Source organism: Phaethon aethereus (assembly GCF_964289735.1).
Source record: "Phaethon aethereus genome assembly, chromosome: 6".
Lineage (NCBI taxonomy): Eukaryota > Metazoa > Chordata > Aves > Phaethontiformes > Phaethontidae > Phaethon > Phaethon aethereus.
This window is the reverse complement of record NC_138580.1, coordinates 10,210,975-10,343,055: the sequence shown is the minus strand read 5'-3', so window position 1 is coordinate 10,343,055 and position 132,081 is coordinate 10,210,975. Positions and strand designations below refer to the sequence as shown.

The window sequence follows — 132,081 nt, the reverse complement described above, 5'->3', positions numbered from 1 at the left end:
TTTGCAGCTGGAAAGGCAATGAAAAAGCTTTTGAAATTTAAGAAGCCCCAAAAAGAGGAAGGCACATGAGTGAAAGTAGGCCCCATTACCCCTTGTAAGACTTATGGATCATATCAAGTAGACCTGTGATATTTTTTCTGTCTTGTGTTTTCACAGTGCAAAGTGGGATATTACCCACTTAATCTGACTTCCTCTAGTTCTTTAGAAAATCCTCCTTAAATAGTGCAGGCAACTCCATTTTATTTTTGTGACTGAGATTATTCATCCTAACTGAAAACATTGCTGTTAAGTTCTATGCATGGACTGTTGAAAAAAAATTAAAATAACGATTAATGCGTGGCTCATTTTTTTTCCCAGCTGAATACTTACGGCGCTGCTGAGCATTTTCAACCATTTCTTTCTTTTCTTTTCTTTTTTAAATTTTACTTGTTCCCATTAAAAGACAGACGAAATTATTGGTATCCTTACCTATCACAGACTTTAATATTTGTTAGCCAGCTACAATTGTCATATATTCTATAGCTTTTTTCCTAAGCCACAAACAGAATAATAGCATCACGCTCCACTGCAAGTGAAGTGATCTCAGCCTTTACATTAGGAGAAAATCAGAATGGTATGACTGCAGTTCATTACTGAAATAGGTAACTGATGAACTGAAAAGACAAAGGGCATTGTTAAATGAAATGTCATTATTAGAGCTGCTCATGTTTAACAAATGTACTGTAAGTTAATTCAGTGGTGTTTTCTCCAAAGTTCTCTGTAGGATGTTCACCGTTCATGCTTACGTTCTTTGCATGTTCAACGTATTTTTATTTTTTTTGTGGAAACAATGATAACTAAACCTTAAATAAACACCAGTTAAGCTGTTGCAAAAAATGATACACCAGCTTTTGTCCAAGGTTTACCTCCAGAGCTATTGCTCACCCAGTGATCTCTGAAAGGCAAGCCTTTTAAAATATTTTGTAATGTTTATTTATATTATGTTTGAATAAATGCCTGGTTTTCCTTGAAGGAAAATGGCAGGTAAATTCTGCGTTTCATGGGAAAAAGAGTTAGCCTTTAGGCTCCTATTCAGCAATCTATGACTATGCAACAAAGCACTTTGGCACGTGTTTAATGTCAGGACGTGAAGCATCTGTTTTAATATGTTGCTGAATTGGGGCCTTAAAGCACAAGCAGAATCTTGGACCTCATATTTTAAGAGCTGTGTAAAAGTGGTGTTCTGATATTAAATAAAAAACATATCATACTTTCAGCATCTGTGGGAAACTGTTTGCATTGCCCCAGAGGTGATAAAAATAATTTATGGACCTCAGTATTTTTCACAACAAGGAAATGACCTCAGCTTTGGCAATGTGAGGTAGTTAGTGAAGCTTTTCTGCTACATTTATGGATTTACTTGAGCTACATATTCTTTGACCTGTATTTTAGATTTATTGGCAGATACATAAGTCACAGTAAATAACCTAAAGAGCAATTGATGTTCTGTGCATTTTGTGCATGGACTGATTGACAGATTAAGAAGGGCTGCTCTTCACAAGTGATTGAAACTTGTGCCCTTGCTTGTTATAAATATGTCGACTGAGGTGTCGTGCACATATTTTAACCAAAAATTCTAATATAACTGGAAGATTAAAAGCATGTTCAGACTGTAGTACATGTAACTATGAGCTTGAAAAGAAAATACTAGTTACGCATGCCACGATAAGGGCAATCAAACTCCTGGGAGCAGCCTTGAAGCCCTCTTCTCTGAGCAGTCCCGCTGGCTTGATACCTCTCCTAGGAACAGGGCTGCAGAGTGCAAGTCTGTGCTGCAGAGCATTAATGGCCCAAAAGAGGGGGACCAGAAAGGTACCTCTCCTTCTGCTGTCATGGCACTGGCATTCAGATCAGCACTGTTCGTAGCTCAGGACTTCAGCCAGAGCTTGCTAATGTCTTGAACAGGTTTGGAAATGAAGATTTGGGCCTTGAATGCTATATGCAAGGCACTCTTCGAGTGTGTTGCATAATTATACAGGATTAAGTAATTACCTTGGTATGTGATGGAGGGAGAGTCGTGCTGTGTTTCCTCAGGTGGATCAAGCACTGAGCAGTAAATAAGGGAGATAGATATTGTATTTGATGGTCAAGCATCTGATTGGAAATCACAAACCCTGCAAGCAATCATTTTTCATGATACTGCTATGAAACCAACATATTAATGACATGAAGTAGACATCCCTAATAGCTTTTCATCTCTTTTTCATCTTCGGCAAGGAACTTAAAAGTTGCAATCAAATATCTATGCTCACATCTCCATCATTTGCCTGCTGGAAATTGGAAAACAAACGTTCCCTTTTCCCATCCTTCCACCAGAACGGAGACTAATTTAAAGTAAAAGGCAGGACTGTGAAAGTTTACTCCCAGTCTCTTTGTTCTTGTGGCTTTAAACTGAGATCTTATTAACCCTTTCACACAGATTTTTTTGGTGGTAAATAAAATAGGCATTATTAAAGTTTTAAAGCAACCCATGGTGACATATCTTCATTTTCCCAGATGTAGCACAAGATAAGTAATGAAGAATAAAAGTTTACTCACTTGAAACTGAGCTTCATCCTCATCTGTTCAGCTATGCATAGTTTTACATAGAGATGTAAGAAAGAAATTAAAACAGATTCTATCTGTTCTACTGTTTCTATGACCAGTAACATCACAAACAAAATAAACATGACTTCGATTACAGAGAGCTATGGAAGAATTAATGTTTTCTGCTACCTGAATGTGCCACGGGTGATCTGTGCACTGGAAATGAACCTTGCACTGTCTGAATATGCACGGAGCTCTGTGAGCTCTCTGCAGCAACACCATCCAGCAGGCAAAACACATTTCCTCGAGTTATTTCCACCCATTCCTTTAACTTCACCGCCATCTGCTGTTAAGGAAGGGAACGTGTACCGCAGGCCCGGGAAGTCTCGGTGATGCGCCCGCTTATTTGCCGCAGCACTTCTAACGCTTACACGTATCGATGTGCTGTAAAGGACAGGAGGGAAATATTTGCCCGTAGGGGCTTGTGTCCCACGGGACACTATCCTACCGCTACCATTGCCAGGAGTTCTTCTAGTAGACTAGAAGGTGCTGTGTTCCTACTAAATCAAGTGCTAAAATGGCCACTGATTTAATCAGAAGCAAGCCCAGCCCCTAGTACAGATTGCTGCTTGGTGCCATCCTCTGCATGCTCATTCCCCACCCAAGGGAGCGTTTTGTCACCGGCACACCTTGTGAAGACTCCAGCAACACCAACTGAAGTAATGCCACCATCTTTGTGCACGTGTCCCCTCTGCACCCTCCTGCCCCTTTTGCTCTAGACAGAAAGCCTTCCTCGTGTTCCTTTTCCCAGCACTGTGGCCCTGTGTTCTTTCAACCAGATCCTGGAAAATCCCATCTTTTCCACCTAGCTTAAAAGAACCTAGGAGAGCAGCTCGAAAAGTAATTATAGCATCTCTCATTCTGTGCAATGGAAGCACCAGCAGTTTATTAGGCAGAGAGGACCAGACCAGATGGATCATCAACTCTTGTCATTCCGTATGTCAGGTAGTTCCTTCCAGTCTAATTACTTGATGCTGACATTTTCACTGTATTTAACAAACAGAAGTACACTCAGTATGGGTAATGGGTTGCATCCAGAAAAAAACCCAAAACAGGGGTATATATAAAGACTATGAATTAAAAAAAAATAATAGAGTTTTATTACAGAAAAGACATTAAACATGGAAAATATTCTATCACTACTGGGTGCAGTTAGAGATAGGAAGTCTGTAGAAGCATGGAATTTTCTATTAGTTCCTATGTACACTTATCCAGCTTTGATCAATGACTTAATTCTTTGGCCTGATTCAATATAAAGCAACAGACAACTTTACTTTGACCTCAGCAGGCTTTGGCTGAGAATGTCAGTAAAACTACTGTGCAAGCTAAAGTGATATTTGAAGATTAACCTAAATATTGTGTTTAGATAGTTGGCCTTGAAAGGTAAATGATGATATTACACAGTTATATACATTTATTACAAATAGTATATTTTAGTATATAGTATATTTTTACTCTGCGGTGTCAGGGATAGGCTCTTGTCAGAAGCAGGTTACTGCTCCAGTATTAACTCTTTCCCCATGGCAACACCTACAGTCTTGTGCTTTTCTGATTTTTTTTTTAATTATTAAAAGGCTTGATAATCAATATATCTGTAGAAAAAGCAAGATACAGTCTATCTCCCCTTATGCTTTAGCAATAAAATTGTAGTTCACTCCTGATCTCAGAATATCTGTTGCTATCAAAGCTAAGTTATGAACTATATGGCAGAAAAAATGTAGCTTGATTTTCAGATACTCTGTTAAGTACAGACCTGGCAGTTAGAAAAATCTTACTTGCAGTGAATTTGATATGGGATTCAGTGAAAAAACATCAGAATGGAACACCAACATACCAGTTCCCAAATAGAATGACATCCTTTGGGGAAATAAGATTTGTATGAAAAAGTATTGGGTTACCTGTTAGCACCAGAGTGTGTTCTGGTGGGCAGAATATATTAAAACAGTCATACTCATGTCCAGATCACCTGAAAAATCTCTGTATGAGACATGGAACAAAATACTCTTAAAATAAAACAGTTAAATAAAACACTTTAGAAAGAGGTTTGTCTAGACCTGAACAAGGTCAAAGGCCACCAGAGATGTGGTTTTTTTTTCTTTGTGTTTTATTTCTCCATGAAGTATTTTAACGTAATTCTTCTGACTCTAACCCTTTCAGCATATATTTCTTCTTTCCTTTGGTTTCCCCTATATGAACATCCACTCTTTCACACAAGCACCCAGCAAATACGCAGGCATATTCAGTATACCAGAATCTCTTCAGAACTGTCTTACCATTTGGAATCCCGCCTCTGCTGGCAAGTTCATGGGTAATCACCGGTACTTCTGACTTACTGCATGGCATGAGAGCCACTGGTTGCCATCTGACTTTGGAAACCCCAGTTCACTTTGTCTTACTGACAGCAGACTTGGTTTTTCTCTCTCTCACAGGTCAGCACAGACCTGTTTTCTCTGAGCTGTGAAGCGTGCTGCTTCACTTCATATACACCTCCAGAAACAAAGGCAGGCAAATCCTGATGTGATGTCCTGATACAGCATATGCAGCTCATTTCATCCTACTTTCTAACTCAACAAATTGCAGGATATTTTCTGCTGTACAAAGGGAGGAGTATAGCAGAGGGACTGACTATAAGGCAGCCAGCTAGGGAAGCAGAGACTGACAAAAAAGAAAATGCATTGTCAGATTTTTCTTTAAATCTGCAGTAGAAAGGGAGCTGGGAGAGAGTCTAGCCAGAAGAGATGAAGACAGAGAAGTGTCTTTAAGCTCAGTAGAACAATTGTCAAGGTAAAAGGTTAATTATTCTCTCTGTGGAAGTTACAGTCCCTGAACTAAAGGGCAATTGCATCTCCGCCCGAGCAGCAGTTACTGGATTCCGGTCATTTCTGCTCCACGTGGACTGTGCTGAACTGCCAATTCATAGCATTGCTCAGTGCTGACTGCTCAGCTTCCCACCAGCCCTCGGCTTCCCAAAGTGCAAGGAAGTAACTTCTGCTACGTCCATCCGCAGGGAATGGGCGGTTTTATAGGATGTCATTTTAGCTTACAAAAGGCCTGACTAAGGGAAGCAACATGTCCTGCAGCCACAGGTAATCACAGCCGGGGGTAGGGTGCTAAAGGAGTACCAGTAAGCTCTAAGAGCAGGGCCAAGAGATGGGAAGCTGGAGAAGTCATATGCCCTACACAGAGGCAGATTTAGGAGAGAAGAGGCAGGTGCGCATCTGCTTCTTATACTAAGCAAAAGAAATACGGATCCAAGAAAGGGGGCAGCAGCCATGGGAAGCAGAGCTTGCTGGAGCTTTTAATGCTTGCTTTGTGAATGAGCTGTATTTTTAATAGCCATTCTGAACAAACTAGACTGGACAGCCTGCAGCATAGACCAGGTGTTTGTGTATCTGTAGGAACATTTTTCCTAATTTTAAAAGTCATGGAAGTTACAAGGCATCCTTTTCCACCTTCGGTTTCTAGAAGGCATAGTCACTGATAAGAGGGCATGCTTTGGTGATAAGCAGTATGACTCCAAACGTATTACTTCCAGCCTTTCAAACTCACAAGAATATGAACTACTGGAGACAGTGGAGAAATTGCTAGGAGAATTCTACAACAAAAAGACCTCATTAGCCTTGAACTACTAAAAAATCCAACATGGTCACTGGAGTCAGCCAAACTGCTGCTTTTGAGTTAACCGATAAGAAAAATGCTAACAGTCTTAGAGGTAAATCTTTGTCCTAAGTGGCCCTGCATAAAGGATGTGAAGCTGTGTAATAAGGCATTGCCAATTCTCCCTATTTTTATTATGGGCCTTGCAATACTCAATGTTTGCTTAAAGCCCAGTTCCCAGAATCAAGAGATTAGATGAAAGTCTCTGTTTTAATTAAGAAACAAACAAGACAGGTTTTCTTCATTTTGTGATTGTGGGAAAAAAAATCTCCAAGGGCACAAATGCCAAAAAAGCAGGTAGAAAAACCTTCATATTGATATAAGATTTAGATATATTAAATCACCTGATTTAAGTTGATTACATTATTTATGGAGACTGAATTTTTAATGTTCATTGTTTAGTAACACTGATAACGCCAAACCCAAGAAGAGGTTTCTTTTTAAAATGCCCCATTCTTTAATTAGAGACAAAACAGCTTCAGAGAGATCCAAGCTCAAGTCAGTTCATTCCTTTGTGATAGTACTTGTGAAGGGAAATAAAGCAGGTAGCACTGATAGCTAGATGTTGCCCATATGACAGCAACTAAGCAGGATATGGGGTATAAAAGACAGAGCATGCACTCGTGGCTCTTTCCAAACGGAGTTGCCACGTGACTGACATTAGATGCACGAGATAATGGCAATAGAATCACCCTGTGGCACATGGAAACGGAAATAATCTAAATAATCTTGTCTGGAACATGTAAATCAGATAAAGAGGAATCTTCCTTTTTGGGCATGTGAGATTAGATCTTTGGCAAGACTGAACTGCAGACATCCGATTCCAAAAGCAGGAACCCCCACTGAAGTTAACTCACGGTTGTAAACAATATATAGCTTTCTGGCCACACTGGGAATTTGGTCTGGCCATCAGAAAGGACAGGCGGCTATCATGAATGAACGTGGGCTCCTTATTGTCTCCGCACAAGATGGCTTCTTCCAAGCTGTAGGGAGAGCTGAATTTGATGACCCTTTACTCTGAATGTAACCCTGCTAGGTGGCTTTTTAGCAATGGAGGTGGAACCTGGCTCTCCTGGACTTGGGTCTCTCTTGCTTTCTATTTTTTAATTCTTGCCCTCTAAGATGCCCTAGAAGTCTTGTACCAATTGGAAGCTAAGGCTTTTGGAGATGTAACTTTTTTCTCCCTCGTTATTTTGGGCAATAATGGGCCTGTTTTCTAATTTACTGTTTAGTATGAGTGATTTTTCTCCAACTCACCAGCTACTGCAACCTTCCTCAATATTGCTCTCTGCGCAAGACAGTAGACTTGCCAGTTGGGTGTTTCTGCTGCAGTGCGTTCAACATTGAAACAAACTTAACACTTTTAGATGGCATCACAGGCTGAAGATTTGTCATCCCCCTGCTGTGAGATGGTGGGAGGAAGCAGGGCGTATCACTTTTCTTTCTGCATAGTCATCGTATGCTACGTGCAGATTTACTCAGACATGCTGCACAGTTTTATGCTAGATGACATTCCGATGATTATCTTTGTACCTTGGAGAGGTGATGCTTTATTATCTTATTAAATAAAAGATTCAATCAATATTATGTGGGCCAGGATCACGTGATAAATTAAAAAATAACTTGGTAATTATATGACCATGTTTTCCATGAATTATATACTTGAGTCCTGCATAACAGTTAAGAACTTCCATGCATCCCACATTCTTGACCTTTATCCAATTTTTTGGCAAGGTTCCCTGAGGTTTGGGGGTTTTGCACAGCTTTTGAAGTGTGAGAGAGTTAGTCTGCACAAACTGCCTTAGAAAACTATCTCTTTGCAGACTAAAATTCCAGAAAGTGTTTTCTAAGCTTACTATAATTGCTAACTGCTTTTATTCATTCCTAACTAAACTCACATGAATTTGCCCTTGAACTTTAATGAAATGGGTGCAATCATCATTGCAAAAAAGAACCTGTTCAGAAAAATCATGTATTTTATTTGTTAGCATATTCAGGTTCAATTTGTGCTGAAATTAGCTACGATTTGCAAATAATAGTCAGGTTAAGATCCATCCTTTTTCCTCACCTCTGAATAGCTAGAACGGTAAAAGGTAATTTATTTTTCTTAATAATTGCTTCTGACGGAAAATCTTTGAAAAGACAGCTAAGCCAAGTTTCTTGAACACTGTAAGAAAATACTTGGATCACACACAGAAAAACCTTGAGATGTCCACTGCAATAAAACTTGGGACTGCATTTCATGGTGCCCATAAAATTTGCTCCAAAACCTCCTAAAATTGGCTCAGAACAGTACTGAAAATGTTTGATTCAAATTACAAGAACTTCTCAGTGATTTAAGGGACAGTACAGATAGGGTCACTGTCAGCTCAGATTTGTTTTCAGCAAGTTCACTCCTTTACTCCTTATGCATAATTGAATAATGGATTAAAACATATTAAAACACGGATAGGCTTTCCAAAATACAAGCTGTACACCATGAATGTATTTTCTGATGGCAGCAGAATATAGTGATGTGCCTGGTGTCACCAGATGGTGCTCTTCCACCATTTGTCAAAGGGTTTGCCTTCTCGTAAGCAAGAATTGATTCTTTAAAAAATAGGTTGTTCTAATGGCAGTTTTGGATTATGCCAGAATCCAGTGCTTAGAAGTAGTCTGAAGATGGAGAGCACAGAGTGAATGGTAGCAAAGTTTGCTTTTCATTTAGGATTAAGCTGCTGCCAGGCTAAAATTTCTAAAAAATATTGCTCTGTGGGATTGTTTCATTTCAGAATGGGTACATGTGTAAATTAATCAAGTTAAGCTTGATGTCTACCCAGGCAGGATACATCTTTTTTTTCTGCAGGCAAGCTGCACTGTAAAGCAGCTTGTAAGTGGTCCTGGATATCTTAAAGGTGTTTTATTAGTGTCATAATGAGATATTAGTATAAGAAGAAGATGGAGAATTTATACAAGTTAACACTTTTCATCCAAATATTTTCATCCAAAAAGGCTGTAGATTATTTTAAACTTAATGAAGTTAAATAATTGTTGATGTAGTGCTTATAATTCACAGAAAGGGCAAAGTCCTATTTACTTGAATAAAATAGGAATTGGATAAGTGGGAATGCCTTTGTTCAGTACTGCACATGCCTTTCCACTCACTCTTCAGCCTCTTTTCCTTTTTGCTTAGCTCTGTTCAAGGTTGCATGTCAAGTGCTCACCTTGTATCTCTAACTTTCTGTCTTTTCCATCTCCCCATCACTGCTATTTTCTCTTGCACCTCTTAATACTTCTCTGCCTTTTCAGTTCTGTTTCACAAAAATTGACACGGAAAGAAGAAAAGCCAAAGAAACTCCTCCACCATAGACTGTCCTTCTCTTGGGAGTGAGGTGTGCCTGTGAGAAGTCTGTTACTGTTTCAGATTATCTGGCTCCATCGGAGGTCTTACCTGTTCATTCTGACAACTATTTAACTGAAGGACGTGACATACCATTATGGCAGTTAGAAGGTAAAGTCTATATCCATATATTTTGCCTAAAAAAGTAATGGTGAAAATATGCACCTCTCTGCCCCTTTGTAAGGATTTGTTCCAAGACAGTCAGTGATCCAACAGCCTATATTCTTTTGGTCTTTAAACATTGAATAAATCTTAAAGTGTGATTCTATTTGGAAAAGTTTTACCTTTTAAAAGTATAGGTTCCTGGCCTTTTTGTTTTCCAACAACTTCAAATCATATTTGCTCAGTCTAAATATAAAAATGAAACAAAACATTTCTTCTTGGTGCTAGCATCACAGACACAGCTGTGATCTGAAATTTAATATCCTGGCCCAAATTGAGGACTGTGTGATGCACTTACAGTGCAATTGTTCTCGTTCTCTTTGGACCTTCTCAGGTAAAGTCTCAATGACTCAGACTTAATTAGTTGTTCCATGGATGATACGTGAGTCAGACAAACCCACTTAATTCTCCCATAGATTAATTTCTCTTGACTGTAGTAGCTACAGATGCCCTGAGACTTTCAGAAGAGAAGATGTGTAATGGCACTGTCCTGCACAAACTTCACTATGGGTAATTACTCTGTGTCAGGGTGTACTGTGCCCGTCCTTGCCTGGGCTTTGCAATGTGTACCCATGTGGAAACTAAGGAACACCTCAGTAGCCTGACTTTCAAAGAGGGCACGGCACAGTAGGCACTCTCTGAAAATCAAGCCTCTCAAAAATCAAAGTACCCAAAATGACTAGTTTACTTGAGTATTCTGACCACATTCCTTGAGTGATGTGACCAAAATCATGACACCATGAAAGAGAAGTCTGATAAAAACTTTAGTATTAATTGGATACTTAGTTATATCATTCTCTTATTCTCCAGACAGACTGCTATGAGAGAGCTTGCACAGATGAAACTGTGGAGAAGACCAGCCACCAATGTTGTCAACTTTTGTCATGTAGACCATGAGGGAGCTATGTTTTTTTTCTTTTCAGAGTAGCAGCATTTTCAACATTGGACTGTCTTGTCCTTTACAAATTCCACAGGCCATAAAGTCTTTCCTCGTCCTCCTGCTTAAGAAAGGAACTATGCTAACTACATCCCCAAGAAGGTGACCATGAACAGGAGCTTCTTCCATTACTCCCACCTGCTTTACCTGTGTTTGCCTTGGGTCTGGTTGGGATGAAGTGGCAGCTTGGTAAGTGAGCTAAGAAGGATCATGTTAATATTGCCAATCTTAATAAAGCAGTATTAAAAATAACACAAACATAATTTTCAAGAAAAATATCTTCCTGTCTCTCTGTATGTTTTAAACTATGAAATACTGAGAGTAGGAATCATTCAGAGGAGAGACTGAACAGGATCTTGGCTAGACTGTACCTTCTAGATGACATCAATGATGATAGTGGGCATGTTTAAAACATCACTATTTAATATTATATGTGATTGCTGAAAGGGCACTGTACCTTGCAAAACATATCAGCCTTTTCGATGGGATGCAATGGTCTGCTGCAGCCTCTAATGCAATGGCTACTATAACAGTCTGTGACTCATTTCACAGTGCAGAGAGTCTCATTTCCACAGATGATAATTGGGAATTTGCAATTGCCTACCAAACGGTTCCTCATGCTTACTATGTCTCAAGCTATACGTGAAGGGGGGCTGAATAACTGTAAGGAGACAGGATACAACCAAGACAACAAATAAGAAAGCAGAGTAAATGCATACAGAGGAAGATACTGCTGCTGTGCCTGGCAGCCTTGCTAATTCCAGAAATAGAGACTGAAACCTTCATGGCAAGGATCATTTCACTATTGATCAGGATGGAAGTGATCTCCATGCTGGAGCTGCCAAGCAACAAAATGGGTTGAAAACATCCAAGATATGAGCCACAGAAAACAATGCAAAAATTGATACTGACTTTGGAAGGCTTGGGTTAAGTCCCCTACAGTTGGCTTCAGCTTCTCCTGAAATTAGGAATACAACTCAGAAGATGCAATTGTGGCATTACTGAGGTCCATATTCCAATGAAGTCACCGGGCTCCTTTCCATTTACTGCAAGCTCTGTCCATGACACTTTGTTCTGTGGTATACATAAAAGAACGTTGTACCTTAACAAAAGGACCCTGTACAAAGGACCATGACACAGGGAGTTATACTTTATTTTATCTATCACGCAGAATTTATGGAAATAAATCTGTCTTTTAGGCCTCCTCAGCATAGAGATCACTGGAAAATTACCTAAGTCTATCTGTTTATTTATCTAAGTGTGCCTGCCCAACAGAGAGTGGAGCCCTTGCTGTTGCTGTTATAACCCCATCTCACATTTTAATTCTTGTTACAAGAAAAACCAAACTGTGCTAAAAGATACAGGGAAACCAATTGCTACATTTTCAGTGGTAACCAAGTCTGATATTTTCAGAAGTCCAGGCTTAACAGCAAAATAAATCGTGTGGTTATAAATAAAGGGAGGAAGCTCTTTAGCTCAGCTTCATGGGGTCAAGATGAATGAAACTGAAAAATCAAGACAGGATTTTTCAGGGCAGCTGCACCAAGAGCCAGAATTTGGCTTAACTTCACAGATCAAAATAGAGCAGGGAAAGGGAAAACGAAGACTAAAGCTGAACCTGCCAGAGATTTGCAAGCACAAAATCTAAAGATCTGAAGGAAAGGAGGTTTTTCTTTTTTAGATGGTACCCCTCTTGGGACTTTTTTTAAAGCTAATTGGTATTTAGAAGATTGATTATCTGAATGTCATAGGGGACAATGGCTCTATCTAGATAACTCAGTGAATTTGCATCACAATTAGGTATTGGGAAGCAATGCCTTTGTGGGGTATTTTATTGAGGTTCAAGTCATCAGAGATGAGTTGTAATGACAAGAGAGATACATTTTTGTATTTTCATGCCTTTCCTTTTTGATTTCCTAACCATACACCAGGTGAAGGAAAATTCCAGCCTTCATTGTAAAGGAAAAAAATGTTTCCAGTCCTTGTGGTTGCATAGATGTAAGGCAAATTAAAAGAACCTATTACATTTCTGTAAGTATATTGTTTTAAGCCGGTTTTGTGATTTTGGATGCCAGCTGATGAATTTTAAAGTCCCTGGGAGTTAATTAGCCCTGCCTCCCTCCTTTCCTTTACTGTGCTTTAAAAAGCCAAAGAAACAGTTAAGATTTCCGAGGGTAAGTTTGATTCCCACCTTGTCTAATACTCAGTTACTACTTAAGCCCCTAGTTTATACTGCCCTTGGCTTTTTATTTGTCCTTTTTCCTTTAAGGTATTTGAAAAGGAATTTTATGACCATATCATGGCTCAGGAAGCTTTTTTCTAAGTTGACGTTTCTTTTCAGTAGTTATGTTATAACCCGTGCTGGCCGCTGCCTCTGAAGGTCACAAACATCCCTTCCTAACACTCCTCTGTTTCAACACTTCTTCTTGTCCCTGTTTTTTGTTTGTTTGTTTCGGTCTTCCTCTCCATGACAATCAAATCAGTGCCGTACAGTTCTCTCTGAGGAGAAGGCAGAGAAAAAGCAGAACACCTGTATTGCTCTGGTAAGCATGTTAGCCTCTGGGGCTGTGTAACAGTTTTCTGCAACTCTAATTAAGACGTGGCCTGTGGTTACACCAATACGTGGCCTGAGCCAGTCTGGCATATTTTTGCTTTTATTATTATTGTTTTGATCGCCCTGTCAGGGCAGCAGTCGGCACAGACTGGCTCGTGTGTGCTCTGCTGCCCTCCAAAGGATGGAGATGATGCTCTCGCGTGGCTTTTCTTGTTCCTTCACCTCCCCGAGACGTCTCTAGTCGCAGCCTAACACGGACTTTATCTTTTATAAAGCTCTGTGTATGGTGAAGAGCCAAAAAACTGAACGCCTGGGGTAGACTGGAAAAGAGACCACTGTCAGGTATTTCCGAAGCCATTGTCTACACGAAAGGCTACCCTGCCTCCAAGCTGTGGATTAGTTTACTACCGGGCTGTTATCACACAGTAAATCCTTGCGCGTCGGTGTAATTTTATTCATGAGTCCAAAGCATGGCCGAGCCGGAGCGGGGTGTTAGCGGCTGACCGGTATCCGGGCACAGCTTTCCAGCCCCTGGCCACGCCGGCGTACAGCCATCATGCCACCGGGCCTGCCTGGTGCTGGCAAGTGTGGGATGGGAGGCCAAGCTTCCGCACATCCACTCCCTGCTGGCAAACAGACGCCCGCCTTCCCAACAGGGCTGTGCTTAGACGCGGGCCCCGCTGCGCCCACTACCAGGAGGCAGAGCCAGCACCCGGTCAAGGGGGTGCAAAGGTTCCCGGCGTGGGACCCCCGTGCGGGCCAGGGAATGTACAGGTAAATCCGCCTCAGCTGTTCGGTCACCGAGCGAGACCCAGCTGCTAATGAGGAGTGTCAGCGAGACGTGAGAAGCCGTGAGGCACCTCTCAGGTCACAGAGCACTCGGTAACTTGTGTTCCATGCTGGTGAGAGGCCTCAGGTCCCCTTGCAAAAGAAAAAAAAAAAACCAAAAAACCCCCCAAAAAAAAAAAAAGAGAGAAGGGCGAACGCGAGTGAAACGGAGGGGAAGTGCCCGGGACCAGCGGCTGCGGGCAGGCAGCGGGCGGGCTGCGAGGGGACGGCTCCGCGGCGCACCCCGCGGTCCAGGCGCGGCAGCGGGCACGGGGGCACCCGGGCGTCCCTTGGAGCGCCGCCCGCGGGCACTGGCGGTGGGGGGCGGGGGGCGGGACGGCGCTCTTGGCGGTTGCGCTCCATGCAGTCAGTCACATGAGCCGCCGGGGAGCCGCGCAGCCCCCGCCCTCCTTCCCCCGCACCCCTTTGGCCGTGAATGGCACGGCCCGGATGCGCTTGTACGCAAGGAGGGTGCGGGCGAACCATTGAGCGGGGGCGGGGGAACCCGGCAGCTGCCGGCTGGGAACACCTCTTCTCCCGGGCGTTGCAGCGGGGGGAGCGGACGTGACAGGCTGAGTGGCTGGGCACAGGCTGCCGGAGACGGAGGGCGATGGTCGTCCCCAGGGGACAGGAGTACCAGGGCCCCCAGGAGGTACCGTAGCGGCGTCTCTCCCGCTCCCTCCCCACACCAGGCAGAGCGGCGTTGGCGAGGCGCGGCCGCCCGCTGTTCCGCCGGCCCCGCTGCACTGGCTTCCCCCGGCTGCCCGCCTGCCCCTTCCCGTCCTCGCCTCCCCGCGGGCTGGGGCGCTGACCGGCCGTCGCCGCCGCGCTGGGGCTGCGCCGGGAGCCCGGGGGTCACCGCTGCACAGCGGGCTCGGCCCTGCGCCCCCATCCGCCTGCGGCCCACTACCCCGTGAGGTGGGGTCCGTCGGGGCGTGGGGAGCCGGGCCCGCTCTCAGCCTCGAGCCGTGGGGAGGCCCTGTGGGGCTGCAGGCAGCGCCTCTGTAGGTCACCTTCCGTGCACCATGACGTTTCCCTGTCCCCTCTGCTTGCCAGGCTTTTCGGGTTTCCGTGGGAGGGAGCGGAGAGGAGGCGGCTGTGGAAAAGATTTCGGGGAGGCGAGGAGGGGCGGGCGGTGGGGAGGGTGTGTAGGTGGGTGCCTGCAGCCCCCGAGGGGGAGACGTGAAGCTCTGTTAGCCGGCTCCCCGGCCGGGGGCTGAGGTGTTTGGTGCTCTGTGCCTCCCGTAATGGAGCTGCGGGGTTTCATCCTGTCCAGTGGGGACAGAAGCACCATTAGCAGGGTGCTGTGCTGAGGAGGCTTTGGAGCACTGAAACTGTCCAGGCTGCCCATCGGATTTTACTTGTTGTCACTGTTGTGCTTTGAGTTTGCTTAAAATTGTGTTAGCCAAAAAGTAGAATTCCACATGAATTTCTCCTCCTGTTTTTGTAAAAAGATTATAGAAGCGTTAATGTGAGATGTACGATTTTGTGACAATTGAAAGAAATGTGCAAAATGGAGAATGAATTAACTGTCTTACAGCAATAGCAGCAGTCTGTCTAGCTGGAGGCAAGCAGTGGACCAGGAGCTTGAACAGCGAAAGCAGATTAAAGTCTTTAACTGGGTGAAAAAATTGTGATCTTAAATGCATGTAGAAATGCATTACCTATTTCTTTAATGTCTTTCAAATTGACAACCAAGTTGCTAATGGAAGTCAAGGTTTTCCCTGATATGTGGTCTGTGTTAAGGTAAAGTTTGGAAAACCTTCATTTGAAGAATGAAAGCAAAACATTGAATTAGTGTTGTGTTGTTCATTTGTCAGGTTGAAACAAGAGAAGATGAGGAACAAAACATCAAGTTGACTGAAATTTTGGAACTGTTGGTGGCTGCTGGGTATTTTCGAGCAAGAATCAAGGGGTTATCACCCTTTGACAAGGTGAGACCAATGTAATATTTTTAAAAACCTTTTTTAAATATGTGAGGATTACATATTTTTTGCTAGTCAGTTCAGCAGTTCTAGGTGACTTTAAAAAAAAAAAAGACACTTGCGACACATGAGGCTTTCCTATGTAAATAATTCTGCAGATTTCAGACAGATAGTACCTCCTCAGTCTTGAAAAAACAATTTTGTGCAGCAAGGCCTGTTCTAAAGGAGACAATTGGATGCAAGCTAATTGCTGGTGTGCTTTTTTGGTGTGTGTTGTAGCCTAAGTTAGAGGGAATTTTGTTCATCTTTGAACTGCAGTTAGAATAGCTACAAAGACTTGATACTTGGAGATAGCATGGTAATTTTAAAAAGAAGTATTCATTAATGAGAAATGAGGAAATATTTTTCTTGAGAGGCTTTGTGTAAGACTGGCACAATTAGCCTAGTGAGGTTATTTTGGGGCTGTTTTTGCATATCTTTAGAATGTCGTGTATGTTAACCTTTCATTGTCCTAGACAGGAAGTATGTGATACTCAACTGAGCAAAGTTCAGGTTGAAAAGAGACTTCTGAATTGTTTTAGTGCTGACTCTGTGAGAAATTCCTGAACCAAGGTTTGAAAACACAGAACTACAGCAGCCTTGAAATGGACTCTTCTGTTTTCTGCTGTTTCTTTGATCATAGCACAGCCCTATTTTGCAATACAGTTTTAGTTTCTTCAAACTTCTTGGCATTACTGACCTTTAGCTGTTCACACAGACACAAAGTGGTTTCAAGGAGACTGCCTTAGGATGTAGCAGTGTTGCATTTATGTGTAGAAATGGATGCATCAGGTTTATACTTGCCTAAATACAATTACAAAGTTACTATTTAATGACAATGCTCAGCCTTTACAAAAATCAGTGTTACTATTGAAAATGATCTAGCTGCTAGTATAAAAGGGAGGCTGGTTAACTGTTTCAGAGGGGAATGTGAGAGGGGGAATGTGTTAGAAAACCTTGTGTAGAACACCCTAGTTTGCTGTGTGATTTTGGTAAGTTATTCCACGTTTTAATCCCTTTTTTTCTGTTCTTTGCCTTTGCATACATTTAGGTTATCTTGCATATGTTTATGCAAGGTTGTCTTTAAATACCTACATAATTTGTGTAAAGTTGATGAAATGGCTCAGGAGTTTAAATATGCTTAAGTGTCTGTAGGAATAGGGCCTGAAATAGATATTTCTACAGAGCTGGGGATTTCCATTGCTATGTTGATACTCTGCATAGTGCTTGGATGTCAGCAAGCAGAGAATAATAGTAGCAAAGGTATATATAAAGGTAAATATATGAATACAGGAATTATGATCCTTGATAAAATTTTGGTAGGGTCAGTTTTTAAAGATCACAACGTTTAATGTACTGTTGTGTTTTATCTATTGTTTTTTCTTTTTAATCTGAGAGCTGTTTCAAAACTAATATATAAAGCTAAGAGAGGAATTTAGAATGATACTAACTGCTATTTTTTTCTGTCTTCTTGTATATTTGCATTGTATGTAGAAGTTGATATATGTATGCTATCTATATGTATTTCAGTCTCTATACAAGAATACTGAGGATGGAGAAAATACTAAGTTGTAGTTTCTAAAATAAATAAAGCCTTTAAGATGTATTTGGTTTTACCCCTTCAAATTAAAATGGAACTAACCATGCTGTTGCTCCTTTGCTAGGTCGTAGGTGGCATGACGTGGTGTATAACTACTTGCAGCTTCGATATCGATGTTGATTTGTTATTTCAGGAAAACTCTACTATTGGTCAAAAAATGTAAGTTGATTAACTGGCAAGTGTAGTATTTCTTGTCGTCTTAGAAAAGAAGAAGGTCGGGAGTTATCTGATATTTTATAAGAAGGTTTTTTAGTCCAAGCTTCCTGTTTTCTGAGACCATTAGTTTGCAAAACATTGCCCTAGTTACTGGGTTTCTCAGACTGTAGTTCCACAAACTCTAAAACCAGAAAGAAGCTTATTCCAAAAAAAGGCAGTGCTATTCCCCTCTGGGCTGCCATGTTCTTCTGTCCCTACTAAGCAGTGAAAGCATTTATGTGCCTCAACATCAAACTGGATTGAGAACTGATCAAGATTAAAACCTACCAAAAAAAAAAAAAAAAGTAAGTAGTTTTAACATGAATCAGTTCCTGGATGCAATTCTCTATGCAGCTGCACAGATGCTCATGCTGGTACAAGGGGATGATGCAGAGGCCAAAACAAAGGGCAGAGGGAGACCATGCTGCTGGAAACTGGAGTGCAACATTAGAAGACCTTCCTTGAGTTCTCTATATCTGCAGTTTTGCTGTGTAAATAACCTCTGATTCTCCTTATGGTTCTGCATTGGACTTGTAGGCATCAGCAAACAGAATTTAAAGTACAACACTGTTGCTGAAACAGTTATCCGCCCCATACTGAGGAGGCGGAGTTCCTTCCTGATAGTGACCCAATGACACCGTTTTGGTTTGATGCATTTGTTATGCATGGAATTTGCTCATAAGCCAGCTACTTCCTGTAGGGAATTAGGGACGTTGTAAAAATTGTTTACGCTGAGAAAGGGAATACATTCTAAACTACATTATTTCTTTATGTATTTCTGTGATGATAGAGCCATAATTAAAATTTGCAGGAAGTAAGATTAGCATGTCAAGTGACAGTTGCATGAAGAGAATTGTTTGCTCAATGTAGTTGAAAAGAACATCTTTCTGTGCTGTTTTCTTGAAAGTCATTTAACATTGGCAAGACTGTAACACATTTATAAAGAAAGATTTGTGGTTATTGCCATTAAATTTGGAGACACTCAAATCATCATAGATAACTATACATAAAGCATTGTTAAGTGCACAGAATTAAAATGAGACTAGGAATGAAGATGGTGGTGGTAATTTTTATAATTGCCATGTTTTTATAATCACCATCTTTGTTACCCTTAAGAACAGCAGGGTAGGAAATAGTTAAGTTGTTCTGAAAATGTTCTGTTATCTTTCCAGCTGAGTGGATGCAAAACTAACAAAACAAAACCCAGGCTTCTCTCCCAAAATAGCAACAATGATTTATTTGTAAATCTAAAGTGTTCAGAGTCACACAAACATAGACTGTGTTGATGTCCATGTAATGTTTATATTGGTGTTGGCTCAGTGTTTCTGTGATGTTCTCAAGATAAGGAAAACTTAAGTTGTGTTTTCTCAGTATTATTCTGAAGACATTTTGATGGTGTCCTATTACTTCATTGCTGGGTTGAAATAAACATGGAAGCCTATACTAGGAGAGGATCTTGCATCTATGGGATAAATAACTTTTTTTTTTTTTTAATTGCATTTGCTTTGATTGTGCTGAGAGGTGCTGCTATTTTCATGTTCTAGAATAGTAGTATGGTACCATGGTGGAAATTTCCATGTAAGAATTATGGCAAAGTTTTAACTTCTCTTAAGAAGTATAAAGTTTCAGGCTCTATTCCCAGACTTCAGTCTCTGTCTTATCTCTTGCTCCCTTTTTGTTCTTCCAGAATATCAGTTGTCCATTTGGGCAGTATTGAATATCACTGAGGTCGGTACTGGACCAGTTAATTTTTTTTCCTCCATGGAAAAATAGTTTTACCTTTCCCAGTACAGGGTTCTTCCTCAGTGCTCACACCTGCTTTAAAAATATGCTTGACAGCATTGGCAGCAAAAAAATACCTTGCCCTAAAATAAAGGATTCGGTGGAAGCAGGACAACGTTCTTGTAGATGAATCCCTTGTGTTAGGGTAATCCTTTCACTTTACCAGCTCTTACCTGAGCTGTAGAGCTAGATGGTTGCCAGCAAATTCACTTCTACTCACTTCAAAACCCTGTGAAGTATACTGTGTATTTAGCTTTTAGGTGTAATATATATTTAAACTCACAAAGTTTCAGTAGTAATGTCAAGATATATTTTGGGAGTTCTGCTAAACAAGTTTTTAAGTCCTTACATTTGATTCTGGACTCTCTTTTGCCTATATTTTAGGTAGTGTAACTCTTTTAAAAGCTAGTATTTCTTCATGTGTGCATATATTATAATATGCAAAGGTGTTTGTAGATGTATCTTAATGGGCTTTTCATCTGACCAGACATGCAGATGTTAAAATTTTGTGTGTAATACTGTAAATAAAATCACAAGCTAGGAGCCTGCAAGAGGGGTTTAATCACCTCTTTGCAGACTAGTAATATATACAGTACAATGTAAAAGCTTTTTTGTAAATGAAAGTTTGATTGCTTTTCACAGCTGTATATAATGGAAGCCACTAGAGGGAACCTTCTAACTACTAACTGTGTTTGCAAAAATAATTTGTAATTGACAAAAGTGTGTTTTTGTTGTTCTATCATAGTGCCTTAACTGAAAAAATCGTGTCAGTATTACCGAAAATGAAGTGTCCTCATCGTTTGGAACCACATCAGATCCAGGGACTGGATTTCATTCATATATTCCCTGTTGTACAGGTAATAATTTTGTGATGTATTGGTACTTTGCTGAAAAAGGCCATAAAACTTGCCATAAAAAATTTAACAAAGATCTGTATTATTGTTTGGCTCTTTATTTAACATTGGAATGAATGATCACAGAGAAGTAGTTTAAATGAATGTTTTTAAAGAATTGAGTGTTGTTATGGATGGTAAAATTCTTTAAGTATTGTTTGATCCACATTTAAGAAAAACATAAACTCTTTAAATTCTTTGAAATGGAATCAGATTCTGCTTTTTGTGGAATGTCTGCTTAAAGAAACTAATGTTTAAGCTTGTTTCAGAATCTGATAATCTACTTTGCCAGACTAGGAAATGGAACAAATATCTTGCAGTCTATGTTTAAACTTACAGAGTAAGTTATGCAAATAGTTATTCATGTAAAAGGACCTGGATAAGGCGAAAGCTTGTTGGAGTTGTTGCTTTAAGCATGATTAATCCTTCATTTGTATCACTTAAACTGTAAGGGTGGAACAATAAATTGCTCTGATGTGCGATCTTATTGCTGTGTATTTGTTAAGCACCGCTAACTGACCATGTGCCTGCTCATAGTTCTCCATTTTATTAAGGTTTAAGCTAACACGTGATGTGTTCCAGTTACATGTGGTATCTCGAGAATTCTTGGTATGTCGTTATCATTTTTTTATTTTACTTTCATCTGCACACAGAAATGTATCTTTGATAAATAGGGAAAATGAAGACTGTTAAGCAAGCTTCTTTTTTGTTAAACATCTCCTTACTTCCTGCCTGTGAAAGAATTAAGCAAGTAAGAGTTTACTCTAAATTTGACTTTTAAGAAGTGGGGAAAACTTCCTGTTGTTTCTTTCTTGTTATCTTCTGGTAGGAGACTTCTGAGGAAAACCACACTTAACTGCACTCCCCACAAAAAGTTATGTGGTGTGTGCTACTGTTACACAGCTTTCAAGTTGTGCTGATGCTGCCTCAGGTGGAAAGTTTGTATCTTGTTAATGTGAGTTTTTACTTCTAAATTTGCATTTTCCTACAAAAAAAAAATCCCAACCCAAGTTAATTTCTTGCCTTGGTCACTTGATAATGCTGATGGTAATGAATGGTTACATTTATGAAATACAAGACTTCTCTCACAGGAAGAATAATTCCTCTCCTAAATTGAGAACATGAACTATTACTCCCACTGTAAAAACTATAGCACTGGGTATTCTTTTCTCTGACCTGCTTTATCCAAAATCCTGGTTTGGGATATTACTTCTGGAAAGGAGAAGCATTAATTATAAGCAGGGAGGAAATCAGCTTCTAGATTTCTCTGAAAGCAGTGATTCTCAGTATTAGTAGCTGGCCAGTAGGTGGTATTGCTAATCCATACTTGGTGAAGAAGTCTGTCTTGATGAGCTTAGGTTTTTTTGTACGTAGAGGATCTTTTTTAGAAATTGTGGCTTTCTGTCAGGTCCCTCTGAAGTTCTGCCTGCTCCAGACACTGTTGGTTCCTCATTTCATTCAACCAAGAGAGGCTTTCAGGAAAACTTTTGTGGTGTCACCAGTATACCGTGTTCTGAAAGACCATGCAAGAGCTATAATAGGCTGACCACACCATGGCATGTAGGAATTATGTATTTGACAATGACACTTTACTCAATGGCCTGTTAAATTCCAGGTTTCACTTGCTACTTGTAAATCTCAAATCAGTCCCCAAATAATACAGAAGCTATTTCCTCCACCTGGCATTGTGTCCCCATAGCTCTTGCACTGTTGAAGCTGGTCTGGTGAACTTGATGGAAGGAATTAAGATGAATCCTTCCCTAAAGGAAGGAATTAGATTGAGTTGGCTCACTGCCATAGACTGTAGCAGAACTTTAAAAAAAAAAAAAATCCAGCAGAAATGGTGCTGTTCTTCCTAGTAAATCCTGCTTATGTTCACAGAGGAAAAGTATGTACACAATCTTGTGTTGAGATGTGTTTTGTAATGAATAGTCTGCATTTTCATCTCTCTTGTTGTCATCATCTTCCCCTCACTTTCCAGGAGTTCATGGTTATAGCACAGAAAACTGTTGCTGGTTCAAACTTGGATCCCAGGATTGATCTGATCTCTTTTGTGACCTCTTGCACAGGCTGTCAACAGCCCACAAGATTTATGTTCTCCAACATTATTTAAAATGTACTTCAATCTCTTGTGGCTTTTTGTGTGGTCTTATAAATGTCAGAAATCGTCTTTTTTCTTATGGGCATGTGGTTCTTGAATACTTCATAAGCTTGAAGATATGTCTTTTCACAGTGGAACTGTAGTTTTTTAAAACAATAAGTGATTTATAGGAGGAAAATTTGATAGAAATGCATATAACCTAGCTGTAATGGCTTCTACCTGGGGTAGAGCCAAGATTAATGAGATGAGGTCATGTTCCGAGTGGTGTCTTCTGTTAGAGTATAATGGACTAATGATACAAGACAGGTTAAGTGTTGTGTCCTGGCACTGAGAGCTCAGAATATTTTCTGTTCATCTTCTAATTGCTTCAAATTCCAGCAGAGCTCCATCCCATCTCTGCCCACTCAGACTGATAGAGATGGGTGCTGTTAACGGTTCAAGCTTGCTTTGTAGAAGGATGAGCATACCATAGCCCACAGACTGTATAAAAGCCACCTGGACTATCTGTTTGTATTAAAGTATGCTCCCAAGGGCTTCTTTGGAGTAGAGAGGGATGAACCTGTATGCATGCGGAGTATAATCACATTTTTGTATACGTGCTGTAAATCCAACGCTTCCTGGAACAGAGGGATTTATTTATTCCGTATGGCTTGCTCAGTAGAAGAACAACATTGATAGCTATTAGAATACAGTAGAGTTTTGAGTTTTTTTGAATGTAGAAAAGGATGTGTGTTGTGTTGGCTCGTACAGCTGAGCTCTTGGTCTGGTGAGTGAGAGATGTGCTGGCTATTCCATCGTATAGATGAAAACAAGCCAGAAAATTAACATCCCTTTCTTTTGTGAACTACTGCTGTGTATTTTTTGATATTATATATTATTCTGTATTTTGACAACATAATGTAATGCATGTTTAAAAAGTAATAACAGTGAATACTATAGATAATGTAACTGGTTAGTGTGGTGAAATGTACTTTGTAAAAACATTTTTAGCTTAAGGAGTAGATTTCTGCTAGGATGCAGTGTTTATGCAACTCAGATATTTGGGAGGGCACTTTAGGGTTTAGGTTTTGGTGGGGGGAGGAATGTTTTTGGGGTTTTTTTTGTTTCCTCCTTAAAGATGCAAGCTAAAAGAATAACGTTTAAAGTGGCCCACATCCATTTTTGGTTCACAGATGCTCTTCATTTTCCTGTTTGGAATGATTTTATTGAAAATAACAAATTTTTGGATTACAGAAATTCATATTGGCAAAATTCCAGTGAACTTGCTTTTGCTTGTGAATATTTCATGGTTTTGTTTATAAATGAGTTTGTCAACTAAGAATTCCTAATAGTTGAAACTTGCAATAGAATTTTCTTTCTATACTTACCATAAGAAATTAATTAGAATGTAAAAGCAATTGAGTGTACGAGAAGTTACAATGCAAGCTAAATAAAGGGGAAATATGCAACAAAATAACTAATTTTGCAATACATTATTTACAAATAACATTCAGAAGAGTGGTGTTTTTGGGATACCAGGCTCTGCTCTGAGGAACTTGTAAAGGAAGGCAGTTTGATCCTCTTTGGACTATTGAATCCCACCGTAGTATGAACAGTATGGCTCTGAGGTTTGTGTGGTTCAATATACTTCAACAAGATGAAGAATGTTTAGGTTTTTATATGTAAAACTCTGATTATAAGAAAAGCCATGTGGTTTCTTAGTTTGTGCATTATCCAATGGCTCTACTGAGCTTTTTAGTACATAGAAGAGCAAACATTAAGTTTATAAAATAGGTAATGCTGAATCATTTTGTTAGGAGTAGGTCCCCGAGTTACGCAGTTAACAAATAAATGTTCTGGTTTGTGTGCTTAAAATGTGCTTTTACCTTTTATCATGTATTAAAAATAATTATGCAATAGTTTGGTGTTTGCTGCTGTTATTCTTTCACTTTCCACTGACACAAACTTTTTTTTTTCAGTGGCTGGTGAAACGTGCAATAGAAACAAGAGAAGAAATGGGAGACTATATCCGTTCTTACTCCATATCACAGTTTCAAAAAAATCATAGACTACCAGAGGTAAGATCAAGCCAGTTCTTGTTGCTATTATAATATGTCAAATGCTCAGGTGCAGTACGAGCTTCACAGCTCTGAAATCAGCACAGTATACCAGAGTTGCCTTTGCTTTCATTTTGTTCAACAGTCCTACAGGGATCCATGTACAAATTCATCTGGGGAAAAAAATTGAAGCATGATTATTGCAAAGAGTTCATAAATACTGGTTATCTTTTGCTTAATAATTGCAGAAAAACTAAGGCAACATTTGGTACTTCTCTGTCAGTCTGGCTTACCAGGTAGCTTCCTTCTGGAGTAGATATAGAGCTCTGTGCGGTGTATCCAGGCTAACCATGTAACTGGAGCTTCATTGCCTGAAATGTGTTTGAAAACACTTGGCGTGCTGTGGAAAAGCTGATCTAGCTAAATGAGAGTGGATATGCTGTTAATGCTCTATAACTTGGGTTTTGTTTTAGAGTGCTCAAAGTCAGCTCTTGTCTCGCTGTATCCAAACCCCAAAACTTGTTCATGAAAACTAGGTTCCTAAAAAACTTCATTCAAAACAGAACTTGGGGAGAGACAGACAGGTTTGTGTTAAAAGGAAATACATTTGTCCCTGTAAAATATGTTCCAGAGGAGTGAGAGATGCAGTTGTATCTAGAAGTGTAGTGGTAAGAGTAATTTTGCACTGTTTGAGATACCTTGATCATATTCCATCTTCTGATAATAGTCAAATGCTGCCCATTTTGAAGTTACATCCTTAGAACAGTGTTGTGATCCTCTCTTCCTATTCTGCCATAGCGATATGAAGTTTCCTTGGTGTAGGAGGAGAGCTGGAACGAGCTTGGATTTGTGCCTGTAGTGCAGAGCCATCAGTTTTGTTCATGCATATCCCAAGGCAATTCCATGTTTAAAACCCAGAATGCAAGTTTTGTCTTTAATTCAATAACAGCATTCAAGGTAGATGTCCCTAGTATTGTGAAAGACAGATGGATTATATTAGCTTGGGGTGGTTTGGATTTTGTTTTGGGTATTTTGAGTGTTTTTAACAGTTAGAAACTAAAATAACAGTATGGGCAACCTCTTTTCCACATTAAGCCCATCCCAATTTCATTTCTTCATAGTGTAGTGATGATTAGAGATCCTGGTAGTGGGTTTGGATTGCACTTGTCTTAGGTACTGTAAAAGCAGAGAGCAGAAAGACTGCTGATCTGACTACAGTTTTAAAGACCTGCCTACCTATCTGATGAGAGAAGCAAACACTTTCATGTGTTACAAGAAATCACTAGCGTTTCACCAAATAGTTGGGCAGCTCAGAAACTATTTGACAACGTTGTTTGCTAAACTCATTACAACGGGTGAGATTTAATCTCCATTCCTGGTATTTTTAATCACCTCCGTTAATGTCTTGCAGGATGATGAATTTATGCAAAGAAAAGAGAAGGCTATCAAAACCGTTACTGATATCTTTGTAAGTATGTTAGATTTTTATGATCAAGCAGCAAGTGGTTTTAGTAATGAAATGGTGGTGGTGAATTCTGATTAATGCAGCCAATCCCGGGTTTTCTCATGAGAAGGTCCCAATTAAGTTACATGGCGAGCTTCATTCTTAGAACAGGTCTCAAATGCCAATATATCAGATTGAAAACCTTTTAGGTGTACACTGTACGAGTAGGTAAACCATATCAACTGCCTGCACAGAGAGTGCGGAGTTCTATGCTGTCAAACAAAAACCACAAGGTAGCTTACAGACTATTAAACCCTCAGCAGACTAAGTATTTATTTAAAGCTATCAGCAGTTGGACTATTTATCTTGAAATCAATCAAAATGGCAATGGTCTTGATCTCCTCAATTTAAATGTCTGCATTTCAGAACTTGTCTTTTTTACTTCTTGTAATTAGCAATGAAAACACATGCCCTACTTTGGAAATGTTTTCTTCCGGTAGCAAATGTTGGCTGGGAAAGGTGGTATCATTTGTATTCTTCCTCTTCAGATACTTCCAACTCTTGAATTATTTATGTTTTTTGAAAGCTTGTTAATGAATGCTGCTAGGAGTGACATGTAAAATACATAGGCTACATTAGTGTCTCATACCTGAATTCAGATGCCTAGCTAGCAACTCGAGTTTCTGTTGTTGCTTTCCCTGTTTGCTTGTGACTGTCACTTCACCATTTCTGACTCCTTTCTGACTCCAACAGTTTGCTTCCTTTTTGGATCATCTTGATACATTCACAGGCCAGCAGAAGAGAAATTATGAGAAATTTGGGTATGCGTTTAATGGGACACTTCCAAGGCTCTTCAGTAAGTGCTGAAACCCCACTTTTCTGGGAGAATCAGTGCTGTTTCAGGTAGCTCTAGCCAGACACCCTAAACTCTTTGTCCATGAATAGAGGTGTTGAGTGCCAGTACAACGAGCTGTGTGATGCTTGTATAATGGACCAGGCAAGTCATCTTACTCTTTTGTCATGTTTTGGAGGTAGTTGTTTTTCCATACTAACTGCCTGAGTGCTGCTGTGCCTAATATATGAGGTTGAATTACAGTGTATGTTTTAGAAAGACATTGCTATGAAAGTTGCCAGGTGATGACCGATGCAAATCTTTTGCTAATTTATTTGAATAATTACTCTTGCTTTGAAAATTTCAATTACAGTCTCTAACTGGTGTTCCCCATTGATTGTTTTTACTTATTAGCAGACTTAGAATGAGTCCTTTACTCCAACTGGCAATACTTGTCTTTCCAGTAAGATCTATTTTCCATTTTACAAGTTAGGTCCCCTTGTAAATGGGTATTATTGTTTTGTTTGTGCACCTGTATAACCTTTGGGAGAGAATGCAAGTCCATGTAAGAAACCAAATTCCAAGTGTGCACTTGAAAATCATTGAACTTTTGCTTATTTTCAATTTTCAGAGTAACTGTCCTAATTTTCAGGTGTATCAAGTGTGTCCATTTTCTACCTGCATTGTCTTTAAATAGTGCTAAGTATTCTGTATACAAGTGTCTGATACCAACCTTGTCACAGAAGGGACAGAAACAAAGTAATCACAATGCTGTTATGAGACACAGTACCTAGAGTTTTTAGTGTCATTTAAAAAACCAGAAGATATTTGATTAACAGTGGTGAAGGGATCCCTTTGATTGCTGAGGAACAGAGGTGGTTGTTTGTTTTGGGTTTTTTTAAATTTATCCTGTTTCATTAATGCATTTATTTGGGAGAACGTCTCTGAAAAGGCATGCAATCTGCTTTCAGTGTGCAGTTATCTAGTAAATGCCAGGTATGTTCACGTGCCTTGTCTGAAGTCCCATGGTGCTTGGTTGGGTTTCCTTTACCTATCTACCTGCATGTTTTCTAAAATTGCTTTTTAGATCTCGAAGAGAATGACATGGCAAAGGTGAAGCAGGTACATGTATGCCAAATCAGGTGTTTCTTGGCTGATTGAAGTCCATGAATTGGTTTCTACTTGCCCAGTATATTAGGGCTGTTACTTTAACATTCATAGGTCGTGGTCCTGGAATCAGATATGCATGTGTCTACTTCTGCAGCTAAGGGATAGTTCCATATTCAGGGTCCAAGAATGGAACAGATAATGGAGAGCAAGGAAAACAAGGTACAGTCTTAAAACTTTGATAGTATTTTGCACCATTCAGCTATCCTGTCTAAGTATCTCTGAATAGTTCTCCTGCTTTTGAGCATGCTGGCTGCTCTCCTCAGTGTATTCTGTCTTCTCCTCCAGATCCCAGAACTCTAGTATTTAGATACATCTTCATACTAGATAAAATTTTGACACTTGTTCATCACTGTTGCGGGTATCATTAGACAAACACGTCCTTAAGTATGTGAGCTCTGTGAGGATTATATTCTCTACAGCTGGCACTAGATTAGTTCATTAGATCTCTTAAGGCATCAAGGTGTGAGTGCAGTCTAGAAGAACAGAGTGAATTTTCAGGGGAGAAAGTGCACAAGATTTCCCATCTATCCATAGGAACTGGAAGAAGGAGAAAGTGGCTGTAAGATGAAGGCTCTTTAAATCATTATGCGTTGGAATTCCACTTTCCTAAGAGGGGACCAGCAAGTGTGAAAGATTAGTCTGTTGTCTGAATTCATTATTATAGCTCTGGTCTAAGGACATATCCTGCTCTTCTCGAGGGGACAATACAATGAGATTTATGGTTATGATCAGGCCTAAAGGTTAGAAAAGGGAATATTAAATATCAGTAATGGTTTTTGGAATAAGAACTGTTGCTGCTGAAAGGTGACTATCTAGTGAATTGAGATTATCTTGCAGTGGCTTTGTTCAGCTACTCAATTTTCTGATGCCAAGACTAATGTTTATGGTATGATGCCTACACTTTATATAGCACAGGTATAATATAGAATGCCACCATAAAAGCTATAATTACTTTTATGACTTACACTGCTTTTCTGAAGGTGTGAAAGTACATTTTGTGGGAGATTCTTGGTCATAAAAAGCTTTTTCAGGTGACAGGCAAAAATGTAGCAAGATTTAATAGCTGGAAACAAAGATGACAGAAATTGAGATTAGAAATGAAGCAAAAATTGCAAAGAGTAACTTGACAAATTCAGGAGAAACTTTGCAAGGAGTACTGTCTATTTTCACTTGTTTGAAATCTCTACTTTGGGATTACGTGTCTTTGAAAAAGATTGAAAGCTATTTTAGCAATGTTGTGGTGCAGGAATTGCTTGTTGAAAGTAATAGTTTGTGTTGTACAAGAAGTCAGATCAAGCAAAAAATACTTTTCTATGTTCTTTTAGAATCTTTGCAATTTGTTGCGTTGAATCTTTTGTCCTATGTGAATAGGATTTTCTGAAGTTAAATGTATATTTGGAAGGCCCAAGCTTTGATTTCAACTTTTGTTTATGTAATGTATTTGTTCTAAGCATTCTGAGCCTGGCTCTCAAAGGATTGAAAAGATATGAATGTAAAAGAGCCCAGAAGAGGGGGATGTTCCTTTTTGATGCTGATTATTTGATGGTGATGATGAAGTTTTTTTCTTTTACTCTTTCTGAATTTAATTTCAGAAAAAGGAGAAGAGAAAATGTCATCTAATCTATTGGGGGGACACACACTTTTTAAAAAAATACCAATTGGAGTAAAAAAAAAAATCTTTGAGAGCACAGGTTCTTGGTTATTTTTTTCAGTATCCTTGCTGGCAGGATAGTGCTAAATACTAGGTTTCAATTAACTTTAAAGTCTTTGTTCCAGTAACAGAAATGTTGCATTATAGACTCACTGCACCCTAATCTTTCACTAAACAAACGGCAAAAATAACGCCAGTCAAAGTAAATGTTATCTTCGTTCCAATTTCTAGTTTGGGGAAGGCTGAAGATCATGATTATTTTTTGTTTTGTTTCTGCTTGAGGTAGAATAATTTTACTAATGTTGTTATATGGATGTTTATAGTGGTATAGTTGTTCAATATCGGAGGAAGAAGAAAAAAGGTACTTTAATATAAGCCAGATTTACAGTGCTGTAAGAGTTGTGTCTATGCTAAGTCAGGAGAGCAGCTCTGTCCTTTTGTTTCCATTTTGTTTTTAAATTGGAAGTAGCTCTATCAGCACAAAACAGTACTTGTGAGATCCTTGTTTTATTTGATGGGCTGTTGTCCAGCTGTACGAGGATCACATTGGGGTAGTGTGAGATCAAATGGTTTTAGTATCAAACTTGTTAAGATATTTTTGCTCCTTACATTGCAATAAAATCTGGTTTAATTCCTTGTAAACTGTGATCATTGAGTAGACAAGAATTACATTTAATTATTTAATAAGAGATTAAAAATAAAATTAACTCACGAAGCTGGTAACATTTCTAGACACTGGCATTATCAGCAAAGTCGTAGGTCCTTTTTTAATAGATGTTGATTATGTTATTTTTGACTCTTCTTTCAAACATGATGAATGAGTTGGTTGAACGGGAAAGACAGGTCCTGTAGCAAATTGTTTAGAAGTAAATTCAGTAAGATTTTTGTCATGTAATTCCAAAAAGAAAGTGAAGGATAGTTTATTTGGGTAAGTATATTGAGTTGGAAAGCAAACAGTGGTATATATCACTCTAGATAACAATTCTTCATTTAGTTTAGAAAAGCTTTTTACAAGATCTGAATTCATTCACTGTCTTCCAGGAGGTTTACAAACCCCAGAGAAAATATAAACGTCAGAAGGGAGCTGAAGAACTGCTAGATGAGGAGTCAAAGGTTCATGCTACGCTTCTGGAATATGGCAGGTGAAAGGCTTCATTTAATTGTTTGTGGGTTTTGTATTGTGCGTATTTAGAAACATTCCTTATAAAATTTGGATTGTGGGTTTTTTTCTACTATGTGAGACTCAAACTGTTTCAGATTTACTCCTGTTTGGTTTCAGATTTTGTTTGCTTATCCTGTACGTTCTCTGGGGACTGGACAGTCTTCATATCTGTGAACAATGTTTTGTGCAATGGGAGACAAAGTTCTGACTTAATGCTGCTAGCAGGATATGTTTATTTAACATACTTGGTTTTTGCTTCATAAAAATGGCTTAAATTCATGATGCTTCTGGGTAGTGTTTGTCAATTAATATTGCCTCCTTATGAGCAATCCCCGGAAAGTGGGGAAAAAAGGCACTGAAGCTGTTACTTCTTTTTTTAGTTCTGATGTGTTTGCTAGATCAGGAGGCTGAATCATGGTTTAGTGCTTTGTTGTCTTAACATTCTGCAAACTTCCATATAGAGACAAAGTTACCAAGGTTTACACTTACCCATTACTTTTGGAAGTCCCTCTGGTTTACTGAGAGCTCTCCAAACACATAAAAATAACATCACGATTTCCTGTTTCTAGTTTCTCTTTCCAATTTTCTTTTCATAGTTTATTGATACAGACAGCTTGTCTGCGTCTGAGCTCTTAATACTTAATGAGTACAAATGACATTTGAATTTTTTTTGTATCTTCTGTGGCTTCTTCTCCCCCAAGGCCATAGATTTTTTTTTTTTAACTTTTTTTGGGGTGTCATTATTTTGAGTACTTCCCTTCTACCCTTTTTTGCGCCTCTGTCTTGACACACAGTTGAAATCAGCAAGTGTCCTGATTGCAGATTGCTTATAATCTTCCCCTTTCATTCATGGTGGTGTTTTGTGCGGGCAGCATGGACAAATTAACATCTTCTGTTTTATCTTCTATTAAAGTGGGATGAAGTCGTGTGTTTGTGTTCCTAATGGAATGAAATTATTGACAGACATCTGGGTGTCCTGTTAACTCAGCAGAGTTCTTCTGATGTTGCATAAACTTTATATACAAATGGTTAACTGTAGAACTTTTCCTATCCTTCCATGACCAGTGGAGTTCAGTGCAGCTATCTGAAGTATAGCAAGCTGATTTAAAGCCTAAGATGATTGGCAGCGTTAATGAGCTTAATCTGTTCAAAACACAGAGAGCTACAAGGAAATACAGTGCCTCTTCTATATATCTTAATATATATGTCTATGTATGTTAAACAGCTGATTTTATTAACACAGCATTCACATTCTGTGGGCTGTAGTCTTGAATGAGTCTTACTATTTTTCTAATGCTAGTAAGGAATTAGGCTTGATTTACCTCATCCATTTAGAGTCCAATTCCTCCCTCCCCAATGAAAATTGAATTTACGAGTTGGTGGCAGTGTCAGGGAACTGCTCTTCTGTTGTATAGCATGCATTAGTACATAGATACGAGGAGTGGTTTGGGGTTAACAAGAAAGATGATGAACAGCTTGTGAGCTTTCGCGAAGGAAAATACCTCTTCAAGACAGCATTTGTTGGCGTGATCTCGATGGTATTGCAGAGCCCTAGCAGAAGAACAAAGGGAGTAGAGGTATTTGGTGTTTGAAGGGCGTTTATTTAAATTGGTGATACGAAGGAAGGACAATACTTAATAAAAGACAAATACAGTTAGCTATTTGATATGGACAGCTTAACACAAATTGAATGGAAGTGGGAGAAAATTAGGATAGTTGCAGGATTTGAATGTGTTCTGGTAATGATTTCTTAATGAATTCTCAAAGCATAAAACTCTTGATCAGAAAACTATTTTTGGTATAGTGGAAAAATAAAGAACATCTGAGAAAATGACAGTAGAGAGACACACAAACACCTGCTTTGTGTGTTTTGGTAGAGAAAGAAACCCTTAAGGAAGATGATAGTATGTCTACTGTGAATGTAGTAATAAACTAAAGAGTACAAGGACTCGGAGATACATACAGAAATCGGAGGGGAGTAGGGATTACTGTCCACTCTTCAACACTGTTAGGGGGACTAGAACACTGCTAAAAAAGGCAAATAGTAAATTTTTGGTAGATTTCAGAACAGAGTTGAATGGTTTTAGAATTCAAATAGTTAAAGTGAACCTTTCATTCTTTTACTGCATGTAGATGGCAGTCATAGAAAATTGTGTGAGTAGAGGATTTTTTTTTCCTCCTAAATGACCCTTGGTTATCATAAAAATGGTTCCTTTCAGAGCACACTAATCATAAAAGTTAATTTATCAGTCCAACAAATAGTATAGGGTCTTGCAATATCCTGATGCTAAATGCAGCATTATTCAGATACAACCAGTGATAGTGCCATATTCTAAATTAGGTTTTGATCCTGTCACCTCTATCTTAAAGGTTATCACAAATGAGCTTGAATGTGGTAGGCCAGAGTCTGGCTTGGGAGCGGAGTGCTGTTAGTCCACACAGTTGCATAGTCTGTTTCAACGAAGGGCTTTCACTGCCACGTCTTTGCTTGTTATCAGTTTTCAGCAAAGTACAAAGCTGTTCCTAGAACAGATGCAAAATATTAAGCCTGGAAGGCATCTGGGTTCTCTGTTCTATATATAATTGATGGTTAAGTTTTTGGTATTGCTGTTCTGGTGCATTTCATTACTTTGATGCAATTATCTGTGTGAAAATAAAATTGTCCTGCAAAAATCGAGAACAGATACGCGATAATGATGATGCTAATTACAAATGCTTTTGTAATAATACAACTTTATGCATTTTGTGTGGGAGGGTAGTGCTTTGCCACATTTGGTATACTGCTAAACTTTAAAATGCAGAGAGAGCTTAATGTTGGGGAATTCTTGAAAACTTGGTGTTATGCTGTAATAAAATACGACTGAATTTGCCTCTTCAGTATGAGTAGTGGATAAATGGAGAACCGGTTTCAATTGACAGTGCTGCTGAGGACCACTTAACTTTTAGCCTTAAAAGACTTACAAATAGTCCTGCTTCTGCAGTAGTTAGGGAATTAAACAGTTGTAGCTGTAAGTTAGTCAATCAGGAATATCACTTTCATCTCTGTGTACATGTTGGGTTTGGTGCTTCATAATACTGAAGATGATTGCTTGCTCGTCTCTAAAATTTCTTTCTACCTGATTTTTCTTTGAGATAATATTTACAAACTAACAACATAACTCAAATGTCAATTTTTCTTCTCCCTCAAACAGATGTAAAAAAGTTTGAGTATATATTTAAAGCTCTGAAAGCCATGCTTCAGAAAGAAATTGCAGATCCATCAAAGCACACAAGTATGAATCTTTTTTTTGGGAGTAGAGATTGCACTGACAATTTCCTGAGGCCTTTCCAGAATTTGGTAGTATGTAGCTAATAGCTCAGGATTAAGTTCAGTACTTAAAGGGGGCTTATAAGAAAGGTGGGGACAGACTTTTTAGAAGGGCCTGTAGTGACAGGACAAAGGGTAATGGTTTTAAATTAAACGAGGGTAGATTCAGACTAGATAGAAGGAAGACATTTTTCACAATGAAAAAGGTGGTGAAACCCTGGCCCAGGTTGCCCAGAGAGGTGGGAGATGCCCCATTCCTGGAAACATTCCAGGTCAGATTGGAGGGGTCTCTGAGCAACCTGCTCTAGTTGAAGATGTCCCTGCTCACTGCAGGGGGGTTGCACTAGATGACCAACCCAAACTATTCCATGATTCTGTGAACTTCCAAATGGAAAGAGAACACGGCTTTTTCCTTTCCTGAGCTTCACAAGACTTTTATGAACAGTCTAGATTTGCAAATCATGATGGAAGGAGTAGACGGAGCTGAAATTATTCTGTAAATATGCTGCAGTACCTGCTTATTGAGTTTATTTGAGGCATTCCAAAACTAACCTGAACCTGGCTGTTGGTTTTGTTAAACAATTCACTTTTCAGTGCATTTATGTTGAAAACCGATAGAAACTTAATGTATTTGTGAAAGTTGTAAACAACAATGTATTTCTTTCATGTTACTATTGTTGTTTTAGGAGATATGGATTTAGCAGACAAGCAGGAAAAACAGAACAGGTAAAAAATATACTGATTTTAAATAATCAAATTGTGGGAAGAATTGTTTTTATTGAAGTGTTGATTACTGTAATATCTTAAAAGAATACAGCAGAATAAACAGCTACAACTTCTATTATTTCCACCTCTTAAAAATGGCTAACTGGAACTAAAAGTCTGCATACCATGAAAGATGCAATTGATTACTGTCCCCTTTTTTAAAGGGTTTCCTTCATCTGTACTCAAAGATCACATTTTACAAACGTTTTTCCTTTAGAAGAAAGGGGGTTTGGGTGTTTTGCTTTTTAATATGTGATAATGATATACCCCGTCTGTTTAATGAATATCTTTTAAATAAGTGTTCCATGATGTGATCATTGAAGAGTTTTTCCTTTTCTTTTTAAAGAACTATTCAGCTTGGTAAGACATTTGTAGGCATTTATTACAGAACAGGTTATTTAATGTGATAGAGAAACGTGATACGATGCCATAAATAAATCATAGTGCCTCTTGAAAAGCAGTATCCTTGCTGTGCTTGTGACGATTATGGAATCATAAAATGTCCTTGTCAAGAGTATTTGTAGTTTTATTATTTCAGTGCAGATATTACTTTGGCTACAAGTTTTTATTACAGAGATAATGAAGAAATGCATTAAGCATGTCATGGACCCAGAAATACATTGAGTGTATTAAGGTTGCCTTTCTTCATTATCTCAATATTTAGCATACAAATTCAAGCATTTAAATTTTATAAATGGATATATTTCGCAGTCTGCGCATACCTCTTTTTCTCTCAAAGTAACTGCCAGGCTGCAGTCATGTTTATAGAGTTTATCTTGTTTCTTCAAAAAGTTTTACTGACTTTGGAATATTTTATATTAGAAGGTCATGATGTTGTGTGAATTGAGTCACCAGTAAGGCAGAAGTGGAAGATTAAATAGTCAGGTTAGAGGTGCAATAGAGTGACCTAGAAATTTATTCTGTCTGCCACCAGGTCTCATTATTTTAGTGGTACAAATTCTTCTGACTGAACTAGGCCATTTGACACTTCTTATGTTGTATATTTGTTAGACCAATATTAACTAATTTATAACTTAATTATATTAAGTTATAAAAAATATTTATGTAAAAAAACCCTCAGCTTTCTCCTATATAGCAGATATCATATTCTGGGGTAGCCAGTTGTACTTTTTAGAAGATTGTGGAATAAGGGATCTTTGTGCCTGATGTGTCCATAGCAAGCCAGAGACACTGTCTTGAACAGCTGGAATACTTACGAAATCAGTGAGGGTTACACCTCAGTTGACATGAATGGGCATGTGAGGGTCTTCTGGTAGCTGAAATGTATTCATAAAAAGAGAACAGATATATTCCAGTTTTCTCCTTGTTACCTTTCTTAATACTTTAGATTACTGGAACTAGATATAATAGTTTCTTAATTTGTCTTTAAAAAAGGCTGAAGATAAAAAAATTGCACTACCTCCAGGGCTTGCATCAGCAGGAAAATCTGAGCCTTGTGATGAAGATGACCTTCAGGCTGCTGAAGAGGTGTGCCATATACTTATTATGCATGGGTGTTACTAACTTGGGGTAGGGCAGCAGTTATCCCTGCCCAATCATTCTCTGCAAGAAGGAGAATTTCCATGCTTAGCTGAGGTGGGCGTTGCTTCCCACAGGAGAATATGGAACCTGAAATTAATGCACAAAATTAAATGTTTGTTGATATTTAATTTAAAAAAAAATCAACTTTTTGTTTGGGAATCTGAGCATTTTTAAGAGGTCAGTTTTCAGTTGATAGTGGGAGCTGAATACTGTGATTGAACCTGCACTGTTATAAGGAATTTTCCTTTATTTGATAACTTTAGCCACCTTTTCTTTAAATTTCATAGACTTACTGTTCCATTACATGTATTAAAATACACGTGTTTTATGATCCTGATTGTATACATGTGTCCCTGTCATTGGGCAGAAATAAGTCAAATAATAAAAGATAAATTGTTATGTGTAATTCCTCATTTTGCCTTAGCTTCGCATTAAAACTCTGATGACTGGAATGGCTGCAATGGCAACAGAAGAGGTAAGAAGCATTTAAAACTGATACAGCTTTGTTTAAATTATGGTTGGTGTGGAAACTCTAAAATTGGGTTAATGGTGAGTCTGAAGTCTTGGAATGGATGCGTTTAAATTTTCATGAAGTGACATGACAGTGATTTTTATGAGGCTGATGACTTAATCATTTGCCTTGAAATGATAAAAGCAATATAAGTAAGTGCCTCTTTCAAATGGTTTCTACAAGGAGAATTTCAGGGGAAAGACATCATAGTGCAGCTACCCAAGATGCAGTATGATCTTACTTTATTCATGTTGTGAAGGTATCCAGAGGAGTAAGGCATTTACTGGGGAGAGTGGAGGAAAATTGTACACGTTTCAAGGTGTTTTCCAAAGCACCGATAAATATTTATAAACAACACCATTAGTGTAAGACACTGAAAATACTGGATATATATCTTGTTTGCAAATTCTTAATAGGTTGTAGTAATTGACATAATGGAACTTTTAGGCTGTTGCAGGAATTTTCAAAACTACATCTTGATTTCTGTGTGAGAATACTGGGAAGAAATTCAGTTGTTAAACATTGTTTCTGATTGTGCTGAAGTCACAGAAATAAAGGTAGTAATCAGTTTAGTCTCAAAGTTGATTGACATGCTTTCTACTGAAATCTACTGTAGAATTCAGTTCTACTTGAAGATTTTGTACATGCATCTAATTTGAAAAGTACATTTTTTCACACATCTGTATTGTTATACTTTGTCTCAAAATGTGATCTGAAAGTGAGTCTTACTACTGTGCATGCAAAATTGAGTATACAGAATACAATTCAGAGTAAGTTTTTGAAAACTTGAATTCAAGTTTCCACTGTTTGCTAAAAGTTTGTAAGTGAGAAATTTCCATCAGCGAAGTTTTGGGGGGAGGGAGCGGGGAGTGGAATGTTTCTTGGTCTTTTTTTATGATTAGAGAATTTTAGCCAGTGTAAAGGTTTTGTACATTTATGTTAAAATTAGAGCTTAGGGAAATTGGTGTGTAAAAAGCACAGGCAGTTCCAAAACTCCAAATGTTTTCTTGACACTGTTGCAGGGCAAGTTGACAGCAAGCACAGTTGGCCAGATTGTTGGACTACAGTCAGATGAGATCAAGCAAATAGTATCAGAATACGCTGAAAAGGTAAGTGTGTAACCTGATAATATTTTACCGAGTCATGTTTGATAGCTTGTTAATTTAGGCCTTAAGCTTACAGCTTAATTGCTGTGATTCTCTTGAAACAACACTGTTTTATATACGCTATGGATAACAGCACAGCCAGGATTCAGGAAAGTATTTTAATGGGATTTATACATGCACGAGCTTTTGGTGTGGCAGCATATATTCCTGAATTGCATTCATGAGTAGTTTGGGCTTAAGCACTTACTTAAATGTTTTCATGAATAAAGAAGGGCCTGGGTTGATACCTGTTCAAACCAGAGGCCTAAACTCTTAATGCATTTTAAAATGTTCAGTGTTAAGCACAGAAATACAGTTCTGTGGGCCTGCCCAGTGAAAAATCTAGGCCTCCTCCACTCAGATTTTTGGACACTGGGATCTTACTTGCGCTGGAATCTAGTTATCAGTCATGCCCTGGATCTCTCATTTTGGCTCATCAAAAACAAACCTTTGTTGCTTTTAGAAGTCAAGGCAATTAACTGTGTATATTAGCTCCATTTATTGTGTTCAGCTGTGATTGTTTTTACAGTCATGTGAAAAGAAAATCTGGCTTTTCAAGCAATTAATATATACAATACATCACTGCCAGGGATGAGTTATAGGTCGTTCTTATTTGTCCAATAGTCTTCTCATATTTCTTCCTTTTTGTTGACACAGATGAGGTATGGAGCTTTCCCATTTGGGAGATAAACCCTATAACTCAACAGAGTCTATAGTAAATTCTTGGCCTTTCTTTATTATAAAGGACTGGAAGACCAGAAGCCCAAGGGTCATATTTCAATGTTACGTTTATTCTGTTCTGAGAGAAGGCAGCAGGACCTTGACTATTATAGTAGAACAATGATTAATACTCTGGAAAGTAAGAACTGATTTAAGTCAAACCAAAAATATATCGCTTTTCAAATCTATTGGATGTGACCAAAAAAAATTTCTCTGTGTGCATGCATGCACCAGGAAAAGGGAATTAAGGATGTTATCAAACAGTTTATTGAAGCATCAGCAATGTTTCGATATAGTTCTAATAGTTTTAACCCCTTGTGACTATACATAATCTGAAGAACACAGCAGTGCTTATTTGTCTACCAGAGCCTTAATGGAATCCACAGGCCCAGTGAAGATAGCTGGCAAACAAAATTTTAAATCTGATATTGCCATGTGCCAGGACCTTTCTTACAAGATGGTATTTTTGTGGAAGATCAATGCATGCACTTTTCTGCATTTGCCCCTCCCTTCTGCTGCTGTGTCAACTTGCTGGGTAAACTGGAAGGAAGATTCTAGATTTCTAAAAATCCTGGCAGAAAATTATTAACATGGCTTGTATCTGTCTTAGAAAGCTCATCACCAGCTTTCTAAGGCCAATTATTCAAAGTAGCTTTGATTTTACTGTGTTAGAAGGATTCTTCCTCTGAGAATTTACAAGTATTGTCATATATAACAGGAGGTTTTGGTAGAGGTAGAATAGGACAAAAAGCTTGTTTCCTGGTAAGATGAGAGAATCTCTAAAACTGGAGAAGTGCCATCTCAAAACCACCCCCTTCAAAAATGGTTGAAGGAGAATCCTCTTCAGCAGTTTTAAATGCTGTTTGCAAGTTGCTTACATCTTGAGAAGTTGACTCACAATATTTTTGGACTTCTTGAAATTACTATGCACCTGACGCAGTCAGTTGAAGTAACATAAAATAAGCATTTCCACCATTTAGTATGGTTAGGGGCTGTCATTCAAGGAAGATATTAAATTGGATGTTTTTCCTTTTTTTTTTTTGTTTGTGGAAATCTTGAAAGATAACGTGAGATGTAGTGATTTTTATCTTTGGGTTCCTGAGCCTTGGGAAAGTATCAAGGAAAAATTATAGCAAATTACATTGCAATGACTGCTAAAGGTCTAAGTGGAACTTGACTGAAAACAGATCTAACTCTTAACAGGGATGGAGATTGTTTTTGTTTTCCCAATGGGCTTTAGACTGTGAGCTTCAAACTGAGGCAACTATGATGGGGTTAGTCACAGATCTAAACTTCTGAAGTCTCTTTGCTAGTAGGAGATGGTTGAACATGATGAGTGTCGTGGTTTAGCCCCAGCCAGCAACTAAGCACCACGCAGCCACTCACTCACTCCCACACAGTGGGACGGGGGAGAGAATCGGAAGAGTAAAAGTGAGGAAACCCATGGTCTGAGATAAAGACAGTTTAATGGGTAAAGCAAAAGCCGCGCACGCAAGTAAAGCAAAACAAGGAATTTGTTCACCACTCCCCATGGGCAGGCAGGTGTTCAGCCGTCTCCAGGGAAGCAGGGCTCCGTCATGTGTAATGGTTTCTTGGGAAGACAGACGCCATAACTCCGAATGTCCCTCCACCACTTCCTTCTTCTTCGTCCCAGCTTTATATACTGAGCGTGACATTATATGGTATGGAATATCTCTTTGGCCAGCCTGGATCAGCTGTCCCAGCTGTGTCCCCTCCCAGCTTCCCGAGCACCCCCAGCCTGCTCCCTGCAGGCCAGCATGAGAAGCTGGACTGTCCTTGACTACTCAGCAACAACTCAAAACATCAGCACTTTATCAACATTTTCTCATCCCAAATCCAAAACATAGCCTCACGCTAGCTTCTGTGAAGAAAATTAACTCTACCCTGGCTGAAACCAGGACAATGAGATAAACAAAATTATTTACTGCTACAAAGTTTGTATTTTTGTACAGACTCCGTTTTTCTTTTTTCTTTTTTTTTTTTTTAAGAATGTGAAGTTCTGTAGACTAATGATTGAATTCTCTTTCTTTAATTATTGGAAAGGTTATAGCTCTGATGTGTGTGAGAGAATCTCATTACAAAGAATAACATTAGTTGCATATATTTCCTCCCTCCTTCCCAGTTAAAACATTTACATGTGAACAGTGGGAGGCAGGCTCTTAAAGTCTAGAATTATCCATGTATTTTGGCTAGCAGTTTTTGAACTGCCATAGATTAGTGCATAATTAATATGGAGTTTTAACTTAACAAATTCTCTCATAGAAAATGAGGTTACTAACTCTACTTAACTTGTTTATCTGAATTGGCTAAGTCTTTTTAGGGCAGGTGAGCAATTGCAGGGAATGAAGAGGAATGCAGAAGCTGAGTCTTCACCTGTCAGTGGTGGTGATAACGTGTGTTAACAGCAAAGTTAAAAGACGTATCCACGTACCCCTTTTTGTGACATGTAATTGAAGTTCTTGTTTTGAGATAGAGTAGCAAATTGATAATCTTGAACAGAGACACTAGTGCTTAGATACAGCTTTCTTAAATTATGTGGAAAAGACAACTGCTCTCTCAGTCTAGTAAGACACCAGGTAACAATACTGTCAAAAGCAAAGTAGCTTCTATAATTTGTGCTTGCTTCCTTCTCTGCTGAAAGATGCATTTTTCTCCACAAATTGGAAGCCAGTTCCTCAGTAATTTTAAAGCTGTAGTGTTGCTGCAGAGCAGATCCTTAGCCCACTATGACTGCACGAGGCTTAAGGCCAGCTGCTTCATTTACAGACCAGAAGGATTTTTCTGCAGAAACCTCTGTATTATAGTAATAGTCATTTCCCATTTTCAAAAAGCAAGCTTAAACAGTCCACTTCTTGAGACATGACCTTTTCTTTATGCCAAAGCTGTACTGTATGGATTTCTACTATTTTTGCAATATCAGTCTCAGACTGATTTAGCGCGTGACTTTCTCTTGCATTTCCAGTTTTCTTGATTTGCATGTTATGCATATTATATAGGCTAATTGTGTGGTGGGAAGGATGGGGTCTTAGAATGCATGACATGATAAAGGAATGTGGTTTGGCTAAATAATGAGACGAATAAGTAAATCTGTGTGTTTGTTGAATAGTTCAGTGTAACAGGGGTTGCTTAGAGTCATTTTTCCTTTCTAATAAATGGAAAGAAAGTATGTGAATTGTTGGGATAAGATGTCGGAATTAGTCTTTTCTTGCTGTAGATGTAAAAGCATAACAAGTCATTAAGCTGCTCTTTAATAGGAATAAAATAGAAAATAGAGGAAGACAGGTTTTGCCTCTTATTTTCATTTAAAATTAAGCTGTTAATGAAGACCTGCTTACCCATCTGCCTAGAGTGGATACCAGGAGCAAATACAAGTGAGGAATATTTCATACTTCTTGTAACACTTTTGCTGATTATACATTGTAGTGATTGTCAACATTCGGTAATTATTCAAAAAGCGCTTAGTATTTGAGTCTTTGACAGACTCTGCAAATTAGCACGCGAAGTAGTTGAAAATTAACTGTGTTTCTAACAAAATACTGGAAAATGGATTAACTGGAAAAGATGTCTGAGTTCATAGAGCAAATTACCAAAACAGATGGATGTAAGTATTAAAGGGAGGACTTTCAAAAAGGTACAAATAATGTTTAGGCAAATAATCACTTAGACACCTAGCTAGCACTGATTTTTAATCATTCTTTTTTCTACTGCAAATATACAATTTCTATTATAAATGTTGTTCCTGGTAAAGACTATTTCTGGCAGCTTTCCTTTCACAATTCAGAGAGAACAGGAGACTGGATCCAGATTGCTGTCTTCATTATGTATTTATGAGACACTTTCTTGGCCATGCATGCTGGATTGAATAGTTTTCAAAGACTGGTGTCCATAGCACACACACAGATGAAAAAAACCTTTGCGTGGTAAATGTCCTCTACCACACTGAGTATGTCATTGTTATTCAGCATAAAGATTCATCAAAGCCAGTATTTCAGAATCTGAAATTGTTCAAGGCCTTTGAAAGTTCTGGATCTACTTATTGTGGTATGGAGCATCTCTGATTCAACAAGTTCAGTAAACACCATGCTTAAGGTGGTTTTTAGCATGGTTGTATTTTTTACATTTAAGAACTCCTCTTGGCTGAATTGTAATGCTGATCAAAAAAAATATTTATTTCTTCTAGTAAACTGTAGTATTTTCCACCTGTCTTAGGGCACCTGACTTTATTTTTAGCTTACTTTACCTGTTACCTTTGTGATATAATTCAGTCATTCAGCTGCTTCTGTATCTTGACCTGAGATAAATCAGTAAGTCATTCTTTCTCTTGAATGGTGGGACAAAGTTCTTGAAGGAGGATAAATTTAGATTCGATATAAGGAAGGAGTTCTTCACCATGAGGGTGGTGAGGCCCTGGAACAGGTTTCCCAGAGAAATTGTGGATGCCCCCTCCCTGGAGGTGTTCAGGGACAGGTTGGATGGGGCTTTGAGCAACCTGGTCTAGTGGAAGGTGGGGTTGGAACTAGATGATCTTTAAGGTCCCTTCCAACCCAAACTATTCTATGATAAGGAACATCACAGGTGTGTCTCACTTCGGCGTTTCTCGAGATACTGAAGAAGCCAAAAGCAATGGCAGGAGGTCCAACAAGCTGTTGTTACTGTTTATTTTAGCAATCTGAGCTATCTGCTGAGGAGCGACCAGAAAGACTTGGAGCTGCCCAACAACATAGAAGGAAGGTGGCATCTCTGAATAAGCAGATTTTGCAGAAAACCAAACTCCTGGAAGAGGTAAGTATTGTGTGTGTAATAAAGAATAAAACATTGATAAATGTGGTTTATCACAAAGTTTTTGCCATCCAGAAAAGATTTGCAAGCTGTTCTCTGTACCAGCAATTTGTCATGCTGAACATTTATTTCAGCATCTCTGAATGTCTTGCACATTTATTACTTGGACAATGTGGCTGGTTTTATATTAAAAAAATTGTATAGCCCTGTCTGTGAGGAGGGGGCTAGCTGATCAAAACATGCTTTTCCTCTTTTTTTTTTTTTTTTTTTGCATACATCTCTTGGAGAAAAACAGATCGAGTATCTCCATTTGACTTGATAGCTATAGTGTTGAATAGGTCTTTTCATCGTTTCAAGAAACAATTTGGGAAGTTATTCTAAAATACGGTACAAATGACTTTTTATCCCTTCCTGTCCTTTTATATGAGACAGCTTGTCTCACTGACTAAGGTGAGGTTTTTGCTTGTTTGTTTGTTGGGCGTGTTTTTGCATAGTCACTGCTTGGTTCACATTTTCACATTTGTTTTAGGGGAAAAGGCTCTTGAATTTGTGACTGATGTTCTGTTCATATATATAAAGTAAGAGCAAGGACCACTATTCCTGTATTGCAACCTACTTAATGCTATTGCCATTTAAACCCAGAAAAGTGTAAGTGGAAAAGCTGTGCCATTAATGAAATGCTGCTTTTAATTATGCATACTGCTGTAATCAGCACCATGGCATTTTTAGCTTGCAGAATCTGATGAAACCATATTGCATCAGGAACAGTAATTGGAAGAGCTTGCCAAAAAACAAATAGTACTTGAGGAAAAATTGTTGCTGATGACTTCTGGTGTTGATACTCTGTCAATTACAGCACTGCTCCAGCAGCCTTCATCTGTGTTTTTGTTTTGTTCTGCTCTGCTCTTGTCAGTAACGTCTTGACACCTTCTCTCTTAACTGGTTTTACCCATTAAATGTTGGGGAGACATCTTAACTGGTTGCACCTATTAAATGTTGGGAGTACAGGGGCTTCAAAGATAGGTGTCTGTATGGCATGTTTTATGAGACTGAGATATGTCCAGTCTTACAAACAACAGAGGTAAAAGAATGATAGCTTTGAAAGTTTTACCTACTATGGTATAACTATGGGAGCACTAGATTTTAAACCTTTCTGCATAGCTGCTTACCTGACTTTTTTTTTTAAAGTGAGAATAAAATAGTCTCTAACAGAGCAATACAGTCTTAAGTTTTGAGGGGATAGATATCCTGTAAATAAATCTCCTTTCAGTAAAGCATATGCCATGAACCATTTTTGGAAGTCTCTGACTAACATTCAGGTAATACTAAGTTTAAATAAAACTTATGCACAAACAAATGGAATGACTAATTGCCTATCCTGTTCTTGTTTTTCCCTTCTCTTTTTTCCAAGTTTAATAAAAAGCTTTATGAAGAATGGGGATAGGTTCTCCTTATTTATTTTTCACAAAAAAAGAACTTTCAAAGGATAGAGTATGATGGTGTTTTAACTGGTAAATATTAGAATGCATTTCCTTTGGAACATGCCAGATTAGTTTTATTCTTCTTCAACTGATGCATTTCTTCATCTGTGTTGTCCTCTGGCATGCCCCAGCTATTAAAAATAGCATAGTCAATAACCCTACAATTATTACTTGCTCTGTATGTTGAATGTAAATCATGTCTGTCACAATTCCTCTCTGTTCTAGAGTGAAATATTAGAAAAATATTATGATATAATTATGGTATTATCATATACTGAATTTAATTTTTTTTACTTGAGTTTGTATTCTTTTAACACTTTGGTAATATGAATTTTCCACGTCTATGTCAAACATAACTTTGGTGCCCTGTCAAAATGATGACTGATAGTAAAAAAATACTGACAATACCTAGCATTTAAATATGGGCCGAAGTGTCAGGCTTTCAAAAGCATAATGTGGGCTTACAGACAGTTAAATCTTGCCTGAATTCCCATGTTAGTGTGATGTTTTTTTCCTGAAGTAGAAACACAAATTATAGAATGAAATCTTTGCAAATTCAGAAGTGGGGGAAAAGAGGAGGATGTTCACTGTATCCCAAGTCATTGCAGTACATTTCTATCACACTTTAACTCTTCCTTTAAACTACAAAGGCTATAAGACGTATGTATGAGAGGAGATACAGATGTGCTGCATGTATATTGTAGCATGGAGACAGATGCAAGCACTCTCAGTATCCTCTCTGGGCTGTTGCAAATCTATTCCAGATAAGAAGCTTTGTTGTCATGACTGGCAACAGGTTAGCACTGCCCCATAATACAAGAGTGGACGTTTGCTCAGGTTTAAGGATGTTTTAATACAGTTCTACAGATTTTTAACAAATGTTGGCTCATCTCTACCAGCTCACATCTATTTGCAGTTTTTCTGCAGGCAGTATGTAGGCGTATTGGAGGCACGCTCAGTTTGAACGTATAGATACTAGAACACTATACCACAGCCCTTGCATTGTGAGAACAGTTCATCTTCTTGGAGGCACTTAATTTTGGGAGGACAGCCTAGGTACGATTGTGTAGTAGGAGTGGCATGAGGCAACTGCAGCAGCTAGCTCGGGTTTCGGAACATGAATCTTCAATATTGCCATAGGACACTTCTCCAGCCGTGCTGTTTCCTTGATCTTTCTTGCCTAATTGAGCAGCAAGAAGGGCTGGTAAACAAGCTTAGCAGTTGTGGGTGGCTTTTGCAGGTATTCTGTGTCATGCCATTATGATCTGGAAAGCAGAAAGGATCCACCAATGTCTGTATGCAGCCTCAATGAAAATTGAGAATTTAAAAAAATTTTGAAATGTTCAAAAGCATTTTTTCCGGAGCAGATAGCTCTTGTATTCCACAGAACTCCAGCATAGTAGGGACTGCTGAATCGGTAATACAGAATATGCCTGTAACTTGATATATGTTGAGTGGATTAAATTTTCATGTCTGGTGCAAGTAATCTCCTTTACGAGTTTCCCTAGGATGTGAATGAATGAATGTATTTGCTTGCTTTCCACATACTTCTGAGAAGAAGAAAGCAGTTTGAGGTTGGGAGAAAACACGTTTGTTGGTAGAGTCCTTACTTCATTGCAGATTTGCTTTTAACTGCCAAACAAACTTCATAATCCACAGGAAAACTTAAGTGTTTTCTAAATCTGTTGTCATGCTGTTTGCCATTTTAAGAGTTGAGGGCACTTTAATTCTGTGTTGCTTATTTGCAGTACATAACAGTCTCAGCGCTTTGTTTGTATATGGAAAAACAGTGCTGACATCTATAAGCCAAATATAATCCTTTTATCACTTTAGTAAAGTAAAAATTGCCTGACTGAATTTTTTTTGCCACTTGCCAAAGACAGCTTTTGAAGGGTGAGGTAGAAGCTGAAATCAGTGACAGTCAAGAACCCCCTTTTAAAAAATGTTTGTGGGTTTCAATACTGCAATAAGGTTCAGAGTAAGTTCTCATAACAAGTAGGTCTTTAATCTTTATGTCAATTTTCATGATATGTGGACTGGAGGATTAAATTATAAAGTTTTTTTCCATCTAGTTAGAATTCAGTCTATTGATAAATTATTGGTGAAAAATATGAAAAACAATGCAAAGGCTTTCTTTTTAGAAATTTGGCTGTGGAAAGGGATGAGTGGAATGTCGAGTCACAGCTGTATGTTGTGAACAGCAAACTAAACCAGCATGAAAAGAAGTGGAACAGAATGCCAAATCTGCCTGCCTTTGTTTGCAACACTTCTACTCCACTTTTGTAACCCATGGCCCATTTCTGTTGTTACTATTTGCAACGTTATCTTAAATAGTAAGTTCTTCAGAGAAGGATATTCTTCTAAAATTAGCCTCTGTAAATTATTTGACAAGTTAAATATCCAGTGGTGCTTTACCAACTGCCTCCTTATGAGACTTTCCATAGTTACACAAAAGAAGATTGCACACCAGCTTGCTTATTTGGTATGGATGTGTCTATGGTATGGTGCCATGGTGTTTTTATGCAAGTCTTGAATCACCCTAACTTATTTGGAGAAGTAAAAAATGGAACTCTCTTCTTAGCCTGGTGTGAAACTGGGCTACTATAACCAGGTTAAATAACTTTGAGCAATTTAGCAGAGAGTCTGTCCAATAAATCTGTCCATCCATTCTGTTGGCATCCGTTTTGTAAATTGTGCTGTTTATTCTGGACTCGTAATATATTTAGAAGGTCAGGTGGAAAATGTTTGCTGTTATTAATGAAATATTCAATCAGAATTCTTGCAAACAAATGCTCTCAGAGTATATGACAAGAAAAGATAAAGTTTGTGATGGCTGACCTATTGATTAATAGACAACCATTATTAACAGCTCAAATATTGTGTTTCTCCATTACAGGTGTAATTAGCATGAACATAGAATCAAACTCTTCTCTTTCTCTTTCGTAATAGTTGCAAGCTAAATGTGCTGATCTGCAGGCAAAATGTACCGAAGCAAAAAAGACGTTATCCGAGGTAATGTTTCTTTGTTTCACTGTGCACTGATTCTAGCTGAATCATTTTTGAGAAGTTCAGTGTGTGGAGGGATGTTTTAAATGCTGAAGCTGTTTGACAGCTTACCTCACTGATCCCATGGTGTGGGAAAGCTAAGTACCAGGAATCATTATTTATGTGGAAGTGTATTTCAATTTATTATTAATTGCAACCTACAGGTTAAGAGTTACGGTGAAAAGCTGGACAAGGAATTGGCAGCCTTAGAAACAATAGAATCCCAAGCAGATTCTAGGTAAGTTTCTTCCTTTGTGACCTTTGAAATTCTGAAAAATGATGGTTTTAAAATGAATCATCCAATGTTTCTTGTTTTGTCAATCTAAACAAATAACTAGAACTTAAACATTAAACAATTCTCCAACTTGCTTTCCAAAGACAGGAGAATATTAGCATAGTATTCAGTCAGAATGAAAAGTGTCAATCTGTAGTTGAAAATAATTGTAGGTGTTTAAAGCAGAAGGACCCTAGACACATTTGACAAGTAGATGAGGCCTTCCTGATTTATATTCTTCATATTTGAAGCCTTCCTCTCACATAAATTAAATAGGAGGTTCTCTCAAAGTGTTCACAATAATGAGGTCAGAACATAGCAAAACCATCCAATACTCAGTGTAATCCTACATTTTTATTTTGACCTTGGTATATCAGTGGTGATATTTGTTTTTTTAATTTACACAGATTTTATTTGAAATTTATTTAGAACTAAGCTTGTTCTAATGTATTTTAGTTCTCCATCTGTTTAAATTAGAAACTAAAAATCTAATGTGGTTTACTGGATCTTCAAATTTAGCATATTACAGAGTCTGCGAGCACTGGTGGCCATGAATGAAAACCTAAAAAGCCAGGAGCAGGAGTTCAAAGCGCACTGTAGGGTAAGTTTTCATTTCTTACAGAAAGTTTCATTTAAAACATGGTAAATAAGCATTATACTTCTTCCTGATTTGTCATCATGTTGTGTGTCTGTCATCTGTGTCATGTGTCCCCTGCCCCATTAAACTGGTATTTCCAAGTTCATACTGAATATTGCCACCAGCTTGAGTCGCAGCAGAATTATGGACCGTTGCCCAGTTCTGCAGTGTATCATATCTGCAAAAAGGCTGATGACCAAGAAGGTTGGAACTGGATTAACCACAAGCACCTTTCCCCTGCCCTGAGGCAGGGAGATGTAAGGAAGGCTGCCAAGGCATCTGAATTCGTGTAGCCTTTAATGCCTGGGACTCTTTAAAAAAGGGCCATTCCTAGATGTATAATGCCAGATCAGCCTTGTACTGGTCATAGCTGTGGCTCTTCTTGTTCCCATTAACCATTCTGCCGAGAGCAACTTGGTGTGGTTGGCAGGGAGCACTGAAATGTAAGTTTGAGATTGGGCTGTGCTAGATACCTACCTGTGCCATTCACAACCTGAAATGGATTGTCTCTTCTTGGATAACGCAGCCAACAGTGACCTGAGGAGAGGTGCAGTGCCAAAGAGGAGGGCTTCATGAAGGCCCCTAGCTTTGGAGCAACCTGTCAAAAGAGACAAGACTGAGATGAAGCTATTTCAGTTTTCAGAGCATGTTTCAGTTTTACTGCCTAATTACTATGTTTTGCTGTCCTGTTTACTGCCGTGTTTATGGACTGCCTAGAAATATGATTGGAGAGAATTGTTTTCATTCTCTTCTATTTAAACAATAGTGGATGGGATTTAATAGAATGAAAACTAGTAAAAAGAAATAGTGTCCTGAGGCACAGACTGAGCATAGGAACCTCATTTTCCCATACGTACCTCTTTGGAAAGCTCAAAAGGATTGTAATGGAAACTACCTTGTAAGTAACTTTACATTTGTTCATTTTTATAAATGCCATGTGTTGCAGTCCCGTGTCACACGACTGCTATTGTAATATTCCTTTGCTTCCTCAGTTTCATTTTCCATGTCACTCATTAGTTGTTTTTGCCGGATCTAGAATATTTGCAAGTAAGAAATACATTTGTTCCTGTGTGTGATAAAAGCAGACAGTTTTATATAATGAGTAATAATAGATGCTTTACCCTTAAGCAGGGAATGCTGTTTAATCTTACAAATTTAAATATAAAGCGTGTGGTCAGCTCTGCAATTTTGTTAGAGGTGTATGTCGTCCAGCTTCCTGCTCTCCCCTGTTAAGAGGAAAGGTCTCAGTTAAAAGCAACTTAAACTTTTTTTGTTTTAAAGGAAGAAATGGAGAGACTTCAACAAAATATTGAGAATTTGAAAGCCGAGGCAGTGGAAAATGGGGAGGAACAGGTAATAGCAAATGTCTGTTTTGGTTTCAATTTGTGTTTTAAAATGTTGGTTTAGGTCCTTCTGACTTTTGGCGCCTTCTTGTAATCATTAAAGTATCTGTTGCAATCTCTGAAAAATTCTATTCTCCTCCACTGCTAAAGCCACAGTTCGGGCTAATAATCATAGAAAGAGAGTAGACTGAAAATAGCTGTAGTATTCTTCATTATCGTTGCAGAATCCATAGGGCTAACCCAAAGATGCTTTTGTGCCTTTTACCTCTTTCTTTGTAGTACCAGAGAAGAGTCTCTGGATGCTGTGTTAAGAGCAGTGCATACCTCTGACAAAAACAGGTCTTCCTCAGAGAGCATGTTTGTTTTGGTGATTTTTTTTTTTTTCATAAAAGTGGATTTATTTGAAGAATAAAAGCACAAGTTTTCAGTGGCTCAGTACATTGCATGCTGTGAGCAGCTGTCAGAAGTTAGGCTTTAAGACAGGTGCATCCAGACTGATGGCAATGAATAATGAATGAACAGAAAAGTAAAAGCTTGAATTACTTGTATTTTCAGTGGGTAAACATTTGATACATTTATGCCTCTGGAATTAGGTAGATTACAGGTTCCGTGATACTGCTGTCCTTCTGAACACAGCATGAAAAAATTAAAATATTAAACCTAAATCTTAAATTTTTAAACAAGAAAAAATTATCTTAAAGTCCACAATCCGGAAATTTAGAATATGTGTCAGAGGGTTTATGTTCTGTTTTAGGCCATGTTTATCCTTAACCCCTCCACTGAATCAAAGTATAAATATTCAGACAAGGAGTACGGACAATCTTCTGATACATACCTTCATATGAAGTGTGACTGTTGCAAAGCAGTGGAAAAACTATTGACAAATCTTAAAAACTAAAATATTAAAGCTAAAATTAAAATATTAAAAGCTAGCAAAATGTGCTTGTTTACAGTGAAAGATGTCAGGTTTTTAATGCAGATTATGAATCATTGTTAAAAATACAACAGCAAATGGTGGTGTTATTGTGGGAGTCATTAAATGCAAGATAGACAAATAACAGAAAACAGACCCAGTCAGCACATTTTTGCAACTGCAGCTCTCATATGCTACCGTAATACACAATTATTTTGGGTTCTCAAATTCTAGGAGCCGAATAAGATTATAGAACAGCAGTACAAAACTGAGAAAGATAAACTTCAAAAGATCCGCTTGTTATTGGTGAGTAACAATTTGTAAATTTACTTGTACAAAATTATTGATTTTTTTTTTCTCTTGTAGCTTCTAATATTTTGTTGTTGTTGTTCTAATTTTTAAAAAGTTTTTCTGTCACAAATCAATTACGAAAAAATTGAGCCTCAGCCAATGTGCTTTTTTTAATTTAATTACTTAGTAAGAAAATACTGCTGGGGGGGCTTCATCCATTTTAAGAAGAGAACAAGAAGAGGCTTTGTTTTCTCCCCTCCTAACTTTCTATTCAGGCACGAAGAAACAGAGAAATAGCCATTTTACAACGCAAGATTGATGAAGTACCCAGCCGAGCTGAGCTAACACAGTATCAGAAGAGATTTATTGAACTTTACAGTCAGGGTATGTATATCAAGCAGGAACATCCTGCTGAAGGCTAAAGCCCTGGAAGGAGGGCAATTGCATTTTAAGCATATGGCATGTAACAACAGCACTTGCTAATTTTGTGGTATTTTAAGGGTCTTTTGGTATTCATGTTATATGCTCTATTTTCAAAGTTTTGTAAGCTGGCTATAAGAATTTTCCTGAGGGTGAATTTTTATGCACATGATCTCTGGAGTAAATTTTGTCTGTAAGAGGTTCAGTCATTTAGGTTAGTGACCGGTATGTTTAGAAAGTCCTTGATTAACCATTTACAGATGAGGTTGCTGTAAATTTGAGTTGTGTTTAGTTGCTTTTAACATTAGATTGCTTTTATTGTTTTCATCGACATGAGAAACCTGGTTCTGAACCAAACTATGTCAAGAACTAGAAAGTAAAGGCAATTTCTTGAAGGGAATGTTTTCTTTCATTTTTGATTTTATAAATACCCTGCAGTATCTTGGTAGGATCAGAGTACAAATTGTCTTTAACTTTTTTTTTATGATAAGAAGTTATAAAATGGGGAAGTGTGCTTGCCTGACTTTTTGGATAGGTATATGTTTGCTGTACAGGGATGGTATGGAGCATGCAAACAGAATAAAATTTAAAATTGTTCCATTAAACTGATAACAGACCAGTATACTTACTGGTGTATATTTAATGTAGCTTGTGTATTAGCATAAGCTAAAATAAGTTTCTACCAGGAAGAACTAGCTAATGTTTTAAAGATACTCTGCGTTTACTAAATATGTGTGTGAACCAAGCTCTTGATGGTTGAGCAGTTCTAAAATTGTTGTCTAACTTTAATTTTAATTCCTTGCCCTGATGAGGCATCTCTAGTGGCACAGTAGTGTGTTGTCTAACTCAATACAGGAATAGATGCAGTTCTTTAGTGAGTACAAATCCAGTACTTACTTCCTCCAGCTTTGCTTCTGATATGCCATGCAGTTTATTTAATCAAGTCCAGCTGTAAAGACAACTCTTTTGTCTTTCATTAAATTTTCTACAGATTGTTTTCTCTGTCATATCTAAGTGAATTCAGACAAATAATCTGTGGTCAGAGTATCTACCTGCTCAGAAGATGGGAGCTTCATTTATATATGAAGTACAGAAAGATTAGGGTCAAAGTGCATTGTGCAGCTTTGGGTGTAGATTTAAGATACTTTGAATTTTATGGAACTGTGTTATCTATAGTACAAAATATGTGTAGTAACTTGGGTAACACACTGCTCAGTTGTGTCCGGGAACCTGCATTGTACAGGCTAAGTTTTTAGAAAAATGAGCTGAAAATCTCTAGCAAGTCTTTCTGTGAATCATGTTCTTTTTTTGAGGCTTTCATTTAGCCAGATTCAGGAGATCTTCAGAGCTGCCAAAACCTGTTTTTTTGAACTTTGATCCAAGGTGTGTTGGACAAGACAATCTTCAGCGATGCCTTCCAACCTCAGTGGTTCTGTAATTCTATACTAGAATGTTTTTAAGTTCCAGTATTTCCTGCTTTATTTTTGACCTAACTGAAGCCTCTTCCCTTGAAAACATTAAGCTGTGGTTTCTGGAGCATCAATGAGCCAACTGGCTCCTTCTTCCTCTTCTTTCTTTTGTCTGTCTTAACCTTCCGTGGGCTCTGCTGCCGTAAGGCTCCATAAACTGGTACAATTTGCTAATCCAGTGGAAATCCTGAGAAGTTTTCTTCTGGGTTGGTATGTGGAATGAACTCTTAACAGATCTGTGATTACCAGAGCTGCTGCAAGAAAGGCAAGAGCTGCAGGAAGGAAATTGTTTGGGAAAGGCCTCTTCCATTTGGCAGCAGTAAGTCTTGCAAAAACTGAACACCTGAAGTAAGCCTGTTGGCAATCCTTGTGTTCGTGCAATTTTTCAAGAAGCAGCCTGATTTCAGCATTTGGAAAATCTTTGTGGAACATGCTGAATAGCACTTATTAATTTGTCAACCTATCCCAGGCTTTCCTGACTTCCTCAGTGCTTTCAGGTTCCCAGTATTCAGTATGCTTCTCAAGGCTACAGCATGTGCAGAACATGTGTCACAATCACACTGTGGCAATGAGAAAGCTTTTTGGTCCCAGACATCTCACTGCTGCAGAAGTAGCCACTGCTGGGTTTCTGTCACTAAAACATTCAACTTTGAGCATTGCGTTGGTGTTGGACTTCAACTGGAGAAGAGAATTGTACAAATCAGAAGTTAGACTTTCTTTAAAAATTTGGATGTTGAATGACATTGTGGAATGGGAGGGAGGTCATGCTGTCTGTAAATGGTTCCATTCAAAAGTTTAGTCCAGCATATCAGTTCAGTAAAGGTTTTATTTAAAGATGGCAACTTGTTAGCCTGTAGAGTTTAATGTCATGAGCATGATTTTGCTCAGGTTTCTCTTTTTTAACCCATATGTTTTTTCCAGGTTCAGGATTCTAGACAGTGCTTAATATATTAACATAATCATTTTTGCAAACTCTCTATCTCTGTTGAACTCTTTCCTTGGGAATCACAAGAATCTTAGATTTCCTTAGGCATTGAAGAACTAAAGAATAGATGAACACTTAGCAGATTTGAGTATCAGTCATCAACTTGTAGGCCCAAAGGGAATGCGTGTCTGAGCCTTACCTTCTCCACTGAGCTATGACCAATATCTGCTATAATCACCTAAACCAGAAAGTATTATTTCAAAAAAGAAAGAATTATTTAATCCTATCAGCATGAATAAATTGTAAGGGGAAAAAAGCTTTAAACCAGTAATAGCTTTCTTGGGCATCTTTCACATATGTAGCCTAAAATATATAGTATAATGCACTGTTCTTCCACACAGTACTATCAGATTATCTGTTTCCTATCTGTCCCTGCCTAGCCTGTGCATCCCTGCCACCATAGGCAAGCTATGCAAGGGCAACTGTTAGCAGCACAGCAGCCTGTATGGTGTAAGGGTAAAGCTTATGAAGGAAAGGTAAACAGACAGTGGTAAGGAAGCACAGCTGATAGTGCCAGCATATGTTCACATAAAGGACTGTCAGCAGTTGAGGCTTAAGTTAAACACTAAGATGTGTTCTCATAAAATCTGATAGCTGCAAACCCTGCTGGAGATTTACATGCAGAGGGAATATTCTTCCAGAGTGTATTAAAGAGTGTGTTCCACTATTGATAGTGGGAAGTATATTACATAAAGCCTACGAAGTATTTTTACAGATTCCATTTCATCTCATGCTCTTTTATTATTTTACCCCTTTTTTTTGTTTGCAGTCTCAGCAACTCACAAAGAAACAAAGCAGTTCTTTACTCTTTATAATACACTGGATGATAAGAAAGTATATTTGGAAAAGGAGGTAAGAAAATCATATTACTGTTTTCTAAATACTCAGTCTGTGGAGGAGGAGATAAAAGGTTTTTACTTGGCTTTCACCATATTCAGTCATGTCAGAGCAGAATTAACAGTCTTTGTAACTAAAAATGAAACAACTGATTTTCATAAGAGTATTTCTAATGTTGAGAGCGAAATGGTCTGTGGTGTAAAAGAAGTGCTACTAGTGCAGCATGGTGAAGCTACTCACTGTTTTCACAAAACATGAGTAACATTTGATTACCAAATATCTCTGCCTTTGTATTAAGGACCAAATTACTCTTTTTTCCTCTTTTTGCAATGACAAGCATGTGACTTCAGTAAAGGTGGAGAAATAGGAGCAGTCAAGACTTGATAAAAATTATGTCATTACTTTAAAACTATATAATGTTTTGATACTTCAGGCTTCTCTGTTTATTCTAATAAAATAAGAACAGATCAGTTAGTTTTGCATTACTTAGATATGTTTGTTTGTGATGGTCAAATTTCTGACTATGTAAAGACACTTTATCTCCTGTTTTTGAAGATGATGAGCAACCATTTCCATCCCTTTAGCAGCTGATTCTAACACAGGTGCTAGACAGTTTTCAGTTTTCCAATTCAGAAAAGTCATTAATCTATGTAGCTTCGTTAGAGGGTGTGTGATCCCGACAGTTGCTTGCCACAAAACACAACTGAAGGAATAGGATTAAATACAGAAATATTCTTTAACAATTAACCTATGCTGCAGGTACTGTACCTGTAGTAAAACTGTGAGGAGAGGTAGTTGGGGGAGCAGGGGGAGCTTTAGGCAAACCAAGACCCTTCAGGCTAGAATAACGTTAGGCATGTCCAGGAGCATGTTAACTGTGGGGGGAAACAACCAACAACTTCATCCCTTCCTGATTCTCCTACTTATTTCTACAGTAACTGAGTACAGTTTCCCTGCTTTGGTTTTAATAATCTTAAAGTGCTCCATGTGAGTCTGCTGGAAAGCTCACAGATGTTCTACTTCTGTGCAGAACTTACTCAGAGAGCGAGTATCTTTTTCCTTTGGCAAACATAAAAGATTGGGCTTCCTTACAGATTTTCTGGAGGCCAGGATGATTAAAAAAAAAAACAAAAAACCAAAACACAAACCCACCCTAGAATACTGTTTTCACCCACCCTAGAATACTGTTTTCACACTACCGTTCTAAACTTCAACTTTCTGCAGTGTGCCCTGATAGAAGTATCTGGCCTTTTCTGTTGCAGAAAAGTATTATACTGCTCTGTTAATGTTGTCAGAATCCAAGCTGCATCAAAATAAATTTAAAAGCAACTTCTGTGACTAGGTGATTTAACAACACATGTAAATAATATCTGTAAAAACGGCTCAAGTTCTGTGCTGAATTGAGCCTTGTGCCTTTTTTTATTAATGTGTATATATACATTTTGAGTTAGGTCAGTGATCAGTACAAAGCAGGATCTTACCAAAGTTTAACCTGGGGTGATGATTGTTAGGTGCTCTAGAAATACCTAATTTCTGGGAGAGATTTCAGTTTAGCGTGAGAGGATGCTGTTTCTAAAAATTATTCTACCTGATGGTCCCTCAAATAACTTATCTTGGAATTAGTGGTGTAACTAATCTTTTCCTCTCCTGAAAATACCATTAAGAATTTTCCTTGAAAGTTTTTCAAGCATCAACTTCTTACAAACCAGCAATGATGATACCATGTAATGTCTGTTATATCCTGTATATTCAGGAACCCTAGCTGTATAATTTGCATCCCTGTGCAAGAGTGGCTGGTATTATGGCTGCCAGTGGTTCTGGCCTTGCCAGGGCCGTACCTAAGTCTGTAAGAAGATTATCACATGCTTTGTTTTTCTGTAGTCTTTCATTGTTTTAATTTTCTTATTCCAAATAGTAAAATGTATTCATAATCTAGAATACAACCAGTTGCAGATAACAATGTACCAATACTTTGATTTAAAATACTCTGTTAAGTAGCAGCTATAGAATTCGTATTACTTTAACTTCTCCCCTAGACTGGAGTTTAATACAGGTTGGTTTTTTTTTTATTTTGATGGCAAGCCTGCAAATTTAAAAAGCATAAAGAGATTGATTGTGAAATGGGCACATAAAAACAGCTGACAGCATACAGACCAGATGTATTTCATCACTGTATAAATTGGGAGTACTCTTGCTAACATAATTCAATATCTGCTTTGGGGGTTTTGGTTGGGGGGGATGGTTTGTTTTTTGGTTTGATATTAGTTCCAAGCTTCACTTACATGGATATAATTTCAAAAGGCAAAAAAATTGATCAAGGTTTTCTTTTATCTTGATGCCCATCACAAGAGAGAGAGGTCTGAATGTCTTCTGATGCCCTCTTAACTTTGTTATGTGTATAGTATAGTTGAGGTTTCCTTGTGTTGCTTTTAATATTAGAACTCAGCAAGTCAATATTGTCTATTAATGTACAAAAGATGGCTTTGGCATCTGTGCCTCACAAAGATTTCTGGAATATGCTTGCACTTTTTCTTGACCTTCCCCTCTTTTTTTTTTTTTTTCTCTTTCCCAAAAACCAACACTTTCCTAAAATAGGCTGAGCATAATTGCTTTAAAGTAACAATAGCAGGAATTGTTATACAGTGGAATTTTGGCTATAAAGGTTATAGCTCTGACATGAAAGGTCTCTGGGAATATGGTTGATATTTTAATCACATTGGTTGAAAGATTAATTTTTAAAATGCTTTTAAACTCATTTCATAATGTCTTTGATTTTTTGAGTTGATACACGGATTTTACTGTCTGTACTGTAACACATCAGCACTCTTACTGTGCAGTAGTTGTGCAGTACTGCTTTTGATGACTTGAATGTTTTGTGGTGTAAACCATAATTCCATTCTTAAACACATACCTATTGGAAATATCTTGAGGCAAGGATGTGGACTTGGCGAAAATTGATGAGTTATGCAATAATTTCTTTCCTCTAAGTAACAGGAATTCTTAAGCATCTTAGTTGCTTTGGAGTCTGTTCAGAATTTGTCTGAATTTTTCAAAGTAAGGTCAGGAACAGCTGTAGATTCTGCCATGCATGTGCTTATCGCCGTCTCGTTCAGATAGAAGATTTTAGACTTGGGAGAGATCAGTTTAGCTTTCCATAGCAGTGGGGCAAGTGATTCTGTTTGCAGCACTTAGGTTTGTTTAGTACAGAATGCTTTCAAATATTCATCAAAAGGAGAAACAGCTTGGAAGGTTTAACCACAGGAGACTTGCAAGAAATATTCAAAGCCAAGAGAGAGAATCACATTAACTGCTACTTGGTGAATTTTAGTGCTCTCAGCAATATGTAGAAAGCAAGAAGAAAATCAAAGGTGGTTACATAGAAAATACTCGCTATATAGCTTAATTAGTTGGGGGAGTTGATACTGAGAGCAACAAAATATTTCTGTGATTGTAGAATCGTAGAATAGTTTGGGTTGGAAGGGGCCTTTTAAGGTGATCTGGTCCAACCCTCCTGCCATGAGCAGGGACATCTGCAACCAGAGCAGGTTGCTCAGAGCCCCGTCCAGCCTGACCTGGGATGTTTCCAGGGATGGGGCATCTACCACCTCTCGGGGCAACCTATGCCAGGGTTTCACCTCCCTCATTGGGAAAAATTTCTTCCTTATATCTTGTCAAAACCTACCCCCTTTCAGTTTAAAAGCATTGCCCCTTGTCCTAGTGCAACAGGCCCTGCTAAAAAGTCTGTCCCCACCTTTCTTATAGGCCCCCTTTAAGTACTGGCAGGCTGCAATAATGTTGTTACAAACTTCTACTTCTGTCTGGATTCAGTGCAATGTTAGTGTCTCATAACAGAAGCCATGCATGTGAAATGCCGTTCTGTACTTTTTAGTTCATCTTCTAACAGCCTGTAAAAAGTGCATGGCTGGCTTGGAAACCTGTAAAACTCATCTGTGCAATGAAAGCAGTGCAGAAATGCAGCTGCCGTTCCTGCACTGCTTGGTGAGTCTTTACAGTATTGTGTGGAGATACTGGTTCCAGTCTCAGAAGCAAGTCGGGGCGGGGGGTGGGGGGGAGTGTCTTTTGTTTGGTTTTTGTAGATGGTTTGGTTTTGGTTTTGCTTTTTTTTTTCCCTGCTGATGCAATGCTTTGCTCAGGTTGATGGGCTAAGTTGCAACTTCTTGACAGAGCTATGCTGCTAAGAGCTTCCAAGCTAACATCTTCAGCACTGTTAATACACACTGCGTTTCTTTTGTTCGAGTGGTGGGGAGCTATTGCTTTTTCTTGGTTTGTTTTTGTTTGGTGAGTGTGTTTTACTTAAGGTATTTCTCTGTTTGCTATCCTGTCTGGCTTGTAAGCATAGTCAGGGATATGCCTAAGTGAAACTACTTGTTTTGCTTTCTCGCTACACGACAGACTAGTTATGCAGACCTAACATATCCACAACATACGCTTGTGCACTGTCATTGCTGAATGCTGGATGATTACCTGCAAGTTACTTGTATTTCAAGTCTCAATGCGTGTTGAACAGATGTCCACGCCATTTTACTTCATCGCTTTAGTTTGGAAAGGTGTCACGCTGGAAAATTCTCAATGGTAATAACTGGGCATCAGTGAAATTAAAAATCACAATTGTCATCCAAGACTTGCTTCTGCTTTCTGTGGCTTCCCCACTGGGACAGATTTAGATTTTAGGGATCGTGGTTTCTATTCCAAAAGAAAGCTCATGGTGATTTTTCATGTAGCTGACTGCTTGTCAGGGCAACATCTACATAGTCAATTTTTTAACTTGAATTTCATTTTATGGCTGTGAAAACTCATACCAGAAAGGACCAATGTATAATTTTTTCTCTTTTTTTCTTTTTTTTTTTTTTTCCCCTCTCCCTCCTAATTCACAGGTTAACTTACTGAATTCTATACATGACAACTTTCACCAGTAAGTAATGGTCATTTTTCTCTTGATAGTTAAAATGAGTAGCATGGTTGGTTGGATGGAAAAATGGGAGCAGGCATGAGTAAGTCTAAAAATTGTTGGAATTTTTTGTAATAGAGTTTACATTAATAAAATAGTTTATTAATTCTGTTTAAGCTAACATTTGGGTTGGAATCAAAGACTTGGAATTACCTAACTTTTATAGGCAACATATGTTTTTAATATCTGGCTCTTCAGTTGCAGTTGTGGAAAGAAATCATTCAGTCATAGTTTTCCTGGCATTAATTTAAATATTTTTCTCCATTTTGTGAAGTTGTGGTTATTATATTGTGTACAAAACACTAGACTCTGACATATTTCAGACATGTTTATTATAGACTAACTCTGTATTTAAAGGTTTTGATGAAGTGTGAAGTCTTTAGGTAAGATCATGATTCCCTTGGAAGTTTGAGGTCAAATATCAATCTATGATGCAGCTGGCATTTTTTTTTCCCTGTGTTTTTTAGACATCACAAATAAAAAGTGCAGTATGAATTTTTGTCACAACGGTACAGTTCAGTAGTGTCATGGGGGAGGAGGTGGCTGTTTAATAGTTTTAAACAACTCTTCCTATTATATCTTTCTATAATTCTGTTGTAAAATTACAAGCTTCTTTTTTCACCAGAGTAATTAACTGTCTTTTTACTTACTTCTATAGAGTCCTTCTGTGTTTGGCCAGAAATTTTGATTTTTTTTTTTCAATTATGATTTTTTTCCCTATTGTGATATCCAAAACTTTTAATTACAACAAAAACCAGGAATTAAGCATTTAAGATGTTTTCCTTTGCCGCAGGGTTTGTAGATCTGTTTTGCTCAATGAGGAGATCATTTTGACTCTGTTCAGTCAGTAGAAACCAATGTTGTAATTGACAGTGGGGTTTTGTATTGGCTTTTTTGTTGGGGCTGTGTGTGAGGGTGGTGGTGTATATTTTCTTTGTCTCATTTTTCTTAATCTGTTTAAGATATGTTACAACTCTCAAATTTTCTGGGCTTTCCCTATTAGGGCATGAAATTATTTTTGCAATATTTACTAATCGGCTAGTCCTCTACTTACCTTCCTAATATTCACAACAGCTGATTTTCTTCAAAGTTTGTGCTTTTGGTTAGTTCATCGCAATTTATTTCTGCATAACACATGAGAGAAAGGAACAGACTTGAACTGACCCAGAGAACCCTGGTGTTGAGCTCTGTAGTCTCTTTTCCTGTCTCTTTGATAATACCAGCCAAAGAGCTGCACCGTTACCTGAAATCAGTGACTGAAAATATGAGTTTCTACATAGAACACTAAGCAATGTGAATTCTTGGACAGGGGTGAATATGCAAGATAACTGTAGATGAGACATGTCCCGCATCCCTGTCAGTTGTTACCTTTTTTTTCTTTCCAGAGCAATGGCATCGTCTGGTTCTCGTGAGCAGTTTTTACGGCAAATGGAGCAGATTGTAGAAGGCATCAAACAGAATCGGATGAAGGTCTGAGATTCTTTCTCAATTTCTTTGCTAGAACCTGGGAATGATTTCTGAAAAGACTCTTGGATAACAACTATGCATGGATAACAACTATGGCTGGAGAAATCCATTATGTGAGGTGCAAATTAAGCAAGCAAATAATAAGTATTACTTATTTTCAGATCTGTAAGAAACTGCTCACCACTGAAATGTTAATGAATAAAGTAGAACAGGGGTATTATAACACTTCTCTCCAGGTGGGACACTTATACCCCTTAACTTCATTATTGGCAGTGTAGTGATGGAGGTGCTTGAAACAGCTACAGGCAATGAGAATTCTTCCATTTGGATTGTGTGGGCAGTCAGACCTGTGTCTCGGGCATGGTTACTCAGGCAGCTGGAGCTGATTGAAGCTGCTTTCTGCTGCTGAAAAGGGTCAGCAGCACCTCACAGAGTCCCAGCCATCCCCTTCCCTTGTCCCAGTTGCTCATCTGACACCTTGCTGAATCTACTCCAGTGGTTTTTTTGTTGTTGTTTTTAACCTGATTTAGAAAAGACTCAGCATTGCTGATGAGTGTGTTGTGTCCACATAGCAAGTGAAAGGGGTTTGTGGGTGAGCAGAGCCCCAGTGCTCGTTCAGAGAAGACAAAACTGCTTCTGGTAAGATTTGGGGGCTGTTTTGTAAAAGCACAGCCTCAGTGGACTTGTGTTAAGTGGTCTTGGGGCAATGCAAGCATTAGGTCCTGCAGTGGTTCCAAGTAAAGCTGTCCGCAGGCATATTTGCATACAGTGGGGATAGGCTGAAATACTTCCTGGTAATGGTAGTTACTAACTTGTCTCTATTGTGTTGTGTTACTCTTATTTTCATATGTGAACATACTCATATTTTCCTACATCCCATAAAGGGGCTTTGAGATTTTTTTTCTTGGTAGTGGATTATAGCTGTTCTTATTTGAGTTTACATGGAAGTATGATAGACTATATATCAATATATACTGGAATGTGTTCTGAAAATGCAGTCTGTCCAGGTATTGGGCTGTTCTGTCTTAATACCTAAATAGAAACTTCAAATACAAAATATGGTAAGCATGTGTATATAGAAAAACAGATCAGGATAGAACTCAAGCTGTAATAAAGCTCTTTTGCACTAATAAACTCTACTGTAAAATATGACATTTAGTACAGACTTCTGTGTTCGAATAGGTGGCTAGTTCATTGCCCTTTTTTGAAATTAATTATTTTTATTTGCTTGACTTCTTTTCAGAGAGGACAAAATGACAGCAGAAAGAATAGTGATATTGATGGTTGTATGTATGGGTCATCTTTCTGTCATGAAGGCTGTTGATGTAACAAGTGCTTTGGCGTCAAATTGACATGATGAGAATACTCAGCAATTCTGACTTGTTTTCTGCCTTGTTTTCCATTGTGCACACAGAAATGGGCGACAGCGCAGAAGTGCAAGGAGTGAAAGCAGACTCAGAGTTCTGCTGTGACTTACTTCAGGTTCTTGCAACTGAACTGCTAAATCTTTGAAGTCCATACAATCGTTCTGGACTCTCTTACTATATTCTCAGATAGAATCAAAACTTTCAGCTGCTTCCTGTACAGTTAAGGGAGGGGAAAGTAAATGGGAGCTATCATGTCAGATGACTCCTTATTTTGGGAGAATAATTTCAGCATCTCTGATGGTTGCTGAAAGCAATGGCAGTTCACGTCACTTGTGCTGTATTTCTGCACTGGCAGTTTGACCACTGGCACGTTGTGAGAGAGTTTACAGGTGTCATTTCATTCCAAGGTGTAGGTGTCTGGATCAGCAGGAGGTGGCAGTTACAACTAATAGAGAAAAGCAAGAGTTTCTGAATGAAAAAGCTAAGCTTATCTCAATTGAGAGAAAAAAATGGATTGTTAGTGATGGAATAGATAATCATTTGGTACCTTCTCATGGTTGATTTCTTAATGCCAGTGAAGATACTGACCACAAATGGATGCTAAGAAAGTTTTAACAATTCACATAGTTCCTTGGGGAATAGATCCGCCACAAAAGGAAAGGTTTTCTCATTCTTCACCTAGGAAATGTCTGTTGGATGACTTTTTCAACAGGCAGGCTAGTTTTATGCTGCAAGGGTTATTCATCCCTGTGATAGTTTAGTCTTATCTGACTTCTGTCTGCAGAGCATTAGAAGTGCTCACAGTCAGTTTCATGATTCATTCTTAAAGTACATCCACTTTAATTGCTTTCTCTACAGCATTGAAGACCTTATACCTGAAGACAAATTCCAGTTTTCAAAGCCCATCATATTGCAACTGCATTGTAAAAGGGGCCTCAGGAGAAGTCAGACATACTTGTTACTAAGATCGAGTAACTTGCAAACAAGCATTTCAGTGTGACAACAGATATTCATGAGACTTTCCGAGGACAGAGCAGGCCAGTTTCTACTGGGAGCAGTATGTTGAGTCATGGTCATGCATAAAGGAAGCATTTTATCAAAGGGTAGTAACAGGGTCTGATCTCTTCCCAAGAATCTAGTTCCTAGGTGTTTTAGCAGTGCTGGTTTTAGCCTCATCCTAAAGGAATGGGACGCATGTGATAATGCTTTTTTCTGCATTAACACATTTGACGCTTTTTCTTCCTCAAGCATAACTTGGTAACTGGCCCTGATAAGCTGTGGTAGGAGATATAGCCTGATGTTTTAGACAGCAGCTGTCTTTGTAAGGGAGACCTTGTTAGCAGTGTTCATACTCAGGGAAAGTTTGGGATGTTTATTTCTTTTAGGCATAAGAATAAGATCAATGTTGATACATAATACAGAAATGCAGCAAGTTCTGATGCTGTGGAATTAACTGCTTGTTTGGGCTTTGGGGAATTCTTACAGTTTTTGGAATTGCATTTTTCCCGGTCAAAATTCAGGAGATGAAAATCTGTCAGAGAGAATGCAAAAATAATTTTTAGGGAGAGGAATACAAAAGGGCTTTTTTTAATGTGGTTGTGCCCTAGCAGGAGAGGGAAGGAGGGAAAATTTACTCTCTAGACTAGCAACAAACTTGTCTGTGATGCTGTGATGGAAGAACTTCATTAGAACTACCTCTGAGAGGAAGGCAGTCTGTTCTATAATAAGAACCAATCCTCTTCCTGTTTAGGGACTTAAGTTATGTTTGTCACAACTTTGTCACAAGGAGAAAAGAAAAGAGATTTCTTATGTGTGGGTCTTGAGCAAGTACAGCATTGCATAAGAAGGCAAAGATGTCTCCTGCCCTTCCCGTTTGATATAACTAACAAAAAAACAAAACAAGATCTCAGCATTGCATCAAAACCCTTTTTTCTTTTTTTCCTCCTTTTTTCTTTTTTTGTTAATTAATTTCACTGTGTCATCATTGCAGTAAATTGTTTAATGAGCAAGATTCCTGGCATGCAGAGATGTGAGCCTTAGTCAAATTCTGAGTGCTACCTATAGTGCCGCTGGTACTGAGATTCAGCATTAGGTGTTTAAATGTTTTTTTTTTAAGAGCTGGCCTAAATGTTTGTTGCATTTAAAGCATGAGCCAGGGATATCATTTATGAAGCACCTGTCTCCCATTGTCTATTGTAGGTAGTTGTTCCTTATACAGTATACTTGTGTGTGTGTGTATTCCTTATATAGTGTATGATCTCTTATCCTTCCTGTATACCAACAGATGGAAAAGAAGAAGCAAGAAAACAAAATGCGTAGAGACCAGTTGAATGATGAATACTTAGAGCTTCTAGAGAAACAGAGGCTTTATTTTAAAACAGTGAAAGAATTTAAAGAGGTAAGAACATTTTTCCTAAACTGTCAATTGTTCAGTGACCCATTTTGGCTTGGCTTGTGCATTAATGTATGTCATAGTTTCATGAGTATTACCACTGGAATAACATCATGGATGAATCAGAATTATCTTCAGGTTATCACTCACTCCAGACTACTTTGGATTTTGGCAACCTTTCAAAATAAAAGGGTTTATTAATATTTATTATGTGAAGATATAACTAGTGGAGTTAAGAGCAACTACCTCCTTATCTGTTTGCTTTCTATTAACAGGAATGCCGTAAGAATGAAATACTGCTGTCCAAGCTGAAAGCTAGTTCTTCCTGAAGAACTCCAACTGGTGAAGTTTATAGATGATTGTTCAGTCCATTGAATCTCTTTTGTGAGGAGACAGTTATAACTGCAATGTAGATTATATATAGATATAGATATATATATAAAAAAATATACACACAGATGTAAAAGTCCTTTTTTTTTTTTCCCAGTATGTATTCAGTTTTACATTCCTTCATCATGTGGCTGTATTATTCATTATTGCCTCTGCTACACAGTAAAGAGTTAACATAGTACAGCAAAACAGAAATATTGTCTAATTTTATTTATTTGAGTTTGATTTTTTTTCCCACAGTAAGGACAATGGGGATGTTTTGTATTTGGGTTCTAACACTGAATTAGGTCAAGATTCTGGAATAAGCACTTATGGACTGTGTAGTATGTCCAGTACCACAAGATGAGCACTGCAGAATGCAGTGGTTTGTCCATTTTGGCCAAAAAACCCCACAGAATGTGATTCTTGAAACTCTCTTTGCCAGCTAATAACTTCACATTATTTTAATTTACACTCTAGCCATAGATAAGATTCCAAAGGATTAAAATTAATTTCTAATGGTTAAGATGGAAGAAAATGGAATATTTACACCTTGGATAATTCCTGGTGTAAAATTATAGATCTATATTTTTATAAAGTCTAGCTGTTGTATAAATTTCTTTGAAATTTCATTTTTATATATAGTGTGCTTGTTAAATTAATAACTCCAGGAAAAAACACCTTAATCACTAGGATCATCATGTTATCCCTGGCTGGGATGAAAATCAAAGTCTGAGTCACCTGCGATATAGGAAGATAAAGATTCAGACATTCTGCTCAAATGAACTGATGTTCACTCTTTGAAGACAACATTACCATCAACATCTTGTTGAAGATTTTCCCTTGAAAGTTTAGAAACTTTGTGGAACACTTTCTGAAAGATTTTTATATCTGTATATACAGTATTTTATAACTCAATTGCTTTTTATACTTAACATCAGGATTTTGGACTGACTTCTTAATGTACATCACATCTTCAGGACAAGAAAAACCACGTTCTTTCTCCCCAATAACACTGACAGTGCTGTTTGATTACTTTCTATGGCAGCAAATATAAAATAAACAATGTTTGGAATCCAGTGACCTTCTGCTATTGTGTTTTTAAGGTGGAACTTGCTTTAGAAGCCTTAATAAGCTTTTGGATTATGAGTGCATTAAAAGATGAATTGTGTCAATATTCACTGGTAAGGACGTTCATGTGTCACATAGCAATCGGTAACATTTTGTTTTCTCTTGCTGCTTTCAGTAAGCTTGGTGTTTTGGTATTTGGCACAAGCTGTCAAACCTGGTGCATGCAGAGGAGGTCCATGGAAGGTTACGTTTGTTCTTCCATAAGCATCTGCTTAAGATACAGAACTCTCAGTGGAGACAGCACGAGTTCATCACTGTACACTACCTGACTCTTTATTATTATATTATTTATATTCTTATATTCTTTTGAATACAATGGAAGGTTTGATATCAGCATGTGAATTTATGTAAACTCTGTAGCACTGAAAATGGAGAAGCGCAGGCATTTGTTAAGCCTTGCAAAAAGGAGATTGTTGAGGTTCTGTCCAGATAAAATGCAGTGAGCTACCGGAACTGTGGTAGACTAGGTTCAAGGTGATGTACCTTCTCATAAATGAGACTGTGACAACCTGAAACACTTCTCCTGTTCCTTCAGTACAAACAGAAAGCCTTTCCACGGAGGCAGTTTGTACCTTGCTCCCCCACACTGGTTAGTGACTGAGTATGTACAGGCTGCTCCTCTTGTCTGTATTCAAAGTCCATCTTCCTAGAGCTGGTGAAGTAATGAAGGCAAAATTACATTCTGAGTACCTTCAAAGAAGGAAAAAAATTACATTCAGGGTTCCTTCAAAGAAAGACTTTCTCTAGTCAACTTTGATATTAGGAGATGTTGTTTATGTCTACAAACTTTGCCCTCTATAAAAATGGTAATTCTCTTTCTAACTCGAAAATTGAGTAACTTAACTTTGGCACCAAGATAACCTGTTTGTGAATTCAAGCTGTGAAGTATTTGCATACCATGCACGTCTAAAAAAAATAACTTGGATGGACATTTCAATTTGGGTTTTACAATTTTCATCAAAATTTCCTAGGTAGAATAAGTAATAAACTTACATGTGGAATAAATGATGTAGTTGTTTGTTCAGTTTAACATGTAACAGGTAAGCATGAAGTTTAAAATACAGTAACCTGGAATATAAAAAGTTTAGATCCATTGCTCTGGCTAGAAGCTAGTAACTTTGACTAAGATATAAATCTGGGGTGTTTGAGGATCCAATTATTGTTCATAGAAAATAAATCGGAGTCCAGATTGTAACATACTGTAACAAGCCAGTTTCTTTCTACAATAGATTGAAATCCAGGGCAGACGGACGCTATCTTTGCTTTCAGATCCCGATGTGAAAATGAGAGGAAAGAAACTGGAGAGGTACGGAAAATTTACATCAGCTGTTCCTTGCTTTCTCTCACGGGCTGTGTATGTTGGGGGCACCATTGGGGAGGAATTGGCATGAAAGAGGCACTTCTAATGGCCAACTTCATTCTTCCTCCTGCTTAACTTGGTGACTGTCAGGCTTGACCTGTTGGGCTGTCCCCAGTCAGTGTTGGTGTGGAGGAACAAGTACACATCATGATACAGATACTCGTGGGAACGTGATTTTTGGGAATCTTATCCAAGATGCTTTGAGGCTATAAACATGACAATCCTGCTAAACAGAAACAACGCAGTCAGTTAATTTTGGCTTCCAGTATGTGATGACAGCTATTTGTCAAAGTGAAGGGCAGTGTCAGGAGGCAACGTCTAAGTGGAGTTTTCAAAGAGAGGAAGACAGTGTTTTAAGTGGTTATCATTTTCCTTTAAGTCAATAAAGCTTCAACGTGTACCATGTCTTTGCTGGAGATTTAAGGACTTTTTGCATAATTACTTTTTTGGTCTACGGAATTAAAAATATTTTTTAATGCCCCCCGTTTGGTGATTGAAGCTGTGCAGCTGAGGCACTGAATTGTGAGAGTGTAAATGCATGTGTGCAAAGGACTAGTGAGTATTTTGGTTACCCTGCTTTCTTTTACTTACTAACCGCATGTAACTGCAGAAGTTTTGCACTAACTAAAAAATACAGTTTTGCAGTGATGAGCTTGGACCATTTCCCTTGTGCATCAGGACCTGGTTGTTCTCAGAGCAATGCCCTCAGCTCTCACTGATGTCAGAAAAAATTATAAGGACATCCTTCTCATCTGTGCTCTGATTCCTGTAAAAAGTCTGGATAAAATTAACAACAGTGGGTGCAGGAGGAGGGATAAAACCATCACTTTAAATTGTAACAGTGGATGGACAGGCTTGCAGGTTAACATGTTCTATAGAGGCAGTAGCTGTGGTTTAAAGTTTTATTGCAGCTTTTTAACTTCATTGAGAAAAGGACTATAGGATGCTTTTTGTTCTATCTGGCATCAAAGCTGATTCCCCTGCTCATCTGTTAAAGACCTGTACTGATACTGCAAAGAGACATTCCCAGGGGATTGGTAGAGTGGAGTCAGAATAAGATGATACACAGAACAGGAACTTCACTGCCATTGGGAACGAGAGAGTTAAAAAGTACAAATGAGCAGCGAGTCGGGATAAAAGGAGCTGTGCTGGATGTAGAGCTGAAGAGGAGTGACTCAGGAGAGATGTGATCTGCCTATAATTGCCTTCAGCTTTAGCATAAATAAAGGCTGCTATATATTTAGTCTCTGAACATACCTGGTTAAGGAGTAATGATCTGATGCTGCAAATGAAGTCTGGACAGAGAATAAAGTTCAAAGCATTAAAAATGACTGAGCAGGCTTCCAAGTGCCCAAGTTAAGGCACCTCTAAATACAAAGCCAATTTAGATTTACCAAGAGATAATAATATGTAACAGAACAAGGTGACAGAAGAAGCAGCGAGAAACTGACCTGCCCAATGCAGGTATGAACTGGAGTTTCGCTGTGTGATCTGTGGCACTGGGAGACTCGGTACCGCTATGAGAACCGTAACCATTCATGGGAAATTCCTGGTTCTGGCCCCTGGTAGAGGCAGCGTTATTAGCCCCGGTCGTTCTTGTGTTGCACTGCACTGGTGGTCTAGCTCTTAAGAAAGCAAAATGTTTAAGACAATGTCTGGAATGGACACAAGCAGGACTCATGGATGATCTAAACCGTGTCTTATCAACTAGAAGGTGATAATTTGTTTAAACTGGCAATTTATTATCAGGTCTTGTGTATTTTGACTCTTCCAGTGATTAACTTGAAATTAAAAATAACAGTCCCCAACATACAAACCTATAGCAAGCAGAATCTGTCCTAATTCTCCATTTCAGCTGGTTCTAAGGAGGAGCCAAGAGTTTCTCAGAATTTGACCTCAGTGTTGCTGGATTTCTCTGAGTGTTTAAAGAGAAAAGTCTTGCCCTGAATTAATTTGGTGTTACCAAGCTTATAAAATAACATTTACAGGGCTTGTAGCAAAACTTCTTTTGTTTTTTTATTTGATAGAGCCTGCTCAGAGTTTTAATTTGCATTGCAATAAATTTAATTATTTTGATATGCTGATGACTTACTTTACAGCAGTTTATTCTGCTCTGTTTCAGAAGCTGAGACAGTCTCCGAACTTACGGCATACACGCACCCTTTACACTGTGACAGCTTTCTTTAAATGCAGTTCCAAAAGTGCACTTGTAAAATACCTTATGAGAGTGAAATCATGTGTGACATACACCTAATCTGAGCATGACAAAACCCAATCTTGTTACAGTATATCAAAATGGAGTACTGCACCAAGACACTTTTGATTTGAATAAAAGAAAATCTTTGAAGGCAAGTTAAAATGTGACCAATATTTTCTTTAAAGTTTCTTCCCCTCTTCCTCTTTATTTCATTAAAAATCTGCTTATGGATGTGTGACCTTAGTGTGTAGGTTTCTGAACCAAACAGTATTTGACAGGGGAGAAATATATGACATGCAAAAGCATTTTACTCTGTGACCAAAAGTAGCACATTCTCTGGAGACACTATGGTATAGGTGTACCCAACTATATAGGATATAGCAAAACTTTGCTGAAATTTCTTTAGAAACATAGAACTAACTTGCATGAGAGAAAGGGTATTACTTCCTTTAGGTCCCACTTTGTATAGCTGCTGGTACTTGCGTAAAACAGGCAGCTGGAGAATTGTGCTTTGCTGGTACACCCACCTCCCTAGAGCCAGCTTTGCTAAATTAGGCACGTAAGTAGGACACACGTACAAGGCTATACATAAATCTTATGCGTTTGGGTGGCAGATGACATACATACTCTTAGGATAGTCTTTTATTTTAAAAAATTTATGAACACAAGCCTGTTTATTCATGCAGTGTCTACACAGCCACGGCTGCCACTCGGGCAGCGGGCAGCAGAGCAAATAAAGCTCGTGTGCCTGGGGCTGGAGGCAGGCGCTGCCTCTTTACCCAGCAGTTCAGGCAGGGTCGGCAGCCGCTTCGTGCTCATCAGCGTGTTCCCGTATCGGCTGCTGCTCGCACCTGGTGTCTCGGTGACTGTGGTATAGACTGGGTTATGAGGCACTGCTCGCAGCGGTTTGTCAACGTGTATTCTTAGGGCCAAACCCTTCATCTCTTTGCATCAGTCCTCATGTAGGAAGGGCGTGGAAATTCTGATGTAAAAGCTATGTAGAAGCAGGGACTGAAGTATGGTTGAAAGATCAGGAGCTCCTGGGTACAGTAATGAATTTCTGAAGAGCTTTCATTGTGGAAGCTGTAGCATAGCTGTGGGTTTCATGGAGCAAGGAAGAGCATAGAAAGTTATTAGCCTTTTCTCTTCATATTTTGTCTTCCAAAGCTCTTTGATTTCTGCCCAATTCCAACAGCACAACAAACTGAGGCCTTAATTTTAATATAGCTGCAGGGCTCTTGGAGCCTTGCTACAGGATACAGCAATGCCCTTCTGCTGAGCAACAGTCTCCAGTGAGTTTTCCTGGGAGCAGACTCAGTGTCAGGAAATAGAATTAAGACTAGTAGTCCACTGTGTACAAGCACAGATGACTGGTGTACTCCGACTTGGCAACTTGTATTTGGGGAAATAAATGACCATACGTCTAAGCACTGCCAAATTATGTTTCTTTAGAATAGCTGATTTTTCTTTTTTTTTGGTCTATTTGTATATTCAGGATACTGTATCATTTATCGTAGTTCACATGGGAGTTGTATTTTCCATATTTTCTTTGGTTTGTCTTGAAGCCAAGGGTAACAACGCAGCTGTAGCATAAGATCTAAACTCTAATGCTGGAAGTGCTAGAAAGAGGAAAGCTTGCATGCTTGATTTTACTCTTTCTTCTTTTTTCAATTAAAATAAAGTTGCAAGTTTTAGTAATGAGAGTAATTAATCACAGAAATAAAGTACCCAGGGAGGTAGAAAATTATCCACAGTTCCAGCTCTTTTTAATCAAGGTTGATGACTATCCAGCAGTTATGCTCCCATTGCACCAAGTTACTGGGTTTGGCGCACAAATCCGTGGGTAAGACGCTGTTCCTGCTGTGCAGGCGGCCAGGGGATGGTAATGCCAGGATGGTAATGCCTCTTCCGGCTTTGAGCGGGAAGCGGCATCCAGCAGGTTAGGCCATAACCCCCAGATAATGTATTTCTTTCCCTGACACTAAGCTCAGGTTCCACGCGATTAAAATCCAGGCTTTTAAGCCCTGAATATGTGTCGCCGCTTTTCTAAACGCAGACATGCACGGAGGCGGTGTGGGAAGCTGATGTTGTGAAGAGCTTTCTCAGTCTGCACTGTACTGAGATGAAAGCTCTGCTTGTTTCTCGTCGCCTCCAGGTGAGCATGATGCCAGGCTGCTCTCAGTGGAAGCCTGTCATTCTGTGACAACTCACGGCTGTCACAGATGCTGGGCTGGGCAGAGCACTGAACTAGCTGAGAACTTCTCACACTGAAATTACAGAGGCTCAGGTTCACCTCCGAAGGCAGCTAAATTCACCTTTGAGGAGGTGGAGAGCTACGTGGTATGCTGCAGCGGTAGCTCTGCTCCCAGCTCTCTCTGCTCTCAAGCTAGCTGAAGACAGCCCTGCCGCGGCTTCAGCACTCGCAGCAATACCGGTGCGGCATACAGCTGCGCTGACCTGCACGGGAGCCTTCGGGCTTTACGGTGTTTTTCTCACGTTCCAGATGCCGAGTCATGGTAAAATGTACCTTCAAAATCCGTGTCACTTCTTGGAAGGGTTCCTGCAGCAGAGCCTGGTGTTTTTCCAGTCAGTCAGCTGGCGCTTAGTTGGCACAAATCTCTGCTGCTGCAGCCACAGGCTGCGATGCACCTTCACTTCAGCACAGCAGGGCTGGTGTTGCATTTGCATGCTAGTTACGGCTTCTCTTACTGGGCAGATGGGGGACAGGCACTAAAATTGGTCCAAAACATGATTACTGGAAACTTCAGAAGTGGCCGTGTGCAGGAGATTTGTATGCTTTTCAAGAAACAGCTTAAGGTGACCTCTACCTTGTCTCCTTCCATGTCATCTGTTTGGATTTTAAGGTTTTTAGAGCAGTGACTATCTTACTTGAAGCATTCAGTTCACTTGAAAAATTCATCAATGGTTCTGAATAAGGCCTGTACGTTTTAGTAACTTCTAGACTCTTATGTATGCTTCTTCCTTCTGGTTTAATTAAGCCTCCAAACACTATTTTGAACTGTAGCTATTCCACATGCAGGCAAATTGAGATTCACAAATTATTTGTGTTGGCTTTTAAAAGTCTGAGCCACTACCTAACAACTCTTTGAAATTCTAGGTTATTAACATTTCTTAAGTCCCATTAAAATTGAGAGGAGAAGCATCCTCTGCCTAAGATACACAGGTGGCTGTGGCTGCAGACACAGCAGGTCACACCGGAATTGCACAGTACTGCAGCGTGTGAGGGACAGCAGTGCCTGGGCTCACCGTACACTCTGCTAGTGAGATGAGGCCAGGCCGCTCCCTTAAGGCACTGGTGGGATGTGTGCTGTGATGGCATTTGTTTAAATTACTTAGAAAGGAGCTGGAACGTCCCTCAGTCTAAGTTACCCATAAACCTGACATTAAGCTCAATTTGACGTCGCCAGGTATATGAATCGTTTTAGGCTACATTGCAGTAAACTCTGCTTTAAAGTTAAGCAAGTAAAGGCTGCATCATTTTTTTGTTTTTCAGAATACATGAGCTACTTGAGACTACCTCTCCGACGTGGCTGTTAAGCACGTCAGTCCCGAGCCGCCGGACATACACCTAGTGCCATTGCCTGTGAGAGACTGCCAGGATACCACGACTTTGGCAGGAGCTTTGCAGTCAGCACTCGCGTCGATGTGACACCCTGTGGCTTGGTAACCATCAGAGATGGGGCTGAGCACGATGCGCTGCAGCAAGATCAAGATGCCGGCGGTGTAGTATTGCTGGAGCCGAAACTTGTGATTTTTCAGTTAGATGCTTTAAGCAGCAGAAAACACAAAACTGGCAGAGAAAGGCAGTGTAAAAGGTTAAACCTCAACTTTGAAAGGAGTTGTGATGTTGCCCAGCCCCATCAGAGCGATGATGTTTAGGTACTGTAAGAGCCAAAGAAGCTTTAGGAGGAGATGGGAGAGGGTACTGGCACTCTGTGTCATTAAAAAGCTGCCATGCTAGAACTACTCTGCTGTCAGCAGGCCGCTCTCGGGGAAGCAGAGGAAGTAAAACCCACCAGAAGAACAAATATGGAGAGAGAGAGAGAGACTGGGAAGTGTGCATGGAAATACTTCTCTCTTAATTAATTTATGCATATATTGTTGGGACGGGGTGTTTGCTAGATCTTCAAAAAACAATTTAAGGCTTGGTTTTGAGTCACTTTGGAGTTTTTTGGAGTCATTTAGACCTGATGGCATCAATACCTTCCTTTCTTACAGGAGGAGGAAGTTGATGCAAGCTGACAAATTGTGGACTTCAGTCAGGTAGGGAGATGAGCACAATATTTATGGTGCAAGGACCCCAGGCAGCACAGTGCAGATACTCGCCTACCGCTGACAAGCGGCCACGTGGTGCTGCCAGCAAACCTGGTGATTGAATACAGCACGTTTGGTGTTTGTAACACAAATGCATGCTTAGTTTTATTGTAGCATGAAATAATAATGCATACAGTCCCTGTGCACTTGGAGGTATCAGGTGTCTCTCTTGAGCTCACCTGGGTTTTGGAAAACAGGGAGAGCCTGAGCCCTGTGGAGTGAGGGAGTACAATGCAGGTAAAAATGCCATGCTAGATCCTCCTCCTGTGCAAGTGGTGTGAGCACATTCTCCGTAGCTCTGAGTAATTTTACACTTGCCTCTAAATTTTCACTTAACCCCAGGGTACGTAACTGACCTGTATTTCACCAAGACTTCCCATCAAGGACTGCTGGTTGCTAGAGAACACGCGTCCCTTCAATCACACTAGGGCATGTTTTTGAGCAGCTTAGTCATCCATTTTAATTTCACATCAGTTCACCAACTAATTGAATACAGCATGTTTATTCCCTTACAAATATATCTCAAAAATGAAGCCAGCCTCCTGCCCATATTACAAGCATTTCATTATTGCTCAATTAGCAGTTCCCACTGGTGCCTCTGCTGCTGATGAGCGAGCTACAGCATGGCACCTGTAGCTGGTTAGATGGGATCAGTCCAGTTAGATTGACAGTCGTGGTATTAGATGCACGCAGTGCTTTGCTTGCAGACCTTAACACATGTTGAGTCAAAGAGCAGAACAGGAGCTATTCACGGCTTCTATCTTCTTTGCCAAACCCTGGAGCAGCATATATGTATTTCCAAGGGGGAACTGTAAATTGTCAGTAGGTTTATATCCAAACATCTTCCATCTTTTTCATTGTTCCTAAATACTCTGAGGTAGCTCTTGCGTGTGAAAACTGTACGTATCACAGGCATGTTTCCCTCAAGCAATCTCTGTATTATGCAATAAAGGAAGCATTTTCTCCTCTGCGTCCCCTTTTATCTCTGCTTTACAAAAAGGTTCTTGAAGGCATTGTTGTAATTTTTGTTAAATGCTGTATAAATGAGAGGATTAAAGAAAGAATTGGAGTAGCCAAGCCAAAGGAAGATGCTTTTCCAGATGGGAGGGATGTTGCAGGAACAGAGAGGACTTATTAATTCTGTGATGAAGAAAGGGATCCAGCACAGTACAAAAACTCCAATTAAGATGCCAACCATCAGAGCTGCCTTTTTCTCTTTCCGTTCTCTCCATGTTTCTCCATCTGTCTGGAAAGTGATAGCTGCATGACGAGCTGTAAACACCATCTGTGGTTCATGCGAAGCTTCCTTCACCTTGAAACAAAAGCAAACATGGATGCTTACCAAGACAATTTGTTGGAGTGAAGTATTACTTTTAAATGACAGCACAACATCTGTGCACCTACCACAAAAGGCCCAAACTCCGTTCCTTCCATGCTAAGAAAATGCCCCAGAGTGCCAGAATTACCAGACTTCTCATTATGTTGGAAAAGCTGCAGAGTGTGACTGACAAACAAAGCTAAATAAAGAGTAACTGATGCCATGTGTGTTGTGGGCATTCTTTTTCAGCTTATTATATTGGATGCCTTGACACCTTAGTGGGAAATCAGGTCATTAAGGAAGGCTAACAAAGGGACGTGCCTTCTGCCTATCCCTAAACCAGACTCACCTACGCTGCGACATGACCTTTAGGGTTTCCCGGGCTCGAATCGTAAATGAATTTCATTCCATTGCATTAGATGGATGCTGCACCAGATGCCCGGTCGTTGACTACAAGATAAAGCTAATTTCTTCAGCCTAACCACCTGGACACAGAGCTCAAAATCCCATCCCTGGTGGGTGCCGGAGCTTGACGCTACCACTTGTTCTACAGAAGGGACAGAGCACACCCCAGAAAACTCAGCTAAATCTGCAGGAATATTTTTCCATCAGAACCTTTTTTTAATGAAAGATTATCAATTAATGGAAAGTTTTAAGAAATGTGTCTGATCTTTGGAAAATGCTGATATTCCATTACCCCCAAAAAATCATAAATGCCTGAAATAAAATTGAATACTTTGGAAATACTTCAGTGGAAAGTCAAATGTTCGTCAAGAAGAGTCCCTTATGAAAGACAGAACTCGGGTGCCGACTGCTCTTCCTTGACAGAGGCTATCTCACCACAGGCACTTCTCCCTCCTGGAGAGGGACAGAGCAGCATATTGCACCAGCTGCAGCCTGGTCACAGCGACAACATGGTATATGACACTGGGAGCATAAGGGAGCATAAGCATACATGAAATGATGTACCCTCCCTCAGGCACTCTGCCACCATTTTGAATTAGCTTATAAAATACTCTACTCTGGTAGTAATGAAAGACAAGCCTTGCTGGAGAAGCAGCATTTTCTGGTACTCGTTTTCTCTCTTCTGTCACCTGTTTCACTCAGATCTACTTGGTATTCTCACCAGTACTCCATTGCCAGAAAAACACCATTTCAATCAGCCTTCAGTTCAAATTCTGGCTTCAGCAGAAGTTACACAAGAGAGGGGAAACGTCGGCTACCCCAGGCCGCCGACAGTGCTTCTTGTCTCCTCTCTCACCAAGGGCGAGCCATTCATCTGTGCAGCGAGTACAGCCCAGTGCTCTGGGTGGCGGCGACACTGTGGCAAACAGGTTCTGGGCACAAGTTATTAATGTGCTTAGAGTCAAACCAGAAAACGATACTCCCTTGTCATTTTAATCTGAAGATTAAAGTATCTGCGAGTTTAAAGTTCTTCTAGGCACTACAGTTATGAAGACGGCACAATAAACTAAACAGTTTAAGGATGCAACCTGAGGCTCCAAAATTTGCCTAAGTGATAATTCACTGCAAGACTGACACCGCTCCAACAATGGCTTGTTGTTAAATTGGCTACATATTCCACATGCATGTGCCACCTTTGTGCAAGCTTTGTAATAGATGGAGGACCTCTATTTAATATGAGCACAGCAACTCGGAGAGGGAAGCACTGGCAATGGCTAAACAATCACTCTTCAAGATGGATATCCCTGTCTTCACCCTCAGACATGAGACATGGCTGCAGAATGCAAGAGCAGCAGATTATGGGTGCAGGCAAATAATGGAAGAAAATGAAAATCACATCTGTCCTGACAATTAAAATGGGACACCCCTCATGTAGCAAGGATCACACCACTTGTCTGCAGAAGGACTTGCTCTGCACATCCTTAATCACACTCTGCAAAAAGGGATGAATGTGTGACACGAGGACAAGCAACCCTGGAAGATTATGTCTTAGCCCTGAGGAATAGCTACCTAAGTAAGTACGCCTCCTGGGAAGAGCCACACAAAGGACTTTGTCACGAGCATCAGGCATAGTTTGGTACTATATTTAACCTTCAACTCTTCCTCAAAAGATAGAGCTTGCAGTGTGTCATCATCAAATCAGAGCCTTTTCTTTTTGGTACTTCAGGTTTTAGAAGGCTTGTGACTGAACTGTGGAATTTACTAGTAGCATCTCTTTTATCACTTAATTACATATTGTGAGAAAAAGGTATTTCATTTAGTTTGATAGAAGATACCACAGTCCTCAGGTGCTTTCCCTAATGAAGCATGCATTTACAGCCTGGTCAAGCTCCTACTGAAATCAGAGGAGTTTTCACAGACTCCACTGGTTGTTAGATCAGGGCTCTGAATACTAGACAGGAAGTGAAAATAGATCATGGTATTTTTTGTAAATTACAGGACAGCAGTTGTCTTCCTATATATATAATCTCTATTTTCTATGTTGTTGTAGCTGTTTTTTCAATTGTTTTTGATTAGTTCTGCCTGGGACTTCTGAATAATGTTATAATAACAGTAATAATAATAGAAGTGCAAATAGCACTGATGCTTTAGGAAAAATAATGGGATCTCTCACGGAACCTTCCATTAAGTAAGTAAACTGTGTAAATATCCCTGGAAGACTGCAGAGATTTCTCTTCAATTTTCCCTAAGAAATCCTTTGAAAAGAATACACAAAATGTTCTTGAAAAGGTGATTACTATCCCTGCTCAGCAAGGTCCTTCAAGCCTGTGCCTTCACCATGACTTACAGAAGCATTACGAAAGCTCAGCTTTCCGTGATCATCAGTGTCTAATGCTCACCTCATACGTTGTTTCCAGCTGACCAGCCGCCGCACGCTGTGAACGCCCCTCGCGCAGTTGGCTCTCCATCAGGCTCGCCCGCCAGGGCACTTGCCTCTCGGGCATTCCCAGCATGGGGTACCCTTCCACGCGCCAGCCCCCGGCGAGCACGCTGCCGCTTGGCAGACCCGAGGTCCACCGGCCAGCTGCTCCTGGCTTGTAGTAGTGCAACAGGGGCCAGACTTCACACCAGGCTTCTAGCGAGGCCCTGCGCTCAATGCTCCCCTGCTCAGTGCCCTCACAAATGCGTCTGCTCTGCGGTACTGTGCTCCCTCCCTGCCTGGTCACTATATACACCTACTGCAGGACTGCCAGCACCTTGTTCGTCAGGGGACAAGCCCGCTAGATTTTTAAAGTTAAACACAGATTTAATCTGAAGTGCTGTTCATATCAGAAAACATGTATCGCTGCAGATTGCAAAGCTGGGAAAGTACAACTTGTCATTATAATTTCATATTTTTTGATTTTTATTTCTCTCTATATGATTTGATGCAGACCTGACTCATCTCCCCGGCCTGGCTGGTGCAAGATTATCAGCCCCCAAGACTATGTTATCAAGGCTGTTTGTTATAAGCCAACCCACACAAAGTACATGGAAAGGAGACTAGTCTATTGTAGGCAAACGCTGTTGCGGTACACGGTGCTGGCGCAGGAACCCTGCTACAGGATTCCTCCCTAATGCAGGCATGGGGTAATCCACTGTAATTTGGCATTGTCTGAACATGAGCCCAGGCCAAGAAGATTATGTAGCTGCTTTCCAGCCTTGCCAGTTGTGGTCTTCCTGGACTAAACACAGCTCTGACTATACCAAATCTGCAGTTTCCAGTGCCCATCCCAGTGGCTTTGCTGGGCACCAATTTCTAACATAAGTCACAATACTTGACTGTTATCCCTGTACCATGTAGAACAAAGGACAAGCCCAATATCAAACTTTTCCCCCCCATTTTGGGCCTCCTGATGAGCACTAACGAACAGGCTGTAACAGCAGAAAAGGTGGTCACAGACTATAGACTAAAGCAATCCAGGAAGATGCCCCAGTTTATGCTGGGGACACCTCCCCTTATGTGAGCATCTCTGCACGGTGTTGCACGCTGTTCTCACTCGGGGGCTAGCAGCACACCATGCCTCGGGCGCAGATTTCATTCCCTCTGCTCCAAGAGCTGCGAGTCAGGAGCAGTGGGAAAAAAAGCTGGTATAAAAGGACTGCTACCCTGAGGCCAGAATTAGGTTCTGAATTTGTGAAATCATCTTTTTCCGGGACAACAGGCTCTGAGAAGTGCAGAGATGACCACTTTCCAGTGAGAATATCATAAAAAGTGTTAAATGAAGGCAAAGAGCTCTGAAGTACAAATTCTTCTACAGACACAAAGGAGTTCGGTTTTAGTTTCAGAATTCATTCTTCTGTATGTTGATCAGCAGTTACCAGTTCAATGCCACTTCTGTTATTCGTCTGTCCCCAATAAATTACTACTGCTGAATGGCTGTACGTTCCTAGAGCTGTATGTTCCCCAACTCCTGTGTTCCGAGCAGTGTTCTAAAAAACATGCCACCAAGATGAAATCCCTTGATTTAAAATGTTCCTTATAGCTTTAATGATTGTTATTACTGGTCCTTCCTGTTAGATACTGTGTATGTGTTTGTACTATTCCTCCCGGGTCTGCAATAACAGAACAACAGTAAAGATGATAAACATCAATCAAATTGGGCTTACTACCACAAATTCAGAGTTTTGCCTATTACAGTGTGATTCAGCAAAGATCATCAACTGCCTCAGTGCAGCTTTGGCACATTTCTTGCTCTTTGAACAAGAACACGAGAAACTGAAATGCACAATGAAGGATCAAAACATAGGAACGTCTACACTTTCTTGGATGCTCCACCAATATGACGTATAGTACATCTGACAGGGAAAAGAACACCTACTGTCTTTCACAGGATTTTCTCCTTCTATAAGCAGGAATAGCTCTGCAGTTCTTCCAGGAAATCATCAGCCACTCCACTTTGCTTCCTGCCTCATCTTTCTCCTATCTGACATCTGCTGCCACTCTGCTGGACAGTTGCACTTTGTTTTCTGACCCATCTCTTCTACCTGTACAGTCAAAGGCAGAAATAAGAAATAGATGGATTGCGACTCCTTCAGAGAAGGAAAATCTCTTTTCTCTCCCATATTGTCCTAACTGGTTACATGGGTTGGAGAGGCTGAATGGGCCAAGGTGCAGAACAACACTGCACCGCTTGAGCTCTGGGGCCTAATACTATCTAAGTAGTGGGAAGGACTCACACAAAAGGTTTGGATAAGGTAAGGTTTGGATCAGGCCTAATTACTCGTACACTATAGAAGGTACATTGAGGGGGGAGAAAGAAGAAAAAAAAGCAACAGAAAACCAACCATTAACACAACTTGATTCCTAACTCCTCGCATGGAAATGTAATCCTGAGCCTGCAAATTGCTACATGCCAGTAAAGGTGACATTCAGATTCTACCGTCCTTGTTCTTGCTCAGCAAAACCTATGCGACAAGTGACTTCATTGATTTAAAAGGGCACTTGCTAGTATTAACCAGCTACACTGCTGGGTATACCTCAGGCCATAAACCGCAGCCCTGGCACACCGTTCCCACTCAGCACTACCCGACAGCTAATTCAAGTGCAGCTCAGACATCTCTCCCAGCAGGGACGACCGCTGTTACTACTCGCCTCCAGCCTGGGAAGCACTGCCAGCCTCTGGCACCGGCTGCCGAAAGCCCCTCTAATGTCAGGTCAGCTATTGCAGGGCACACGAGTCAAGAACTGACGTAGATGCAGAGGGCCCTTCACACTCCGAGTAACAGTGACAAAAGAAAAATCTTGCAAGATGAGCATGACAGGTGAGCATTCTCAGAGAAGGAAGGGGTAAAGAAAGTAAAGGCAGAGAGACATTAGAGGAGAAAGAAATGGGAAATTAGAATGAGTTGATGGGCAAAACAAGGTAAGTGGAACAGAATTTGCCCCATCATCAGCGCTGACACCGATAGCCTAATGACCCCTGGATGTGGAGAAGCAAAGCTGGATCACTGCACCAAGTTTGCCACATACCTTGGCAATGTTATCTTTGTGTTTGCATGTTAAATAAAAAATGGGTTCTGCCAAAGGATCAGCAGTAATGTATCTGAAGATTCTTTGCCAGAATTCACTGGGGAACTGCTGCTTTTCCTGTGGACATGATGGATCCTGCTCCTATAAGCTGAAATGGCATCAGGATAAAACTTGGTGAATAAGTCTCAGTCTCTTAACTTAGAAAACTGAGAAGAAATGCATCCTGAATGCCAGCTCCCTTGATCCATGGGTTCATTTAATGTACACGTGTGCAGCTGGGCATCAGCTCTTCCTTTAGAGGACGAGTAAGGGTTTGCATGTGCATCACAAAAGTCTATTTAAGCCAGCACACGAAGCTGCTGGGACAGTGGGGAAGGCTGCCGCTATACACTGACTGCAGATTCAAGAATCGCTGTTTATAAAAGGAGAAGTCAGTATGTCAATCACTGCAAATAAAAGAAAGATGAAGAACTGCTGGCTTGAGCATTTGCTGGTATTGCAGTAACAGCTATACTGGCAACGTCTCCAAAATGGGTATTCAGCTCATGCTGACAGGAGCTCTTTTGTCAGTATAGCCTAAACCAGCTCCCAGACACTGCATCAGCATAAAGCACTTACCTGCCAGCCCAGCCGTGCCCACGCAAGGGCGTTTGCAGACAGAACTATGACAATTAGGAGCCAGACGTTTTTCATGTTAAAACTGACATACCAGCAACGTGTCCCTGTACAGGCTAAAATTTAAGCAGCAATTCCTCGGTGCATTTAGCTTCCCAGAATTTTAGATTCCAAACAAGTAGTCCTGTATGAGTATGTGTGTATGTAAAAGATAAAGCATGCAAAAACAGTACAAATACTCAGTTAGCTTTTGTGCTTGGAAAGCTTATACATTAACTCCAAGCAATATATTCATCGTACTTACAACAGCTTGGAAAGAAATTTGGTGCAAACCAGGGGATGAAAGCCGTAGGAAAAAAAAAATGCCACTAGAGGAGACATTCTCATCTTTTCTAACATGTTATGCTTTTGCATGTAAGACAGTTTCATAAATCAATTTATATTAAAAACATCTTCAAGACGTGATCCAAATCTGCAAATCTGACTGCGTATAATTGCCAGTGCTGTCATCTCTTGCTAGAATCAGGGGATACAACCTACAGGCTTTTCTTTGTGACCATAATAACATGTTTTGTACCATGATTCCAAGTCAAAGTTAGAGGGATTTAGCAGAGGAGTGAGGCTCTGCAGGATTAGCCCAAATTTAACAGAAATGTTCCACGCCTCTGCAGATACCTCTAACACCCACACAGCTTTTGTCATCAGGAAGGGACTGGACTTAGAAAGTACAACATGCAATCACAAAAACGTACTGTAAAGTACCATTTCCACACATAGAAGTGAGAGTAAGAGTATGTGACAAAGCAGAGAGAGTTTACACAGAGCACAACTGAGCACCTTCGTGACATGGCATGGGTGATGGCGTCGTCATGCAGAGAGCCTGATTTAATGGGACACAAGGGGCCAGCCCCAACGCTTCTGCAGGGACACAGCTTTCCTGTCAACTAGATGTACCCCCAAAATGAATAAGACCTCCCACATGACTAGGGCTTTGCAGGATTACAGGCAATGTTTGCGATAAGAAGGAGGAAGACGTGGTTTTTAAGACAGCTGGTAATTTTAAAATAGAAACAATTTATTGCTCATTGCTTCAATAATATGCAGTGAGCAGTATGTTCCCAGTATTCAAGGTAAAACAGCCCAAGCACATAAATAAGGTGTATAATTTGCTTATTAAAATCTATTCAGACACTGATAGATCCCACACAAAGTCATGCTTGTAGAGAAATGTACCTGCATTCACTCTGGACATGACCTAAGGATCTGTTTATGTCTTTGTTTACCCCATCAACACTGTAAAAAAATAAAAAAGAAAAAAACCCAAGGAATGGCAAATTCAGACTAAAGAGACAATTTTTAAATGGCTCTCCAGACTGTCAGTGAATGCACCTGCCACTTACTCTTATGGCACACTTAAGAAAAAAAAATAAAACTCTTCTCCAAGAGTGGTGCTTTTTGACTGGGTAATTACCACCCACGTCCGGTCTGTAGCAGAGCTAAACTCACACAAGAGCCCCAAGGCACGTCTCTGTCTTCTCACTGTGCCAAAACCACCAATGCAGGGGTGACGGCTGGGAGCAGATGAGAAGCAGGAGCGCAGGTGCCTGGGGGAGGCAGTGGGGGCTTTCTTCCCTGTCCCCAACCCTTACCTGGGCAGCCTCGGGCAGGGGCACCACCGTGTTCTTCCTGCAGCCCCTCAAGCTGAACTTGGACGCCTTGTAGATCTTCCAGTAGACAAAGAGCACCACGCAGAGGGGCAGGTAGAAAGCCCCGCCGGTGGAGACGATGGTGTAGGAAGGCTCCTGGCTGACCTGGCAGCGCTCCTGCTCAGGGCTGTAGGTCTCCCCCCAGCCGAAGAGGGGGGCGAGGGAGATGGCAGTGGAGAGGGCCCAGGTGAGAGCGATCATGACGTTGGAAATGCGGCGGCGGGTGTGCAGCGTGTACTCCAGGTGGCGGGTGATGGACCAGTAGCGGTCCAGGGCGATGGCGGTCACGTTCCAGATGTTGGCCGTGCAGCACAGCACGTCGAAGCAGACCCACACGAGGCACAGCTCCCGACCCAGCCGCCACCGCCGCCCAGCCGACAGCTCCTTCACCAAGCTCAGAGGCATCACCAGGGCCGCCACCAGCACATCTGACACCGCTGTGGAGGCCACGAGATTGTGGGGCACCCGGTGGAAAGCCTTCACTCGCAGGATGGTCGCCAGCACGAGCAGGTTCCAGAGGAAGGTGGCCACGGTCAGGAGCACCATCAGGGTCAGGACGAGGATGGTGAAGATGGAGAAGGGCTCCCAGCCCCTCCACGCACAGCCACCCACCAGTGCGGAGGAGGTGTTGGTGTCCATACTGGGCAACGAGGTATTGGTGCCCACGCTGGCCTGATACTGTCCCCGTGGGGTGCAGGGGCTCAGGGTCTCCGCCATACCCACGACCGGGGCTCGGCCCCTCACCACCCCTGCACACGAGCGCTCTCCCTCTTCCCAGCCCGCCCGCCCGCCCCGCACCCTCTCCAGCCCCGCTGCCGGGGAGCAGGAGCCCACACCGGGCCTCCCCTCAGCGGGCGGCCGCCCGCCATGTGCCGCCGCCTCAACGCAGCCCGCGCCCCCACGCCCCCGCCGGGCAGCCGCCCCCGCCCGCGCCCGCCGCTCCTCACGCCCATACCGGCCGGCAGCGGCGCCGACGAAGCGGCTCGCCGGGCCCGCGGCGAGGGGCAGGCACGGGGAGGGCGGCACCGCCGCTCCTGCCCCGCCCCAGCGGCCGCCTCGGGGGCGGTGGGAGCCCGTGTGCGGCGGTGGGAGCCCGCGCCGCCGTGGGGAGAGGCGGCGGCTTGTCCGCGCAGTACCCGTGGGGCGGCCGGACACCCCCGTCTCCCCACGACCCCCGTGACGCGGCGGGACACGCCCTTGTCCTCACAGACCCCATGAGGCGGCGGGACACCCCCTCCCCGCACGGCCCCGGCCCGCCATGTTCCCCTCAGCGCGCCCGCCGGAGCGCCGCCTCGCCTGCGGCAAGCGGCCCCGTCCCGCCGCAAGCTGCAAGGTTAGTGGCGGGGTTAGTGCTGAACATGCGTTATTTCCAGGCCGCTGCATTTAAATGGACACTTTTCCTTTTTTAAAAAAAACGAAACAACTCTGAAATTCTCTCAATTTTTTTTAAATGGCCGGGAACATCTCTTTACCTCTGTTTCGGGGCAGGTTATGGCACAGTTTCTTTACTAAGGGCATGTGCCCTGTCTCTGAAAACGCACCCTTCTCCTGGCCCTTTCCAGTAGCTACCGTCAAAAATCAAGATATTTCAAAAATTACTTTAAACCCGTTACACAACTTCTTTTAAAAAAGTCTGCAAGAGATGTCAACAGGGTGATAACACATAAAGGGGACACAGCGATGAGCTGTCACTTCCTGAGTAATAAATGGTGACAAGTAGTGTGGCAGGATCATATAGCAACCTGGGTATTATATTTAAGGTGTGTTTAAAGTATTATATTTAAGGTCTTTGGGAGCTATCCTTTATCCCAGGGTGCTTTTATTCGTGGGTCCTTTACAACCCATAACCAGCATTTCCAGCCCCTTCGTTTCCCCTTAGGACATTACCAGGACAATTTCAGTGGGAGTTACTGGACAAAACATGGCTTCTTTTCCCTTACCAGGTCATACAGTGCCATCAAGAGAACTCCAAAGGGGTTTGAAGTTGTCAAGGGTCAGAAAAGATCAAAGGAGGTCAGTGGTTTCCTTGCAAATAGCAGCACACCTGCAATCACAGATGTAAGGGGGCAAGGTTTGGGGACAGGAGGTTGCTTGGTCATTTTTGAGGTAGAGGAGTATTTTCTGTATCAGAATGGTCCCATCTAAATGAATGCTGCTCAACTGAATGTTCTTCACGGGCATTCACGCTCACTGAAGAGACGGCACCATCTGACAAAACACAAGCCTCTCACAGCACCGCTGTGCTACCCACAGCAAGCAGGGTCCAACTTGCCTTTCTCAAGTGGGCTCAACCTCAAGAGCTGGCACAATGAGGAAGTATTACAGAGGTGAAAGACAATGACTGTAGTCAGAATAACCAGGCTGTTTCGTTTGGTTAACTTTTGGATGCCACTTACACTCACCAGATGAACAAACAACAAATAAATCTTTTCCCAGGCTCATACAGACATGACTTTAGTTATTCTTTCCTATAGTAATTCTAACAAGTGCTCCAGTGCAAGCCAGCAGCAAAGAGAAAATTATCTGCATTACTTATCAGTTTTTATTACTAGAAGAGAAGGACTTCTGAGTGCTAAATGTCTTGCATTTTGCCACCTGAGCTTCCAATAAGCAAAGTCTGACAGAGCTTGTCAAGAAAAGTCTTTTCACAATACTGCTGCAAGTTAAGCCTAAAGCAGCAGCTGAAATAATTAGACACTGGTAAAAATTTGTCAGGATTAGCAGACAGCACGTGACTGCTTCACAAGCAGCTTCGCGTGCCTTGCCTTTATATCGCTCCTTTCTAATTTGTGTCTTGTTTTGTTAGTTAATGCCGCTTTTAAAAAGCCAGCTGAAGAATTACTGAACAACAGTTTATTCATTTAAAAGGCACACAGACCTAAAAGCAGTCAGGGAGACAAGCAGACAAAAAGGCCCTTTAACTTCTAAATGTTTTGAACAATTGTCAGTCCAATTCTGTGAACTTAATAAAGGAATAAAAGAATTTTGTCACAATTTAAATAACTCCACTATTAAATAAAGACTGCAAACAAACAAACAAAACTCAGACTAACTGCAATAGCTTGGAGCTTTGTGGGCTGAGATGTCTGCGGGGTGCAAAACACAAAAAGGTACAAAATAGTAATTTGCTTGTAAGTCTAAGAGTAGAAATACTTACATCTTCCTTTGTAACTGTTCTCACTTTTCTCTGGTGACCCAAGAATCACTGAGAAAAGGACTTATGACAGAGTTGAGGAACTGCAAAACATATTTCTACCTTACCAAACACCGCCTGCAAAGCTTACTCTTCTAGCTGCCAACATTGAAATGAATCTCCTCAGACTCATGTCTTGTCATAATTTTTTTTTTTTCTGTCAGTCTGAAAGTTCTTAACTTAGCTTAAGCTTCCCTGCATCCGTATAATTCCTGTCCAAGCTGTACAGTTGTGCTAAAGAAGCATCTGTCTTCACCAGACAGCAGCTACCCAGGCCAGATTCCTTATAGCTCTCTGTTTTCAAGCACTTTCAAGGACAGCATGCTGCTTAGGAACAGCTGTGGAGGATGATGATTCATCCAGATGATAACAGAATTTTAACTCATTATTAAAGGTGATACTGTATTTTTATAGCAAATATAGATTTAAATATAGCAAAAAATTTAAATGTAGTTTACATTTTTTGGAAGTTTCTTTTACCTGCTAGAGATAGAAGCAGATTATTTTTAGGCCATTATAAAGGGACTACACGGAACTTGGCTGTTTTGACTCTTCCATTTTTTGTTTTAGATACACAAGACCTATGAGAGCTTCTAATTTCTACGGAAAAATGAAGTTGCTTTATGATTTTTTTTTCAGATGCTGTCTTCTCTGCTAGCTTTTTAATAGAAAACCATCCTCCTTTATAACCATTTTTCAGAAAATTCAGTTATATAAATCCTGCAATTAAGGTGATAAATATCTAGAAAGATCTTCAGCTCTTGAGAAAAAGAGGAAAAATAAATCCTCAAAAGCCCTTTGACAGCTGGTTCCATATTTTTATGATTGAAAACATGATGGAGAATTTCGATGTCACATAAATGCTAGCTAGTATTGATTTTATTAATAATAATGACCAAATATTTGACAGAATAATTTCCATTCAAATATCAGTTTTATGTAACCTATGAGCATGTGAGCCACTAAACCCAAGGTTTTGAAGCAGCAGGGGTAGTCAGCAAAGATCTGTATACCTCCATGAATTAGGTTTGCCAGAGCTGTCTGCATGTGTGTTAACAGATGAGCCCTAGCACAGCTAACGCAAACACATGAATCCAAAGGGGATTATAGAGTAGCAGATTTGCTAACATTAGGCTTTCCTCCTGTTAGAGCAGCCACATGAGAAAACCCCTAAATTGTAATCTATAATTAAATCTAATTTGCTTGACCTTCACTATTGGTTTCTGCTACCACCAATAATCTTGAGGAAGAGCGAGATTTTTTATTTTTTTAATTATTATTTTGACTATGTACAAGACCTGGGCTTCCCACTTGTGGATTTTAATATTTTTAAGTGTCAGATTCAAAGTTATTTAGGAGCGCACATCCATTGATTTCTATTTTAATTGGTGTCTGAGAAAGTTGCGGTGGCCAAATGACTTTGATTCTCATTCTAGCTCACTTCAAACCTGCACAGCAATGTTTTCACATTTGTTTTAACTTTGGTAGAGATGGCCTTCTTTCCCTGGATGAAGTGTTCACAAAACATTCCTCATATGGGCCACATATTACTACTAATTAACTCCACTGCCATTATAATGTGGAGTGAACATACAGTAAAGCAAGGCCTTTGTATCAATCTATCATGAGTACAAGTCTGGAGTGCATCACAGAATATATTCCAGACTTGTGTGCGTGGTTTATTTCTCTGTGCAATACTTTTGAATAGACAAGTTTCATACCCATACCCAAAGAAAGAATTATTTGAATCAGTTTAATGATTAAAACCTGTATACCTTATTGATTACTTTGCACCTGAAATATTGACTAACCTTATTTACAAATAATACCTTGCTGAATTTATGTAGAAAGTGGGACAAAAATTATGGAGCTTTTACATAAAGTTATAGTAGCAGATACTTGCAAAGCACCAGAAAAAGATTCATAAAGTTTTGCAATGAAGTGGAAAACACAATGTTTACATAATCATTTAACACTTCATACGGTTTTGTTACCGGTCATCTGCAGCTAGGGCTTAGTAGAAGTTAAGGATTCTTTTGCTAGTATTAAAGAATTACCTCTTTTAGTACTACAAGCCATTTAGCTAACTTTTCTTCTGCCACGATTCAGACAGGAACGTAAAGATATCAGTGAATATAATTTGTACAGAAAAATGGAGTTGTTTCATGATTACTTTTTTTTTTAAGCAACATCATTTTATAGTTACATTTATATCCTCAAATTGTGTTTTGTAGGTATTACTGTTACTATGTACCTTCATAAATCCATTCTTAGGTTTCCTAACGACGAGAGAAGGATGCCGGGCAGAACTTACCTGCACTCAAGTCTGTTTTCCCTTCCCATACAGAAACGGTTTTATTAATTAGATGATGTGAGACAATATATCAAGAACACATATCCAGAGCTCATAAGGAAGACTCAGTAGCTCCTACAAATTCACATGGTCTGTCAATCCCTGTGACAGAACATCTAGTTTTAATTATTCAGAGTAACAAATTTAATATTCCTGTGATTGTCAACATTCATAGGGGATTGCCATCACTCATAGAGGAGCCCAGAAAGCCTTGCACAGCTAAACGTCTTCAGATGACAGCCAAAATAGAGAGAAGCACTTGGAAGAAGTTTTGGAGCTGTCCTACAAGATTTTGCAGGGCCTGTGATTTTCTTCTTTTTAATTCTGGCCAAGGGGGAAAAAATAGTAGATGGTTACGTTTTTCAGTGTTGTATCTTACAATAGTGTTTGGGAAGACAGACTGCTATTGTAGAGTATGCTCAGATATTTTTTTGAAAAGTGGATTCAGTTCTTAAGTTGGATGACACCAATATAACAGTGAATGTGTGTCTAGACAGCACCCCAATTTTCCATTTGTCTTCCATTCTCTTAATGGCATCCTTCCTCTACCTCTTCTCACAACTCTGTATGAAAAGTTTATCATGGGGGCTAAGAGAAGGAAGAAAAGGTAATCTCTTCACCACATGGCTGTGCAATAAAGAGGTTTGACACAAGCAACATTAGAGTATTTATGACTTCCATGCAAGCCAGCAAATTTTTTAGAAGCAAAGAGCATGCCAGTTCAAGAGGCTGGCTTCTTACTGTCATGGCTCAACGTCTTCTATAAATCTCGAGCAAACAAAAGTATTGGAAACAGTTGCATGAATTCTCCTGTCAAGCCAAGCATCTAAATCTTGAGGAAATGAAGCAAAAGTCAAGAGCAGACACAGATTTTATTCTGCATGCCTAGCCAGTCAATTCTAGGCCTCTTTCAGCATTGTTATTTTAGCTTGGAAAAACAAACCAACCAACCAACCCACCTTTTAGAGGCTAATAATTGGCTCTCTTCTAGTTGTTAGGTTTTTAGAGCTCTGTAAAATCCCTTGTAAGTTTTGGGGGGTTGAAGTAACTGGACAGCTATCTCCTAAATAAACTAAAAACACAAGTTGCAGACCTTTGCTGTATCCTGCCAGTACCCTGTCTTTCGTCACAGTGGGAAGGAATTGGAGACCTCTACTCAAATGTTGGTTTGTTGTTCTTTTTTTTTAAATCATAGTCCTTTTCACCCTTCCTGTGAGAGCCTGCTTCCCCTGAGCCTTAGATTACTGTCTTGAAAGCAAATCATTAGTGTCTCTAAAGCTTTGGTAACTTACTTAAATTGAGTTATCAACTCATACATGAAACAAAAAGGCTAATTACTGCCAAAATATAAATATACTTCGTTACAGAAGACCTAAGTAGTTAATGTCTTACCCAGTTCTCAAGTATTCTCACTCTACACAGTCAATAAACATGCCAGCTACCTGTGACATTCACCTTGAAAAATTTGACGGCAACACTATCTGACTAGTCTTGTGCTCTTGTATAACTCGGCAGTGTTAGGGCTTAGGAAACTCCTATCATGACAAGATTTTTCATGATTATGTGCAGTAGCTTGGCAATGGAATTCTCCTTTACAGGCCTGTTGCAAGAACTGTCAAAAAAATCTTCCAGTTCAAGCAGGACAGTTTTGATCACCCCCTTAAATGGTTTAAAGAGTCCAATTTCTTTGTCAAGGTTCTCAGAGAAAGAAGGCAATTTCTCAAGGCACACAGTATCAGTCCCCAAACTATCAGTCACTGTTATGAGACAAGCCTTGAGAGTCTGATGGCTGAGGTCTATTAACTGCTCACAAGATTGATAACAGGGTTAAGCTGCAAAGGAAATGTTAGATTTCCAATCAGTTTGACAATCTTCTAAACTTCTTGCAATACCGTAGTAGAATAGATGGGGCATGATGCACACAGGTATTTCATCAGAAACTATTTTTCATTTATGATTCCATAAACAAAGAGAAAGGTAACTGCATCTGCACAAGCCAGGAAGCTGAAGCCCTTCTCTTTCCATACCCACTTAGTCTCATCTCAGTAATTTACCTTGTGCTTAATCAGGAAATTACAGTATGAAATAGCAGACGATGTAGTGACTTCAGACTGTGCAGCCATTATACACCTATAATGTTTAAGTAACAGTGTTAACTTGTTTTATTTTTAGGGTAAGCTAGTACTACCCTACAGCAATACCATCTAATCAGTTCATCTCCTAGATGAGATTATTTCAAGGATTTCTTTGTATTAGGGTATATAAGAAAACGCAAACCAAAGATACCAGGGAGTTGTGTGCAGACTCATGCCAAACCCCTATTTTTCAGTTGTCCTTGTCCTTGACTTTAGAATTTAGGTGGAGCTGGAGGTTGTCTAGCTGCTGTGACGGCAGTCAGCCTTCTGTTCCCAGAACATGAGACAGGAGAAAAAGCTGTTCTCTGTGAAGCAGGTTTTTGCCTAGAGAAGTGGCAAGAATTCTGATGCGCTTTTAAGCCCAACGTGTTCTGGCCGTGCAGCACATGGTCAGGCAGGTGGTCACTGACTGTGCCTGGCGCCTCTGCTTTGTTCCTGTTCCAAACGAATACCCTACACTACTTCATTCTCACTGCCTGTGCCCACATCACCACGCTCTGATCTTTTCGGTGGTTTACTGCAGCTTTGCTTACATCTCTTTCAAAGTAATTAATTTTGCAGTTCATCTAATGAGCCCCTCAGACAATTTCACTATACTGTACATTAATTCCTAGACTGTAACTGTATAGCTTGCAGGTGTAGACAGAACCGTTCAACTGTATGATGCTGTAGATCTGGGAAAGAATTCTTAAAATGTGCTATTAGTAAACAGATGTGGGAACTATTTTGGTATCTTGTTCTTTATAAATACATAAGCAAACTCAGAATCCAAAATTACAACTCAATGAGCCAGGCATCACGTACTTAGTATTGCTTACCCTTCAGAGCAGATTTTGCTTTTTCATTGCAACCCTAGAAGCATGAGATTCAAATCCTACTTACAAAATTAATTTAATATTTTGACATATCAGAAGTTCTTAATATTTCACCAATGTTAATCAAGAGTCTTGAAAAGTCCATTAAGGCTGAAAGTCAGCTGTTTCACAAAAAAGGGGAAAAAAAGGCAACATTCTCAGTTCAGAATGGTGGAAGCTCTAGCAACAGAATGGTGATACTATTTTCCAGAAAAAATGATCTGGTTTCTCCAAGGGTGAAGTAGTTTGTCAGTGTTTTTCTGCAAAACTTCAATGCACATATCATAGTTTTACATATGACATTCTACTTTAAAAGACCTAAGGAATAACAGTCCCTATATTGGAATAGCTATGTATGCTTTTGTATCCATAATTGGTCCTGGGTTACATATTAGATGTAAATTAAAAGCTGTTTTACTGTAATCACACCAGGCCCAGATTTCTGGGTTCTGTGACATTTTAGTCCTTCCCTGCATTGATAGATGTACATTTTTGAAATACTATTGCCCACCACCATTGTAGCCTCATAGGAATAGTTATCTACTTCTACAATGGCAGAGATATGAAAATAATATATGTAATATAGTTACTCTACTTTTGCCCAACTTGTGTATTCTTGTTTTTACTTAGTCTCCATGTTTGTTCTGTTTGCATTGTGTATTCCACCCTCTTTCATTTCAGTCCTTTACATTTCTCTCTCAAAATATCCTTCCAGTATATTTACACCCCATTTCACTTTTTCCCCATACTGAGTCTCTCCACCTCCTCAATCCTGTGGTAGTATCTTTGACTCTGCCCATCACTGATCTGATAGACTAAAAAGCAATTCACTTTTGTAATTTGCAAGATACAACCACAAAAATTCTCACTGCATCAAGGTTATGGAGAATTTTAAAAAACATTACCTGGGCTGAGTGCTTCAATTTATGTAATCTGCTTTTCTTAATGTCTTTGCGTATTTATAAGACAGTACACTAGACATTATCAGATGGATTAAGTTCAGATTTAAAGACAACATGAAGGAAAACGAAACATTTCACTAGAATGTTACCATTTTATCACAACATTAAAATAAACAGTATTAAGCATGTCCCAGGTGTAGTATAAGAGATTTTTTTTTTTTTAATTTTGGACACTGTACCTGTTATACAGATGCCATGACTAAAATTAATCACAAACTCATACAGCCTTAATTATTCATAAGTATGTTCTGTTCTAAAGGAATCTTCCTATATTCTTCAGCATATCTGATGGACCAAGCAGAGTTCTGTAGCACTAAAAACCCTTGCAATGATCCATGTGAGCAAGATTTTTTTATTCTTTTTAATCTCATACTGTAATCTGTCATTGTGTTTACTCCAACAATTTTCAGAGGTGTACATAGAAAAAAGGGTAAATGTAAAGCAAATTCTTCTAGAAAACCTAAAATGAAGCTTAATAAAAAACTCTGTAGTATTGTCTTAAGATAATTATGTTCAGCTATCTTCTTCCTTACAACAAGCATGGCAAAATCAGCTGGCCATATTCTCTCTATCTTTAGTCTCCCTTCCAAAGAGTCTTCCTGAACTGAAAGATAAAAGATGTTCCCAGAAACAAAACCATAAAGACTCCAAAAATGTGAATACAGCAGTCTAAATTGGAAGTAACTGTCAGATTGTTTTGATCAGGATAGTCTATTCCAATGCCACAAGCCATTTTAAAGAATGTATGATTAACGAGAGAACTGTCGATTGTCTGATTTCTTGCTAATGTGTTTGAAGATTTTAGCTTTGTGGACATTTTTCGATTTCTGGTAACCAAATCCCCCACCTCCACCTCTTTTCTGTAGTCTTCTGCCATGGTTGCTGTTCACATCTGGAATTTTATTGGTTAAAGAACTTAAAAAGGAATAATTTGACTGTTGCTTTTTAGGTGTCGTAAGAGTTATTAATGTGAGAAAAAAACAGCAGCAGTATACAAAAAGTTGAGTTGCTAACTACAGTCAAAACTAGACTGGCAAAAGGCACAAATAATGCTTTTATTCCTCCAGTTGTCCAACTAAGTTGGCCAAAGCACTACTGCTTCAAATTACAAATTAAAATACTGTGACATTCCACCCACTGGCAGGTTTGACAGTAATCTAGATAGTCTTCTATTTCATGCTCTTGCCCCTCTATTCCAGTATTCCATGATTATTAAGCTTAAGCATTTTCGATGAAAATAATTCTGCATGGAGGAGAACAGTACCCTAGAACTTGTATGCAATATTCCAGTGTCTGCTACCCTGCAGCAACTGAAGCACATCCATGCACTAAAACATAGATGTTTGTAAGCAAACATTAAAACCACAAAAATTGCCATTTAACATTTTCTTTGGTAAACCACTGTTGGAGCACAATGCATTTATGGGATTAATAGCAAAAAAAAAAAAAAAAAAAAATCAGATTTGAAGTGGCATAGGAACTTCACTAAGTTGCATCTAACAAATGTTAAACAAATGTTAAAACAAAGCAGAAATTCAGCTTTGAAACACTGCAGTAAAAGGATACTGAGGTCAACAAATGGAGGAACTTTAAAACCAAACGAAAGGCTGACTTTGGGAAGATCCAAGCTATTGACATTATAGATCTGCTTCAGAGAATGGGAGTCATAAGCTCTAATGTAAGCTTTGTAGGCTTCCTGGGCTGACTTGTGAAGGAAGTAGTTCTTCTCAATCAGTTTCTCCAGCTGGTGAGGGGGAAAATACAAAACAAAACCAAAAGACATATCCAATTATAGCTATACCAAGTATATAAATTATATTCAAGCAAATTACCTAATGTGTGAGTTGCAGTGACATTCACTATTCACTTCAGCAAAATTGCCCTGTGATTGTGGAGTGCACATAGATACATCTCTCTCTTTCTCTCTATCACAGACTGCTTTTATAAACAGACAGAGAGACAAAAAAGCATGAAGCTGCATTTCAGTACAAAGCCTCAGCAATATGAAAGTTTACAGAAATATTAAATTGTGTTGTCCTAAGCACGTTAATCAAGAAGGAGTATACAACTGCAGCCATACCGTGAAACTACATGTACTGAGAACTAATGGACTATGACAGTATGCTTTTAAGTCAGACATCTAAACTGTACCATTCCATGTAATTCTATATATAGCCTTATCTATTTGCTATGCTATATAAGAACATTCTGTTCAAAAGTTGAAAGCAGGTTTACATCACTGTGGTTTTGTGATGTAATGCAAAAAAACAATTCTTACAAGCAAATTTGCACCATATAATGGTAACAATTTAGTACTAGATGTGAAAATTGATCTCTAATTTCTAAACATTTTATTGCTTTACTGTCATCAAGGGACAATATGGCAAGAGGATTTACTGCACAGTACTCATCTACAGGAACTTTTCTAAACAAGGATACATATTTTTAAACTGCAGTCGTTCTAGACTAACATTCTCCATTATACAGATATCCAGAGTAGCTGTAGTATGAAGCAATTTTATACCTGAGACTGGATGTCTGAAATTTTTGACCAAGAAAATTCAAATTCACTTAGTGGTACCTTAAAAAAAAGAAAAAAAAATTTATACTGTGTAAATAGTGAATATGTTTAAGACCTAAGACAAATAAAGACCTGCTACATAATGGAAGGTTTTTTTAATACCAGAGCTGTCTCTGTAAAAGTGCCTTTACATCAATATGCCAGTATTATCATTTCCTTTAAGCTAGAGTAATAAAGACGCTCAATATGGCACTTGTACCACTTCAGCTTTTGCTTTAGAAGCTAAACCACTTCAGTTACAAGTGGCAAAACTCTGTAGTGTAAACAAGCCCATCAGGAGAGCAACTAAGAAACTACATGCAGCTCTATCGTATTAAAATGATTACATTTAGAAGGCAGCTACACTACTTTTGTAATTGAACAAAATGCAATTGACTCTTTGAATAGAAAAAATAAAAACAGCACAAGCAACATCCAGGTTTTAATTTCCTCTGGATGGTCAAGCTCCCAGTATACTTCCACAGAGGGGTCATAGGAAATGTATTTATTTTTTAGTAACACAAGTTGCAAGGGAACTATAAACACACTCAGTATTTACCTTTGTGCTGCTGACTTTAAAGTCATGATGAATTGACTATTTTCTAAGCAACAGAATGTTTTTTGCTTAAAAAATTAAAATGTTTGTTTAATCATTACAATTTTTGCCTTTAAATACCGTTGCACATTAAAAGCAAAATAAAAAAAAAATCTAGACATAAGTTTACCCTGGCTTGCTTTAGGTAACGAAGAAAGCCCAGTTCTTCTGGTCGTAAAATGAGCAAAGCGTGTCCTCTACCATTTATGCCTCTGGCAGTTCTACCAACACGATGAATATATTCCTTTTGGAAAGAATAAGAAACAGCAAGTCCAATAAGTCTTTCAAACATGTAATAGTTAAACAGCTTCAAGAAAAAAACCCCAAATTTAACACTAATATAGTGCAATGCATCATACATTGTTTTTTAAGACTTAGCACTGACACAAACATGAGGGAAACCAAATGCTGAAGATGCAAAGTGTAATTAGGTGGAGACAGAACCCTTGACTAAAAGTATCTTATCTTTTACTGAAGAAAACAACCAAACATCTTAGTCTGCTGTAACTGAAAACTGAACTTTGCTTTTGGTATATTTTCTCTGTAAATTTGTCGAAACTTCTCATTTTTTTGTTTGAGTTTTACTTGTTTACACTGAACATTTATTCAAGTAAGAATACTGACTTTTAAATAAAAATAAAATTTCCACTGGAAAAGCTGTTAGGAGACTCAGGGATGCATATATAAACTCATACTACTCCTTAGAAGTGTTTTGTTGTTTAGTTGATTAGATTTTAAATTAATTTAACAGCATAAACCATAGTGTTTTAAAAAGCATCTCTTAAAAAAGTAACAAAGGTCTCAGCTAGGTGCAGCACTTCCTAAGAGCTGGTGAAAGGAAGTGGAAGAAATCAACAGCTAGATATGAACATGGCTGAATCCTGACCTCTGTCAAGCAGCAGTTTCAGCTTTTTTCTGCAATTAAGTTTGTAGCTAGGATTTGATTTGTTTCTGTGACATTTCTCTATATCCTTAACTTACTTTTGGATCATCTGGAGGGTCATACTGGACAATCCAGTCAACTTCAGGAATATCCAATCCTCTGGCAGCTACATCGGTGCACAACAGTATTCCAGATTCTGCATTACAGAACTGGAAAAATGTTGTAGTACGTTTGGTTTGTTTCTGCTTGCCCTAAAATGAAACACACACATTAAGGATGAAATATCACCTAAAAAAAAAAAAAAAAAATTGGGGGGATCTTTCCATATTACGGACTTTTACAATCCAAGCAGGACTACTTCACAGTGAAGAAACAATGCTACTACAGTATACAGCACAGGGGCTACATGAAATGGTATTTCTCGCAGTTTACACTGTAACTTCCAATGCATTAAAATTTTGGTTGCATCAGCATTCCTTTTAGGAGGGCAGCATAAATGCCTGAAGATCAGAAAAAGGAGATTTGCAATTCTAGCAATGTTAGATACATCACAGGTTAAAAAAAAAAATTAAACAAGGAACGGTTCTATCAAAGTATAGCAAAAAAATGCCCAAAAGAAGACAATAAAAAAGGACATTTGTGGTCAGTTATGACTATTTCATAAGCTTTCAGTCAATTCTTTCTCCTGAACTATGCTTTCTGTGGTGTTGATAAAAATGTAAAATACTAATCCAAATGGTAAGAATTGGCATAGTAAAACCAATCATCACATGGCCTTAGAAAAAGCAACGAAAACTCCAGGGATCACAACAATTGGATTCCTCTGACAATTGCTTTGTTCCACAAATTGAATATTAGTGCTTATGAAAGGCAACCCCTTGGAAGAAAACAGAAAGATTTCTACACACAGAGCATAAATTAGTATCCGTGTTCAATCCTGGTTTGGAAAATAGCAAGATTAACAATGTTGAAGTGTTGTTATTACAGTCTTTGCTTTATCTCCTTCCTCTACAGACTAATCACGATATGATCATCATCAGTTTTGTGAGCAGGGTATCTGTTTATAAGAAACTACACCAAACTAAACAAGGCAGATGTAAGGTCAGTAACAACTTACAGGTACTATCAGATTAATTAATCAGTGAATAAAATACTTACATGAATGGCCAAAACAGGCAGATCAATATAGTTGAGTAATTCATAGTGGTACTTCACTGACATACATGAAGAAAAAAATACCATTAGTTTCTTCTTCCGGTTCTTCTTGAGGAATGTGAAGAGCAAAAGGAATCTTTTTTCAGATGGACACACTACATACCCCTGGAAAATATTTAAATATTAAATATTTAAATATTAAATATTTAAATAAAGTAGTATGGAACAAACTTTCATTTCAGCAATACAGTTAAATCAGGGAAGTGTAATGTTGCGAAACGAATACTCCAAATAGTTTTTCCAGCTATCTTGGGACAAACCGCTCGATTTATTGTCTGTCCCTCACCTTGGTGTATGAAACTCTTAAAGATGAAGAACTTGGCAAGAAACTTACTGTACTAACTTGAAATATGAGGAAGAGTAATTAGTTTATACAATAAAAATTTATTTCAAAAACTTTGAATTACTGACATTAGGCATGAAAAAAAACCATAGGGTTCTTAACTTTTTTTTAATGATTGCAAGAATTTTATTTTATGGAATTCTTACTACTTGCTTACCCTTTTTAGGTAATACATAGCTACTGGTAATTTTCTAACAACACTCAACATGTCAACTGCACACAGAAACTGCTGTGCAACTCCATTTAGCTATTATCTGAAGCAGCAGCAAATGAAATATATCTGAAGTATATCTATCTCTAGTCAGTAACATGGAAAATACAGTTAGAAAGACAACTGGAGCTTAGGTATGTAATATAGATAGGAGTAGACAAGTGTAAGTAGCTATATTACTATTTCATGAGGTTTTGTATCATGTCCTGCAAACACTGACTAGATGCATGTAACTTACTATAGTTAGCAGACTGAATGCAGCCCTTTATGCAACTGATAGCTTTTGCCTATTAGGATGGTAAAGACCCTTTAAGACAGTGTTTGTACAACCCAGTTAAAAACACATAGGACTTGGTATGTTCACAGCTCATACCCCTTTTAATAACATTTGTGTTTTACCTGTTCAAGACCATCTACTGTTGCTGTCTCCTTGTTATCGTCAACCCCAACGTATAGTGGCTCTTTCTTCAGAGAGATCTTTGCCAGATCTTCAACCTTTCTGGTTTGTGTAGCAGAAAAAAGCATTGTCTGTCTGCGTTCTGAAAAAAATACTTATTTTGAAAGACAGCCTCATTTTTTAAAGGAGGATTCAAATAGCAAGTCCGTAAAATCTCTAGCTGCAAACTTCCCTGAGCAAGTCATCTACTTTTTTCAATTAAATTCTAATTCAAACATACTTATACTGACAAACAAAGACAGGTGTAACTGTATTATGGATTGTACAGGATGTTTACTTAGGTTGCCCCCGCCCCCAAAATCCTAACAGCTATCAAAACACAGTATTCCTTCTCTCTGGGAAAATGTTAATAATACTTTCCACTCCAATTTAGACACAAAACTATGATTTAAATAGAAGCTGACCTTGTAATTCTAACCATAAATTAATTCCCATGAATATTAAAGTGTTTCTGTTAAAAAAAAATGCTAGAGAGTGTGCAAGAAAAGAAGTTACTAAAACTAAAACACATTGCTACTGTTTGTCTTGCAAAATCAGTCTAGAACATACACATTTGCGCATGCTACTTAGTCACGTGGCAGTACATCTGTACTGAGCCTTGGTGACTTCAATGGTCTTCGAGCAGGTGTAGGAGATGTCCTGCCTGCCTGTCACCTCTCAGCTCAAATACACATCCTGATCCTGTAACATTTTCTCTCATTACACGAGTACACGGAAAATGCAGACTTAGCCTGTTCCATTTCACAACTGCAAGAACGGTAGCAGTTGCGCTTGCCAAAGTAAAAGATTTCTTTTATCCATCATTTGCCACTTCACGAGGAACACGTCATTTTCCCACTCTTCCTTCCCTTTCCTTTTTTAGCACTGTTCATTAACATTCTTCACTGGATGTTATTTATTAGATTTATACATCTGCATATTAAATATGCAGTTTTGAATTTTAATATTTAAGATGTGGAACCTTAAAATATTTATCCCTAAATTTTTATAGCACTGTTTCCCTGGGCGGTTTTTTTCTGCATTTTCAAAGGTAAATGGAGCCTTGTTGACTCTGAGAATGTGTCAATTACAAAGAATAATTAAATGAAAGATTAGGAAAATTTTAGGGTAAATACTTAAACTTCCCTAAGATACTGCTCTTGGAGGTATGAAGAAAATTCGAACTGCAAGTCAGAAGACCTTTTTCCTTATATTTAAGCCTTATTAGGAAATAATGAATTGTAGGAAATAAATGGGCAGAGGAAGATGAATGAGAGAACGTTGATGTTAAACTAGAAGGATCTTCTATGAACAGAATTATATCCCTAAAGTGCTTATGAAAACTCTGTCCTTCACATAAATGATGTCAAATAAAGTAATATAGGCTAGCCATCAGAAAAAGAGGACACAGTAAGACAATCACTCTGAAGCGCATTTACAGAACTATAAAAGTTAATGACTTCTCTTATAATAATTGAGTCATAAAGAAGACATAATGTTAGTTAAGCGATTTCCAGGAAAGACAGATTTTTTTTTCCCCCCTTACTTGGTAGCAGTTTTATGATCTGTTTCATTTCTTCTTCAAATCCAACCTCCAAGATACGATCCGCCTCATCAATTACCAAACACTGCAAGTTCTTGTACATGAAACCTGGAGTGTTCTATAAGATTAACAAATTCAGTCAGACAGGGACAGGAATTTTATTATATCTTAATAAGACAGATCAGGCATCAATATTTTATGTACCTGCATGTGATCCAGCAGTCTTCCTGGTGTTGCTACGATAATGTTGATTCCATTTCCAAGTTTCTGTGCTTCTGCTGATCTGTTACTGCCACCCATTATCAGACCATAGGTGTGAACATGATGATTCATAAGTTCTTTAAGAACTCCATAGGTTTGCATAGCAAGCTCTCGAGTAGGAGAGAGAATAACAACACCTGTTCCTAAAAAAAATACATCAATCAAATGAGAATAAGTTACAGCTTGTCCGGTCCCTCTCCAAGCCACATCCCTAAATGGCTGTGCCACAGTAAAATTCAACTTTGAAATGAAAAGCCTTACCATTTCTAGGCATGAATTTTAGCTTGTAGATGAGCTCTACTGCAGGAATAAGAAAAGCAAGTGTTTTGCCACTGCCTGTTTTTGCAGCTGCTAAAATATCCCTGTATGCAGCAAAGTTAGAAAAAGAAGTATTTAGTTGACTGTACAGAGAAAAGAACAATCCTATTCTGAACAATGCTGACAACGTAAAAACATAACATGGCTTAAAGGAAACCGATGGAGTTGGTATTAAGAGCTCGGTGGCAGATGTGGTTCACAGTAATCGGTCACTATGTCTCTAGTGAGAGTGCATGACACTGTCTTTGAGACACACTGACAAGAAGGCTAGAGGAAACAGCCTTCCCTCCTTTCAAAGCCAAATGCAAAGCAGTTTCCATGAGCTTACCCCAAGTACATGTTAACATGCAACACATATACTTTGTTAATTTGTATTAATGTCTATAAATAAAATATACAAGAACATAGGAGAACATACTTAAAAACAAACAGTTTAGCTGCAGAAAGTCACATTTCATGTATTTGGCTTACTAGCAAAATTTATACAACATTTGGGGTCAATTTAGTGATTAAAAAGATGTATTTCTTACCTGCCTTCCAGAAGCGGCTTAATGCTTTTATGCTGAATTTCGGTCATGTGCGTAAAGCCCATGTCATTTATGCCTTTCAGTGTATTCTCACTGACAACACCAGCCAGGGAAGTAAAAGAATTGTCTTCAAAAGCACCTGAAGTGAGGGGGGAAAATAAGAAATGTTCAAACTTATTTCTCCAATTCCATCTGTTCTCTGAGATTACCCAGTTAAAATTGACCTAGATTGGGTGGTTGGGGGGGGGGAATCAAGGCAAACAACTTTTTCTTATTCCTTTCTACTGTAAAATCAGACGACACTGACAAAATACTGTGTAATAACGTGTTCCTAGAAATACTACACAGAGCATCACTGGCTACACAAATGATGCCAAGTTTACTAGTCATACACCTCTATCTTGCTCTTTGTTGACTTTTTCTTCTACAGTTAAACCTATGTTTATATGTATTTTTAAAACAGATTTTCACTAGTAATTTTAAGAATAACAGGAGTGTGTATATAATGCAAATTTCAAAGAACAATAACTGAGTAATAGCTCTACAGTTGCCAGCATCATGTCGGCTATATTCAAATACCTGACTTAGAAGCTATTTGAAAACTGCAACTTGCTCTGGAAGAAAGTGTTAGACCGTAGATTTTTGCACATGTATGAAAAAGAGGACACAAGATACCTGTTACACCTAGTGGTAAACTGGGCCCTTCATCCTCCTCCTCCCCCTCCTCCTCTTCCACTTCTTTCTCTCCAGAATCTTGCTTGTCTTCATCTCCTACCTCCACAGGTTCATCTTCTTCAGTTTTGGCTTTTTTAGTTTTTGTATCTACAGTGTTATTTAAAGACAAGTCAGTCAGAGATACAGTGGACATGTCCATCATTAAAAGCTGTTCCACAGAGTGGATTTCTTTAGTCCATAATCCAGTTACAACTGTCAGGCTTTTTTCATGGGGCAGGAGGCGGGCAGAAGGGGAGGCAAGGTTTCTATGGAACTTTCTGATGCAGAGAGCAAAAAGTTCCTAAGTTCCTTCCACACAATCCACTTCACATAGTAAAACAGTGAAGCTTAATGTATATTATATAGTGTTTTCTATGGAAACAAGATAAATCATCCTTGAAGAAATTATGAAATTCTTTCCTATCTGTAATGCAGACATCAAGTTTCCAACACTGTTGGTGCTCAGGACAAGTGAGACATAATGTTGCTGTTCTAAGTACCTGAATCCTCAGAGCATACAAGCATCTCTTTATCTGCATAACCATGACGAGTGTCACAAAGATCAAATACATAAGGGATAGAAGCTTCAAATATATATGTCTGCATGCATATCTATACATATATATGTGTAAAAAATAAACACAAATGTAGCAATATTTGCAAGATGGGAGTTTTTTGGTGTAGTTTCCCAGTATACTTTAGTTTCATAACATACAGATATTGCCAAAGGCCGGATGCGTTGCTCAGAAGACGTACTGGCTGGACATTCAAGCACGGAAAGCATCTCTCTGTCAAAGCTCTACTTTGAAAGACTGTAGATATATTTGCATAACAAGTAAAACATCCAAACGTAATGTTACAAAGCAGAATCCTATGCAACAATTAAATTGGCTGCTACCAGTTCAGCACGTATTAAGAGTTAAAATGTTACAGCTGGAGTAAGAGAACAGGTAATACTGAAGACCTCCGGGGCTTTAAAACGTACACCAAACCAACACGCGGTAGTTCTCACACCGTCCGGCCGGCAAATCCGCTCCGCCAGGGCGCACAACGAAACTCGCCGCTTTCTGGGTTCTCCAAAAATAACTCAGCCCCAGGAGATAAGCTGTATTTCTTAAGATAACGTACCATCCTCCGCATCAGCCGCCGCTTTCCTCTTTTTCTTCTTCCTCTTCTTCTCCTCCCCGCCGCGGGGGCCGGCAGCATCCTCGGCCTTCGAGGCCGCTCCGGCCGCCGTCGCTTCTACCTCAGGGGCCACCGCCGCCTCCTCCACCTCCTCCTCCGGGGGGCCCTGCGAGGCCGCCTCGCCTGCCGGAGGCACTGCACGGCGCCGAGACACGCGTCGAAAAGGGAGGGGGGAAGAAAACACTAAAGTCAGCGACGGCTCCTCAAACGCTCAGCCGAGAAGAGGCTCCGCTGGGCCGCCCGCCCGGCCCCGACCCCGCCGTACCTGCCCCCTCGGCCGCCCGCAGCTTCAAGTTGCGCTGCCGCAGCTTCAGGTTGCGCTTGTGGATCTTCCTGCGGAGCAGCCGCATGGGCAGGTTGCCCGCGGCCACGGACACCGACATCTCTACCGCCTCCCCCTCCGCTCAGCCGGCCACACGTGGGGACGGTGGCGCGGCGCATCCGGGCCCCGCCGCCCGCAAGGCCTGACGGGCGGCCCACAGCGGCCTCTGGCGGCCGGGAGGAGACAGCGCCGGGCAGCCGAGGGACACCCGCGTCTCGCGGGGAGGCAGCGTCCGTCAGTCCGTCCCCACGGCGCGCCCCCGGACACGGGTGTCCTGCCGTGGGCCGTCATGCGTCACCCGTAGCTCAGCGAGCGAGGGTGGAAAACGCCCCGTTTTACCCTGAGAAAGGGAGTCGCCACCTCCTCCACGGACGCCCACTGCCCCGCGGCAGCCGTTTGTCCGGTGGCGTTGCTTCCGCTCATGGTTATAAGTGCCCAACGGGAGAAACACGCCCGGGCGTCCGCTTGCACGCTGCCCCGCTTAGCGCCTGCGGGAGAGGTGGCTTCGGGGGGCACCCTGCGTGTGCTCCCACGCGCAGGCCGGAGGGCTGGGGCCGCCGCCGGGCGCCCCGCAGTGCCGGCAGCCCGCGGCAGGAGCTGGGGTGTCCGAAGAGGGGATCCCCGCCGGCTGCTGGCTCCGCCGGCGCCCCGAGGGGTAGCAGCGCCGGGCGGTGCAAACCTCCGCTGCCGACTTCCAGCACTGCGGCTGGCGGAACCCCCAGCGCCGAGCTGGGGCTAAGGGGCACAGCTGTGCCATCGGTGAAGTCCTGCATCTTCGCTAGCCGCCTGGTCCGCTGCCTGTTTCTCCCGGTGGGTGCAAAGAACATGGAAATCCCCCGGATTTTCACCAGCCTGGCAGTGCTAGTGAGCCAAATCTGGGAGCCCGTCATTTCCAGGGCACGGTTTCTGGGAGCTCTATGAGGCAGTTGATTCAAAGAAATTCAAACTTAAGAAATTTAAATTCAGTTTCTTTGAATCACAGTGCTTTCCAGCGGGCCAGCTGGAGCTCCCAGCTGCATCTCGGTGCCAGTGACAGGCAGCACGACCTTTCCTTCTAGTGTGCTGCTTTTGGGGTCTGCATCCTCTTCCAAAAAGCGATGCCGGCGGGCTGAAATGCAGCGCCCTTCAGATCCTTCCTGACCAGCAGATGGCACAAACAGTACAGGAATTCACAGCCGATTGCTTGGCTTTCTTACACCCGCAACCACCGTCGTCTTAGAAACCTGAGTGACTCCGTGTAAGGTTCAGCCTGCAATACCTTGCTGTAATGCAGGTTAAACTGCAGAGCTAATACTATGTTAATTTCAAATTGTTTATGGCATATAACTTTTTTTTTTCAAAGCTAAAAAAAAATGTTAGCGGTGAAACAAAAGTCATTTTTCACCGCCTGTAATTGTTGCCTTGCAGTGGTCATATGGATCACCAGGTTGAGCATTAGATTTGTTTTGCTAGAACTTCAGAATATGAACCCATAATCCTGTCCAGACTTTTCGTAGGCTGGATAATGGGTCTGGCCACTGGCTTATTAAGTTGAAAGGAAAACTGCCATCAGCTGTGTTTGAAAATAAACTGAACCATCCTCAGCAAGAAAGGCTTTTGGTACAAAACTCCAGGGAAAGTCAGTCCAAGGCTGAATTTTAAGCAGGTAAAAGTTCCTTACTGCTTACTCAGACATATTTTCTTCCTCGCTACCTTACATTGTGTCTGCAGAATGTATTTTTAAGTAGATAGTGGTTTGCTCTTCCTAGTCTGTACTGTTTCATATGTATGTGAGTAGGTTTAGTATGTGGATCCAATCTAACCCAGGTGGTGCTCCTTTCTAGAATTATGGCCAGTGTGCAGATAGAGTGAATTAAAAATCTGGGCAGGAGGGAAGATAAAATTATGTCCTTCAGGCACGGCATGGTCCACATGTTCCTATCTCCAGTACCAGTAGTGCCAGGAACATCACTATTTTGCTTTCACCCATTTCACCACAACCCCCAGCTCTGCCAAGAATTAGGACCTGAAAACCCTGGTCAGATAAATAAAGAACTCACCTCAGTGTCCGTGTTGAGTCTCGGCTGACTTGGCAAGACTTCTTTAAATTGCATTAGTGTGGCACGAGGCCCAAACTGGTAAACTGTCCTGAGAAGGTATGTTAGATCCCGCTGAGCTAGATGAGCTGAGCTAGATGAGTTAGGTCCCGCATAGATATCAGCTATGTCAGTTGGCTATGATCCGCGTGGTGCACAAGGAAAACTTTGTTGTTTTTGTAGATGAATGATGATCTTGCATCTGTGTAAACAGATGTCATGGCATTATGTATAGGAATTCAGAAATTACAGATTTCATTAAGTGGCAAAATATCATGTGCTCTAACATTGCTTTGCTCAGTATCTTGTAAAAAATGTTGTTTGCAGTTAGCAAAGAAGTGTGCTTCTCTGGAAACTTCAAAACATGTTTTATGAGCTGCTTTCTTTTTGTCTTTGTTTTTTTCTTCAAGCAACGATTGTGGAAAGTGACAAAAAAAGAGATTCAGAAGACAATAATAATTATCTCTTTGTGACAGGTCCAGACAATTGCATAAATGACTAACTCATGTTAACATTTTTTCTCTGAAGTTTGGCATTTCTTAGATATCGTATGAATTTCCCCTGGTACGTGTCTCTGCTGGCTAACAGATTCATTGCTAATTGCTTGACTTACCAGGCAATCATTGCTAACAACAGGATTTTCTCAAATAGTTATTGAGTTGTCAAAATGTCTCAAATTCTTTACACATGATCTTGCAGGAAGGTTTGTAGGGAATCATATTTTGGGTTAGCAAAACCTTTATAGAGCTGAAGAAGTCCATATTAGAGACTCTGAATTTATTGCTGAATATGAATGTTTTTAATGGGCTGCCAATGTCAGTACTTTATCTCCCAGAGTAAATTCTTTATTAAAGCCGAACTCAAAATCTTTGCTCCCACTTGCCATGAACTAAGTTGTGTTGATTAACAACTTAACACAAAAATAGTCATTGATTTCAGTTGTATCATTTCAGGTAGGTGGTGATAATTTATAAAAAAGGTATCCAATCCCATACAGAAAAGATCATGAAACAAAAGCGTATAGTCATTTTTGGATACTAGAGTTGTGGTACAGAGCTGAGTTAAGGGAGACAGGTTTTATTTTCAGGAAGCAGAATCTCTGAAAGATGCTTTTTTGATATCTTAAGTTGGACATGAAAAAAACCACCACTGATGTAATTCATGAACATCTGCACTATTAAGCTAGAAGTTTTGAACTAGAAAGCTAGACCTTTTATTGCTTACAGCCACAAACTAGAAAACCTTTCAGAGCCGTCCTTTGATTTTTAACAGATTATAATTTTCCCTGTTAGATCAAATTTATCTGTCAAACAGTAATATGTTCTGGATAGGGACTCCGTTTAAAATTGAGTATCAGATAGATACATTTGAAAAAAAAAAATATCTAGCTTATGTAAGAAAAAATCTGTATATGTACACAAGTGATGGATACAAAGGTATCTGCAGAAATAATAAATTTTCCAATTTGAGACATATAATTCTGAAATCTGGACTTTGGAAGAGAAAAGTTACCCACACCTGAACTGATGTAAATAGTGTAGATACTGATATTTCAAGATACAGCACATAGAGAATAGACGACTTGATTTAGAGAAGATGTTAATGTTAACCGGGGGTTAGAAGTTGCTGGTGCTAATCATATCTCCATAGGGTATCATTGAATGTGACTGAATCTGTGTGGGAATTTAAAGTATGCCTTTGAGTTTAAGTCAAGGACAGTAACATATCTGTGTTTGGAAAAAGCAAGCTAGGCTATCGTAATTACAATTTTTGTAAGGTTTTGGTTTAATATTGCTTCCAAATAATGCCTCCCTTGTGGCACATGGGGGTATTGTCTCAGTTAAAATGAGCACTTTATGTAGCATGTGGAATACAGCTGTGTTCAAACCACATTTGTCAGTATTTTAGGAAATTTCTCATTTACCCCATATTTTACAACTGAAGCTATTCAGTGTGTCAATTGTAAATGCAGATGGACGTGTACCTACATGTGTTGCTAATCAAAACAGTGCAGACCTGCAGCTGCAACGAGAAAGTAGGTGGGTTGAATTGCATTTTATAGAAGACCTTGTAGATTTTGCATATTTCTGGTGGATTTTCTGGAACTTAGAACTGTTCAGGTGCTTCTGAGAAGCAGTTTAATATCTCAAAGTGTTAGGCCATCACCATTCCCCTTATTAGTTCATTAAAGGGAAGACAATATTCTAGAGTTGGAATAATCTGGATCATGCCATGGTAAGGAATTGAAACCATTTTAATTGGTCTAATGAATGATCTCCTCTTTTATACTCATAGAGGGCCAAAGTCTAATCTCACTCTTTTAGACGTCTCTGCAGACTTTAGCATGGTTGGTCGTGAGATCCTGGTGTGTCATATGAGCTGGATGTCAGGAGTTCAGGTTACTGTACTAGTCTGGGCATTTCCTGAAGTGATGCATCCAACAGGTAGTGATGATCAGCTGCATGCCTACCCTGCTTGATCCTTAATGGCTGGAAACCCACAAAAACCAATTTCTGTGTGACCTTTTCTAGCAATGGAATACAACCACGTTGGCAACTGGACTGGGAGGCTAGCAAGTTGCAGATAATACCTGTCCATCTGTATTCGTTACCGTCTGTGACTACATCATCAACTCTGCTACTACCAAGGTGATCAGCTAATTGTGTGAGATTAGTTTAGTTAAACTGAAGTGAGATATATGGATGTGTCTTTATCTCCAAAATACATCACTAGGGCTCAGTTTATCTAAAATATTCCTTAAATGTCCTTGAAATGAAGAAGACAGTTGGAATCGTAGAATCACAGAATGGTTGAGGTTTGTCACACTGGGACTTTATTATAATTGTATAACTCCTTTTTGCTAAGAAAACTTTGCCATTTCCAAGATATGTACATAGTCATTTTATATTTAACACCTACGCACTGCAAAAAAACCTCTAGGAAAACAAGGTGCTATACACATTTTTATCCTCACAGAGGCATTGAGAGAGCAAATAATGCATGATAGAAGAGCAGTGCACAATTTGTAATGTACTACTGGCAGGCAGGAGGGTACTGTGAGGATAACTGTAGTGTAAAAGCATACACGGTACACAGCTGAGTAGTTTAGGTTCCATTTTAATTTATCAATGCAGAACGAGTTGTTTCTGACATTTGTAATTTAAATTTACACAATATTTTGGGGTACTAGGAACCTATCTGCTTTTCTGAATTGGATTAAATAATCAAACATTTCCTGTTCTATTTCAGGAGGCTGTTTACAGCTGTTTGTTTCAACTGTTCCACCATCCCTTGTAAGTGTTGATAAATAGCCTGACATGCACATGACAGTAAGGTACAGTCACTTTTATAAGATAGCATTTAGATTCACAATATTCTTTCTTAACATACTAAGATCCATTTTTTAATATTTTCCCATTTTTTAAAAAAACTAAAGGTTTTTCAAAATACTGCAAAGGCTACAAGTAGGATCAAATGATTAATTAACAGATTAATCAAATTGCAGGTGTAGCGGGCTTATAACTTACAAACTGACAGGTTCGTGATTTTTGAAATAATAATTTTCTCAGGCATAAAAGGCCGTCCTTTCACAGTACCCTCATTAATTTAAAGAATCCTAGTAAATGTATTACTGTCTCCTTTTCAGAAGGGATGTGTCTTTTATATTGCCTTATCATTTACATATCTTAATTTAAAATAGCTCTGTTCAAATGATATAAAGTTACAATTAAAGAGATAATGAAATCTGAGACAGTAAGTGAAATACAGAGGGTCAGCTAAGATTCTTTGCAACTATTTTGAAGATAAAATTTGAAGGGGAGAGATAGAGCTTTGGATGTTCTGGGTGCATGGCAGCTGGATGGAGACAGATCTGTGGCATTTTGTGGGTGGAATGAACACAAGATGTCACTCTAGCTGTGAGAGAGCTCCAACACAAAAATGCCATCAGTTGAAGAGGAAAGGGAATGAAGGATTGAGGTTACTTTTTTTTTTTGGACAAGTTGTCCATCACATGTCTGTCTTCATTTAACTATCACAGAACACTGTTTCACTGCAAATCTTCTATGCGTTCCTGAATATTTTAAATTCAATTCTATCATGCCATTTATGATTTTTTAAAATTGTTGTTTTAAAGTAGGTTCCTGAAATTTGAAGTCAGATTTTACTTCCTTGAAGAGTAGTCCTATGTTTCTTATAGTTAGTGAAAAAGAAGATGGATAAGAGAGTGCAATATTTTTCTGAGTTTTCTTCTGTCTCATTCATTTTCATACATCTACCTAGAAGTCTAAAAACTTATGGAAGAATACAATGGCAACTATTGTGAAGAACTTTCAGATAAGATCACATAATCAAATTGTTATGTTTCTTCCTAAACTGTGTAAACTTTTTTGTTTAGAGTAATATTTTCTTTATGTAACAATTTGAAATTCCTTTCACCTTTATGATAAACAATGCAAAATTCTTCCTTCAAGGAAGAAAGGGTCGAAAATCTTGAATTAAACAAAACATTATTTAAATAATTGTCTTATCATTCTTCTGATTATGGATGGGGAACTGATACCTTAAATATTAAACTCCTTGAACTCGGGCCCCTAACTTCAGTAATACTGACAACATGCCTATGTTCAGAATGACCTTTATGCCTTAAATGTTTGTTTCCTTCCTGTAGGAAAAAAAAAAAAAAAAAAAAAGATTTTGCAGTCAAAGCATCTATCTGGGACTTGTGAGGACAGAACTCAATGCCTTGTTATGCTGTAGATGCTCATATTATCTTAAGTGATCATTCTAACTTCACTTGTCTCATCCATACAGTGAGCATTTCTTCATCTGTAAGCTGAGGACAGCCTTATAGATAGAGCTTTACTCTCACTGCCTGTTTGTATTTAGGTAGCAAGCCCTTAAAACAAGGACTAATTAAAAAAATAGGTTTGTATGGGACCTATAACAAAGAAAGCCTGTATGTGTCTGGATACTATTGTAATACTAAACAAAAGTGTATTACTCTTAACCACCAATATTTAAATACACAAGTGGTAGTAAAATACTGTTTTGTAACAAAGTATACATCTTGGGGGACCAGATTCTCATAAACCTGGAAAGAGAAGGAAACTAAATAGTGAACATAGAGCACGTCAAATAATCTGTGATACCTCTACCTGATCATGCTTTTAGCCCACGGTGAGTAAGAGAATACCCTCAAGAAAATACCGAGTTCATTCTCACATTTGCTGCAAGGCACAGTTAGGAATACACTTACTAGTGATTTCCTCGAAGTGGCTCACCTCTCACTTGCTCAATAGTATTAGTACGCTCCTACATCCATAGCTTTACACTGCTCTTCTGCTTTACATCATTCTGCATGTCCTTAAAACCAGTGTAAGTTACTTTTACTCTTAAGACCCTTCCAGATTGCCATTTAAAGGAGCTTTAATATTCCTGAGAATGAGAATGGTTAATTATTAGTCTGTTATGTAATATTGCAATTTTTGATTGAAACTTAGTGAGAGCTCAGACAGTCAGCAGTCCATAAGAGAATGTTCAATAGCTTGTATTATTGGACTGTGAGCTTTTATGGTTCAAGCCTTTATAAACTGTGTCAAGCTGTGATAGTTATAATTATTGCACACGTTGGCTTAACCTATATAGTGTAGTCATAATGCATTACCCTTTCCAACTTTCACTTGCCTGTTCTTTATTATCAGTGACATTTTCCCTTAAAGGTTCAGAGCAAGCATGACTTTATGATGTGCTGTAAGCTTTAACTAAACCGACTCTTCCCCCCCACCCCGTGAAAGACTGTTGTTGAAGAAACCAGGAGATGGCAGTCTTTCTTAATGGATCAGAGTTAAATTCCACTGGTGATCGCAATTTCTGTTCTTATGCCCCAGAATAGGCAAAAATTTAAAATGAAGTGAAGGAAGAGCCACACATCTTGTTGGCACAGCAAGTCATTGCATGCTTGACCCCTCTGGTATCTTCCAGAGCCGTTTCTTTCAGGTGTCAGCTCTTGAACAATCATGTAAGTCCAGAGGGAATCATGGTCTTCCCAGTCTTCAGATTGGCTTTAAGTGCTGTCTGGCTGAACTAGAGTTCTCTCTTCTCTGGTAATACTGATAGGAGAATTCAATGACTAGCCCACCTTCGTAAGACTGTGTACTTCATCTGAAGGCAGGCTATTTCAGAGAAAACTGTCTTGGAAGCAAAACACCATTCATGTGTCTTTAATGACTCAAAGTGTAGTCACCAGAGACTGGATGACCTACTCTGTCTCTCTGTTAATTTGCTCCTAACAGATACCAGTCACCATTCTTGGACAACTCGAGAGCCTCCACAGGGGATCAAAGTGGTTTTAACTGGCTGTGATGCTTTTGGTCTCTGTTCATATAACCTGACAAAAGGCAGTGTCAGATCAGTTTATAACCCAGTGAGGTATCACTGCACTAAGATGTGTGATTGTCCGCTCTTACTGGAGAAGTAATTGCTGCACGGCAGTATTAGGTATCAGTTTCTTTTGAGCTGTTGGCAGGAAGCATAAACAAGAACTTTCTGCATGTTTTCCTGTAGAGTGTAAGCACCAGGGACTCTTAAATTGACTCTTTGTCCTTATTGTCACAGTCCAACTCAAACAGAGTTTAGGAAAACCATGATCTGCCTTCGATTATTTGCTAGAACCAAGGACCACTGCTAGGTTTAATTCTAACAAACTAATAATCATCATGACTTTTGTACTCCCAAAGCTGCTTCTTACTGTTACCACTCCTTCCCTTAAACTGCAGTAAGGTACATGGGAATGGCAAGTGTATCTAGAGAAGGAGCACATATTATTCATGACCACATCAGGCTTATGCATTGTTTGGACTAACACTTTGTCTTCTACTGGGGCAAACTCTTGTTTTGTACCTCACAACTATTTCAATCTCTCTTAAACAACGCCTCACTGACTAATAGCAATAATAACAATATGAATAAATTCTTTCAAGCAATGCTGAATAAGATGAGCAGATGTAGAAGCTCGCTAATGTTTGTTAAGTGTTTGATTGCTACCTGAGCTTATTGCAGAACCAAGCAAAGGAGGAAAACAATAAATTCTTCCGAAGTCCAGCTATATTCTCACTTGTCATATTTGTCAGCTTTATAAGGGAAAGATTTTTGGTATTTTAAGTTAGTGATAACAGACCTCCATGTCATGTTTGTATATAAAGGTCCTCGACCTTTCTTCTACAGCTCACCATGTTCTGTTTGATGCACGTTACTCAATGTCTTGCCACTGCTTTCCGAAGCATTCATGCCTGTAGACATCCTGCAGATGACTGGTTCTCACAGCAGAGCTCTATTTTTAACCTGGCATGCAGAAAGACAGGCTGTTCACATCTAGCAGTAGGCAAATGTCTTTGGACTTGCATGCCAGGATTCTGCAGGTGAGAATCATGTACATGGTAAAGAATATCTGGATATAGGTTTGCAATATGGATACATTGAGAGTGCAAAACTCCTCGGTGTGGCAAACCTGCTTGATCTACAAATTACACTGAATACATTGACTGAAGTTTGTAATTTTTATCCACTTCACGAAATCTCAGCAGCAATTCCCAAATAGCTATAATGGAATTTACCTTAGCTGTGCATATGAAGTTTCAGTTCCTATGCAGCATCATAATACAAGCCTCTAAAAGCGATGTTAAACATTTAGTGTGCACTTAATCATCTGCCAGAAATTTTTAAGGGCATAATGTTTCATTAATAATTATTAAATCATTGAGTTGTGCAGAGAGATATTCCGTCTTTACTTACATAATGGTAAAACACAGATCATTTACCAAGCATGCAACAGCACATCAGATATTGGGATTTTCTTGAAGGGAATTAACAGACCCTTATTAGAGGATATGTATTATAAAGGAAGGAAGCATTTGGTGATTGAAACAGTGTTCAGCCATGGCATGCAGTCTAGTTTCTATTATGCTCCCCCATACTCTGACAATACATTCTCATGTAAATTGTCAGGTGTAAAGAAACTACATTAATCATACAACCAAAATTATTTCAGAGTGTCACTGAGTTATGGGACTGGGACTCAGAGAATACATGTAGAGCTTCTAACTCTGCCACAGACATCCGGCATGATTAAAATAAATAATTCATGCTCACATTCTTGCTATCTAACTATGGACATAAGTATGTATTAAAGAACTCAGTTTAAAAAACTGTGTCCCTCAGGGGTCCGTATTGGGACCATGTGTTGAGCCACGGAGTTGTGCATAGTGCAGGTGAGGTGGTAGGGACATAAATATTGGAAGGGCTATGTCAGAAACTCAGTAAGGATGGAGTAAGTGGTACAGGTGTTATTTAAAATAAAACTTGCTATGCTGGCAGCTCAGACTTAGGGCATGCACAGATCTTGGCCTCCTCAGAATATACATCCCCTGTAAAAATAGCATTTTTGGTTATATTCTGCATTCATGATCTTGTAGTATGCACACATTGACTGATGTTGTACAGCTATTTGTTGATCACTATGAGAATTCCTCTGGAGTCTGATTGCTTGGGATAAGAATTTACCTGCAAAAGTAAAGGGATTTGTGCTATAGAATTAGTGTTATTCACTTTTTTTTCTGACAGAAGATAAAGCATTTAATAAGTCTGGCCCTGCAAGTGATGCTGAGAAACACTGGGAGATATAACAAGTTGAATTCCCTAGCCATCCTGATATTAGTGTAGAATATTTACTGCTTCTAGGGAAGTTAAACCTCATCTCCACCATGCATTTCTAAACATTTACACCTTTTGCAGCTTTAGACCTTCTAGGAGGTTAACTATCTTCAAAAAGGATAAACAAACTAATTGTAAATAATTTTTTTAATTACATAATTTCCAACATCATATTATCTTTCCATCAAACAGCACAGCTTTAGCAGAGACCCAGACCTGTGAGGCAGCAGCTGTGGATCTGTTAAACTCTCCTTCATTATTAATGTCTTGTTTTCACTGGTTTTAAGACAGATTCTTTCAGTTACATTTTCAAAACCATCTTGTAGATTTTCACACATGATTTTGAGTGTGAATGATTTGAAAGCTCCCAGTGTCCCTACCTGACTTCTGTGATTTTGCCTTTTTATATTGCAGTGAAGGTGCTGAATGAAGAACTGATCCTACTTCAAAATTATGTCTCTATCTTGCACTTAATGGGAAAATGTTTATAATTTCAGCATGTAATTTTCCACTATTCTCAGACAGCATTAGTGGTATAAGCAGTACTCAGGGCGTGTTTGAGAGATATACTTTGATTAATAAAGAACAGACTAGTGAGCTACGATGAAGAACTGCATAAAGATTAAGAATTTACTATACTGTTGGAATGGAAAGAGAACCTTGGGTAAAATATTTTAGGAAATGAATCCAACAAGGGTCCAATTTAAAGAAAAAAGTCCACTTACATTCATAAGTACAGGTGACTGACTTTTCCTCTCTTACAGAATTACCCCCAAAGTTATAAAATAAGAATTACTCTTAGCAAAATTTTCTGATCATTTATTCTACCTGGATTTTCTGGAGTACATCTTCAGAGCATGGACTATATGTGCATATCTCATTATCACTAATTAGAATTTCAATGCAGTATATAACTTTACTGTGCTATTTTGTCTGACTTGTATTACACCTGTCAGTCTGCTTTCCTCCTGCTATTTCATGAATATTTAAATATTAATATTTAAAGGTCAAACTTAGCCTGCAGTGATATTAAAATATATTATTCAGTTTCATCTGACTTGAGGAGAACATCTTTGGGACAGTGTTCGCTGGATAGGGAAAAAGGCAATCGCTGTATACTTTGCTGCCGTTTTAATGCATTTTTTTCTTCTCCCTCCAGAAGAAATGGGGCAGTTTCCATCTGAGAGAGGGAAGAGAGATTTGTAAAGAAATGAAGCATAATTCATACTGCAGTCAATGGGAGTGAGGTGGCACTCTCCTCTGTACCTGGAGAGTCTTGCACTGAAGCAGTTGCAGCACTGAAAGTCTTCACAGGACAATGAAGGAAAACAGTTTGTCCACTAGAATTTCTCAGAGGAAGATGTCTATCGTCAGGCTCGATGCAGCTCACATTCAGGTCAGTGAAAGAAGGTTTGTGATGGCAGGATCTGGGCCAAAACCCTCCCCCTCTGTGCTGAAAAAACATGGAGCACATTTCAATAGTATGGCATCCTGGAATAAAAAAGAAATGCTAAGTGTTAAGTACAGTGGTGTGGTAAAGGTAGTGCTCCAAATTAAGCAGCATTTGTTTACACAAGTATTTAGATAGCTGAACTGTGTTCCCTATATGGGATTTTGCATTTTGAGCAAAACTGGATTATCCCAGAAAATGCTTATCTGTGTAAATATTTGTGGCATCAGAATTTAAAGTTATAAGGTCAGGTTTGCAAAGAATCACAAACACAGGATGCAAACTCCATAAAACAATGTTATTTGACTTGAGACCATGCTTATGCTAACTTTTTTCTGTGACTGAATCATCCTGAAAACACCAAAGACATTTACTTGCTATGTTCTAGAAGGTAGTCTGGTGCTGCAGAGAAAATGGAAGAGGTCCTACAAAGAGTGGGATGAATCTGCATAGATAATCTTCACTGTGTCAAAGCTGCTTCTCTTGTGAATTTAAGAGTCTGCCATCCGAACACCTGAGAGGAAGGTAAAATTAGAGCTGTGCATATGCTGTGTATGTAAATTGTTGCCTATAGCATACACTTGCTTGGAGTGCCAGAGTCCTTGCAATATTTTCTCATGTGCAAACAGAAAGGTCCCAGGAAAGACCTAGCAGACAGCAAGTCTTCTTCAACTCATCCATGAGACATTGCTGCAAAAGCAAGTGGGATATGTGGTAGCAGCCAGGTTAAATGTAGCATGTCTGTCCCATCCACACTCGATATTGATGTGCTTGGACTTGTGCCTAGACAGAAGGGATCCAGACTTTCTCATTGTCTTGTCATGTTACACACCAAGTCCTAAACCAAGAATTGTGTCCACACAATGTGGACATGGCAGTGGCTTGGACTGAGCACAAGTTTGATTAGATGTTGATTATATAGATATACCTCTGGTGCTGGGAAGCTGTGCAGGTTGACATATTTTATTGTGAAAGACTCTCAAGTAACAGGGAAACTATTTAGTCAAAGTGTCAAATCTCTACCATGGATGTGAACAGAAGTGTAATTGTTGACTTCAGTGGAAATAAGATCAGTCTCCAAGTGCCTAACAGTCTAAATAATCCTGAGCTGTTATCCTAAATCTGCCCTTGCAGTTGTTCACCACTGTTGAATGCCAGGCAGTATGGTTTTTTTACCACAGATCTTCATATTGTGCCATTTGAGAGTATGTCAATCTTCCACAGGCAATGTAAAGAGGCCACAGTCTTTGAGTCTTTGAACTTGCCTACTAATGCATGGCTGTGAGGTGGTAAATTAAAACGGACTGTATTTCTTTTTTCTGCAACATTTTACCTCACCTAAACATCTTAGAGCAGAACTTTCCACATCTGCACAATGAGTTGGTGATTATAGCTTTTACTATCGGATATAAAAATAGAAAATGTAAATGCATACACTTTTAATAGGAGAAATTATCTTTAGCTGTATCGCTGTTTATCCAAAACCTAATGTCATTCTTATGAACCTAGAACTACCTGCTTGTAAAGGTCTGATGTAAAGTTATAATTAGTTGTGTGACTCTCCTCAGCTTAATATCATTAATTAGGTGTGATTTTCTGACCTCAGCTGGTGCCAAGTAATCAAATGCCCTTGCTGTATCTCTGAAAGCCTCTTTTGAAACACAGAACAGCAATAAGAATACACAGTTGCAAATAGATCGAAGGAAATTTTTTCCCATATTTTTGGGATATGATATAAATAGCTGATCTTTTATCACTTCTGGCCTATCATCAAAAAAGAAAAAATATTTTTAATAAACTAAATGAATCTTCCTGGATTGAATAGCTGAATAGTTCCTCTGGGAGGTGTGTGTATGGGAAAAAAACACACCCTTATTTTCTGCTGCCATAGAAACCAGCCTCAACCAGGATGTTTTAAATAAAAAGAGCACCCTCTCTCTTCATATTGACGTTGCATATGTATTCCTTTTTAAATATGAAAAATGTCAGTGAATTTCTCAAATAGGTAGTCTATTGATCCCCTTTTAGATTTGGCTGCATTTCCAGAAATAACCTTAAGAAGTAATTTTTGACTGAGGAATGAAAAATGCATAGACTCTAAGGAGACTGCAGAGGCAGCCCGATTCCCCCCATAGACTTTTAATGCCTGGCAGAGTGCGTTGGGTGGAAGGAGCCGGAATGCTCCTGTTGCATCTTGGCCTGGGGGAGAGGCAGCAGATGTGCACCTCTTCCCTTACTGTGACATCACCCTTCATATACCTCATCATAGATAGTGGGTTTTCATAATTTCAAGTCTTTTTTGGAAGAAATCAAACATTTTGTTAGAGTGGGGCAACCGATACAGCCATTTCCCTGTAGCTCCATTCTAGCCTTAAAAAAACATGACTCATGCTTTCCAAAGCGAGGAGCTAGTCGGCGCTTTGATTGATAAGTGTCCATCTGAGAGATGACATCTTCTTAGGAGAAGAAACTCTATGCTAACTACTAATATACCTATGAACTGAATTAACAGCCAGTAGTATTTTCCACACATTGTGTGTTGTCTGTATATCTGCCTTTGGTGCACTACAAAATTGCACACTGCAGATTGAAACTCCAGTGACCTTTTTATCCTTGACACTGTGGTGACTCTTCTAGGGAGAGAAGACTGGGCTGAATTGGTCTGGGAACAGATCTCTGTAAAATGAAGGTCAGTCTGTCTGCTTAGTGCAGCGCTACGTTTCCAGCCGTTTCTTCAGCTTGTACAGTTAACTTGAAGAAGAATATATTTAACGCCAACATAGGTTAAAAAGGCTTTCTACCACTCACTCCTGCTGCCTCAGGAGGGATGCCTGTCTGATCACTGTGACTCTCCTGAATATGAAGCTGAAATGCTCCTTTTAACGTCTGTGAGAGTGAAACCAAAAGACAAGGCTGGGTACGGCCCATTCTGGAGACCTGCAGGGGCGTTCCTATCAATGTTTTCTCGTGGACCACGTGAGTCCAGCTGCACCATTGTAACGAAGAAACCTGGCAAAAAAACACCCTTAGGAAGGATCCTACACTGTTATTCATCTGACGTCAGTCATACAGCAATGCCACAAGGATAAATAGATAAGTGAAAGCAGCCAGATCACAGCCTAGATGGTTCTACATATATAAAGTAGTAAAATTACTATGTATATTTTAAAATAGTTCTACATCTATTTTACATACATGATGGAAAAGCTGTTAGCAACTACAGGCTGGGTGTTGGTAGGTACAAAATACTGTGTCTGTTGCAAGAAACGTAGAAATATCTGCAGTCAAGTCAGGGTGCAACTAGCAATATTCTGCGTGGAAGTCTGCTGTTCATTTCAGTAGGGTCTGGGTGAGGCTTCAAGGCTTTGTCAAGGGCATGCTGAAGCTGGATATCTGTGCTGTAAAAGAAAGTATTTTCATCATAGTCCTGTCTTTTTTGCCATTGCTGGTTTCATTCTAGCACATGCTGCATTTCTTTCTTCTCCAACTGGTCTCTGTATTCTCACTTTAAAATATATTTTTCTATCAAAAAGTACCTATGTGGGGATATCTTCTTCCTTCTCAACAAGGCTGCACTCAGAGAATAATACCCACTGACTAGTATGACAAGAGACAGCTCTGAATGATTTTTTTACTCTCTTAGCAGAGTGCCTGCGGGGTTTGCTCAGCCAGTACCACAAAGAAAACCACTTCTTTCCTTGTCTCTCTTCAGCATTAGACCCATTTGCTAAGTCACAGCTGTGCAAATACACTGATAGCAAGGGTGTTACACAGGTGAAACCGGGCATCTCATCTGACCTACACAGCCTTCCCCCTTGATGATAATGTTGAACAAGAAATAAAGAGCCAGTATAAGGTTTAGATCTCTCTGCCTTTCTAGATAGCAAGACTATTCTTTCACAGAAAGACATGGTTTAGTTCAAATAAGAATGAAATGAAGTCTCTGGGACTTTTCCAGGTGCTAATGGCTGGGGTGTGGTATAGGATGTAGATGCCAGGATAGGTGTTCAAGGGCTGCTTCTAGAGAAGAAGCAAAGTCAGGGGTGATGCAAAGGCAGCAAGTAGGGGAGGAAAAGAGTTGTTATATCCATTTTAGCTCCTTGGTAAATACTTGTTTGGCCAAGGGGCTGGGAGTCTTTCAGGGCTCAGTGATACCCTCTGAATTCAGAAGTGACTTCAGGCAAATGCAGACAGACCCCCATGGCACGGGGCTGTGTGTTTAGCAGATGTGTCCGTAGAACGACTGACAAATTCACCATGGGGATGTAAGCTTGGGACCAGATCAAACTTAAATACAGAGTTATGTTATTCATATTTCTTCCTACTTCAAAGTGATGCCCAGATTAACAGTCTACTCCTTATTTGGAGCAATACAGTTCATTAAGATAGTTACTTAGATTGCAAAGTCAAGTATTTTGAGGCTGAAAAAAGCAAGATTTATGGTTGGCTGTGCAACATTAACTATTTGTCCAGTGTCTTAAGTTATAACATCCTATTTTAGTTCTCTGCAGGGTTTCCACCTTATTTAGTGTGCAGAAGGGACTTACAAAGGGAAGAAAATCAGGGCAACTTCACTGGCCTTGGCTAATTTCTGTGTGCTAGACCTTGTTCCTAATAGCTCCCATTTTGCTTCTTTTCTGTTGAATATAACGGATACTTAATGTTAGTCCGGTGATACCAGACTGCCCTTCCGCCTGAAGACTTCAGGTCCTTTATAAATGGTACCTTACCTTTGCAAGTCTTCTGCAAATTAAATACTTCTTTTTCCAAAGACAGCTAGATACACAAATATGAAATGATATACTTTGACCCACAAGTGCCTAGACTCAACCCAGAAATATAAACTAGATACATGGGCTCCTGACCTTCCATTTTAATAACAAATCTCTTTCTCTTGTCTTATGCCTCGTAGTTATTGATTTTTCAATACAAATGGGAATCAGAAATCTATGGTCCCTTTCAATAGATCTGCTGCAAACTGCTGGAATTATATTTTATAAAATTTCAAGCATGGTCTCTGAAACAGGTAGAATGAATCAATTAGAACCAGCTATAGATCTGTTTATATATTGCTAAGTGACAAAGTCTGAAAGTGAAGTCTGTTGATACATCCAGCAGTGTTAGCGGGAGAAGAGGCTTAAATGGAAGAGATTTTTCTTTTGATAGTAACACCACATGAAACTACAAGCTGAAACTCTGTGCCTGTATCTTCATTACAGTTCCCTCTTTCTGCTTTCTTCTGCAGTGCATGCATTTGCCATAAATCCTTCAGAAGAAATTGTCCCGTTAGTCCCTCCTGCCAAATTTTGTGTGAGTCTGTGGGGATGAAACTAGGACTCTAGCTGCATTCTCCTCCAGCAGCCAGTGTAGCTGGTCAGCGTGGGACTGGTAGGCTCTGGATACTGGGAGTGCCAGAATAGTGTGGGGAGATAGGGTGACAGTCCCTCCTGGTGATTGTGCATGGAAACAGTCCAAGGCCCTTCCTAAGCAAGGTAGATTTTTGCTTGAAAATGTTAGTGCTTCATTAAAGGCATAAATTACCGTGTTTTTTTTGCCCAAGGTGAAAAAGGGGTGTTTTAAAGGTGAATATATATGTATATAATCCTCTAACAAATATATAGTACACATATATTAAAAAAAAATCTAATCCTCCAACAAACGTGCCCTGATTGCCACATAGTTATAGGTTTGTAGAACTTGGAGACAATTTTAATAACAAGCATACTAAATACTTTTAAAAAATGCTGTACTAGGACCATAGGCCCCTTCTAGCAGGGACCAGTGACCTGTGTACAGCACCACTGGAAGGTGTGATTGCAGCACAGAAAAGCAAGTCAGTTTGCTGTAGGTAGAATGGATGCTGATAGCAGTGATACTCCAACATCACAGGTTTCAGTGTGAGCTGCATGTGTCGGTCACAAATTCCAGGTGGACCTTTGGAAATAGTGTCAGCTGGTGTTGGTCTGCTGTTTGCTGTCAGCTGTGGCCTTTAGCACCAAAAAAACCCCTGGCCCTGGGGTACTGTTATGACCTCAGATACCCTACGTATTCTTTGCTTAAGCAAAAATGCTGTAGCCTCATCAGCATAGAGAAGAAGAGAATAACAGTAGATCTTGTTCTGGCTGTAATGGAGACCTGTTTACAGAGTGAATGATTTGTCTACATATCTGTGTGGAATAAGGCTGCCAAAATTCCTGCCAAAATGTAACCGCCAAAAATAAATGTAATCATACTAGTGTCTTTGCTACATACTATGCCAATTGCTTTACTTAGCATGAAGTCCGGAAGGGGATATCCATTAGCATGAAAACCTACTGTGTAATTTAAGAAATAATATTTGTCCTAATCCTTCTTTGCTTTTATCTCCTCTCCCTTCCCTGTTCTGTCTCCTTTCTGCTGCAGTATGATGTAGTGCTCCTGAATGCTGATGAGACCGCATGAAGTCCAGCCCCAGCCACTCATTATTGGCCACCTAAGTTGGCACCATAGCAGCATTTAATACTTCTGACTGGGAGAAAATCTATGGAGAAGGCTAGTCATGATATTGAATTGTCTTTGTTTCATTTTGTTTTGGTTTTAATGTATTTATTCAGGTCTGACTTGATTATATTCCCTCCTCACCATGTTCATCTCAAAGAGGGAAAGTCTTCCTGTGTTCAATAATCTTAGTCTGTTTTCTGAAGATGCACGTACAGAGAGAAGCCAAGACCTTCTTTCAGCATGCAGCGAGAGAGATTTATTGTTCATATTTCCTACTGTTTCTGTCAGGGTAGTGCCTGTGTGCCTTGGTTGAAATGCTGCTTGCTCCAAAGAAGTTTATAGATGAGACAAGGAGATTCAGCAGAGAAGTACCAGAATGGAGGCTGGTGTTTTGAAATTCAATATTCATGCTACTTGAGACATATATACACTACATTTAGGTAAGATTAAATCAGTACAGAATTGCTGTTGAGATTATGCTAAAGCTAAGATTAAAAACAGAGAGGCAGTGATTGCTATTAAGCAGCAACTGGCTACAAGCGGGTGCCTGTGGGTGAACCAGCTCTTCTTCAATAAAAAATATAGATGGATTAGAGGGGAAAAAAGGTGATCCTTGGCTCTGAGAAACAAGTCTCTGGACTTAGGAGTTGTGTCATCAATAACATGTAAGTGCTGGTATCTCTGAATTATGAAAGCTTTAAAATATATAAAATATGAATTACAATTTCTTTGTATGTTACCAAAGAGGTTGGGCTCTTTCATAAATACATTACTTTGGAAAGAGTGATGGCATCCATTCTTTCAGGTACTTCCATCTGATAATGGTACCTAGACAGTAGGAGCAGTCACACTAATGCACTGCAATATAAAGTATACTTTAAAACCATTTTCCTAACTGCAGCTGTCAAACACAGCATCAAACATGTCCTGCCTAGTGGAATACATATGTTTTTTTAGATTAAATAATAGACATCTTGCAATTTAATTGAATTACCCCACTGAAAGATACGTAGACTATTAAGCAAAAGGATAAATTCACATAATCCCAGAATGGTTGAGGTTGGAAAGCACCTCTGGAAATAATCTGGTCCAACGCCCCTTCTGAAAGCAGGGTCAGCTAAAGCAGACTGCTCAGGATCCTGTCCAGTCAGATTTGGAACAGCTCCAAGGGTGGAGTTACTCTACAACCTCTTTGGGAAACCCATTCCAGAGTATGACCATCCTCTCAGTGTAAAAGCTTTTTCTTACGTTTACATGGAATTTGCCATATTTCAGTTAGTGCCCATTGCTTCTTGTCTGGTCACTGGGCACTGCTGAGAAGAGTCTGACTCCATTTTCTTTACTTCCTCCATCAGGTATTGATACCATTGATAAGATCACCATGAGCCTTCCCTTCTCCAGCCTGAACAGTCCCAGCAATCTCAGCCTCTACTTGTATGCTGAAAGCCCTTAGTAATCTTTGTGATGTTTTGCTGGACTCAATCCAGTATGTGCATGTCTCTCTTGTCCTGGAGAGCCCAGAGCTGGACGCAGGACTGCCAGATGTGTCTCATCAGGGCTGAGTAGAGGGGAAGCATCACATCCCTTGACCTGCTGGCAATGCTCTTTGTAATGCAGCCCAGAATGCCTTTGGTCTTCTATGCTGCGAGGGAGCATTGCTTACTCACGTTCAACTTGTGTCCGTCAGGTCTCCCAGGTCCTTTTATGCAAAGCTGTTTTCCAGCCAGTTATTGCCAGACTGAACTGGTGTATTGGGTTATTTCTCCCCAGGTGCAGAACTTTGTGTTTCCCTTTGTTGAACTTCCTGAAGTCCAACATTATTCTGTCCGTTTTTCGACCCTGCTAAGGTCCCTCCAAATGGCAGCACAACTACCTGGTCTATCAACCACTCCTCCTAGTTTTGTATCATCTGCAAACTTTCTGAGGATGCCTTCCTGATCTGCCCCATCATCTAAATCATTAATGAAGATTCAAACAGCACTGGCCTCGATATTGACTCTTGGGATACACCACCAGGGAATGATCTCCAGTTGGACTTAATGCTGCTGATCTTTGAGCCCTTTGAGCCCAGAAATTCAACCTGTTTTCTGTCCACCTCATTGTCCACTTTTCTGGCCCATTTTTCATCAGTTTGTCGGTGATAATGTTGTGGTAGACAGTGCTGAAAGCCATAATAAAGTAGAGATAAACAGCAGTTACTGTCATCACCAAGCTGGTCTTGTCATGGTAGAGGGCTATCATGTTGGTCATGCATGATTTCCCTTTCATAAATCCATGCCAAAACACCTTTCTGACCTTCATTTGTATGTAAAGGACCTCTGGGGGAATTTGTCCCATCACCTTCCCTGTGACTGAAGTGAGGGCCTCTGGCCTGTAGTTCCCTGTATCCTTTTTGCCATTCTTGAAGATAAAGGTGATGTTTGCTCTCTGCCAGTGCTCAGGAACCTCTCCTGATCAGCATGATCCTTCATAATTGAGAGTGGCCTTGCATCTCAGCACTTGTAAATACACCATCAGGTTGTGTATGTAAGTCCAATCTGTTTAAATATTCCCTAACCTGAACCTCCTCCACTAATGGTTAGTCTTTGTTGCTCCAGACTTTCCCACTGGTCTCATGGACCTGGAATTGCTGATGGCAAGCTTTACCAGTGAAAGACCAAGGTGGAGAAGTCATTGAGTACCTCAGCCTTTTCTGTGTCCTTTAGTACCAGGTCAGACTTCTAAAACATTTTAACATGTGAGGTTACCACTATGGGAGACTGCACAGAGATGCTTCTGTGTGTTTGATCTCTGCTTTCATACCTGTCTCTCACTGATGTGTCTTTCATTTTCTGATAGAATAATTATTTGACACAAGTATACACTGCCCAAAATATCAAGTGTTGCAATCCAGCCTGTCACGATAATCCAAAATATAATCTTCTGGTCTGGAAATGCAAGAATGCGGTTATATAATTTCATGTTTTTCCTTCCTGGTAACTGTGGTGTGAGTTCCTCTGCAGCTGTAGGTGTCTCTGAGCTTAGTAGCACATTTCATTATCAGAAATTCAGTCTTACAATCAAACCCAAATAATTTATATCAGAAAGTTAGCATTAGAGCAGATATATTCCTACTGCTTAATGACATTGTGCTGCGCTCTGTACGTTCTAGTGAGTTGAATTACGCTGACTTGATTCTTACCGGAATGAGATGAGTGTATGTACCCTATATCTAAGTTTTGTGATAACTTGTGTAGAGTTCCCCCAAACTGGAGAACAGGCAGGTGGTTGCTTAAGCAAACTGAGTGTCTACCTCTGTGCTCTGCTGAGAGGCAAGCACTATAAACCACATGATCTGTATCTGTTTATATTTTCCTATTTTTCTGGGTTTATATTTTCCTGTTTTTTCCTTTTAAAGGAAAGTTGAAGTGGTGTGCATGATGCTATGGTGCAAAATGCTTCTGCTGCTCCTGAATCAAAGCTACGTGTAGCTCTGGCTGAGGCTTGTGAAAAACGGCGTTTAACTTGATCTGTATGCACTGCTCACTCACCAGTGCTGTGGCAGGCGGCTGTTTTGCTTCTAGGTTTCTCACTAGTCCTGTAAGAAAGCCATGGCAAATGATTTGCAGGGCTTTCCTTCTAGGTCAGCAGTTTGCAAACGCTCTTTCAAAACTCAATTAAAATGTTCCATTTTCTCATTGGCATGAGGAAAATAAATGGAAGATTTTCAAGGCTTAATATGTCTCTCCCTCAGAAATACTTCAGATTGCACAGCTGTGAGCAGAGGTGCTTTATCAGAGATTAGTTTGTTCAGATTTCCTCCATGACTGAAAATTGTTAACAAGAATTCGATTACTGTTGTGGGGAACTAACCTAGGAAATAAAGGCTGTTGCTGGCTATTTGTTGAAGGAATCAGTTAAAGTAATAGTATCAGTTAAAGGCAGTTGACACTGCTTTAGAAGTTTCTACTAGCTTAATAGCAATCTTTTCTGATGTAGCATCACGTAAAAATAGAACTGCAATATGTCCTGCACTTGAAGTTGTTTATATATCTTTATATATCTTATGTGTACTGTCTACAGGAGAGACCCAAAATGAGAGAGTGATGTTTGTGACTCTCACCAAAGCTTCTTGACGGGGCATGGCTGTCTGGATGCACACAAGCAAGACACAGCTCTCTCTTCCGCCAGTCTTACATTTGCTCCACTGAACAGTTTAACACTTTGGAGGTGAAGCTCTCCCGCTCTCCTCCCTGTCCCACAGCAGTCGCAGGCCATGTGTCGCTGGCAGTCCGTACGGCTCAGCTGCATGAGTTTTCATCTGCTCATAGCATGTCTGCCAGTAGCCATGGCTTCATCCAGTAGTATATCACTCCGTACAGCTAATTCTGGCTGAAGGATTAAACCTTTGGACATAGAAGGCTGGGCTTAGTTAGTTCCCCTATCCTTCAGCACACAAACTGATTGTGCTTTTGTTGAAGAAAAGTTAAGTTTGTATTGAGTGGAAAGAAAAAAAAATACTTTCTTCCACCCCCCACTGCAAAGTATGGGACTGCCTCTTGCTTACCCCAGCTCTTCTCACCCAGATGTCAGCAGCTTTCATATGGCCTTTCCTAGCTTTGACACATCTCACCCATAATCTCATGATTATGCTCATCCTCCCACTGGTTTCCCCCAGATTGTTTCCTGCATCAGAGGAATTGTCATGCCTATCACTTCTTGCTGCTCTTTCTGAACTTTAATTAGCTCTGCCCAACGGGCTTGTGAGCCTGAGGAGCTCTTCTTTGACAAAAGCAGGTTTGCTCGCTAGGCTAAGTGCAGATTTTCTGCGGCTCTCATAGTACCTATCCCATCTAGCTTATCTTTTGCATCGATCTTCCTCATCTATAATTAATACATGTCAGAGATGAATCTGTGCTGTAAAATATTGTTATGAGGATGAGTTCTTCCATGAAAATATTTATCAAGTTCTGCTCACCTGGACCATAGCAGTGAATTTCTTTGTTCAATTATTCACAGTCTTGTGAAGGACTGTGCTCTAATCTGCCAGGGCTAACAGAACTCAGGACTAATACCTCTTAAGTCTGGATACAAAGTTCAAGTAGCATCATAATCACAGATGGGGTGGGATGTGCTTTGTACTTGGAAACTGTCTTCAGAGGCATTTAAAACATGTTTCTTTCATGGATATATTTGAAGGCCTTATTTTGATTACTTGAAGAGGAAAAAGATGAGTCAATACATGTAAATGTATGAAATTTTGGTGCAGGGATATTAATGACTGGACTTTTCCCAGTGCGCTTAGTCTCTGCAGGTTCATTAACTTCAGAGAGGTTTGCAGTCACCTGTATTTCCGACCATAATTTTCCAAGCTTACTTGACTCACCAGTGACAGAGCTGGGAGAATGAGTGGTATTTTTCATTAATGACTAGTGATTTTGAATATGTCAAGGTTTTAATTTCCAGAAATCTCACAGGAACCCTTTTCTTTGCCTCTCTTCCCCCAGCCTCTCACCTTAACAACATTGCCAAAGATCTTCCTTTGAAAAGTCAGGTTCCTTTATTTCCACGTTTTAGAATAAAACCGAAAATGCAAAGTTCTGAAAAGCTCTTGTCACTCGCAAAGGTCCTGGCAATAACCCCTTTCATATGATTTCATCTCCAGCATCCCTCACAATTCACTCTTCTGTGAAGATGATTCTAGTCTTTTCATCCCATTCGTTAAATTGAAAAGAATATTTCTATTGATTTAGAAAGCAGAAGGATTAAGCTCTAGTGTGTGCTTTGCTCCATTGTGCCAGGGAATGCCTTATAACCAATTTATTGCATATGCAGCTTTAGTTTACTGAGTGTGGTTCTAATATCTGACTGTCTGTTAGATATTATCATCAAGGTTGGCATCCTGACACAGTTATTTTATGTTGTTGTAAGTGATATGGTCTTTCTGGAAATTAATTTTTTTTTTTCATTTGTTTGTTTCTGCTGTGGCAGCCTTAGTAAAAAGCAATCAATTTAAAGGCATCTCTGACTCACCTGAGCTGGGTTCAGCTGATGAAGATACCTACTTTTGTCACGGAGGTAGAGTTGTTAGGTCATCTGGCTGATCCTCTTCTTGGGTAGTCCGTGTTTGGAGAGCTTGTGCTTACATTCTTCAGTATTCTGCCCGTTGAAATAGTATAATGTTTAAAGAGCTATTGTCAAACTGATAGGATTAAGAGCAGTGCTTGCCATTGTGTATTTATTTATTAGACTGAGACTGCTCACTCTGCTGTCACTCAACTCCGAGTTTCTACAGGCCTGACAATCCAATGGGCAAGAAATTGGTCTCATAAATTACTTTTTTTAAGTCTGTGATAAAGGACTTTATCTCAGTTTGACTTCTAATCCAAACAAAAATTAAACTAAGATAATTCCTTGAAGTGAAGATGAAGGCAGGCTAAAACCCCTTAGGCACCAAAATACGTTGTTCTGTTTGCAAACATTTGGCAAAAAAGAGATCTACAAGTGTGAACCAGCAGTTCTGTCTTGGGCATGGGTTGTCCATCACTGATACAGAGGACTGGGAAGGTGCTATTTCATGGTGTCTGGAATCCCCAGGAACTGATAGTCCAGGCCGTGGAGATGAGGTTTGGTGCTCAGCAGAGGCATGAGAAAAACTGAGATCAATCATGCAAGGGCCAAATGTGGAGCTTGTCATTGAGCTTATTCTCTTGAGCCCAAGAGGTGCTGCTGCTGTAATGCTGCTGCTGTACATGCTGTAACTCTGCTGTGTGCTTATCATGAATGTACTGTTGGCCGGGCAAGGCCATGTCTCCTGCTGCTGATCCTTTGCAGACTTAGTGTTGGGACCGAAGGCCTGGGACTGTGGGGGCAGAATTGGTTACCGTTTCCTATAGACAATGGGACTATTCCTCTGCTTTCTGCAAAAATGGGTTTATGCAAGGCTATGCCTGCATGTAGCCTTACAAACACATGTCTATGAGTCCTGCAGTTCAGCACCTGTTAGAATATCCGGTATCCAAGCAAGAGCTGCCAGTTTTCTCTGGCTTGGCATGGAGTTGTTGCATCAGTGATTTCCTCAGACACGTGCCGTTGAAGACTGCCTCCTCCCAGGTATGTTCCTGTGCACACAGTTTGTGGAAACAGAGCAGATCACAGGACTCCTCCTTGCTCCTGGGTGTGACTTGGGCTGCCAGCTTGGTCATCAAACTGATGTCAGTCTAAATGAGAAGGCCATGTACATCCCTCGCTGCCACGGGACTTCGATAGTGTGCCACGTGTAAGGGTGTGCTGGTGCTGACGTTGCAAAGATCTTATGTTGTGGGCTATGCCTGCAGTCTCATTAAACCTGTAAGTATATTTCTGCCTACAGGTATTGAATACACAGTCTTTATATATCCAACGTATCATGAGAAGACGTTACCCTGTATTGAAGGCTGTGCTTGAAAAACAACTGATTAACATGTAAGGCACATAGGATAAAATGGCAAAAATTGGTACTTTGCTGCGCTGTAAACTCAGTTTGGAACAGGGAGATTTATCTCAGTTTTGAAATCTGCTTAGTTCTTTGCTTCTCTTCTATACATTACATGAGGAGAAGAAAATGGGAAAATGATCAGAAAAGTTGCCTGCATATATTTTAATAATAATTTTAACATAAAAAGAGAGAAGTCGTAATTTTGTTCTAGTAGTTCATCTCCATTCAGACAATACAGAGGTTACTGCAGAGCTCATGCCTTTGATTTCTTACTTTACTTTGGCTTGTGTACCAACCAATTCTTGTTAAATATTTATGGACAAGATTAAAGACTTTATAAAACTTAGCAGCTGGCAGCTGTCCTCGCCTAAAGGATAATGCAGAGTTTTCATTTTAATTGGATAACTATGTGACTGAAATATGCAAACCCCAAGGGAAATACAAGAATTGAAATATGTAAAGTATTTTTTAAAAGAAAATACCCTTTTACGTTCTGTACTTTCTTTTTCCTTCAGTAGATTTTATCTGAAAGTGAAGTTGTCATTTCTTTTTCACTTCTTTCTTTTTAAACTTTTATTTAAAATTGTTGTGTTTGTTTTCTTTCCTGGGAGTTAAACTTTTCAGATGGTGTTCCTTCTGTTACAGACCAGGCATGAATTAACATGCCTGTATTCTTCCTTCTCTATTCTTCCTTCTCTTCT

At 39.6% G+C, this 132,081-nt stretch overlaps 3 protein-coding genes across 3 annotated transcripts; 1 reads left to right on the top strand and 2 right to left on the bottom strand.

Annotated features, from left to right (window-relative positions):
- Positions 1–14,752: 14,752 nt before the first annotated feature.
- Positions 14,753–66,812, top strand: CCDC93 (CCC complex scaffolding subunit CCDC93; the record flags this gene model as incomplete). The annotated part of the gene is made up of 23 exons (XM_082001235.1): positions 14,753–14,794; positions 15,963–16,076; positions 17,771–17,865; positions 20,429–20,540; positions 24,636–24,734; positions 26,125–26,181; positions 30,852–30,952; positions 34,966–35,005; positions 36,440–36,532; positions 37,011–37,061; positions 38,120–38,206; positions 43,649–43,765; positions 48,193–48,255; positions 48,453–48,526; positions 49,082–49,163; positions 50,481–50,552; positions 51,690–51,761; positions 52,022–52,130; positions 55,390–55,472; positions 60,353–60,390; positions 61,812–61,896; positions 65,545–65,658; positions 65,928–66,812. 23 exons carry the CDS (start codon positions 14,753–14,755, stop codon positions 65,979–65,981), a joined length of 1,854 nt encoding a protein of 617 aa, XP_081857361.1. The 3' UTR covers positions 65,982–66,812.
- Positions 66,813–75,879: 9,067 nt separating this feature from the next.
- On the bottom strand, positions 75,880–85,317 carry LOC309406343 (5-hydroxytryptamine receptor 5A-like; the record flags this gene model as incomplete). The annotated part of the gene is made up of 2 exons (XM_082001478.1): positions 75,880–76,356; positions 84,544–85,317. 2 exons carry the CDS (start codon positions 85,315–85,317, stop codon positions 76,024–76,026), a joined length of 1,107 nt encoding a protein of 368 aa, XP_081857604.1. The 3' UTR covers positions 75,880–76,023.
- Positions 85,318–94,846: 9,529 nt separating this feature from the next.
- Positions 94,847–105,271, bottom strand: DDX18 (DEAD-box helicase 18; the record flags this gene model as incomplete). Its single annotated transcript, XM_082001339.1, has 14 exons — positions 94,847–94,989; positions 95,664–95,841; positions 96,622–96,678; positions 97,383–97,496; positions 98,234–98,386; positions 99,294–99,455; positions 100,304–100,443; positions 101,887–102,001; positions 102,088–102,287; positions 102,406–102,506; positions 102,993–103,128; positions 103,665–103,811; positions 104,832–105,023; positions 105,154–105,271. The coding sequence occupies 14 exons, from the start codon at positions 105,269–105,271 to the stop codon at positions 94,847–94,849; spliced, it is 1,956 nt and encodes a 651-aa protein (XP_081857465.1).
- Between the last annotated feature and the right edge of the window lie 26,810 nt (positions 105,272–132,081).